This window comes from Varanus komodoensis, unplaced genomic scaffold, assembly GCF_004798865.1.
Source record: "Varanus komodoensis strain SLA01 unplaced genomic scaffold, ASM479886v1 scaffold103, whole genome shotgun sequence".
Classification (NCBI taxonomy): domain Eukaryota; kingdom Metazoa; phylum Chordata; class Lepidosauria; order Squamata; family Varanidae; genus Varanus; species Varanus komodoensis.
Window position 1 is genome coordinate 495,063 of NW_025335283.1, and position 122,953 is coordinate 618,015.

The window sequence follows — 122,953 nt, forward strand, 5'->3', positions numbered from 1 at the left end:
CGCGAGCAGTCCTTAGGGCTATTCCGAGGCCACGGGCTGCTCGGTGCGCCCAGCCTTCAGCGTCCTCCACTGGAAAGCGTGTGGCGACACTTGCTGGGGTCCGGGGGGCTTCTGCCCAGGGTCCGGGCTGAAGGTGCCGGTTACCTGGCAGGGTAAGGGAGGCTGTGAACGAGGCTGTGGGCTCTGGAGCCCAGCGAGAGAGGCTTCCTCAGCTTGGGGCAGGGGGAAGGTAGCCGAGTGTGTCTGCACCAGAGGAATCACCTTCCTGGGCTGACCGTGGCCCCGACAGAGGTCAAAGCCTCCTTGGACACCGGACCTGTCAGTCTCAAGAGCCTATCACCTGTCTGGTATAATGCGTGAAGACTCAGGTTTTGCCTTCCTCTCACCACCTGCCGTTCAGCAGTACTTTGACAAGCGGCTGCCGCCTCTGGATGCTCTCACCCTCCTGCTCCTGGAAGCACCTGACTGGCCACTCCTGGAGGAAGGTGGATCCTTGGCCTGATTCAGAAAGGCTGCGTGGGGAGGCAGGGTGATGGAGCGCTGCGGATTCTGCTCCGAGAGGGAGAGCCTTTCCCTCCACTATGAAAGCGTTTGACGGTCAGGGTGGGTGCTGTTTGGGAGGTTAATTACAGACCCTGCAGGGCAATCTGCACCGGAGGTGCCTCCTCCAGAGAACTCATTAAGAAAAAACAAAGCTGGAAGAGGATCCCAGGCCTGCCTGGGGCTGATTTAGGTCACTCGCTGTTGGAATTTGGACAAGGCAGTCCTGAACACGGTCCCACTGCTTATGGGTTGCTGCTTGACTTCTCTTTCCTGGTTTTCTCTTTCTGGTGGAAGCACAGCAGGATCTCGGATGTTGGTCCCCTCCTTGGCTTTACTTGCTGTTCTGCAGGGAAAGGGCGGGACCTGGATGTGGGGTCCGCAGCGTAACATCTCGGGCCCCACATGCTTCCCTAACCAGACACCAAGTGGCCCTGGCAGTGCGTTCAAAGGCTTTACGGAGCAGCAAAGCCCATGGGGTGTCTGTGGCGGGAGCACCTCCCCAAGTCTCTGGAACCCGCCGAGCATCGGAAAAGGCACAACGGGGAAAGACTTCTGGTGCTCCCACAAAGGCCTGCAGCCTTTTGAGCCTGGAGCTCAGGCCAGTGGGATACAGCGGTACCTCGGCTCACAAACTTAATCCGTTCAATGACTCCGGTCACCACCCAAATTGGTTGCAAGCCAAGTCAAATTTCCCCATAAAGTTCAATGTAAATAAGGTGAATCTGTTCTGTAAATATTTTTTTTATCACAGGGAAGACAGGTGGGTGCACGGGGGTGGGGGGAGATGGGTGCGATTGCAGGCATGCTCAGGGGAGAGATGGGCGCAATTGTGGACATCTCCCCCCCCCCAGCCGAAACCGTATCCTTCCCTTTCCCCCCCCCCCACCGCCATGAACATGCGATCGTCACCCGATGCGGAGTTCGCGACCTGAGGAATTTTTTCCCCTAAATTTCTGTTCATGACCCAATTTGGTCGTGGACTGAGGCATTTGTGAGCGAGGTGCCACTGTACTCACCTGAGGCTCAGTGCTCACTCCCTTTCCACTTGGCAGTTGCTGGTCTTTACCCCTCGCCCCCACGGCCAAGCCATACTCCCTGGCGGTACTTGGATAATGCCAAGGCTGACCCTCCTGGGACCTCAGTCGGCTGCCCAGCACGGCTGCAGCGAACGGAGGAGTTGCCCCACTCTGCTGGCTGGTCTTGGGGCGTGACTCCCCCGCCCCGCAAGCCTCTGGGTCGCTTTCCTCAGAGACAGTGCCACCCCCTTCTGGCCACCTGGAAGATGTCAAGCTGAGCACAGCAGACGCCTGCTGGAAACCTGCTGTTCCTCCCACATGGTAACGTGGGCAGTGCTCCTACCTGTGCTCAGGTGGCCAGAGGCAAGTTGGGGTCGGGGTGGGGAGGAGGCAGTGGGCTGACCTTGGCAGTGTGTCTGGTTTGCCTCCCTAATGCTTGGGATGCAGAGTCTCCCCCAGTGAGGAGGGTGGCTGAGAATTCATTCCGAATAACTGTCTCCTGATCAGCACGTCGAAAAAGGCCCACAATCCTGATCAGACCAAAGTCCATCTAATCCAGTATCTGTTCACACAGGCAGGAGTGCAACAGGACCGTCCTACCCACATCCCCCAGCAGTGATGGTTCACACAGAGGTTGCTTCTAGCCATCAGGACAGCTAGCCATGGGCAGCCTTCTCATCCATGCATTTGTCCCATCCCGCTCTAAAGTCACTCAGATGCACAGCCATAACTACTTCATGCGGCAGTTTACCTATTCAGTGAAGAGATACTTCATTTTATTCATCCAGAATCCCCCAACCATCTTCATGGGGTGAGCATCTTTGAGCAACATCGGCAAAACCTTCAGCTGCCCCTTTCTGAGAGCTGTGGAATACCTCAATACTTCTTCCTGTCCTTTTCATGTTTTCAATGGAGCAGCCCTCCTTTGGCAATTGCCTATCCACCGGTATTCAGATTTTTGCAAACTCTGGGAAGAAGAACCAAATGCCGGAAGGCCAATGGCCATGGAGAAGAGGAGGACCCAAGCCCGGGAGAACATCATCTTCGTGTTCTTTGCAGAGGATGATTCCTCTTTGGATGATGCTGTCATTAGAGAAACAAGTTGTCCCTGGGGAAAGTGGCAGCGGCAACCACAGAGCGAGACCTCTTTCCTTCTAGTGCGATGAGCGAGGGAAGAAAGTCCCCCTTGCACTTGGCTCTCTGCCTCCTGAGGTGTTGCCGAATGCGCCAGCCCATGTCTGGACAGAGTTGCAGTGATGCTGAGGGAAACCAGCCACAAGACCCAGTCTGAGGATGCCGCTTGGAGGTGGCTGGCCCCAAGTCAAGCTTGCTCTGTCTGAGCACAGACGGGGACCCCGAAGGCTCCCAGGCACTGGGCTCAGGCAGGGCCCGAGGAGCACCAGCACCTGCTGCAGCTCCGGGGAGAATGGGAGGCATGGTAGGGTCTTATGTCGGCAAGCCGGAGCCGAAAGTGTTGGTAGCTTTGCCCGGCCCCGGACTGCACCGACCTCTGCAAGTGGCCCTGAGGACAGCCACACGCGGCTGCGGGCTGGTTCAGCTCCCACCTCACCTGGACAGAATCCAGGCGTTGCTCCTCTCCACCTGCCCTACTTGCCTCTAGTGGTGCCGGTGTCACCAGATCTCTCGGGCACAAGAGCCTGCACCGTGGTGTCCCTGGAGGGATCTGGAAGCCCCACCAGCTGCTTCTGAGGAGGAGGAGGACGCCCAGGGCCACCAGCTGGAAGGCGGTTCTGAGAATCTGGCCTGGAGAGATTTGGCCATAAGGAGAGATGGAAGAGGCCTGCAAGGGGTGCTGCTGCCATCAGGAGCCCTTGCGGATCCCATGGCTGAGGCAGGGCAGAGACCTTTCCCTTGTCTGGATGCAGCCCAGAGCAGAGCACTCCTGGACTGAGTGCTTCACGTTTGGCAACGCTTTCCTCCTGCCTCTGTTTCATCTCCTCCATGCAGAGAGGCTGGGAAAAACTGGGCCAAATGCTCTGCCCCCGGACGTGTGTCCCTGCACTGGAATTTGGGCCAGGAGGCCACTGAGCCTTGGCATCCCTCTTTTCATCAGTGCTGCCTATACCTGTTCCTTCTGCTTCTGTCTCATGCCTCTCCTTCTCCTCACCCCCCCCCCCCGTTTAATCAGAAAAGGCATCAGTATCAAAAGCCTCTTTTTCCTCCTCTGAGCATTTTCAAAAGCCGAGTCACCTCTGCACTCTGAAAATAAAGATGTGGGGATGGATAATTAAGAGATGGGAGGAGGCTGGGGACTCCAAGGAAAGGAAGCGGTGGAAGGAGTTGAGGTGCATGTACACCAATGCTAGGAGCATGGGTAACAAGCAGGAAGAGCTGGAAGCTCTCCTGGGAATAGGAGGGTATGACCTGGTGGGAATCACAGAAACTTGGTGGGATGAAAGGCAAGTCTGGCATGGGAACATAGAGGGGTATCACCTTTTTAGAAAGGACAGGAAGGGAAAGGGGTGGGGGCGTAACTTTATACTTCAGGGAAGGGATAGGATGCAGTGAGACAGAATGCAGCACAGATGGGGATTCGGTAGAGGCAGTCTGGGTGAAACTTAGGGGTTCTGACAGGGAAAGAGACCTGACAGTGGGGGTATGTTATCGCCCTCCAGGTCAACTTGAGACCCTGAATGATGGCCTGACAGGCCAGATTCTAAGGATATCTTGGGGGAGAGACACAGTAATTATGGGAGATTTCAATCTCCCGGATATTAGTTGGGAGACTCACTCGGTGGTGACAGCCAGGTCACGTCGCTTCCTAGAAGCTATAGAGGGAGGGTTTTCCACACAGAGGGTCCGAGAGGCGACCAGGGGGGTAAACATCCTTGACTTGGCCTTGACCAACAAGGAGGAGCTGATAGATGAGGTACAGATTAAGGGAGCTCTGGATGCGAGTGATCACTCCATCCTTTGCTTGGAGATCAGGGGACTGTGGACGGGCAGCAGGTCAAGCACTAGAAGCTGGGACTTCAAAAGGGCCAACTTTGGCCAACTGAAGGCCAGACCGGGGAAAGACTCCTGGGATAGGTTACTGGAAGGCAAGCGATTTGAGGAGGGGTGGATGGCACTCAAAAGGGAGGTTTTGGAGGTGCAAGCCTTGACGATACCTCTAGTTAGTAAGGTGGGGAGGCAGAGGAAAGCGCCGCCATGGATGCAAAAGGAGGTGGTTAGAAGGATTAAAAGAACCTTCCTAGGAAATGGGTACTGGGGCAAATAGACAAAAGGGTATGGGTGGGGTAGGCCCGTTGCAGAAGGATTATTCGCAAGGCTAGAGCTGATTACGAGCTGAGACTTTCCAAGAATATCAACAAAAAGGGCTTCTTTCAGCATGTAAATAGGAAGAGGAAGGGGAGACAAGTGGTGGGACCACTAAATAAGGAGGAAGGAGATCCAGTGACTGATATGAGGGAACAGGCACAGATGCTAAATGACTATTTTGCCTCTGTGTTCTCCCCAAAGCAGGACGGGGGAGATCCGCATAGGAGATTAGATGAGGCTGGGGACTTAGGGGCACAGATTAGTCACCCTCCCTTTGAAGTCGAGGGGCTCCTCAGGACATTGGACATTACAAAGGCGCCAGGCCCTGACGGGTTAAACCCAGGAGTACTTAGAGAGTTGGCAGAGGTTCTTTCACACCCGCTGGCCTCCATTTTGGAGGCCTTGTGGAGAACAGGTCAAGTTCCAGAGGACTGGAGGGTGGCATCAGTGGTCCCAATTTTCAAAAATGTTAGTAGAAGGGACATGGGGAATTACAGACCTGTTAGCCTTATGTCCATTGTAGGAAAAACAATGGAAAGGCTCATAATAGAGAGAGATCTAGTGATGCTAAATAGGGAAGGGAGGCTGACAGCCACACAACACGGCTTCCGCAAAAACAGGTCCTTCCTGCCAGACCAACCTTGTGGAATTCTATGGCAAGGTTTCGAGGTGGCTAGATGGAGGGGATGCAGTGGATGTGGTTTACCTGGATTTCAGCAAGGCCTTTGACAAAGTGCCTCATGATATCCTGGTGGAGAAACTGAGGAGTTTTGGGATACACCAATGCACTGTCCGATGGATTAGGGCATGGTTGACTGACTGAAAGCAGAGGGTAACCATTAGTGGGGAATCATTGGGATGGTGGCCAGTGACAAGCAGGGTCCCCCAGGGCTCTGTCCTGGGGCTGATCCTGTTTAATCTTTTCATTAACGACATGGAAGAAGGGGTGAACAGTCTGCTGATCAAATTCGCAGACTATACTAAAACTGGAGCAGTGGCCCCAACTGAGGAGCAGGTGCTCCCGATCCAAAAGGATCTGGACGGACTATGGAAGAGGGCAGGAGACAACAGGATGGCGTTCAATGTGGATAAGTGCAAGGTCTTGCACTTGGGGCACAGGAATGGATGTCACAAGTACAGGTTAGGTGACAAGTGGCTGGAGAGCAGCACTTGTGAAAGGGACCTCGGGGTGCTGGTTGACTGCAGGCTAAACATGAGCCAGCAGTGTGATGCGGTGGTCAAGAGGGCAAACGCCACCCTTGGTTGCAGAGCCAGAAGCGTGGCTTCTAGATCGGGAGAGGTATTACTACCACTCTATACGACTCTGGTGCACCTGCAACTGGAGTATTGTGCTCAGTTTTGGGCCCCTCATTACAGGAAGGATATAGCCAGGTTAGAGTCAGTGCAGCGTAGGGCCACAAGGTTGGTGGCCAGTTTGCAGAGGATGGGGTGTGAGGCAAGACTGAGGGAACTGGGTCTCTTCAGCCTGGAGAAGAGGAGACTCAGAGGGGATCTGTTGGCGACATACAGGTATGTGAGGGGGTGTCACGCGGAGGTGGGCAGAGACCTGTTCTCTCTGCAGAGGAAGGCAGGCCGCGCTCCAACAGAGCAAAGCTCAGGGAGCCAAGGTTCCATTTGGATGCCAGGAAGCACTTCCTGACAGTCAGGACCCGCGGGTGTGGAATGGGCTTCCACGGAAGGTGGCTGAGGCCCTATCGGTGCGGGTGTTCAAGGATAGGCTGGACATGCACATGGTGGGCATGTCATGAGTGGAGCTGGCTGAAGCTGGAGGTCAGACTAGATGGCCGGGAGACCCCTTCTGACTCACTCTGTTTCTGTGTTTCTATGCCTGTGAATATGCCTAATCGTGCATAAGGCTGGTCCATGCGGGTTCCCTGCCCAGATGCCAGAGATGCAAATCAGGGCACCCGCCTGCTTCTCCGCAAGCCTCGTTGTGACCTTCAGGAGGGCGAAAACAAAGGATTCACCTCGCCTTCTGGCTCACTGAAGGGCTTCCCCAGAACCCTCCTGGTCCCCCGGGGCCAGTCCAGAGCTCGAAGCCAGCAGTGCCGCTCTCCTTTCTCTGCAGGGTTGTCTCGGTTGATGCAGTGACTGTGCCTGCCGGAGAAGCCCAGTCCTGGTCTGAAGAGGTTGCAGAAGAATCGTGAACAGAGGTAAAGAGGTGGCCACCGTGCCCTGCGCCGCAGGCCTGTTGCCCTCTTCCCTGCAGACCGGGCTGGGGTGCTGGGGCAGGTCCAAAGAAGGAGACGGACCCAGAGCGGGGCATGCTCTTGTCCAAAGCAGCAAGACAAGTGGCACCCACACCTGCGGGCAGGCCAGGGGGCAGGCAGGCCTTGCCCCCAGAGAGTCCGGGCTGGGAGAGCCTTCCTCCGTCCGAAGCAGCCAGGGCTGGGTGACCAGCTGGACCCGGGAAAGCCCCAAGGAAGGAAAGGGGCAGCCATTGGCTGTGCCCACTGCTGGTTCCCAGAAAGGTCCCGCTGGAGCAGCGCTGGGCTTGCTCCAGCCGGTAGCGGGGACCAACATGGCAGCAAAGGGCTCCCTCTGAAGCAGAAAAGCAGGCAGCCCCTGCCCGCCGGCGATCCCGGGGCAGGATGGCGCCATGGTCCTTGAGAAACTGCAAGAGGCGCCACAGAGAGACAGCCGCTGGAGCCGGAGCTCGGGCCCGGGGAGGTGCGGATGGTGGTGCCGGAGGGAGGGGGCTTGCTGTGAGATCTCTCTCTCTCGCCATGCCTTGGCTGTTCTTTCCATTCTGCTCTGTTTCTCCCGCTCAGGTCTGCTGGCCATGGGCAATCTGATAAAGGTATTGGGCAAAGATTTAGAGAACTGTCCCCATTTTTTCCTGGATTTTGAAAGTAAGTCCCATACACAAAGGGGAGGGAGACTTCTGTGGTTACTGGTGGCAGGAGTTGCTGTTCTCCACAAATTTGGGGGCGCAATTACATTTAGCAGCCAATGTACTTGTGGTTCACGTACTAAATTGGGGAGGCTTCATTGGGAAGAGCCAGCCGGTGCCGGAGAGACACCAGAGGCCCTTCACGGGGTGGTGTTTATGGGGCCATCACCTTGCTCCACTCACACGCTTTGGTGCTTCTACTCTTCTTTCTTCCTGTAGATCATCTCTCACTGGGGAAAAGGCAGAATGTCTGCACAAGGGGCCAGGACTGTTAGTGCTGCCTAGGGGCCTTCCTTCTGGAAGCGCCCTGGACCGTGCAGGGCAGACCCACGCATCAAGCAAGAGCCCTTGGCCAGGGAACATCTGGGGGCAGACCCACCGGCAAAACCCAGCCAGTGCCAACAGTGCTCGTTGGCCTGCAGAAGCACTAAACAGGGTCCTTCCGTCCTTTGCTTTTTTCTGGACAGCTGTCAAAGGACGAGCCGTCAAGGGAAGGCAAAGTCGTGAAGGATCTTCACCTGTGAGCCTGAGAGACCAGTGGATTACCCAGTTCTTGGCAAGATCCTCATCTGCTCCCCCCGCCCCCCGGTTGCTGCAGCCCCCTGTAGCTATTCCATATTTTCCCGAGACTCTGGCTACCTGGGCAGGTGCAAAAGCACCTCTCACCCCATTTTCACAGGCAGGGCTGCAGCAAGGGGGAAAGGGTCAGCGGTCACAGCAGGGGCAAGCAGGCCAGTTGGTCCTGCCAGAGTTCTGCGGGGACTTTTATGGTCTCCCACCACTGTGCCCCTTTCCTTGCCCCGGGAAGTCCTTCCCATGGGGGCTGCTGTACCCAGGCCCTTCAAGAGAGCAGGGCCTGCTACCCAGCCCTATCCGGAGGCCTCTGTCCTGCTTTGCTTGGAAGGCACGCCATCGCAAATGAAATGACTAGGAAGCTAGAACAGAAATATTCAAAAGAAGACCAAGTGGCGATTCTGGCAAGAAAGGCAAGGAAGCAAACTATTATTCATTGTTTGCTATTATTGCCATTCATGGAAAGTTAAATTGCACTTTCCCGATGAAATCAGTGGCCGCCTTGCACATGGCGACTAGCCCCTCCCCTAGAAAACCGGGCTGCAGTCCTGCCGGCACAGTCTGATGGCCGGCAGCGTGAGCTGTGCTCCAGGCTCCCTTTCCCAGTGCAGTGCCTGAACCAAACCGGGGCTTCTTGACCTCAGGACTTGCATCTGCAGCTGGAGGTAATGATTGCCCCCGCTTACCTTCGAAGATGCTCTCTGGACTGTCCAGGTAGTGCATGTGAAGCGCATTGAGTGCGTCAGTGTTTTATAAATGCTGTGGCATCACGGTCTCCAGTGGGTGCAGCAAACTTTCTCTGGATCAGGTGTGATTTCTCCAATCCTTCAGCTGTGTCATGTGCTCAGTAGACGCGTGTCTTTTTCACCACCCCACTGAGGACGAGGTCAGGGCTTGAGGGAGCGACCCAGTGGGCCCCATGGCTGAGCAGAGACATGACGCGGGGGCCCGTGCCCCTGCGCCCTGTCCGTGGCTGTGCAGTCCAGCTGTCTGCAAGTCCGTGCACTGCTGGGGGCTGCTCCTGGCAGCCTCTTTGCAGAGGGGGAGGCCTGCTCCAGACACGGGGGCTGCACAATGGCTCCGGAGGCGTCTGCAGCCTCCTGGCAGCTCCCCTGGCCAGTCGTCGCAGTGCGGGTGCCCCCCAAAGGCGCTGTGCCGCTGCACCTGCCTGCCTGGATTTCTTCTGGGAAGGAAAAAGATGGAGGCAACAGTGGGGAAGAGGGGAGGAGCACATGGGAAGGCAGGCCTCTTGGACCCCATAACGTTTCGTGGGCAGGGTGCACACTGTTGCTCTGGAAGCTCCTCTGTGCTTGGGCCACTGCCTGCATTAAAGGTGCTCCATGTCCCACTGGCCGCACACAGCCCCCGCACGGGGGTGGGTGTCCCTGAAGATGGGTGGACTCCCCGAAGGGGCCAGACACAGGCCCTGTGTGGCGAGCGGGCGAGTGAGTGCCCCCAGGTCTGGTCAGAGAACAGCAGCTCCCTTCCCACTCCGCTCCACTCCTCCCCGCCAGTCCTCCTTTGCATTAGTCAAACGCACATCCCATTCAGGGGCAGGAAGAGGTGGGGTGGGCCGGGCCCCCTGCCGGTGCGGAGCTGGAGCTCCGTGCCCCCCGCACCCCCCCCCCCGTTGCTCGTGCCTTCCGGCCGGCCATTCCTCCCTGGGACTGGAGCAGAGGCCAGCCTGCAGGTGCTGGAACGGAACGGCCCTGGGCAGAAGCATCTTCCCCCAGGGGTGTGCAGCCCGATCGGCCCAGCCCTGAGCCGGTGGCCGTGCCCAGGCGCAGACTTTGGGTGCCAGGAGACTCTTCCTGCTGCCGGGATGGGGTGCCTTTCACAGCGACATCGTCCCCCAGACCTGCCCCCTCCCTCCCCACCTCGTGACCCGCCGTGCTTTTCTCCCTCTTGTCTCTTCTCTTGCAGGTGTCCTGGGAAGCGTTCTTAAAGGGCTGACTTAAAATGAGCTTGAGCAAGGCCCTAATTTTTCCCTTGACTTTGAACGTGAGAAGGGATTTTTATTTTTTTGCCTTTATTTTAATTCACCACTTTCACACGTGTTAGTTCTTATTTCATTGTTAGCATTGATTTATGTCATTTCACGTTACTCTGCTGGAGGGCGAAGGAGCCGCTGTGGGCTGGGTAGTTCCTGCAGGCTGGGGGAGCAGCGCCTGGCCAGGCGGGAGCGGCCACTGCGGATGTGCTGGGGGGGGGGGGGCACTCAGGGGGCCGTGCAAAGCCTTCTGGCGGGCAGGTGGTGAGCAGCCCCTCCGAGGGGAGGCGGTGCAAGGCGGATGGCGGAGGAGCTCTGCAGCACCAGAGGCCGCAGCCTCTCGGGGGAGGGCTCGGGAAGCCAGCGTCAGCTCTGCTCTCTGAAGGCCCCCAGTGGGGACCTACTGCAGCTTGCGCAGTCCACACCTCATCTGGTCCCAATCCCAGCTCCGCCCCTGGCTTGTGCCACGACAGAGGAGGAGCGTGTGTCTTGAATTTTCCTGACAGGCTGATCACACGGCTGCATGCCAGCCAGGGCCCAAAGGCAGGTTGCCACACCGCCTTGGAAGCCGGCCCACGTTGCATGTGACTGAGCCACTCGTGGTGTGGAGGGCTGCGCGGCTGGCGCTGTGCTTGCCCCGAGCTGCCCATCCTGAAGCACAGGGGGCCCATGACTGCTGGAAAAGTTGCCCCCCCGGGGAGAGGGGCCTGGGTGTGTGCTGGGCGGGATGGCACGGCAGCCAACCTGGCCAGGGTTTCCCAGGTGGAAGCGTCGCCTTTCTCAGGAAAGGAAGGGTTAGGCTGTTGCTCAGGTTGCCCTTGGCTCGGTCTCCGTTTTGTTCCCATGCTTTTTATTTTGTGTTGGTTTTCCTGTCCATTTATTTTCTGATCTTTCTCCTGTACCACAAAGGGCCAAAAGCGTGTGGGCTTATCAGAGAACAATGTTCCAAATTCTTCTGCGCTCCTGGGCCCGCCATGGCCTGCCGGTGCTCTCCAAGGGTGGCCGAGATATTTTCCCCTGCCCAGGTGGCGGTGCCGGGGGACCGGTGGCCTGCCCAGGATCGCGGGCCAAGGCTGGAGCAGAAGTGCTTGGGCTGCTTCAGGGTGCCCTGTAGTCAGGCCAGCTCCAGTGTCCGCCCGGGCACAGGATGTGGGGCGCACCCCCAGCGAGCGGTGCCCACCACGCCCTTCCACCCTGCCGAGGGACTGGGCGGAGAGCTGCCTGGCGAGGCATGTTCTGAACACGTCTCTTTCTCTCTGGCGGGGTCTGTGGCAGACGCTCAGCCCACAGAGGCTGAGACAGCTGTGTGGAACCAGGTGAACGCCGTCCTGGAGGAGGCGCAGGCGATCCTGGCTGAACTGCAGTCCTACGCGGGAGCAGGCCAAGAGATCCGAGAGGTACCACGACAGCTCTGCCGCCACGCCCTGAGCACAGCCAGGGCGAGGGCTGCAGCTACGCCTGTGCCAGTGCCGGTGACTCCCCCCCCCCCCCCGCCCCAGTCACGGAGGGCGAGCCAGGCCCCAGCCAAGGCGTGTACGCTGGGAGGCTGTTGGGGGAGCCCTGGCCGGGCCTCTCTCAAGCTGGGCTAAGGGGTGCAGAGCCCTTGGGCCTCGGCCACCACCGGTCACCGCTCCAGCACACAGTGCTGCCGGGCCAGGCTGCGCGGGGCATGTTGGGAGCTGCAGCCCGACACAGCCGGGGAGGGCCAGGTTGGGGAAGGCTGCATGGGCGTGCGGCCCCTCCTGGCGCCACCGGTCCCCAGCTATTGGCCGGTGGGACGAGAGCCTGGGGGAGGCCGAAGGGCCATGGGTGCTGGGAACCCGACAGCGCAGGCGGCGTGCAGGAGGGCCCGGGGCCCAGCAAGGCTGCGCCCTGGCACCTGTGGAGCCGCCCTGCCATCCCGTTCCTCTCGCAGGCCATCCAGAGCCCGGGTGACCTGCAGCTCCAAGAGAAGGCGTGGAAGGCGGTGTGCCCCCTGGTGGCCAAGCTGAAGCGCTTCTACGAGTTCTCCCTCAGGCTTGGTAGGTGCCCTGCGCCCATCCCGGAGGGCCGCGCTGCCGGCCTTGCGGAGGGAGCAGCTCCTTGCGGCTCCTCTCCCTTGTGCTGCACTTGGCTGACGCCGCATGTGGCCCAACTCACGCGGGGCAATCTTGCCGGCTTCTTCGTGGGCGAAGGACCGCATCTGCAGGTGCCACGAGGCGGCAGGAGGTGGGGTGGCCCACTGCAGGGCGGGCAGCAGGGCCGAGAGGGAGCCTGTTGCCCAGGCGGGGCTGAATATGGCGGGAGAGAGGCAGTCTGGCCTTGAGTATCCCTAACGGCGGCCGTTTCCAGCAGCCTGCCAGGATGCTAGTCCAGCACAAGCCGAGGAGGACTGACCTCAAAAGTTAAATTACCACCAGTGTTCCTGCGCTGCACTGACAGTCCGCATTTCTGCCCCTTGTGAGGAATCGCGCTACGGAGACTGGGCAGCCTCACGCTGCAGATTGCATGAGCAGAGCTGGCTAGAGCCGGGGTTAGCCTAGATGGCCCAGGGGCCCCTTCGGACTCACTTGGTTTCTATGTTCTCCTGCACTGCATTTTTGCCCTTCCAACAACAACCCTGTGAGGTTGATTAGGCTGAGGGTCTGTGACTGGCCCGAGGGCACCCAGTGGGCTTCATGGCCCAGGATGGGGGGAACTAAAACCTGGATCTCCTGGGTCCTCAGTCCAGCCCTCTCTCCACTACACCATAATGGTCTTTTTGTGTTGCCACAATTATATAAAGTGCCCAACTTGAAACATGTTTTGTGTCTAACAATTAAAATAACTAGAATTGCAATGTTATTCTAAAGGCCTGTTCTTCTAGAAACCGGTGCCTGCTTGTGCTCCTCCTCCCGCCACAGCCCTTTTTCCTTTTGTGTCATGGCTCTCCGAGGATAAGCCCAAGTGCCTTGCCGGAGGCCTTTTCAGCAGAGGGGGAAAGAAGCACTGAATAGGTCATATGGGATGAGACCCAGTGGAGTTGTGGATCGCAGCAGAGGGTGGCGGAGCACCACCCCATGGCCAGCCCCCACAAAGTCCCCAAGGGGCGCTCCCACAAGGGGGGGGGGCAGCAGGCAGCCCTGTGGGTGCTTTCACCCCAAAGGCCCCCTGCCTGCCCTGCTAGGCTGGCGGAGGCTGATGGGAGCTGTAGGCCAAGACATCTGGCGGGCCAGCAGTTGCCCACTGCCATCCTGGTGCCGCCCCAGGGCCCAGCCCTGCCAGCAGCCGCCACGCTGTGCTGCCCCCCCCCCGGGTGGGCGGGCAGGCCGGAGGAGCGAGGGGGCTGCTGGAGTGCCCACAGCCCCCACATGCCACTTCCCTCGGGGTGCGGGGGCCCAGCGAGGCGCTCGGCCGTGCGAGGAGCCCCTGCCTGACACGCTGCTCTCCACCTCCTAGAGAACGCCTTGCGGAGCTTGCTGGAAGCTCTCACCAGCCCGCCCTACGCACCGACCCAGCACCTGGAGAGGGAGCAGGCCCTGGCCAAGCAGTTCGCCGAAATCCTGCACTTCACCCTCAGTTTCGATGAGCTGAAGGTACCCTTGAGCCAGGCAGGAGAGAAACCTTCTGTGGGGGGGGGGGGGTCCACAGCCCACACAGTCGGGGCAGGAAGTTTTTGCCCTTGGTCACCATTTGGCATGGGATCTCGGGGCAATTGCAAGAAACGGACTTCTGAATCTTCATTCCATGGAACGGGTCTGTGTACTTGGCGTCATTTGGCAGCTGGCCCACGGTGTGTGGCCTGCCCCTTTCCTGCCCCCCCTTGAGACCCAGACCCCGTGGCTGAGCGCTGCCCGTGTCTGTCCCACAGATGACCAACCCCGCCATCCAGAACGATTTCAGCTACTACAGAAGAACTATCAGTCGAAACCGAATCAACAACCTGCAGGTGAGGAAACACTGGCTCTTTGTGAACAGGGGGCCAGACAGAACTCAGCATGAACGGAAATGCTCAGCACAAGCAGCAAAGCAAACTCAGAGCTGCAGCCTCAGTGCAGCTGGCGGGGGGGGGGGGGGGGGGGGGGGGGGGGGGGGGAGAGCAGGCAGACATGCAGCGACTTTTGAATGGCAGGGTCTTGGTTTGTTAGAAATTGATATGCCTCTCTGCATAATGGAACAAGATTGCTAAGGGTGGACATATGCAATCTAGATAGTAGAATCATAGAATAGTGGAGTTGGAAGGGGCCATGAAGGCCATTGAGCCCACCCCCTGCTGCTGCAGGACACCAAGTCACACCATCCCACTCAGAGGGCTGCCCAGTTTCACCTTGAATGTCTCCAGTGTGGGAGAGCCCCCCACCTCTCCAGGCAGCTGGTTCCACTGTCGTATTGCTTTGACAGTGAGAAAGCTTTTCCTGATGTTCAGCCTGAATCTGGGTTGTTGCAGCGTGAATTGATTACTCCTCTGGTATCAGGAAGAAGAGATCTTGACCTTCCACTTTGTGACAGCCTTTCAGGTACTTACAGAGGGATATCATGTCCCCACTCAGTCTTCTCTGCTCAAGGCTGAACATGCCCAGTTCTTCCAGTCTCTCCTCACAGGGCAGTGTTTCCAAAACCTGGATCATTTTTGTTGCCCTCCTCTAACTTTTCTGCATCTTTCTTCAATCTTGGTGCCCACAACTGGACATAGTATTCCAGATGAGGTCTGACTAGTGAGGAGTATAGAGGAACTACCACTTCTCGTGATTTGGAAGTGATACTTCTGTGAATGCATCCCAAAAGAGCATTTGCCCTTTTGGTGGCTGCATCACATTGTTGGCGCCTGTTTTAGCCTGTTGTCCACAATAACGCCAAGGTCTTTTCCCTTTTCGGTCCTGTTGAGCCACACATTCCCCATCTGGTATCGATGCCTTTGGGTTCTTTTTCTAGGCGGAGGACTTGGCACTTGTCCTTCTTGAACCTCATTCTGTTGCTTTCAGCCCAGCGCTCAAGTTTATCAGGATTGCCCTGGATCTTCATTCTGCCTTCTAGGGTGCTCACTGTTCCACCCAGTTTTGTATTATCGTCAAACTGATAGATGTTATTGTTGATCATTACTGACCTCAGAAAATATACAAAGCAGCAACAATGAAACCTAGAAACTGGCGTCCTCAACTTTGTGCTCATGTCATTTTTACGAAGGGTGCCCCTTGCTTGCTGAGTCAGCAAAGCAGTTTGGCTGGGGCATGCTGGGAGCTCCTTTCTGCTGAAAGTGCTTGGAAGGGCACCTTGTGCTGTGGCCGCTTGAAGCAGTCTCCCCGCTGAGCATCTGCTCTCCTTCCTGCCCTGCAGCTGGATGCTGAAAGCGAGGTCAACAACGAGATGGCCAACCGGATGTCCCTCTTCTATGCAGAGGCCACACCGATGCTGAAGACGCTGAGCAATGCCACCACCAAGTTTGTTTCCGAGGTGAGCGAGGAGGAGGAGGAGGAGGAGGAGGAGGAGGAGGAGGAGGGGGTCTCTGAGGAGCTGCAGGAGGGGCCGGGGGAAGAGGAGCCTGCGTCACACTGACTCTGCAAAGAACCCTGAGCTGCAGTGGCAGAGCTCCCGCAGCGGAGTTAGCTAAGCCATGCATGGTTCGAATGTGATGTGCATGGAGACGCCCTGCGGGCAGAGACCACAGCAAGGCTCAGGCAGCTCTCCGACACTAGGCCAGGGGTCCTCCAACGTTTTCAACAGGGGGCCAGTTGAAAGGCGGTGGCAGCAGGTGCGGGCCCAGTCGCCCCCAGCCTGGCTACCCCCAGGCTCGCATAATGAAAAATGCCATGTTTTTCTGTGTATAGGACACTACTTTTTCTTTAAAACATTTAGCTAAAAATGGAGGTGCATCTTATACACGGGGGGCCAAGAGGAGAACTGCGGGAGCGCTCGGGGGGGGGGGACTGGCATGACTGCGTGTGGGGGGGCGGCGAAGCGGGGCATGCAGGGGACGAAGTGGTGTGTGCAGGCAGGGGGGCAGTGAGGCGGCGCGGGCGAGTGAGGCCTCGTGGGGGGCGGTGAGGTGCTGTGCGCGTGTGCGGGGGGGGTGAAGCGGCGCCCACGCACAGCAGCAGCTTGCTCACTGGAGATTGATAGGAAAAGTGGGGGGCCTCCTATACATGGGGGAGTCTTATAGACAGGAAAATACGGTAAATTTAAAAAGTTGTATTTTTGTTACCTTCAATGCTTTCGTCCTCCTCTTCCTTTCTTTTCCACCCGCCCAGCTCTCTCCCGTTTCCTGCTCTGTATATGCATGCAATGGGTTGGGGTCTGAGCCGACACACGCGCAGTTGAGCTGTTGCAATTTGGGCATGAGCCGGCTCGCTCTCTGCCTGGTTTTAAAGAATGCCTGTGCCGGCTCAGAGCTTTTGGACTCGCTCAGAGATTTTCTCTGAGCAAGTCCAAAACCTCTGAGGCAGGCCAGATAAATGGGCATGGCGGGCTGGATCCGGCCCACTGGCCGTAGTTTGAGGACCCATGCACTAAAGGGCTGAGGATAGGCTGAGTGGAGGTCGACAACGAACCCTGGGTTATTGCGCGCCTGATCCTGGCCAGGATAACAAGCTATGCTGAACAACCCATACTTCATAGCACATCAACAAACCATGGGCTCTTTCCATGGGCTGTTTATGGCTAACCAATCATGGCTTGTTAGCACAGCTGGATTTGGGGAACCTTTCAACCCTCTTTCCAACAGCACTTTTAATGTCCCGGCGCTTGCCCAATCGGCCTGCTTGAGTCTGGCCAGTGTGTGGGGAGGCTGGGGGACCTAAGCAAGCGTCCCCATCAGAGATGCGGTTCGCCCTCAGTGGGGAAGACATGTGCGCCTGTCAGTGCACAGGCCAGATCTGTTCTCTTGCTGTCTCATTCCAGAACAAAACTCTCCCGATCGAGGACACAACCGACTGCTTAAGCACCATGGCCTGCGTCTGCCGGGTGATGCTCGAGACCCCGTGAGTGCATGCCTGCCCCATCTGCCTCAGCAAGCCTGCTCATGGCAGTGTCGAAAAAGCTGTGTGAGGGGCCCTCCAACCAAGCCCCAAAGTAACTATGCAAGATACAAAGAACAAGCTGGGACCAGTCCCCAGCAACGCCCTTCGCCAACCTTCCACATGCCAGGAGGTGGCTCACCTAAGGACCCTCTCTGGGGAGGGGCTTCCCCATCACAGAGGCCACCACTGCACAAGGCCATGCCGCGCGGCACCATCCCTCGATCATTTGAGGGACTAGCCGCCTCCCCCCCACTGCCCTGCTCCAGAAGCTTGCTCATACAGGGGAGCAGCTCCCTTAGGGGAACAACTGTGTTGCTTCCTCCCATGCTGGCTCCTCCTCAGGGCATGAGCACATGCCACTGCATGGGAGAGGGGCTGCCCTGGAAGTCCTTCAGGAGGGGCAGGTGCAGCGCAAGCTGGCTGGGCCCCGGGAGGTGTCAGAGGGCTGCAGGGGAGGCCCGTGCATGCAGCAGGCTGAAGGCGCTTCTTCAAGGGCCTGTCTCTCACTGCAACAGGGAATACCGGAGCCGATTCACCAACACCGAGACGCTCCTCTTCTGCATGCGTGTGATGGTGGGCGTCATCATCCTCTATGACCACGTCCACCCTGTGGGGGCTTTTGCCAAGACCTCCAAAATCGATGTGAGTGGGCGTTCCTCCTTGCAAGGAGCAAACCCCGGGGCTGTCATAGGAAGCACCCAGCAGCCCGCATGGCTTGTGGCTGAGCTGGCGGGGGCTGGCCCCAGCCCAGGCTGTGCAGAAGTGGTCCCCCGCCTGTCCTCCACACCGAGTTGCGTCCCAGTGAGTCAGGGGCTAAGGAAGGTTGGGGGTCAGTGCTGGGCGGTGCGATTTCCTTGTGGATCAGGAACTGGGGAGAAGACCCGGCAAGCCTTGCCCAGGGCGGGAGTTAGGCGCCCGACCAGACCAGCCAAGGGCCGTCTTCCCTCCCTTGGGAACCCACTCGCAGACAGACAGAAGGACGGAGGGACGCCAGCAGCCCTGTCGCACTTCCGCGGTGCTCCCCCACGGACCTCTAACGACGTTTTCTCCCCCCCCCCCCCCCGGCGCTGCCAGATGAAGGGGTGCATCAAGGTGCTGAAGGAGCAGCCCTCCAGCAGCACCGAGGGCCTCCTGAACGCGCTGAGGTAAGCCGTGCGCCCCCCCCCCCCCCGGGTGGGGAAGGGCGCGTGGGATCGCGGGGGCGGCACTGGCGGGGAGCAGCGGCCGCGCTCGGTCCTTCCAGCGCCGCCCTGCAGGCGAGCGAGCGAGCGAGCGCCCTCCCGCCGCTCCCGCGGCCAGTGGGCGCGGAGAAGGCGAGCGGGCCCCGCGCGGCTCCGCTGGTTTCCAGCCCTGCACGCGGCGAGCGGCGCTTCGGCCCCCTTGAGCCGCCGCTTGCGCAGGAGTTGCCGGGGAGGGGCGGCCTGGCCTCCGGGCTCCAGCTCTGCGGCCGGCCCGGCCCGGCCCGGCCCCTACGCAGCCGCCCCCGCCCCCGCCCCGGCGCCTCCCACGAAGCCCCGGCCTCGCCTCCGCCCACGCGGCCGGCCGGGCGGGCGGGCAGCCGCCACCTGGGGCAGCCCGCCCTCACGCCGCGCTTCTGCCGCCTCCCCGCCAGGTACACCACCCGGCACCTCAACGACGATACCACGTCCAAGCAGATCCGGGCGCTGCTGCAGTGAAGGCCCTGCGGCGAGGGCAGCCGATCGGCCGAGGCCTGCAGAGTCGCTTCACAGACACTTCCGCAGAACCGTTCATGTTGACATGTGACTAGAAATAACCATTGGGCATCATATTTCTCATTTTGTAAAAGAGAGAGGGGAAGAGGAAGACGAAGGACAGCAACAATAACAATAGGAAGATGATGATCGAGAAGAGAATGGGGCAGATTTTAAATATAAATAAATATTAATATGCAGATATAAAAAACTGTGACGGATAATCCAGCCAGCTCAGCACCGAGGTACCCTGTGTCCAGCCAGGACAGAAGCACAGTCCCTGCACTTGCCCCGCACCCCTCCCATCCCATCCCTGCTGCCACGCTGCTCCAGAAGGGGAGACCAGCTGGAGGCGGCCTGAGCGGCTCCACGTGGGAACAGCCCTCTTGAAACCAGGTGGAAAGTCTGTTCCGAGCTCCGCTGGGTCCCGGGGACAGGTGGCCCATTTTGGCCTGGACTCAGTGGGGCGTGGGGAAGTTCAGCGGGGACCATGGAGAGGTCTTCCCCTTGATGGACATAGTATATCTGGAGATGGGAGCCGGCTGGGAAGATGGATGGATGCTCACGATGGACATCATCGTTAAAACCTTTGACACTTGTTCCATTCAAAATGGCTCAGTCACACCTTTTAGATTTTTAATATAAGCAATTAAGATTCACTCACCTATTATTTTGTACATTTTTGTGTCAAAATTAAAAGAAAAAGTAAACTGTTGTGTGAGAGATAAGCCCAGTTGTCTCATGGCTTCATGTTCCAAGCAAGGCTAGAATGGTAGAAAACAAAACCAAGGTTTCTGGGCACTTACTTGCCAGGCATGTGCACTGGCCAGGCGGCCAGTGGAGTAGGAGGAAGTGGCACACCTTGTGAAAAGAAAGAGGCAGTGTTCCTTTCTTCAGACCAAATCACACATTGAAAAGAAAACTATTAGAATCCATATATGGTTTCCAGGGGTCGTGACCTGGCTCTTTAAGTAGCTGGACTGCATTGTAAGCACAAATTCAAGAACATGATGCTATGTACATCTGTTTTGGTTGCTCTGCACCGTCACATGGTCTTCAGCCGATGGTGACCCCATGAATGAAACCCCTCCAGTGACTTGTCCGGACAGCCCTGCAGCGCTCTTCAAGTCTGAGGCTGCGGCTTCCTTTCTGGCGTCCATCCACCTCATCTTTGGCCTCGCCTTGCCTTTCTGCCTTCCACTTTCCCTGGCGTGATGGTCTTCTCCAGGGAGTCTCGCCTTCTTGTGAAACGCCTGAAGTATGACAGCCTCACTGTCGTTTCTGCTTCCAGGGGAAGCTCTGGCTTGATTTGCTCTAGGGCCGCCCTGCTTGTCTTCTGTCGGTCCAGGGTATTCGCCAAGCTCTCTCCTCCAGCACCAAGTTCTGAACGCGTCCATTTCCCTCCTGTCAGCCTTCCTCACTGCCCAGCTTTCCCGCCCACGGACTGGGATCGGGAGTGTGGGTGATCCTGGCCTTGGTCCCCAGGGGAACGTGCTTACGCCGGATGGTCTTTCCCGGTTCCTCCAGCACTGCCCTTCCAATTCTCCGTCTTCAGTGGCAGGTGCAATCTTTCGCAAGTTCAGCTTCTTTGTTATTAAGAGTAAAGTTCTCCCGTCAACATGATTTCAGTTTACTGAATGTTCAGTTGCAGGCCTGCTTTTACACTTCCTTTCACGTTCATCAGGAGTCGTTTCAAGTCATTGCTGCTTTCTGCCAGGTGTATGGTATCACCTGTATACCTTCAATTAGTGACGTTTCTTTTGTCCATTTTCACTCCTTCCCCTGATTTTAATTCAGCTTTTTAAGGATATGTCTTGCATACAGATTGAACAGATAGGGAGATAAAAATACATCCTTGTCTGACACCTTTGCCTGTGGAAAACATTCTGCTGCTCCTTGTTCCGTCCCAACTGTAGCTTCTTGGTTATTGAAACAGAGCAAGTCAGAAGGGGTCACCCAGGACATCTAGTCTGACCCCTGGCTCCAGCAAGCTCCACTCATGCAATTCGCAACATGTGGTTGTCCAATCTTGCCTTGAACACCCTCACTGATGGGGCCCCCACCACCTCCCTTGGAAGCCCATTCCATGTTCTGCAGACAAGGGCTGAGGCACCCCACTTTTTCTTTCTGGATCATCCATGGCTTCTCGGGTTCCACACAGTCCAAGGCTTTGCTACAGTCTATAACGTGTAGCCTGATCTGTGTCTGAAATTCTTTACTGAGCTCCAGTAGCCAACATGCATTTGCAATATGTTCTCTAGTGCCTCTTCCTTTTTGGAAACCAGCTTGGATGCCAGGCTTTCCTTGCTCCATACTGGGTAGAATTCTTTGCTGAAATTATTTGAAAATCACTTTGTATGCATGGCAGATTAATGCAATGGCCCCATTATTTATTCATTCATTCATTTCATGTCTATGCCCTATAGTCAAAGCACTCTGGGCAGTTTACAATGGGGTACAAAACAAAGCACACAAAGCAACAATGTTACAAAGTTAAAATTAATTTAAAATAACTTAAAATACAGTAAAAGGACAATAAAAAGACTCAGGAAGAAAACTTACTAGGATAAGATCTTGAAATGCCTTCATCTAGAAGTCTGTCTTGACCTGGCACCTAAATGATGGCAAATTTGGTGCCAGTTGAGGTTGTTCTGAAAATGGGGGCCACCACAGAAAAGCTCCCTGCCATCAGTTGGCAGCCTCCAGGCCTCTCAGAGGAAGGCTGTAGAGTTGCACAGTTTTGCATCTCCTTCCTTGGGGTTTGGAATAGATATCGAACATATTCAGTCTGTGGGCCATTGTTTTGTCTTTCATATTGACATATTTTTGTTATGACTGATTCATTTTAATTTAATTCAGGTTGAATGATGCAAATCTGTTTTCCCACATCTGTCTTTTTACTTGCCATGGCAAATCCACTAAGGAAAACGAGGAATAGCTCTGCAATGCCTTTGGATGTGTCCACGTTTTGGGCAGCACAAGCTGATGCTAGCCATGCTTCTGGTGGCTGGCCCGGCTTCTCTGGAGAAAGCTAATGACACCAAAATCAGATCATGATGACAACCTGAGGCCGTGTCGGTTTCAGGGAGATGTTCTCCAGCCTTTCAGGATGAGGCAAGCTTGTGGGTGCAGGGCTGCGAACATCGCCCTGCCGAATCCACGCTTCCCCCGGGCAGCCTCGCCTGGCTTGTGGTGCTCCAGCCAGCGTGCCCCGCTCACCTGGAGTGGAGGTTCTTCCATGGAGCAGTGGATGCACTGTACAAAAACAACCCCAAATGCCCCAGATGTGAGTGAAAACAAGGATAGCCTTGTGCCTGCAACGACGCGGGCCGTGCACCTGGACCCCTCTTGCAGTCAGAAGCCCTCCCAGTGGCAAGTCGAGCCTCGGCCTACATGGCACGTGCAAAGCATCTTCGGACAAAAAGCATGGCTCAGCTTCCACTGGCTTCACACCAGCAGGTGATCTCCGCCAGAGAAAGCAGAGCAACAACTGCTCCATTCTAGTCAGCACAACTTATGGCACCACAACTGCAAATCCATGTTAAGTCTGGCCCTTGAAAATGCCCCTCCCAAGACTGCTCTTGGAGAAATCCACCTCAGGCACATTGGGCCAAACCAGGATTTGAAGGCCGCAGGAGGAGAGATGTGCAGAGAAGTGGGACGGTCCGCCCTTTGCGCCGGGGCTCAGCCATCTGAGGTGTGCAAGGCTGACCTGGCGAACTGAGAGCGTGCCCCCAGCCAGCACTGGTTGCACCCTGGCGGGGGGGGGGGGGGGGAGCCTCCTTTGGGGACAGCTTTCCTGACGGTGCTTCTGATGGGACAGAATGTGGAAACCCCTGCCTCAAACTGCCTGCTGCGCACAGAGCTCCAAGCCCCCGGCTGTGAGGAGCAGGGCTTCCGGCACGTCACACCGTTTCACTTTCAGAGGGCACTGAGTCCTGTGGAACTGAGCACAGATGCACTTTTGTGGCAGCAGACCCCCCCCCCCCCCACAACTTTGCCTGCAAAAGTCCACATTCCAAGACATTTGGTTTCTTGTGCTTGCAAAACAAACACCGGGGGGCGGGGGGGAATGTTGACACCAAACTGCCAAGAGTTCCCACCTGAAATCAGTTGGTCCGAACAGCACTGATTGGTCCAAACTGGCACACCAGCTCACTTTGCCAAGAATGTGGGGGAAAGGCCATCCTCTGGAAAACTCGTCGTGCAAGCCTTCCTGTGAATGGGGCCCCAGCTCCAGAAGCTATTTTCAGTGAGACATGCTGGAGAACCATAGAATCATCGCACACTAGAGTTGAAAGGGGCCATGAAGGCCGTCGGGTCCAACCCCTGGCTGTTGCAGGGAGAACATCCCTAGAGGAGAGATGAGTGCTTCCTCTTTTATCAAAGACATTTCCAAGGTGGAAACAGAGGCGAGCCTCATCCAGGTGTAGCGTCAGGGCCCAGGAGCTTGGCATCACGGAGCTGGGGCTGAAAAGCCCTCCCAACCAGCCTCCCCCCCAAAAAGGGAGGGGCAGGGGCAGCACTTGGGCTCATCTGCAGATCGTACTGCTGCTGTTGGGTATGCAGAAAGCGCCCACAAGCAGCAGCTCTGAATCAGGGCTGGGGGTTTAATGGGTTTGAGGAACAGATATGGAGCATTCCTTCTCTGCTGCCCGTCCTGCCAGGTCCCCTTACTCAGACCTGGCTTTTGGTATTCAGAAAATTGCAAAATATCTTGAAAGCCTGATCATTCCTGAATATCAATCCTTCCTAAAGCCAGATTCAGTTGGATTCCCTCTGCTGCATGGAATTACCTATAGAGGGCACCTCTGCCTGTGGAGAGGTGAACGGGCACAGTCCCAACCTCACTTCTCCTGTGCACTTTTAGAGAGATGTGTGAAGAAGATGCATGCCCGGAATACCTTGTGATTGGCATATGGCTGACTGACTGGCTGATGTTAACAAATGCGTAGCAGAGGCTCTTGCAACCTTTTCATGTTCGATGAGGCTATTTTCCAGATGTATAGGTCATAATTTATTGGTAATATGTTGTCTAAATGTGTCCGGTAGCTGAAGCACAGCTATTCTTGGGTTTTGTGCTTTGCCTTATTAATAATGGTGCTCTAACAAGTAAGATGGTGATGGTAATAATTTGAGCTCTGGGTGGGGAAAGTGATCGTTTTCTGTAGGACAGGTACAGGAAGGCCCTATTAAAATGGGCAAACTTACAGCTACACATAGAACCATAGAAACAGAGCGAGTCAGAAGGGGTCTCCCGGGCCATTTAGTCTGACCCCCGGCACCAGCCAGCTCTGTTCATGATATGCCCACCATGTGGACATCCAGCCTATCCTTGAACACCCTCACCAATAAGGCCTCAACCACTTCCTGGGGAAGCCCATTCCACACCCTCGGGATCCTGACTGTCAGGAAGTGCTTCCTCGCATCCAAATGGAACCTTGGTTCCCTGAGCTTTGCTCCGTTGGAGCGCATCCTGCCTTCCTCTGTAGGAGAGAACAGATCTCTACCCACCTCCATGTGACACCCCCTCACATACCTGCATGTCACCAATAGATCCCCTCTGAGTCTCCTCTTCTCCAGGCTGAAGAGACCCAGTTCCCTCAGTCTCCCCTCATATGGCAACCCCTGCAAACTGGCCACCGACCTTGTGGTCCTACGCTACACTGACTCTAACCTGGCTATATCCTTCCTGTAATGAGGGGCCCAAAACTGAGCACAATACTCCAGTTGTGGGTGCACCAGAGTCGTATAGAGTGGTAGTAATACCTCTTTCGATCTAGAAGCCACACTTCTGGCTCTGCAACCAAGGGTGGTGTTCACCCTCTTGACCACCGCATCACACTGTTGGCTCATGTTTAGCCTGCAGTCGACCAGCACCCTGAGGTCCCTTTTACAAGTGCTGCTCTCCAGCCACTTGTCCCCTAAGCTGTACTTATGACACCCATTCCTATGCCCCAAGTGCAAGACCTTGCACTTATCCACATTGAACGCCATCCTGTTGCCTCTTGCCCACTTCCATAGTCTGTCCAGATCCTTCTGGATCTGGAGTACCTGCTCCTCAGTTGTGGCCACTGCCTCAGTTTTAGTATCATCTGAGAATTTGATCAGCAGGCTGGTCACCCCTTCTTCCATGTCGTTGATTAACAGAGTGAACAGGATCGGCCCCCTGGGGGACTCCGCTTGTTACTGGCCACCATCCCGATGATTCCCCACTAATGGTTACCCTCTGCTTTCGATCAGTCAGCTGTGCCCTAATCCACCGGACAGTGCTTTGGTGTATCCCAAAACTCCTCAGTTTCTCTACCAGGATATCATGGGGCACTTTGGCAAAGGCCTTGCTGAAATCCAGGTAAACCACATCCACTGCATCCCCTCCATCCAGCCACCTTGAAACCTTGTCATAGAATTCCACAAGGTTTGTCTGGCAGGACTTGTTTTTGCGGAAGCCGTGTTGTGTGGCTGTCAGCCTCCCTTCCCTATCTAGCATCACTAGATCCCTCCCTATTATGAGCCTTTCCATTGTTTTTCCTACAATGGACATAAAGCTAACAGGTCTGTAATTCCCCAGGTCCCTTCTACCACCCTTTTTGAAAATTGGGACCACTGATGCCACCCTCCAGTCCTCTGGAATTTCACCTGTTCTCCATGAGGTCTCAAAAATGGAGGCCAGCGGGCATGAGAGAACCCCTGCCAACTCTCTAAGTACTCTCGGGTGTAACCCGTCAGGGCCTGGCGCCTTTGTAATGTCTAATGCCCTGAGGAGCCCCTCGACTTCAAGGGGGGGGGGTGACTCTAATCTGTGCCCCTAAGTCCCTGGCCTCATCTAATCTCCTTTGCGGATGTCCCCCATCCTGCTTTGGGGAGAACACAGAGGCAAAATTGTCATTTAGCATCTAGCACTAAGCCTGCAGGAGTGGCACCTGCCACTCAAATGCAGCGACGTTGGGGCTGCATTGACCAAGCCCCCGGCCCCTGCCCTGGACGCTGCCCCAGTGCAGGCACCATGGAAGCTGAAGGAGGCTGTTGGAGCGGCTCCACAAGGACGTCCTTGCCCTCCAGGCAAACATGCCTGAAGCTTCACTCAGCCTTGGAAGGCCTCCTCCCTGACCTGTGCCACTAGGAAGTTGGCTGTGTGAGCACCTGCACCCGTGCGTGCCAGGGCTTCTGTGGTGGTGGTGCTAGAATTGTGGAATATCTTCTCTGGTGAGACCAGCCAACTCACCTCGCTTCTGCTCTTGGACCTTAGTGCTTTGGAGGCTGAGTTCAGCCCAGCATTTGGGGGTCTCCATTTACTGCAGTGTGAAGTGAGCAGGTGCTTGGCTCAACTCATGGTTGCATCCACGTTTGTTCTACCTGCTCACCTGCGAGAAAAGCATGCAATGGACTCACTGGACTTTTTTCTGCAAGTCTGTCCCATGAAGGCTGTGTGCACCTCCCAGGTCACACAAGGTGATTGTTTTTGCTGCATTTTGTTGACACAGCTGATCATCTGGAAGTCTTTTTTCCCTTTTTAAAGTCATTGCATGGTGTCTCACGGGTGCTTCCGTACACCGCACAGAGGACACGACTTATGCATGAAACAAGCACAAGCCCAGCTTCTGGAGTGCACAGCCCAGAAATCTTGCCCACCGAGAGAGAGGGAGAGAGAGGTAGGTAGGTAGGCAGGTAGGGGCTATTTCTAGGCCATCCAATCTCTCTGAGTCTCTGGACGGCGCTACCCCCAGACATGCCCTTAGGACCTCCCTGGAGGATTCCTCAGATGAAGAGCAGGAGCTGGAGGCAGAGTGAGTTCGCCCCTTGAAATGGAGGTGGCGCACGGCTTCCACAGAGGCCCAGGCGGCCCAGACGCTGCCTCGGTTGGCCAGCTGTGCCAATTTCCAGCTGGCTGGGCATCAGGTTGGACAGAGCTGCTCCTTGGCAAGCAGCGAGCAGAGTTCTCTGACCTCGCCAAGACTAGGCGGCCTCTTGCTGGACACCCTTCTGGCCATGCCTGCCTGACCTGGAACTTGGGACGGACACACCAACCACACGTCCGTGGCTCTTGGCCTGGACTGACCATTCCTGGGCAGGGAGCAGGCGGGCGTTCCTGGGCATGGGGCGGGACAAGCTCAGGCCACCCTCAAACCCCACCTGCAAGTAGGGAGCTCCTCCCTCTGGTGTCCCACCTGTACATGCTAAGTGCCTAGTCAGCGACAGTCACTCTCCACATGCTCAGAGACAGTCTGCCTCTTTTTGTCTTACTGTCCTGTATCATTTCTCACAAATGCCCCCAGATTCCCAGGGCTCAAACACTCCTCGTTCTAAACCCTTCTCCCCGGAGGAAGGCTGCCCTTAGCCCGGCTGGGCACAGGCAGTGCGTGAGACAGGCTTCGAGCGGCAGTGGAGTGCCGTTTCCCAGTCCCACGTAATTAATGACCTTATCTTGGGCTCGAGCCATTTTGCCAAAGTGGCTGCTGGCAAGGGGGGAGGAAAAGGTGTGGGGCGCACAGAGGGGCATGGGCATTTGCCCACAGCCATGTGTCGGTCCCCCCCCACCCCCTCCTTCCTCACACACGAAACTGAATGCACAAGAGGGGGAAGGGATTTCCCAGCACGGGTGGCCCACCCCTTCGGGCCACTCGTGGACTCAGAACGCCCAAGCGCCCTGCACGGGAAAGGGGGCCTTCTAGCCGGGAGCTTGTCCCAACACCACGAGTGGGACGGGGACAGGACACGCATTACCTGCACGCGCTTTCCCACCGGCCCCTCCGTCCTGGCCCCTTTCCTTCCGCTGCTCTTCCCAGCCACTGAGGAGCTGGGCATCACCCATTGGCGTGGTCTGGGAAAAGGCGCCCGCCAAACCTCGGCTGAAGGGGGGCCAAGTCCGCTGCAGGAGGGTGCGCCCTGGGAGCTCTCTGCAGAAGGGTCCTTGCCCACCCACCAGTCCGCTCCCAGCAGCAGTGGTGTCCCCACCCCATTTAGGTTGGTGCAGGAATTGCTTCGTTGGCTTGAATGGGGGGAAAGTCCTCCGGGGGGGCGGCAATAGGCACCCCTACTCACATCACAGCCCCTGCCACCCCAGGGCTTCCCCTGCACAATGGAGGAACCGCTCCATCCACCTTCTGGTGGCAGCGAGGGTGCTTGACGAGCGCCCTGGCAGAGGCTCGAGGACACGGCGTGCCTGGGCACAGTGGCAGGACCCCGGCGGTGCTTGCTCGCTGGTTGCCGCCTGGCCCTTTGTCCAAGGTGGCCATGCCAGCAAATCCTTCTGCCGGCCACCGCCGCTCTCCTGACACCGAGTACCCGCAGCCACTGCTCCTCCGTGCCCTCCTCTCCTTCCGGTGGTAGCCTTGGCAGTGCCAAGGCAGGCAGTGGCCCGGTCACCCTCGGAGCAAGCACCCATGCCGGGCGGGGCAGCTCCGCGCTCCCATGCTCCCGGGCATTTGTTCAAAGAAGGCTTCTGCCGAACTTCCTGGTGCGTCGGACTCCTCTCCCTCCCTTGCCGCTGCCCGGAGCCTGCGCTGGCCTCGCCTCGGCAGCGGGCAGCCCAGTCCTGTCCCGGCACGCGCACCAGCAACCTGCACCTCTCAGCTTCCGCCGTGTCACCAGGTTCCCTCCCTCCCGGCGACTGCCAGCACAGGCCTGGAGCAGGGTGCCTCCCCTTCACACAGTGCCGGTCCACGGCACCCGGGACGCACGCCCGCTGCAGCCTCCTGCCGCTTCCCCTGCGCCCATGGGATGCTCCTCCTGTGCCAGCGCCACCCAGCCTCTCCATGGCGCCACAGGGGTGGGGGGCCCTCTCAGCCACGAGACCACACAAGGGGCTCTTAGCAGAGATCAAGAATGAACCACTGTCACGACCTGGAGGGGGGAAGAATAGTTTATTAAGCTGGACACAGCACAGCACCAACGGATCACGCAGGGCCAGTCAGCCTGTCCGGAGCTGAGAGCTGACACACACTCAGTCCCCGCTCCGCCAGGCCCCCGATCCCTCGGCAGCAGGTGCCTGGCCCATATGCAGAGATCGCCTGCATGCAGACAGAGCTGCTCGCCACACAGAACCATTCAGACCATCAAGGCCTGACCTTCACATTCCTTAATGCAATCCGTCTGCAGGGAGCAATGAGCACGGCGAGGGACACTTCCCCGGCAAACCTGCAGTGACTTGTTCTTCCGGAAGCTCTTCTTCACCCACAGGACTACAAGGACACGCAGCTGCAGAGAACGGAGCCCGGGGCGCCGGGGACTACTTTGCTGGGTGCCTCCGAGCTGCACGACCACCCGTAGGGTGACATTTCCCTGTTAAAAACAGCCGTGAGGCCAGTGTAAAGGCTTAAAACTTTTGTGATGCAGTGCAGCGGGCCACTTTCTGAAATGGTCCCAGAGGGGTGCTCGGCTTTCCCACCATCACACAAAGTACGAAGGCTGCACTGGAATAGACAAATACAGCGTTCTTTAAAAAGGCACACCAATGCTGCACAAAGGTAGGTTCTGCAGCCCGGCATCCATCCAGTCCTTACTCCAAACAGCGCACTTAATTCCTGGAGGAATGGGGGGGCTGCATTCCTCAGGCCAGGACAGCTGGAGCAGGGGGTGGGCCCCGCCTGGCCTCTGCCCTGCGGCATCCGGAGGATGGGACCCTTCCGGGCTCTGGCGCCCGAGCCCTGCTGGCAGAGTGGCCGCCCAAGGCAAGACCGGGCTAGATTCGCTGGGCCCCCACGCCGCCTCCTTCGCTGTCAGGCTTGCTGCCCATCTCTGTTCCCCCGCTGCGGCAGGCTGGGGCCTGCGGAAGGGAGGGCTGGTGCCGCAGCTTCTTCAGTTGAGAAAGGTGAGCCTTGGATTTCACGTGAGCTGCAAACACAGGGAGGAATTGGAACGGGGTATGAGAACAGGACAGAGCACAAGGCCGCTTTTCCAGCACTGGAACGCCGTTTACAGCGTGCGCACTGGCGCCACACATCCGAGGGGGTCTTCTGGCTTTCAGCAAAAACTACAGCAAGATCTGTTGCTTGGATGCCTTTCCTTCAGCTCCCTTGCACAAGACACTGATCGGCATGTCTGTTTCCTCCCCTTAACTTATTATGGTATAGGATAATATAAGTGGGCACCATTCAAGGAAAGTCACAGTTGAGGTCTGATCTACATGGACCACGGAGCAAGGCGGGGTGCAGAGCCCTACAATCGCAGGGCGGACTGGCAGACAGCAGGCAGCAGGGCTCACCCTTGGAATACACCCCTGCATAAAATGCACAGAGGAACTTGCATGTGGAAAACCCCTCTCCCCAATGCACTTGTTTTCTACCCTCTTTTTACATAAGGCAGTACTGAAAAATGGCTTCGTGTCATTGCAGAACATGAGGATACATTCTGGAGATGCTCCTGAAGCCTGCACAGGGACTATCCTTTTCCAAACAGCTTCCCAAAGGCACGTACCAAACATTAAGGGTGATGTTCGTCATGTACTCATTTATTTCTGGCACCTTTAGCTCCTTGCAAGAGGAAGCATTCTCTCTCGCACAAGTATGTTTCTGCAGCCTGGACAGGGATGTTCCGGGACCCTTCAGCTCATTCAGCATCAAGCGTTTATCAGTTTTAGGCTGCTCTGTGCAGGCAAGGGCAGGATCCCATGGTGCTGGTACAACAGGGAGAGGTGCAATTTCTGAGGCTCCTACATGGACCCCCACCTCTGTGCTCCCCCGGGCGGGGTGCTCACCTTGCCACTCTCTGTCCCCGATGATGAGGCGGCCACACGGCTCACACATGCAGCCGCGCCGCTTGTCCTCCTCTGGGTTGCGCTCCAGCACGAAGGGCTGCACGGGTGGCTGCCGCCCCTGGAGGCAAGACCGCCCGGTTACTGTGGTCAGTGAGCAGGGAGGCTCTCTGCCTTTCTGCCCGGACACCTTGCGGGGCAACCAGGAGCTGATCTCAGGGGCACCGAACCTGCCCTGCCCTGCCCTGCCCACCAGGCTGCCCTCACACAGCCAGTCGCCCACTGCTGGCAGCTGACGGCCCCCCTCCCGCTAGCCCAGGCCAGGTGGGCTCTGCATGGGGAGGAAAGGGACCCCGGGGGAGCTCAAGGTGCCTCGGCATCCCCTGACCTCACGCATTCCTGCAGGCAGCTGGGCTGACGCCGCCCCCCCTCCCCCGGAGGCGTTGACTTTGCGCCACCTCAACAAAACCCAGCCACGTCCCAGCCGCCTTCTTTGCTTCGTGGCTCTCGATTCCCTTCCCGCCCTGCACCTGAGCCTGTGTCCCCCTGGAGACAGGGGCCTGGGCTGGGAGCCCCAGGGAGCCGCTGCCGGCCAGCACAGGCATCGCCGGTCCAGATGGACCTGTGGTGTCGCTCCCACAATCAGCTCCCCACACCGTGGCTGCACGAAGGCCCGGCATGGCGTGCTGGGGGGAAAGAGCCCCCGCTCAAGGCCCGTGGCCAACTGCCTACCTGGAAGAAGCTCTCTACGATCTGGATGGCCGGTTCCAGCACTTTCTCTTCCCACTGAGAGAGATCCGAGCCTTCCAAGCTGTACACGGGTGGCACATTTTGTCCAGGACCTGAAGAAACCCGGGCAGGGCAGGGCAGGGCAGGGCAGGGCAGTCATGAGGGTCAGCCAGCATGCAGTTATCCCTTCCCACTCCCACCACCCTCAAAGCAACTGGAGAGCCCAGCCCACAGCCTGCACCAGGCCAGAGGCCCTGTGAGGCCCAGGGGAAGGCAGTCACCAGCCACACCCTCCATCACAGCAGAGCCACTTCCAGCGACTCATTTGCAGGCTGCCGGCCGGAGGAAAGGCCCCGGGTGCCAGATCCAGGCAGGTGATGTCCCCTGTGCCTGGCCACAAACCCCCGGCCACGCCTTGTGGCAGCTTGCAGGAGACCGAGCGCGGGCTGCAAGTGCTTGGCCCGGGAACAGCCTTCCGCCTGCGGCTGCCAGCGACTGGGCCAGGCCAGGCCACCGAGGCAAGGCAGGCAAACCCCGCTGGCACCGTGCCAGAGCCGCCCAGCCACACAGGCTGCCAGGGAAGGGCCAGTCGGGGTGGGAGGGGTGGCCCCCGCAAGGCCCTCTCCCACCTGGGCTCAGAAAGGGCAGGGCAGGGCAGGGACGCATGCCGAGGGCCGAGAATGGCCTCTCCAGCCCCGCCCCAGCAGAAGCAAGCTGACTGGCCGCCCCCCCCCCCCGGCCACCTGCTGGGGGCGCCTGCATGCGGGCGGCAGCCGTGCAGCTCTGGGGGAAGGGGCCCGCCCTGCGCTGGCCGAGCAGAAGCCAGGCGCTCTTCTTCGGAGGGCTGAGCCTTGGCCTGGGCCCGCCGGGGTCCCGAGGGGATGCACACGCAGCGCAGAAGCACGGAGCGGGGCCGCAGCACTCCCCAGCACAGCATCGCATCACCGGGAGAGAGGGACTCACGCCGGAGGAAGCGGTTCTGGATCCACTTGACCTGCTTCCGGGCATACCTCTTGGTCACCAGCTTCAAGGCCTGGATGCCTGGAAGAGCGAGGGGAACGGTGGGGGGGGAGCAGGAAGGGCGGCACCGCAAGTCATAGCACCCCTTTGCAGGGAAGCTGCTGTGCGGGTGCTCCCGGGCACAGCAAGGCAGGGCTGATCTGCACCCTCAGATGGGTCCAACCAGTCCGGCTGCTGTCAGTTCCCTCCCTGCACCCTGAATCCGACGGCTTGGCGAAGGCGCCAGACTTCCTTTGCCAGAGGCCTGGCCGTTCCCCTTGCAGCAGCCTGGCGCTTGGCAGGAGGAGGCTCGTTCCACCCCAGGGCACAGTCCGGGCGCCGTGCCTCCAAGCGGATGCCGCCAGAGGGTGTGGCGCCTCGTCTGGTGGTGCGAGGGCTGCTGCTGTCCTACCTACCTTCCTCCAGGAGCTCGTTGCTGGCCTCCTTCGAGCACTGGCCCTCCGTGGTCAGGAATTGGTGGAATTCCTTGAAGCCGATGGACTGGAAGATGCCGTGCTGGTAATCCTGGCTAAGTGAAGGGCAAGGGGCAGGGGGTCAGCCCCTCCTGCGTGTGTGCGTGCGACCTGTGCAGTGGCACGCAAGGTTCCCAGCTTCCCAGGGAGGACCAGCCGGAAGCCAGAGAAGGAACCGTGGCAGGGAGCGCCTCTCACCCTCCCCGGTCCCAAAGGACACCAAGACCAACTCTTGCCCTGAGCTGCAGACCCCCTCCGTCCCTGTTCCCTTCACACAGTGTCCTGCAGCCTGCTGTTCACCTTGCTAAGCCACTCCAGGAGCCCTTTCGGACTGAGGACTGCTCTAAGACAGGCGTCCAGAAATAACCACGGAGAGGCAGGGATCCGGGTAGGCTAGTGCACTGCTAGGGCTGCACTTTAGATCCAGGCCCGGCACCTCAGGAGGAGGAAACCGCAGCATGTGCAGCGCCAGCCCCAGTGCCCCTCCGTCCCCACCCCTGGGACAGAACCCCGGGAGCGCCGCACGGGCGGGGGGGGACGGGGACTCACCTGTTCTCTGCCACCCTTGCTTGGTTGTACCGCTGATGGAAACCACGCAGCTCCTCCAGCAGCCCGGCCTGCAGCATGGCGTCCACACGCTCCTCCAGCCGCTTTTCCAGGACTGCCAAGGCAGGCACAGGGGTTAGGGGCACCCCGGGGAGGCCGTGGGGGGACAGGGAGACTGCCTCTCCGGGCCACTTACCTGCCTTCTCCACGCGCACCCAGAGGATGCATGGGCTGCGGTACCTCAAGCCGCCCCCCAGCGGCCCCCCTCCTTCCTGCTGCCGCTGGTGCTGCAGGAGCATGCTGTGCGGGATGCCCGTCTCTTCAAACACTTCCAGGCTCCTGCAGGCCAGACAGGTGGGGAAGCGTCAGCAGGAGCCCGTCCAGCTTCTGTGGGCAGCAGGTCTGGGGCAGGCGGAGTATGTGGGAACGCACGCCTCAGTGGTGTCTTGCGAGGCTGCCAACCGGCTGGCCCGCCGCTTAGAAGTGCGGCACAAGCCATGGCACAAGCCAAGCCACAACTCGACCTGACCCACACCTCAACTGCTGTGCCATGCAGTGGGGGGTGCTAGTCGGCCGAGGCCCTCTGAGCTTGCGACACGCCCTTTCCGCAAGCCCCGCCTCTGGGTGAAGCCCCACAATTCCCGGAAGGGCAATGACCCCGAACTCCCCCGTAGTGTGGACTCGGACGCACATCCAGCGCGATGACAAGGGCCTGGCGCCACTGCGCAGTGCAGGCGTCCGGCCAGCCGGTCTCCTGCAGCGGTCATCTATCCACTTTCCAGACTGCCTGGCAGACAAAGCTCTCCAGGTGGTTCACAGCAGTCGAAACCATAGAATAAAACACCACCCATTTTAAAACAGAAGGAAAGCCTAGTGGTGACGCAAAGGTTCAAATAAAGTAACAGATCCCTGGCCTGCCTGAGAAGCCCACACCACAACCAGGGTACCAGGGCAGAAAAGGCCCTGCTGCTCATTGATCTCCAGAGCAGCATCACGAGGGCTGTGCTGACAGTCTTCGGGGAGGGGTGCCTCACAAGCCAGGCCGCCCCCGCCGCCCTGTGCCAAAGGGGCGTTTTCCCGCTCACGGCAAAGCACTGAGGCTCCTCCTTCAAGCTGCAGAGCCAAGTACAGAACCGGGAGTGAATAAGTTGGGGGGGGGGGGGGCCGCAGGGCGCTGCATGCACCAGGCTCGCAAGCCAGGCAGAGGTGCCGCTCCTGCCCTCGCCCTTTCTCCATGCAGTCCGCTCCCGTGGTCCAGCGGCCGCTGAAATGCCCCAGGGCACCAGGTTAGGGCCCTGCCTTGGCCCCACTGACAGATGCCTCCCGCTCGTGTGAAAGGGGTGGGCGTCTCTCCGCCTGGCTCTGGGACAGGGCAAGGAGGGGAGGGCGGCTGGGTGGCAAGCCGGGGCTCGCTGCAGCCGTGTTCCCACTGAGCAGAGGCATGTGGCTCAGCTGGTCGGGGAACTTTCTCCTGCAGCTGCTGGGGGAGAAGCCCTGGCAGGAGTCCAAGCCCAGCCCAGCCCCAGCCGCAGAGCAGGGCTGCCAGCTGCCGCTCTGCCCTGCATGGAAAGGGCGGCTCGCCATGGGCCAGGAGTGGCCGGGTGCCTCGCAAGCCCTGCGGGGAACGCCTCAGTGGCGTCATGGGGGCAAGACTCCGGGCCCAAGTCACGGCGGGCCGGGCTGACTCGCTCTAGGCCCAGCATGGCAGGAAACAGGAGGATCCGTGCAGGCCCTGCGGGGCTGCTTGCCTGCTGCAGGCCACGCTCCACAGCGCTGCTGCTCTCCACCTGGACCGGCCCAGCACCTTTCGCAGGGACGGCGAGAGCAGGCGTGCCATTTTCATGGCTCCTGCTTCCTTATGCCGGCGCATTCCATGCGGCGATGGCCAAAGGCTGCAGGGACTTTGAAGTCCTGGAGCCCTTTCTGGAGAAAATGCCGTCAGCAGCTTTCAGCCACGACCACGCACTTGAACCTCCCTGTCCAGGAGCAGGGTACCCCTCGGTACCAGGCACCAGGCTCGAGCAGCAGGCAGGGTTCTTTCCTTCACATCTGGCTTGTGAGTTTCCTGGGGCCATTTTGGAAACGGGGTCCCTCCCAGGACAATGCTGGGACCCAATCCGGCAGGCTCGGTTTCTGCCCTGTCCTCCCTGGGCTTTGGGGGAGGGGAACAACTAGGCGTCTGCACTAGTTCAGCATCCCCGGCTAGGAGAGACAGACCTGGCCACCTTGCGCTTATCATGGGGGTGCAGTTTGGCTGCCATTTCGGGGTCCACCTGGCTCAGAAGGTGGTGAAGCTCTTGGCCGTCCAGGTTCTGCAGCTGAGCCCTCCGCTCTGCAGATCTCTCCTCAGAGCCTGAGCGCTGGGCTTTGGCCTGCAAGACACGTGCCCTGTTGGGAAGTCCGTTTCCTTCACGCCGAGCCTTCTCTGCCCCGCAGCTGGACGACTTGCAGCCTGCCGAGGAGACACCTCTTTTTCGAGCAAGCAGGCATGTCAAAACGGTGCTGCCCAGCCGCATGGGAGCAGCTCCCCTCGCCCGCGTCTCACCACAGCGCTCCCGCTACTCCGGATGCCGAGAGGGTGCCCCGGTTACAATTACGTCAAGGCACACGCTGCTCCCCCCCTCAGAAAAACTGGGGCACTCGGTGCAAAAATCGCCTGATGAACGGGAGCCGGGGAATCAGTGCAATGACACGAGGGGGGACCCGGAAAACCTAGGAAGTCTCTTCTGGAGTCCAGGCTCCCCCTGCTCGGCGAGCGTTCCAGCAATCACCCAGCGGGGCTGTTGGAAGAGGCTGCATTTGGCTTCAGCGAGGTCATTTTTGGAAACTCTTCCAACACATTTGCCTGTTTTGTGATGGCTGAGTTACACAAACCACGTACGGCAGTGAAATTTTGTTCAGCTGAGTGCTCAGCAGCTTTTGCCCAAAAACGGCATGGCCCCAGTGCCCCACCCTCCCCATTCGCCCGATCTTGTCCCCTGCAACTTATTTTGTTTCTCCAGATGAAAAAGTCCTCAAAGGGAAACATGTTGCCAATGCGGGAGAGGTGAAACAAAAGATAGCACAAGCACTAAAAGGCATCAAAATTGACCAATTCAAAACCTGTTTTGAGCAGTGGAAAAAACATCTCAATTAGGTATATTGCATCCAGCAGAGAGTACTCTGAAGGTGACTGAAGTCTGAACATGTAAAAATAAATGCACAGTTTTTAATAAATAAATTCCAGGGTTTTCTTGGTCCCCCTTGTACAAACAAAAGTAATGATCCTGAGGGCACAGTCTAAACACAGAGAACATGGGAAGTGTTATCCTCAAATACACGCTCTTCCTCTGCTTGCAGCCTAGGAAGAATTCTGCAAAAGCAGCGTGCAGAGTGAGGCCCCTCAAATGTCCCCCAGCTGGGGAAACAGGTACTTCCTTGCGTGGCCAACGGAAGAGCCACCAAACAGGCCACCTGGGAAGCAGCTGCTGCACCCACAGGAGGGACTTGGAGCCCGCAATTCACGTGGCTCGGCCAGGCACGCCCGGAGTTCACCGCGGCCCCCAGTGAGGCCTCCCCGCCAGAGGGGTCACACAGCCAGGAACCCCTCCCCTCCCCGTAGCACCCCAAGGCACCCCCATCCCACCCCTGCCTGCCTCTTGTCGAAAGGGGCACCTGTGGCAGCTGGGCCTGATGCTGGCCCAAACCCGGAGCTCCCGGGACGAGCCCCCCCCACTCACCGACGTGTCAATCAGAACATTCCAGAGCAGGGACTCGATGTAGTAGTTGGTTCCCCCAACCACAATTGGCATCTTCTGGCAGGCGAAGAGGTCGTCGATGTTAGCCATTGAGGAAGCTCATGATAAAGGCGAGGGGGAGGGAGGAAAGGGGCCCTGCTACCCTCAGCAGGGGCCAGCCACTTGCTCTGCCCCTGGCCAGCCAAGCAGCAGGCTCTGCGCGGGAGGCACTCGGTCACGTGGGCATTTCAGTGGCATCCCCACCAGGCCTCGTGCTGCAGAGGCATGTCCCTGAATGAGCCGCCTGAGGCCCCCCGGGGGCTGCACCTTCCCCCATCAGCCCTCCTGCCCTTCTTGCTTTGTCGCCCTGGCAGCCCAGGGCCCACCTCAGCTCATGCCAGAGCAGCAGCCCTCGCAGGGACCCCACTCACAGCTCCACGGCATTCATGGCAGGACGCCGGACAAGGGCATGAATGGCTTTAAGGGGCTTCGTGGCCCCGACTGCTCTTCTCCGCTTGGTGCACTGCTCTTCCATGGGTTGCCAGCCACCCTGTGCTTCCAGAAAGGAAGGGGGGGATACAGATGCAAGTAAATAGCTTGCATGGTATTGCTGCCCACTGTCATTTTCATTGTTGTCCTTCATTTGTAAGCCACTGGTTAAACTTTACAGAAAACCGGGTTCAAAAACCCCCTGTAAACAGCTGAACAAATCCCTTGACAAATCTGAACTTTAAAAAAAGTTATTGTTTTTAAAGACTTCTTTTTATTTCCCCTCCTTCCTTTGAATGGTTATTATTTCTCCATCTTTAAACACTGATCTATCATGAGGGCTGGAAGCCCGCTTGTCAGACAAGAAGCTTGGATTCACAATAGTGTGCCAAACTACTTGCTGCCTATCTCAGCTAGGAACAAGTTCTCTGCCGCTCTCGCAGCCCTTAGCAGCCCCCCCTCCGCCTCCTCCTGCTGCTCCGTAGGGCACATGAGGCTAAAGACCCGCCGGCCTCAGTTCCCCGCCACGCCGCTGAGACAAGGCATCAACGGGAGAGAGGAGTGGCACGCGCTCCGGAAAAGGATATCAGGGGGACGGCCTTGTTCCTGAAGTCCACCACAGTGTAGCTGGTGACCAGGGGGTCCACAAAACTGATCATGTGATGCTTGCACAGCCTCTGCTCCTCTGGGGAAACTTTGTTGGTGATGATGTCCAGGCCCTTGTACACCTGAGAGGCAGACCGGGGGGGGGGGGGTAGTGGACAGCCGGGCCCAGGCAGCCCCCCCGGGGACCGTCCCGCGGGGTCTGGACTGCTCCTGCAACACCCGGGTGGGCCCCCGCACGGAAAGTGAGGTGTGGGGGAAGGGATGTCCGGCCGTTTGGGCTGCATTTCCACCTGAGAGAGCAAGGGTGGGCGGGGGCGGCAGACGCTGTGGGGAGGGCAGCACTGGGAGGGAAGCTGCGGGGTAGAGACCAATGGTGGGGCCCCGCACCTGTCTGCAGGGGGGTGATGAGGAAGACGAGCTGGGGGAGGGGAGGGGGGGCACGTGCCCCGCGTCAGCAACCTCGTCTTGGCCAGCGGCAGGGCCGCCCTTGCCCCGCACCGCGCCCGGGTGGGCTTGGAGGCGCCCCATGTCCCCACGCAGGGCTCGCCCGTGCATCCTGCTCTGCTAGCCCCCGCGTCCCCTCCGCTGGGCCATCAGCATGCGCACACGTACGCACTCGCGCGCTCGCTCTTTTGAGAGGGCGCCAGGCAGCCCCCTCATGGGGGCTTGGGGAGCCCCACGGCACTCCCTCTCGAAAAGGCGTGTGGCCGTCTGCCTGCCTGGTGCGGGTGGGGGGAAACGACACGGCTCTCCCCCGAGCAGGCCAGCATTCCAGAGCCCGGCCAGGACTACTCTGCGTCTGAGACTCACCCCAGCAGCAGTCCGCTCTGCCAAGAAACAGGTCATGTCAAGGCTTTGCTTCGGAATATTTGAAAAGTAAGAGCATGGACAGAGAACAAACACAAGCTGAAAGTGAGGCAGCAGCCCAAGACTGACAGGCAAATGCCCAAAGAACACTTAGGCCCCGTCGGCAGCCCGTGGCTCTGGAGCCGCACGTGGCTCTTGAACCCCCCTGCTGCGGCTCCGTCGCTCAAAACGCGCGTCGGCACAGCCGCTGATCTGCTCGAAGCTCCACTCAGGAACATGGCCTAGTTAAGTAAGTCAGCTAGTTAAGTAAATCACTACATTCCTCTGCTAAACAAGCTTCCTGCAGGCTCTCATGCTGCTGAAAAGATTCTCTTTGTCCCAATGTAATCTCCATCTGAATGTTAAAAGCTGCACTTGGGACCTGTCACAATTCACAGACTGTTTATCTGCTAATCAGTCACTAAACACACCTGTATCTCCAGCACCCCCCCCCCAGGCCAACAATGGATAAATCGAAGAAAAGTTTCTGAAGAAAATCAAACGTTTAATACGTTTAATACGTGGGTAGGTTCATTTGCTTTTACTGCTGACGGACTTATGTGGTTTGCTGCTTAATGCATGCAGCCCTTTAGCACTGACTTTGACTCTGCAGGAAGCTGTTCTCCTATTCAAAATATATGAAAGGAGTCCTACTAGTTTATAATGTAAGATTAAAAATAACAGTTTTTAGTGACTGAACAAGAGCTGCAGTTAAATCATAATGAAGATATACATAGCATTAAGGTAAAAAATGAAATATGCAGTGTTATCTTCATTTCAGATGTCAAAAGGGTTTTGTGGCTCCTGGTGTTTTCTTTTGTGTGGGAAACGGGTCCAAATGGCTCCTTGAGTGTTAAAGGTTGCCGACCCCTGACCTAGATGGACTAAACGCACCATCTTTACAACCTTTTTGGTGCCAGGCAAAAACGGTCTTCTTCTCTAGACATTTTAATATTTGATTTTATTCTTGGATATTATTTATACTGTTTTTGCCTTTAATATATTTTAACTTATTGATATCTGATCTTGGCTGCATATTTTCTCTTATTTAGGTTGTATTGTTGTTATTTTATGTAATACTGTAATCCACTTGGACTAGTATTTATTTATTTAAAACATTTATATCCCATCCTTTCAATGAACAGCTCAGGATGGCTAGTATAGTGGAATTTAAGTTGAATAAATAATTAAATTAGTAAGTAAAATCCCCAAGGCCCAATGAACTCCATCCAGAGTCATAAAAGAGCTAGCAGAGGAACTCTCAGAACCACTGGCTATTATCTTTGATATATGTTGGAAAACAGAAGAAGTGCCAGACAACTGGAGAAGGGCTTTCGTCATGCCTATCTTCAGAAAGAGGGGGAAAAGATGAACCTGGGAACTACTGACCAGTTAGTCTGACATCAATCCCTGGAAAAATTCTGGAACAAATTATTAAAAATCACTGAAAAAAATGCAGTGATTAATAGACACCAACATGGATTTATCAAAAATAAATCCTGCCAGACTAATTTGATCTCATGTTTTGACAGAGTAACATTCCAAATGGACAGAGGGAACACTGTGGACAAAATCTACCTCAACGTTAGCAAAGCTTTCAACATAATGTCCCACAGCAAAACGTGAACCAGATAAAAAACTATTACAGTGGTACCTCAGCTCGTGAACGCCTCAGTTCACAACCAAATCGGGTTGCGACCAAAAATTTCATAAAAATTTTGACTCAGGTGGCGAATTCTGCATTGTGTGGTGCTGGGGGCGGGGGGGAGACGGCCAGATCACGCCTGTCTTTCCTGCATGAGCGCAACCCTGATCTCTGCCATCTCCCCCGCAGCACGATCACACCCATCTCCCCTCCCCGAGCACGCCAGCGTTCGTGCCCGTCTCTCCCCCCAACGTGCCCGCGATTGCGTCCATCTCCCCCCTCCAGCGCACCAGGTTGATGGGCACATGCAGGGATGACGGGTGCGATCCCGGCCGTGCTGGGGGGGCGCAGCACGATTGTTCTTTGTTACTTTGCTTCACATTTTTCTGATTTAAAAAAAATAGGTACAGAACGGATTAACCTCATTTACAATGAACCTTATGGGGAAATTGAACTTGGCTCACAATTTGGACAAAAATGGCACCTTCTCAAACAAGAGGAACCAACTGCGGGCAAGCCAGAGGGCTCAGTCCTGGGCCCAGCGCTCTTCAGCATCTTTATTAATGATTTAGATGAGGAAGGAAGGATAATCAGTTTTGTGGACAATAGCAAACTGGGTGGAATAGTGAGCACCCTAGAAGGCAGAATGAAGATCCAGGGTGACCTTGGCAACAGAATGAGGTTCAATAAGGACAAGTGCCAAGTCCTCCACCTAAGAAAGAGGAACCAAAGGCATCGATACCAGATGGGGAATACGTGGCTCAACAGAGCTATAAAAGAAAATGACCTTAGAGTTATTGTGGACAACAGGCTAAATATGAGGCAATTATGCAACGCAGCTACAAAAAGGGCAAATGCTATTTTGGGATGCATTAACAGAAGTATTACTTCCATATCACAAGATTAGTACTTCCTCTATACTCCTTGCTAGTCAGAACTCTGGAATTCTGGGCACCAAGATTTAAGAGAGATGCAGAAAAATTACACAGGGTCCAGAGGAAGGCAACAAGAATGAGCCAGGGTTTGGAAACTGTCCTATGAGGAGAAACTGAAAGAACTGGGCATGTTCAGCCTTCAGGCAAGATGACTGATGGGGGGCATGGTATCCCTCTGTAAGTACCTCAAAGGCTGTCCCAAAGAGGAAGGACAAGATCTCTTCTCGCTGATCTCAGAGTGTAGGACACGGAATAATCAATTCAAGTTGCAGCAACCCAGGTTCAGGCTAGATATCAGGAAAAGCTTCCTCACTGTCAGGTCAATACGACAGTGGAACCAGGTGCCTGGAGAGGTCGTTGGCTCTCCCACACTGAAGACCTTCAAGTTGAAACTGGATGGTCATCCATGTGGGATGGTATAAAATTGTCTCCTGCATCAGCAGGGGGTTGGACCTGATGGCCTTCTTTGCCCCTTCCAACCTCACTAGTCTATGATGCTATGAAGAATCCACAGGATAGTTACCCTCTGCTCCCAAAGTTATTCAGCACTGAATTGTGGTAGATCCCCAGGTGAAAATGAGCCAACAATTGATGTGGCTGCAAAAAATAGCGCACGCTATACTGGGCAAAATCAACAGAAGTATAGTGCCCATATTACGTAAGGTCCTGGTTTCCCTCTGCTTGGCACTGGTCAGGCCTCATCTGGAGTGCTATATCCAGTTCTGGGCTTCCAGTTTAAGGAAGAGCCAGACAAGCTGGGAAGGGTCCAGAGAAGGGCAGCGAGGACGATCCGGGGACTGGAAACAAAGCCCTGTGGTGAGAGAGGGAAAGAACTGGGCACGTTTCGCCTCATGGAGAGAAGGCCGAGGGGAGACAGGACAGCACTCTGCAAGAACCTGAAAGGCTGTCAGAAAGAGGAAGGCCAGGCTCTCCTCTGGATCATCCCCGAGTGCAGGGCATGGAATGATGGGCTCAAGCCGCAGGAAGCCAGGTTCCAGCTAGCAAGCAGGAACCATGTCCTGCCTGGGCAATGTGACACAGGAACCTGTGACCTCGGAAGGTAGTGGGCTCTCCCACGCTGGAGGCATTCAAGAGGCAGCTGGGCAGCCCTCTGAGAGGGGTGGTTGCGCTTGGAGCCCGGCACTGAGCAGCAAGCTGGACTTGATGGCCTCCCTGGCCCCCGCCCCAGCTCGACTACCCTGCTATTCTGTGCAACCGGGCGGCGCTTATCCTAGGCCAGAGGGCTTGGGCATCACCTCTTGCAGGATGCGCTCCAAGGGGTACCGACACAGGGAAAGACGGCTCACCTCCAGGCGGCTGCTGCGGAAGAATAAGAACGGGAGCGCCAGCTTTGCCTTCTCCCAGCAGGCAAGAGGCCCTTAGCAGAAAACACGAGAAAAAAGCACGCTTGTACCTAAGCTGCAACCGACGCACATGGCCAGGGCAGGAAGTGAAAGCGCTTTGCAACAGAAGGCTGAGTTGCTGAGCCACCACTGCAGGAGACCAGAAGCACGACTGGTTTATGCCGGAGCTTTTTCCAAGCGGCGCCCGCTCGCAAGACGAATACAAGCGCCCCAGACCCGCGGTATCGGCCTGCCCCTCGCTGATCTGCCAACGCACCGTTTCCACGAGAAGGAGCCCAGCGGCCATGCCTCTGACCGTGGGCAGAGTGCCCGTTTGCCCGACGCCCGCCTGTCCGTTCTCCCCCGTGCGGAGCCTCGCGGCTCCCCCGCCCCCACTCCGCGCGGCCGGCGAGGCGCTCCTCGCGCGCTCAGGAGCCCCGGGCCGCCAGCGGCCCGACACGCGCACCTGCATGGCGTCGGCGCCGACGATCTCGCCGCCGAAGCGGAGGCCGAGCTGCAGCGCCAGCCGCGACTTGCCGGAGCCCGTCGCGCCCACGATCACCACCAGCGGCAGCCGCCCCGCCGCCGCCGCCATGGCTGGACGGGCGCGGGCGTCGCGGCAGGAAGAGGCCGGCGCGCCCGGGAGGCGGAGCCGCGCAGGGCGGAAGGACCGGCCTGCCGGCCCCGCCCGCCGCGCAAATCGGCCTCCCGCCTCGCCGTTCCGAGAAAGCGCTCTGCACGTGCTCAACGTCCGTCCGTCCGTCCGGCACGGCGCCGCGCTGCCCGCCGCTGGTGCGGGAAATGTTGCCGGGCTTGCTTATCGCGGCAGGCCTGGAGCTCGGCCCCGGGTGCAGGCAGGGGCGCCACGTGCTGAGGGCAGGCACGTCCCCCAGGCGCCTTCCTGCTGGAAACGCCGCGAGTGGGAGGGGGCCGCGGAGCAAACGCGGAGGGGCGCCTCCTTTGCCAGGTGCGAGAATTGCCCTGCGGGGCGCTGCTGTGCCAGGCCGGGCCGGGAAGTCGAGGCACCTGTAGCCACAGGTCCCGGGTGCAGCGCCTTTGCAAGGCCGGGCCCGGGATCGCAGTGGGCCGCGGTTCTTGCGCAGAGCGAGCGGCGAGGGGCTTTTCCAAGGGAAGCCTTCCCAGGGCATCAAGATTCAAAACCACAAAGTCAAGTAAAACAGTGAAACTTAGAAAATAAGGACAAGGGCGCGAGGAGCGAGAGGAGACGAGACCTGGCATGTTTACGCAGCCTGCAGCGTTTGCGGCTTGACGGAGTGCAGTTCTGTCCGCATCACTTAGGACTGGATGCTGGTTATGAACGGGAGGGCCCCCTGGGCTTCAGGGCCAAGTGGTTTGGGCTTGATTACACTGGGTAATCTGGCGGGGGGGGGGGCGGGGGCATGGGGAGCTGCTCACCGAGGGCTGGAGGAGCCTATCTAGTAGCCTTCGAGCCCCCAGCTTGGAACGGGGCTCCCTGGCTTGCGTTTTCTCCCAGGGACAAGAAATCCTCTTTCTTGCCTCCTGGCTGGACTGCCAGGCTGCCTTTCCCGGGTCTGGATGGGAGGCTCCTTATGGAATCGTGCGGAACGCAGAAGCCTTTGCCAGATGAGCCGAGCTGTTCATCGGGCTCTTTGGGAAAAGAGGTGCTTGTGCCCAGCGTGCGCCCCGCTCCTTGCGCCTGGCCAGGCCTGGAAAGCCGCGCTCCCCTTTTGTCGGGGCGGGAGAGCTGCGCATCTCCCTGCCTGCAGGTCGTGTCGGCGTGTGGTGGCCATGCAGCGGGGGAGCGCAGCCACGTGCAGGAGCAGGAGGGGGCGCTGATGGCAAGTTAGGAAAAGGAGGGGGAGAATCGCCGGGCAAGCGGGTGGGAGCAGATGCCCTGGAGAAGGAGAAAGAGATGAACTTGTGACCAAAAGCAAGGAGAAAGGAATGGTTACTGTAGCAACAGCAATGAATGGGGAAGGAAAAGGATGGGGGCAGCAGTTACCAGGGTGATGAAGCCTATTGCCTAGGTAACAGGAGTCCACGATTTTCTTCCACGGCAACAGAAGGAAAGGAAGATGACTTTTCTCCTAGCAACACACACATTTTGCTATAGCAACAGAGAGCAGAGATCCCCATTGGAAAGCGGCAATCTCATTGGAGGTGCGATTATAGCATCCTCAGCTACACTGGCACATTTATCCACCCTCCCTGCCACTTTTCAGCACTGCAGTCTTACGATGCTTTTACTCTCCCATGTTCAAAACAAAGCTGGGAGGGAGAAGGCTTCCCTAGAAGATTATCAAAGAAGCCGGACGTCATGGAGGAAAAAATCAAGCCTGAACTGATCTGGAGTGATACTTTGGAGGGCCTGTGTTGGGTTCGAGGCGGTTAGGGGTCTCCCGTAGCTTGTGGAAGGTCTGTGGGTCCGTGGCCTGTGTGGGGTAGATCCAGCCCAGTCTGCAGGGTCGGTCCCTGGTGTGTCCACGCAAAGCAGGGGCAGGAACTTGAGCACACAAGAACTTGAGCCCAAAGCATCTCAAGGGCCCCCATGATCTTGCCTGCTGATGTTGGTAGGTGCTGGTGGGGTTATAGTGGTAGATCAAAACAGATCTCTATTTTAGCTTTATTCTTCACTGCTCGGAAATCTCCAGGCTGAACTATGGAGCCATGCATAAATCTTGTAAATACATAAATAACAGGACAGTATTTCACTCTGGTTCCCAATTTCAGTTCTATCACTGGGTGGCTCAGGGACACAATCTATTGGTTTTTATACCTCCGTCTGCAAAATGGGTACATGAGTCACCTACCTTACACTGGAGGCAATTACACCTCCGTATATTTGCACATTGATTGCAAGGGGAAAACAAGCACAGAAAGGAAAGCTTGATAGAGAAAGCCAGATCCATTCTCTGGGGCAGGTGTGCACACAGTACATCAATTCCTACCATAGAGAAAAGCTGCATGGTTGCACTGCCAAAACCATAGTGCCCAATGAAGAGTGAGCTACTTGCAGGGAGGAAGAGGAACAGGAGTTCCAGATGTTTGGGGATACTGAGTCCCAGGCCTTTGCATGGTCTCCTTAGAACTAGCAAAGAACCAATTCTACAAGTAAGACATAATCTCACCTTTCTGAATGTTCTTAGTACAAAAATATGTAGCCTTGCTGAAGTATTTTACAATCCCAAGAGGACTGGGTGTTCACACAGTCCCCCGAAGCCATAGCTACAGCCCCCACACACCCCAAGCAGCAAAGACCCCCCCCCATCATGCATGCCCAGGCTCTTTCACTTCCAGGCAACTGGCTCTCCTTCTGGGTCATGTCTGGCCTGCAGCTTTCCTTTCCCAAAAGAAGACCCATTTTTCCCAGCCTGCAGCCCTCTCAGGTCTGCTCACGAGAAGAGGGTGCCCCTCAGATGACAAGCATTACAATCCACACAAGACAAGTGCCGGCCTTTTTGCAATTGATTTATTGAAGAGGCATGAGATAAAACAGAAAGTGCTCGTGGGCTGGCCACCCGGTCCAGACCTTTCCTGGGCCGGTCAGCGGATGCGTGCGCTCGCCACTGCTGCAGCGCAGGAGTCCAGTGCCAAGGGGCCACCCGCCATTGCCTGAGAGAAGCAGGGAGCACAGCACGTGGGAGGAGAGGCCAGCCGGCCGGCTCAGGGAACACCTGCAGGGCTGCAACCCACAGCAAGAACCGGCGGTGCCTTCTCCTTGCTGTTGCTCTGCACCGTCACATGGTCTTCAGCCGATGGTGACCCCATGAATGAAACCCCTCCAGTGACTTGTCCGGACAGCCCTGCAGCGCTCTTCAAGTCTGAGGCTGCGGCTTCCTTTCTGGCGTCCATCCACCTCATCTTTGGCCTCGCCTTGCCTTTCTGCCTTCCACTTTCCCTGGCGTGATGGTCTTCTCCAGGGAGTCTCGCCTTCTTGTGAAACGCCTGAAGTATGACAGCCTCACTGTCGTTTCTGCTTCCAGGGGAAGCTCTGGCTTGATTTGCTCTAGGGCCGCCCTGCTTGTCTTCTGTCGGTCCAGGGTATTCGCCAAGCTCTCTCCTCCAGCACCAAGTTCTGAACGCGTCCATTTCCCTCCTGTCAGCCTTCCTCACTGCCCAGCTTTCCCGCCCACGGACTGGGATCGGGAGTGTGGGTGATCCTGGCCTTGGTCCCCAGGGGAACGTGCTTACGCCGGATGGTCTTTCCCGGTTCCTCCAGCACTGCCCTTCCAATTCTCCGTCTTCAGTGGCAGGTGCAATCTTTCGCAAGTTCAGCTTCTTTGTTATTAAGAGTAAAGTTCTCCCGTCAACATGATTTCAGTTTACTGAATGTTCAGTTGCAGGCCTGCTTTTACACTTCCTTTCACGTTCATCAGGAGTCGTTTCAAGTCATTGCTGCTTTCTGCCAGGTGTATGGTATCACCTGTATACCTTCAATTAGTGACGTTTCTTTTGTCCATTTTCACTCCTTCCCCTGATTTTAATTCAGCTTTTTAAGGATATGTCTTGCATACAGATTGAACAGATAGGGAGATAAAAATACATCCTTGTCTGACACCTTTGCCTGTGGAAAACATTCTGCTGCTCCTTGTTCCGTCCCAACTGTAGCTTCTTGTCCATGGAACGGGTCATGCAGCAAGGTCATCTTCTCCTCTGGTGTGCTCCCACAGCCAGCATATACCTGCAATACGCTCCTGAATGCCTCCACCGCGTCAGGACCCAGCCAGCATGTCCTGCTCCAGGCAGGGCAGGACTCCATGGTGCATCGCTTGAGCCTCAGTTTGCGCGTGCGGGAGGTTGCTGCAAGGGTCCTCTGCCTGCCACACACTCCTGCCTCGCCTTTCTTGGAGACTGGAATGTATATTGAAGGCCAGTGTTGGTTTTCCAAATCTTTGGTCAGGGTTTCGTTTTCTGCTGCTTGGAATAGCTGTGTTGGTGCCCTGTCTGCTCCAGCTGCTGTGTTCTTTGCCAGTCCCTTCAGAGCACCTTTCACTCCACAATGCAATATTGCAGGCTCTTCTTCGTAGGATTCTGCTTTGACTGCCATCCTTTCATCATTTCTGTATAGTTCGATATATTCTTTCCACTTCTCTTGATTTTCTCCTGGTCAGACAGTATGTTCCCTTGTTTGTCTTTCAGCATTCCTGCTCTATGTTTGAATTTCCCTCTGATTTCTTCAATCTTTTGGAAAAGGTCTCATTTTCTGCCTTTCATTGTTCTTTTTCTTTGCACCAGTCATTGGCATAGTTCTTTTTGTCCCTGTGTGATAGTTGCGGAAGAGTTGCATTCAGGATTATTTCTATCACCTTCTGCTTCTGGCCTGTCCTTTGCAACGGTGAATATCTCCGGTCATCCAGCCAGGCTTTCTTCCTTGTTGCTGCAGAAATGATCTAATAATTATCTGTGGTTTCCGTCCACAGTTCTTCTGGCTCATGGTCAGTGACGCTGAGCAATGCAGATCTGTTCTTTCTGTGGACTCCTCCTTAGGCGTGGGCTAAAGCTTCCAACCAACAATCGCATGGCCCAATCTCATAAAGGAAGCCACAGGCTCGGGTTTCCGAGCGCTGAGCGGGTCTGCCTTGGACGTGCTGGAGGGCTTCCACTCATCCGTAGGGTCCCCATAGTCAGAGATAACTTGAGGGCATGGAAAACAGCAAAGCTCCAATCCTGTACACCATTTCTTGGCAGTAACACCCCACACCCAACACCGCCGACCTTAGTAATGAGTGAACCTTTGTAAGGTTGTGTACACACATACCCAATATATTATTGCAGCTCTTTTGTTTAAAGAACCAAGTGTGTGTGTGCTTGGAAAGGGAAGCCTTTCAAAACTGTTAGAATTAGCAGCTCCAAACCCCTCAGCAGAAATTTTGTATGGGACATTTGAAATGTTGGGATTCCTCCTTAGGAAAAGTGCTCCCCCCTGCAAAATCATCCTCATCATCATCATCAAATACACACCAACACTTCTGCTGTGCTCACCACTGCTGCTTGGAACTTAGAAGCAGGGACCAGCCCTTGACCTCATAAAAAATTCCAGTACTCCCAAACCTGTCCTGTACCTGCTGGAACAGGGGTAGTCAGAGCAGCTGCTTAAAGGGGAAAGTCTCTGTATAATAAAAAGGAGGGAGAGAAAACAGACTTTTTTTTTACAAAATAACTTCTAAAAAAGTACAAAAATACAGCATATATATATTTTTAAAAGCCATCCAGTATAAAGAATGAGGCAGCCACAACAATGGGTTGTAGGATATGCAAAACCAAGGTAAGGGAGTCTATTGTATGTGGAAAAATAAGAATGAGGTAAATCAAATCCAAGGTGACCCCAGTGCATTTCCAGTGAAGAAGCTTCAGCCGTGGTGTTTGTTAAAAAGCAGACACCCAACAGGCCTAAAAGGAAGGTCCCCCCACCCCTCAGGTGGCAGATTCAGGCCTCCCCTGAAGAGGGGCCAAGTGGAAGTCCAGCCACATGGCACATGGGGCCCCATCAGCTGGGAATTTGTTCTGGGAAGCCTCAAAATCCACCTCTAACCAGGCCTAGGAAGGGAAGGGAGCCCAAATGGAAAACAGGAGCTAGGGTGCAGGGAACAAAGAGAACATGGGAAACAGTGGCAGGAAGGAGGGGTGGCCCGCTGAAACACCTGTGGTCATGCCTTTACAAAAAGGCCTTGAGGGCAGGGCAGAAGAAGCCCCTCTGGACTGAGGAGGAAGAACCATCCTTGTGCCTGACTTGAGAGGCATGGATGACAGACCCCCTGTGAAGCACCTGCTTCTCTCAAGAAGGAGCAGTCTTGCCACATGTGCCCTGCTGGTCTGGAAACACACGCCGGCTGTGCGGTTCTCAGTCCAAACGGAGCACTGTTGGCTCGCCCAGGAGCCGCAATCTCGGCAGTTCAGCCCCGCAAGACCCACACACCTACAAGAAGTGCATTCCTTCGCATCCGCTGGAAAAGGGAACCATGGTGGAATGCATCAGAGTGGCAGGTAGTGGGAGAAGACTGAGAACAAGCTGCAGGTGTGCCTTGGGGAGCTGCAGTTTCAGAGTCCACAAGTGGAAACCCCCAGAAAGTGCAGAACGGACAGGAAAGCTGCTCGGCATCCTTGCCAGCTAACGCACACCCTTCAGGTGTGAAATCTGTTTCAGCAGCTGCAGCCGATGCAATTTCAGCAGCTGCTTCTCTGCCACCATCTGCTGTTCCGCAGAAAGCAGGGACTGCAGGTACTCCGATGCTTTGCTCAGAATGACCACCTTGGGGGTTTTGGGGCAGGCGGCGAGGCCAGGCACCTGGTCCCGCAGTGCCAGGAAACGGGAGCGAAGGTCATTGCGCCGCTTGCGCTCCAGGTAGTTATGGTTCCTCCGCTTGCTCACATCCTCGGTATCGGAGCTGGGGGCACTCCCAGCTTTTGGGAGGACAGGTTCCAGAGAGAAGCTCTCCACCACTCGCCCCAGCGACTGTGCACTGCCATTGCTGTGGGCATCAGCACCACTGCCCTCCTCCTCCTCCTCTGCGTCCCGCTGGGTGCCTTTCTCCAAGGGCCCCTCCTGGGGACGGACCTCCGAAGGGGAGCGGGCAGCATAGTTGTGCTGCTGCTGGTGGATGGATAGGTGAAAGTGCTTTGTGCAGGGATCCGAGGGGGCTGCCCGGACCGTGATGGTGACCGGCTTCCTCACGCTGAGTGCCTGCCGCTTCTCCACAGTCACTACATCAATTTCCTCTCCTTCTGCACAAAACAGGGGACACAAAAGAGCCCGTGACACTCTTGCAGTCTCCAGCTGCTCCCACCGCTCCACAGGTGACAAAACATGCGCTGTGAGTGGGGCGGAGGGTGTGGGGAGGCAGAGCCTGTCTGTGGAAGAGGCCTGCGGTCGCAGGGCTTTGCAGGGCACTGTTGCGGCAGGTCACGCCTGCCCCCCGGACCGCCTGGCCTCCCCACGGAGCAGCTTCCCAGTGTCTCGTTCAGACCAGTGCCGCATGCGAAGCCGCACAAGGAGCTGAAGAGTTGTGCCGGGCACCCCAAATGGCCCTGGAGGAGCACAGCGGGGTGGCCGAGAGCCTATGCCAGGTTCCAGGGCATAACCTGAGTCAGGCTCACACACCAGTTTTGAAGTAGCGTCTGCAAGCAGTCCTGCCTTAGAACGACTCCCCTTGGGGGCAGTTATCACTGTTCCAGAAGCGGCCAGCAACCCCCGCTTTCAGAAGGTCCAGCGACCATTCCCTTTCCCACCGGAGCGCGCAGAAGAAGCCGCTTCTGCAGCGTGGGTGTGGCGCGGCCCAAGACGGTGACACTGGCAGCCACAGCAGGCCCTGCAGTGGCCTGCCCAGGTGTGGATGCCCCCAGAGGGGCAAGCTGGGTGGCTGCATCCTCCTGAGGGCAGCCGAGGGGCAGAGGCCGCCCGTGGCAGATGGTTGGCGGGGAAGGGGCGGTGCATGGGCCAGTTTTGTACTACCAAGTCTGCCAGCTTTATGGCTAGTTCTTGGAGCAGGGTTGGAAACCTATCTGCCCTGGCCTGTTTAGCACAGGCCTTGCAACAGGAGCAAAAATGCTTTCTGTCGGCATCTCTGAGACACAGAAAGCACCCTGGCAGGATCTTCCCGCTGCAGCAGCAGGTTTTGAAGACAGCACTGGCGGCCATCCGTCCCTCAGGGGCAAAGCAAGAACAGGGAAGAGACTCAGAGAAGACAGCCTAGAAGAAGGGAAAAGAAAAGCTCTGCTTAGTGCTTCTGAGGGCAGGAAGGAAAGGGAAGGAAAGCAGGAAGCAGCCAAAACCTTCTTCTTGAGGGAGGGAACAGGCCAGATGCTGCTCACTGCTGTGGTGGAAAAGGAGGAAGCGAGAGGCAGCCAGGAGGGTGTGGGGGAAGGGCTCCTGCCAAAAGGACACTTGGTCTAGAATGTTCTGTAGAGGAACATAAGCCGCCACGGCTGGGCTGAGAGACCACAGCAAAGGGCTTTGGCGACCTGCTGGGCCTGAGCGAAGGCACCGACAGCCCGGGGTTTTGTTTCCACAACTGGCCACACGTGCTAATGGGAAGCCGGACAGAAACCAGAAGCAGGTGCAAGACAGGTGCGTCCCCAGGCACAGCTCAGGCCCCTCTGGATGATGCCAGTTCAGTCTTGACCCATTTCTGTCACATGCAATGAACTCCGGAGCCTTCTGTCCCCTTTGCCTGGCATTTGGGACTGCTTGGCTCACCTTGGTGGATGACCTACAACCAGAATTGGATGTGGGGCTTAGGTGGAGGACCAGCCTGGTCGGTTTCCTAGACTCCTCAGTGGCTTTCAGCACTACCAACCAGGATCAGCTGGGGGGCTTCGGGGGCCCCCATAGCAGCGGTTCCGATGCTTTGTCTGGTGCTGAGCATCACAGCCATTGGCCTGTGCTGCCCCACACCTTGTTTCCCTGCTATGTAGTTTACGCATGAAGCCGCTGGGAGAGGCTGTCTGGACCTCTTCAGTCATGGGGCTCAACTCTGCTCATCACCTGCCTCTGAAGAAGGGCTGAATGCCCTTAAACGGTGCCCAGGTCCCATAATGGGAAGGACAGTCGTGCTGATTGGCAAGGGGATTGGAAAGGCTTGGGATTTCCCCAGAAGGCCAGAGCTGTGTCTCAGGAGCGCTCCCTGACCCCACGTTGTCCCTGGGTGCTCTGGTGGTGCCAGGAAGCAAGCCTCCTGTGCACCAGCTGCAAGCCTTCCGAAATCGGGCAATTCATTGCAGCTGGACTATTACAACACACGGCTGCCCGCAGAGCAACCCGTGTGGTGTGTCTGGAGTTTCAACTGGCACCCGCTGCCACGAGTACAGCAACCCGGACCAGCAGCTCTGCGCCGGCGGCCAGTCCTTGGCTCAGTCCACAGCACTGGGCCAGGCCATGGGAGCTCTTGGTGCCGGATGACCTTGCCTTAGGAAGACCTTGTGGAGGGGCCCTCTGAGGACACTCCCCACCGCAGCAGGCCACCTGGCGGGCAAGCTGGGCAGGCCCGCTGGTGGCTCCCCTTCCGGGCTATGGCGGGGTCCTCCTCCAGAACTCAGACTTGGCTCTGGGGGAAGCAGCTAAGACATGCCTTTCGAATTTGAGCAGTTAAATTATGGAGGAAGGTTTCAATGTCGTTTCAGCATTATAATGTACTATAATCATTTTATGTATCATTTTATTTGCACAGTTATAGCCCAGACGGGCGCATTGGAAGTCCATTAAATGCCTCCTTTTAACGACTAGTAGCTGTCAACAGCCGCAGCTGGCTCCCCACTCCCTTGCATGCAGGGGGCTGTTTTGGAGCACCGTGCCAGGGGACGGGGGCTACCTCCCTCCTTACCAGGGACGCCAGAGGAAACGGGCGCTCCCCCCAAAAGAGAAGATAATCTGCTGAAGCCTCCTGAGGACAGCGGCCTTTCTCCTGGGTGAATATTTCCCCACAGGCGTCCCCCCCTGCCCCAGCCCTCTGCTGCCCCCCCTCCCCTGGTGGGGCAGCCCCTGCTACAACCGGCCAGGCAACGTGGCACCTTGAGGGACACCAGCAGAACAGGGTCATGGCCCCCGGCCCCCCCCCACATGTACAGGCAAGGGCCCTCGTGCAGAGAAGAACAGCTGAGAAGTGCCCAGGTGTCCAGGGGAATCAGGTTTTCCCTTCCAAGGCACCGCACACTACCTCTTTTTAAAAATTGGGCCAGGTTTCCTGAAGTAGAGAGTTTCAAAGTAGTTTACCAACATAAACTGTTGCGAGTTAACTAATCTGCAGTGATATTTGCTAGGCTGCTCGCTTGTCATGCCAGGGCAGACTTGTGACCTTTTCCTACCCCACTGTGGGTCAGGGCACCCTCAAATTCTAGGCTTGGGCATGTTTCAGAAGTTAGGGGGCTGTGATCATGCCAGCAAGAATTGTGTGTATGTGTGGGGGGTCAGAGCCAGTGATATTGCTTGAGTCATTCACTAGGAAGGCAACTTCTTTGTAATCTCCAGTTTGCTTGTTTTCCTCCTCCTCCTCCTGTCTCGCCTACGTCTGAGACAACACATGTCAAAAGCCACTAAGTGATGCTCATTTTATAGGTGTGGATAAGATGTACCCTTGGATCACAGTAAGCCTCGACAGCCTAGCCTAGCCTAGCCTTGCCAACTCACTCTTGTCTTTGCCCTCCCGAGTCCCTGAGGGTGAGCTGCCTTTGCCATGAAACCTTTTCCACCCTTTTCCTCCAGTAGATCCCGATGTGCTTATTTCTCAGCTGGAATCACTAAGCAACTTTCAGGTAAATCACTGCCTTTCAGCCCAAAGTTGGAAGTCAATGACCCAATTCAGTGGCATTATTCTTGAAGGCAAAGGTGCATCCTTCACCCTCTGCAGTCACTGGAAGGGCTGCAAGCCTCATCTGTTGTGTCCCACAGCCAACACGGTGCCATCAAAGCTTGCTCGAGTCAACGGAATGACTGTAATGACTGTAAGCCACCCTGAGATGCCATGCATAAAGGACGGCACACAGACGTTTTAAATAAATAAAAAACAAACAAACTTAATTGCTGCCCAAGAGAGGCTTGGCAGTTTCACTTGCCCTGCAAGTCCGCCCTGGTGTTTCTGGAGTGGGGGCCTTCCAAGGCCCCTGGGAGGGAGGAACAAAAGGTCAGAGCACCACGATGTTCCTCCACTGGCCACCCCCAGCCAAAGGATTGGGGGCAAATGACACAACCGCTAGAATGCTCAATCAAGCTCCCCCAGGGCCCATTGGAATTGTAAATGAAAGAAGTGGGAGGCTGTGGGGAGATGCCCTTTGTCCCTCCTGCTTTGCACTTCAGGGATATGCTCCTTTTCACAAGCAGTAAATCCTGCTCTCCTTCCCCCCCCCCCCCCCCCCCCCCCCCCCCAGCGAGAGGAGAGGGCCTCCGGGCCCCATGCAGGGTACTGAAGAGGAGGGGGAGTGGAGCAGAAAAGGCCCTTGAAAGGCACAGAAGCGGGGGATGGACCAAAAGGCATCCAGCATTTGTCCTTCAGGCACACTGGCTGGGCTCTTGGGAAGAACAGTTTAAGGGGAAGGGCAGGGCTCAAAGGGGGCTCACAACTCACAGGATCAAGGCAGGGACCCTGAGCAGGGGCTACGAACAAGGAATGGTCATCTGGATGGGGGTAAATGCTTTCCTGGCCAAGAGCAATTCTTTTCTTTTCCTGCCCCAGAGGACAGGCAGCCTGGCTCTTCCAGGCACAAGCGCTGCCACTGCAAGATGCTCCTAGGAGCAGACTGGGGGCAGCTGTGCAGCACCGCCTTCCTCCCAAGGAACGGGAGGCACCTTTGGACAAAACAGGCCTCCAGCCTTTCTCACGTGCGTACGTTCGGCATTCTCCCACCTGCTCTGGGTGGTGCAGCACTCAGTGCCCTTCACGACCGAAAAGGCAGTGAAATGCCTTAAGGAAGCGATGGCCGGCAGGTTGCTGCTGCTTCCCTGGAGACTCTTGCCAGAGGGCGCACGGACTCTGCCGCCCTTCTCCAAAACCCCCGAACCACACTGCCAGGGAACCAAGGCAGCCCGTGGTTGGCCAGCCCCAGAGTGAGACGGGTCTGAACAGGCAGGGGAGCTGCTCGGCAACTGCCCCATGGAAGCCCCTGCACAAGAATGCCCAAGCCGTGGCCTCGTGGAAGTGCACACGGGCGTGAACTGGTGCAGGCTGGCACAGATGCTCGCCTTCCGCAGCCCGATTCCAGACAGCCAGTCCCCCACGGGCCGCCCGGAACACGCAGCCCTTGCACGGCACGGTCCACCGGCCTTCGTTGTGAAACGGATCACCAGCCCCTGCACCTGCTCAAAGAGACCTGCGCCAGGAGGCACACGGCGGGAGGGGCAATTCGCGCAGGCAACAGAAGAAAGCACAACACTTCCTCAGTGCTGTCACAGATCGAGGAGCCTCCTCTTTGCATAGGCTTCCCCCCACTTACACACTTTCACGGCCATCCTGCTCAAGAGTTGGGGAGTGCCGTCCATCTTACAAAGAGGAGAACTCCTGACCATACAGGGGGGAGGGCGCTGCTGCCCCAGCCAGTTAGCGGCAATGGAAAGGAGGCAGCGGCTGCATGGAGGGCCCCTGCCCCGCTCCTTGCCTGGAGTTCTGGAGGGAAAGCCTCCTGCCTCGGGCAGCGCTTCACAACAGGGTCACCCCACATTCCTCCAGCCTCTGCGCTAGCGCACGCCTTCGGTTTAGAGGAAGCAGACAGCCTTGCCTTGGAGTTTCACCAGAGGCTGTTTTGCTGTGCCCTCAGTTTGGACTGGATGGGTTGTGCTCCTCTGAAAAGCAGCGCAGAATCCTTAAAAGAAGCAAAGGTTTGGGCCGCTTGTTCTTCCAGAGCCACAGTTTCCCCGTTAACTAAAAAGGCAAAGTCGTGCGCCCAGCGGGCTCCAGGTGTCCCAGCAACAGGGCAGCCCCGAAATGCCTCCGCCAGCGCCCCCATCCGTCGAGGCTCGCCCCTCCTCGGCGACGGGGCCCCCATCCACTCGCATCTGTTGCCTTTTGTCCCAGGAAAAAGGCTGCCGCCGAAAAGCGACATTCGCGGAAGGAGGCGGGTGGTCAGCACGATCCCTTCAGTCAGTAGCAGCCCCGCCCCCGGCCGATTCGGATTAAGCTCCTCAGCACCTGCCCATCCCAGCGCAGAGACCGCAGACCAATCTGTCTCTGCGCCCCAGGCACGCTCAGCAGGGCTGCCTTGCGCCGCTGCCTCGCAACAGCACGACCCAGACCGGGACGGGGCGCCGCGCCGCGCCGCGCGGCAGTTCGACTCCCAGCCTGGGCTGGGGCGCTGCTCGCCGCACTCATTCCGCCCTCCCTGCCCAGCGGCAGGCAAGCCGCGCCGACCCCCGACGCGCCCGTGCTGCTGGTGCGCTCGGGCATCCCTGGTCGGGGCGGCCAAGCGGGAGGCTGGGCGAGCGGAATGGTACCGGCCGGGGACCCGAATGGGCTGCGCCAGGGAGGAGGAAGCGGGCATCCCCCGCGGGTTCCCAAGGGAAGAGGCGTCGGGCGGCAAAGCCAAGGCCTCTCCGCAGACCGTGGCAGGCCGCTCGCACCAGCCTGTGCCCCCCGCTGTGGACGACAAGCCCCACTGTGCCCAGCCCGGCTGGGGATGATGGGCACTGCCGTCCCAAACCCTTGGCGGTGGACCTCCACACACCACGCCGGAGGCGGAGCGCCATCATTGCAGTGGGGGCGCCGGTTGGGGCACGGGGTCCGTCTGCACACTCCCCTCCCCCACCAGAGAGGCTCCGGGTCCTTGGCCACGGGGACCCGCCGCGGGTGGCCGCACCCGAGCAGGCGCCCCTTGCTGCTCCCGAGGAATGCTACGCTGTCCTGGGCAGGTCCACAGGAACGCGCCCTCCCCGGCAGGCCTTCTGCGCGGGCTCCCTCCCCGGGCGCAGAGCGGGTCCGAACCGCCGCACCTCCTGCCCGGCCCGGCCCGGACCGGCCCGCTCCTCGCGGAGCCTTTACTCGCCGCGCGCACAGGGCAAGCGGGCGGCCCGCGGAAGTTTGCGAGGGCCCAAACGCGAGCCATGTCGGCCCGCCCGGGCGCCGCCGCGCCGGCCGCTCCGCTTCCTGATCGCGCGACCGAGCCGAGCAGCGCAGCGAGAAACGCCCCGCGGCCGCGGGAGCACCAGGGAAGGCGCCGCTCCTCGGGGCCCTCCCGCACCCCTGCCGAGTGTCCCCTCCGCTCCTCGGGGCCCCGCATTAGCCCTCCCACCGGCTGGACGGGGCTAGATCGCACGGTCTGTAGGAAGCGCAGGGGCCGGGCCGGGCCAGCGCTGCGAGGCTCGGGAGGCGAGCGGCGGGCTGCCGCTGTGAGAACTCACTTCCTCACGGCCGCGGACTCCTGCGCAGACCTGGGCCGCCTCCCCCGACACTTTCCCCTCCCCCGAGGACCCGGAGCGCGACTCCCGTCCTCGCCCCCAGCGCGGCGAGGGCTGCGCTGCAAACCGCCCGCGGGGCGTCGAGCAGGGGACGCCGCCCGCTCCCGGAGCCCGCCAGCGCCAGACACGCCGCCGCCTCCGGGTCAGCGGCCGTTTGTGCGCAGCCTTACCGGAGTCGCTCTGGCTGTCCGAGCCGGACGAGGCGCGGATCTTGCTGTCCGCCGCCGTGGCCCCGCCGGCCGGCCACGCGAAGACGGCGCCCGGGGCCACACACCGGCCGCCCAGCCCAGCTTCCAGCGGCTCGCCCGGGGCTCTGCCGCAGCGCTCGCGGCCCGAGAGGCCGCTCCACATGCAGTCCCGCAGCACGACGGCGCCGCGGTTGCCCGGCAGCCCCCCGGGCTCCGGCAGGCCGTCGTCCGCGGCGGCGAGGCCCGGCAGGGGCGAGGGGGGCGGGCTGGGCAGCAGCGCCTCGAACTTCTTCCAAGGGTCCTCGCCGGCCGCGCCCGAGCGGGGCCAGTCCTCGCCCGGCGGCTCGTGGGGGGCGCAGAAGGCGGCCGCCGGCGGGCCCAGCTCCATGGCGGGCGAGCCGTGCGCGGGACAGCGGCCCCGGCCCCGGCGCTTCCTCCCGGGACACCGGCCCGGCGGCCTCCGCGGCGGGACCTCGCCGGCTGCCCCGCGTCGCGTCGCGGCCCGGGATCCTGCGCGCGCCCCCGCCGGACGCCACTCGCGCGAGCCCGGCCCGCGGATCGGCGCGACCCGGCCGGGACCGAGGCGCATTGTTCGCGCGCCGCTTTATAGCGCGCCGGGCCCCGCGCTCCGCCTGCGCCCGCAGCCAAGCCAATTAGCAGCGCCGGATCTGCCAGAGGGGCGCGGGGCGCGCCTCCCGCCCGCCCCCTCCGGAGCCCTGCCCGGGCGCCCCGGCCCCGCTGCCTGGCTGCGCCGCTGGGGAGGGGGGGAGGGGAGGGGAGGGGGAGCGTCTCCGCCGGAAGGGCGCCGCGCCCCCGCACCTGCCCGGCCGCGCACGTTCGCTTGCCCCGCGCCGCCGCCTCTTCCCTGCCTCGACCCGGGGAGGCAGAGGCGGCCGGAGCAACGCGCTTTCCGGGGAGGCAGCCAGCCCCGCCGCACACGACGCGGCTCGCCCTTGAACGAGTGGAGAGCATCCGGGGCAGCTAGAAAATACCGAAGTTATTCAACAGCTTTTTGAAAAGCCGGACTCACTTCCATCAATGTCGGTAAGATTTCGAATCACATCATCACCCAAGGAGGGACACCCTCCCAAGGGGCGGGGGCGGGGGCTGCGCGAGCCCCCCCCCCCCCCGCGCGCGTTGCCTCGTTCATTTCGTTCTAGCGAAGCGGGCTGGGCGTGCGGAGGGACCCCTTCGGCCCGGCCAGTCGCCTCCAACTTCGGCAGAGCCAGGAGTGAAAACCCTCCAGGACGTCCGTTGCAGCCCGGCCCAGGTCTCGTCAGTCCGGGCTGCGGCTTCCTTCACGGGCCCATCGGGCTGCAGCCGGGCCTCCTCTTCGGCCTCGCCTTCCCCGGCACGACGCGCAGCCGCCCCACGCCAGCGGTGGTCCTGGGCAGCAGAAAGAATTCGAGAGTTGGGCCTCGGTGCAAAGGGAACCCCCGTCCTGTTTTCGTCACGCTGCTTGCGGCAAAGCTTGCAACCTCGGCTCTCCATCTCAGAGGCAAAAATTAAGGACCCACTTCTGGGAAGGGGCTGTGAGGAGGGGGCCAGAGCCTCCCATGCAGCTCCTATTGGAAGGAACGGATTGTACACTTGTTTGGAAGCTGATTTTATTGTACACAATCAGGTGGCACTGGGGCTATAGCAGCAGTTGGCAGCAAACTAGTGCAATGGAACAAAGAATCTGAGCAAGTCGGAAGGGGTCTCCCGGGCCATCTAGTCTGACCCCTGGCTCCAGACAGCTCCGCTCATTACATGCCTGCCACGTGCATGTCCAGCCTGTTCTTGAGCACCCGCACCGATGGGGCCTCAACCACCTCCCGTGGAAGCCCATTCCACCCTTGGGGTCCTGGCATCCAAATGGAACCTTGGTTCCCTGAGCTTTGCTCCGTTGGAGCATTTCCTGCCTTCCTCTACCCACCTCCTCGCAACATCCCCTTATGTAGCTATATGTCACCAACATATCGCCTATGAGTCTCCTCCAGGCTGAAAAGACCCAGTTCCCCCAGTCTCTCCTCATACAGCTTTCCCTGCAAACCGGCCACCAACCTTGTGGCCCTACACTGCACTGACTCTAACCTGGCTATATCCTTTCTGTAATGTGGAGCCCTGAACTGAGCACAATACTCCAGTTGCGGGCACACCAGAGTCGTGTAGAGTGGTAGTAATACCTCTCTTGATCTAGAAGCCATGCTTCTGGCTATGCAACCAAGGGTGCTGTTCGCTCTCTTGGCCACCACATCACACGGCTGGCTCATGTTTAGCCTGCAGTCAACCTGCACCCCGAGGTCCCTTTCACAAGTGCTGCTCTCCAGCTACTTGTTCACTAACCTGTACTTAAGACACCCATTCCTGTGCCCCAAGTGCAAGACCTTGCACTTTTCCACATTGAACGCCATCCTGTTGTCTCCTGCCAACTTCCATAGATCCAAAAAGATCTGGAGTACCTGCTCCTCAGTTGTGGCCACTGCTCCAGTTTTAGTATCATCTGCGAATTTGATCAGCAGACTGTTCACCCCTTATTCCATGTTGTTGATGAAAATATTAAACAGGATCGACCCCAGGACAGCCCTGGGGGGCTCCGCTTGTCACTGGCCACCATCCTGGTGATTCTCCACTAATGGTTGCCCTCTGCTTTCAGACAGTCAACCATGCCCTAATCCAGGGGTCCTCTAACTTTTTCAACAGGGGGCCAGTTGAAAGGTGGTAAGGTGGGGTGCGAGTGGGCGCATGCGGCGAGGTGGCGGCTTGCTTGCTTGGAGACCGTTTTCTCTGAGCGAGTCTGAAATGTTCTCCAAGCAAGTAAGGCAGTGGCAAGCCAGGCAGAGGCAGCAGCGGCAGCGGCAGGCGCAGGGAGTCCAAAACCTCTGAGGCGGGCTGGATAAATGGACATGGTGGGCTGGATCCAGCCCACAGGCCGTAGCTTGAGGACCCGTGCCCTATCCATCGGACTGTGCATTGGTCTATCTCAAAACTCAATTGCTCAAGGAGGATATAATATGGGGCACTTTGCCAAAGGCCTTGCTGTAATCCAGGTGAACCACATCCACTGCATCCCCTCCGTCTAGCCACCTCGAAACCTTGTCATAGAATTCCACAAGGTTTGTCTGGCAGGACCTGTTTTGTCTGCAAGAACTTCCTTAATTACCATTTCAACCCTGAAGCAAAGTGCAGATGAGACAACAACTGTGCAGCCATCTGCAAACCCTTTTGCTGCCATATTATTACCTTTTGAAGTCCTTCTGACTGAACATTAAAAAAAGCCCAGACTCATTAACTGCTGGAGTCAAAACCATGTGAAAATGATCCTTAAATATGTCAAACAAGTAAATACATGTATCCGTGCAATGCAATGCACACAAACAGGATCTGACTACTTGTGTGCGCAGATGTGGGGGCACTGCGTACACAAACTAAGGGGCGCTGTGCGTACCTGTCAAGCTTGCATGCAACACCAAGGCGCTAAGCAGGCAGTGTCACACTGCGGGTTGCGTGCTTTGTTTCCCACTGCAACCTGCTGCAGCCGCGGCCTTGGCTGGCAGTGAAGGGATGCTTCGGGATAGTTGAGACAACCGGGGAGAGAGTTCTCTGTTCAATGCCGCCCTCTCCTGGTGACGCGGCAGCATTGCAGGCGAACATTTCACACCCACCAGGTGCCTAGAGACCGTGCCCATTTCCCCCACCCCAGGCTGATCAGTGTAATGGTGGGGGCCGCATTCAGCTCCTAAGGTGCCTGCTGCCGTCCACCTCCAATGTGGGTCCGAGCAAGTGCTTGGAAGGCCCTTTATGAGCTCCTGGAGAAGGGCAAAGGACTAGGTCAGGGGGTGCCGTCGCTCATGGTGCCATGAGGTCAGCCTGAAAGGGAGCCCAGTGGCGGGCGCGCACAGCAGTGAAAGGGAGGCCTGGTGCTGTGCAGCATATCCAGCTGGGACGGGGGCTTGAGAACATACGGATCAAGGCAAACGGGGAATTGTAAAGCAAGGAATGGAAAGAATGAAGATCACAGGACTTCGTGTGAGTGCACTAAAGAAGGCTGGAACGGGACCTTCCCATTACAATCACCTTCTATCATGGATTTCTGAAACACTCTTCTGTGGACCCACAGAGCCAGCCTGTCTGGTCAGCTGTAACACCATCAAGGCTCGTGGCGAAATCATTCTCCGCAGAAGCGTCTCCTGGGCAGCATCTTCTGCCTCACCGGCCTGTTTAGGCAGGGCATGCAGAGCAGACCATGAGGCAGCCAAGGCTCTGCCCCCCAGTGGGAACTGGGTGCCCCGGAGCAGGAGCCTGTTGCCTGCTTCAGCTCCCTGCTCCCCCCGCCACGCGCCCTGCCTGAAGCTGCCTCGCCAGGCTGCTGAACCCTGGGGCAGGAGGGTCTCCACTGCAGCTCCGTCTGTTCGAGGATGTCAGGTCCAGTCATTAAGTGGCACGCACAAACAAGGTCTCCAAGGGATTCCTATGGTACACAGGGCTCAGATCTGCTTTCTTGGTGTAAGGAGTTTGCGTCATGAATGGTGCCAACAGGAGCTTCCTTTCTGGGCCTAACAGCAAGCTCTGTGGGGGAGGATTTTTTTCTCCAGCGGGAGGGCAAAGGATAGAAACACCCCCCCCCCCCCGTCCCGTTCCTACCACTCCTAATCTGTGCCCAGCCCCTGCTGCACAGAGGCAAAACTTGATTCATGGGACCTGTGACTCAGGCAGCATTGTGTGCCATTTAGTCCTCAGTGAGAATGCTGTGTTGCCGTAATACAGAAACGGGGCGAGTCAGAAGCGGCCTCCCGGGCCATCTAGTCTGACCCCAGCTCCAGCTGGCCCTGCTCACGACATGGCAGTGGACAGTGCTTTGGTGTATCCCAAAACTCCTCAGACTTTCCCCAGTCTGGCCTTCAGTTGGCCAAAGTTGGCCCTCTTGAAGTCCCAGCTTCTGGTGCTCGACCTGCTGCACGTCCCCAGTCCCCTGATCTCAAAGCAGAGGATGGAGGGATCACTCGCATCCAGAGCTCCCTTAATCTGTACCTCATCTATCAGGTCCTCCCTGTTGGTCAAGACCAAGTCAAGCATGTCCCCCCACCCCACCATCTCTCAGACCCTCTGTGTGAAAAACCCTCCCTCTATAGCCTCTAGGAAGCAACGTGACCTGGCTGTCACTGCCGAGTGAGTCTCCCAACGAATATCCGGGAGACTGAAATTACTGTGTCTCTCTCCCGAGATATCCTAATACCCCAAACAACCCATTTGGAAAAGCATCACCCTCTCCATGCACTGTGAACGGTGTTCACGCTCTGTGTCTGCTTCTGCACAGGGGCTTCCAGAAATGCAGCTGCTGGCATTCCTCAAGCTGGCAAGTGCAGTTCCCATGGAAGGCAAGAGAAATATTTCAAGTTGTTTTAAGTGTGGGCTGCTTTAATCCCATGTTATTATTCCATTTTGGAAAAATTGCTTCAGAAAAATGTTTTTTCCAGTACTGTTGGCACAAGCCCGAAAAAGAGATCTGAGTTGGGACAGCAGACTAGTCGTAAATCGGGCCGCTTCCTGGCTGTGCCCCTGGGGACTGCACCCCCCGCCACACGCTTTATGCACAGCTAGTGCTCAGCAGCGACACCATGCCATGTTTTCCTTTCTCAGCCATGAGGTGTCAATGTTTGGTTTAAAGTGGAAGCCAAGGAAGCAGATTCCTGAGGATTCTTTGATTCTTGTAACATTTATACTACAGGGTAACGCAAATGATAAAGGGAGATAATCATACAGGTAAGTTCTTTATCTGTTCCAGTCTAGTTTTATATTTAAATATACCCACTAGCTTGTTGTTTTAAGCTGGCTGCACTTTATTCATGTTAACTCACTGGCCTTCGGATTTGGCTTATTATAGAAGCACAGTGAGTCAGAAGGGCCCTCCTGGGCCATCTGGTCTGAGCCGCAGCTCCAGCCAGCTCTGCCCAGGTAATATCCAACACGTGGTTGTCCCATCTTTCCTTGAACACCCTCACTGATCAGGTCCCTACCACCTTCCGTGGAAGCCCACTCTATATCTTAGGGGCCCTAACTGTCAGGAAGTATTCCCCGACATCCAACCTGAAACCAGTTCCCTTGAGCTTTGCTAAAGAAAGTACTCTGAGGTCCCTCTCACAAGTGCTTCTCTCCAGCCACGTGTCCCCCATTCTGAATGCACAGTGTCCCAAGGGCAAGACCTGGCACTTAACTGCACTGAATGCCATCCTATTGTCCCCCAGTCACTTCCACAGACTGTCCAGATCCTTTTGGATCGGGAGTGCCTGTTCCTCCACTGTGGCCACCACCCCCACTTTAGTATCATCTACGAATTTGGTCAGCAGACTGGTGACCCCTTCCTCCAGGTCACTGATAGAAAGACTGAACAGAATCGGTCCCAGAACTGAGCCCTGGGGACTCCAATCATCACTGGCTGCCATCCTGATGATTCCCTGCCGATAGTCACTCCCAACTTGTGGTCCATCAGCCATGCCCTAATCTATTGGCGAGTGCATTGATCTGTGCAGAAGCTCATCAATTTCTGAGCTTCTAGGATATCATGTGGCACCTTGTCAAAAGCCCTGCCGAAATCCAGGTAAACCACACCCACCATGTTCCCTCTATCTGGCCACCTCGAAACTGCATCTTAGAACTCCTCAAGGTTCATCTGGCAGGACCTGTTTTTGTGGAAAGCGTGTTGCGTGGCAGCCAAACCCGCCCCCTACCCAAGGTTTCTAAAGCATTTCCTGTTATGAGCGTTTCCATCCTCTTTCCCAGAATGGATGGTAGGCTAACTGGCCTGTAATTCCCTTGTCCTCTCTGCTACTCCTTCTGAAGACTGGAACAACTAATGCTACACTCCAATGCTCTGGTTCTTCTGATTTCCACAAGACCTCAAAAATGAAGGCCATCAGATGTGAGAACACCCCTGCCAATTCTCAAAGCACCATCAGTGTAACCCATCAGGACTGGGCACCTTTGTAAAGCCCAGGGCCCCGAGGAACTCCTCAACTTCTAGGGGAGTGACTCCAATCTGTGCCCCCATAACCCCAACCTCATCTAGCCCCCTAGTTAGATCTCCCTCTACCTGCTTTGGGGAGAACACAGTAGCAAAATAATAATTTAACATTTGTTCCTGTTCCCTTACATCAGTTATCAGATTCCCTCCATCATTTTTAAGTGGCCCCACCACCTGTCTCCCCTTCCGCATAGTATTTACATTAAAGTATAAGTCCTAATATGGGCTTGAGCATAGAAACATAGAAACAGAGCAAGTCAGAAGGGGCTTCCCAGGCCATCTAGTCTGACCTCCGGCACTGGCCGGCTCCGCTCATGACATGCCCACCATGTGCACGTCCAGCCTATCCTTGAACACCCGCACCGATGGGGCCTCAACGACCTCCCGTGGAAGCCCATTCCACACCCTCGGGGTCCTGACTGTCAGGAAGTGCTTCCTGGCATCCAAATGGAACCTTGGCTCCCTGAGCTTTGCTCCGTTGGAGCGCATCCTGCCTTCCTCTGCAGGGGAGAACAGGTCTTTACCCACCTCCGTGTGACATCCCCTCACATGCCTGTATGTCACCAACAGATCCCCTCAGAGTCCCCTCTTCTCCAGGCTGAAGAGACCCAGTTCCCTCAGTCTCGCCTCATCCCCTGCAAACCGGCCACCAACCTTGTGGCCCTACGCTGCACTTACTCCAACCTGGCTATATCCCTCTTGTAATGGGGGCCCCAAACTGAGCACAATACTCCAGTTGCGGGCGCACCAGAGTCCTGTAGAGTGGTAGTAATACCTCTCTCGATCTAGAAGCCACACTTCTGACTCTACATCCAAGGGTGGCGTTTGCCCTCTTGACCACCGCATCACACGGCTGACTCATGTTTAGCCTGCAGTCAACCAGCATGCTGAGGTCCCTTTCACAAGTGCTGCTCTCCAGCCTCTTGTCCCCTGACCTGTACTTATGACACCCATTCCTATGCCCCAAGTGCAAGACCTTGCACTTATCCACATTGAATGCCATCCTGTTGTCTCCTGCCCACTTCCATAGTCTGTCCAGATCCTTCTGGATCTGGGGTACCTGCTCCTCAGTTGTGGCCACTGCCTCAGTTTTAGTATCATCTGAGAATTCGATCACTACTGTTCACCCCTTCTTCCATGTCATTGATGAAAAGAATAAGCAGGGTCAGCCCCAGGAAAGAGCCCTGGGGGACCCCGCTTGTCACTGGCCGCCATCCCAATGATTCCCCACTAATGGTTACCTTCTGCTTTCGGTCAGTCAACCATGCCCTAATCCATCAGACAGTGCATTGGTTTATCCCAAAACTCCTCAGTTTCTCTACCAGGATATCATGGGGCACTTTGTCAAAGGCCTTGCTGAAATCCAGGTAAACCACATCCACTGCATCCCCTCCATCCAGCCACCTCGAAACCTTGTCATAGAATTCCACAAGGTTTGTCTGGCAGGACTTGTTTTTGCAGAAGCCGTGTTGTGTGGCTGTCAGCCTCCCTTCCCTATTTAGCATCACTAGATCTCTCTCTATTATGAGCCTTTCCATTGTTTTTCCTACAATGGATGTAAGGCTAACAGGTCTGTAATTCCCCATGTCCCTTCTACCACCCTTTTTGAAAATTGGGACCACTGATGCCACCCTCCAGTCCTCTGGAACTTCACCCGTTCTCCACGAGGCCTCAAAAATGGAGGCCAGCGGGTGTGAGAGAACCCCTGCCAACTCCCCATGTACTCTCGGATGTAACCCGTCAGGGCCTGGTGCCTTCGTAATGTCCAATGCCCTGAGGAGCCCCTCAGCTTCTAGGGGGTGACTCTAAGTCCACAGTCTCATCTAATCTCCTATGTGGATCTCCCCCGTCCTGCTTTGGGGAGAACACAGAGGCAAAATAGTCATTTAGCATCTGTGCCTGTTTCCTCATATCAGTCACTGGATCTCTTTCCTCCTTATTGGGCGGTCCCACTACTTGTCTCCCCTTCTCTTCCTATTTACATGCTGATAGAAGTCCTTTTTGTTGCTCTTGATATTCTTGGAAAGTCTCAGATCATAATCAGCCTTAACCTTTTGAAGAATCCTTCTGCAACGGGCCTCCTCCTCCTGGTATACCCTTTTGTCTATTTCTGCCAGTACCCATTTCCTACAGAGGTTCCTCTTTCGTCTAATCCCTCTAACCACCTCCTTTCGCATCCATGGCAGCGCTCTCCTCCGCCTCCCCACCTTACTGACTAGAGGAATCCGTCAAGGCTTGCGCCTCCAAAACCTCCCTTTGAGTGCCATCCACCCCTCCTCAACTCACTTACCTTCCAGTAACCTATCCCAGGAGACTTTCCCCAGTCTGGCCTTCAGTTGAATCCCAGCTCCTAGTGCTCGACCTGCTGCACGTCCCCAGTCCCCTGATCTCAAAGCAGAGGATGGAGTGATCACTCGCACCCAGAGCTCCCCTAATCTGTACTTCATCTATCAGCTCCTCCCTGTTGGTCAAGACCAAGTGAAGGAAGTTCCTCCTACTCGTCGCCTCTTGGACCCTCTGTGTGAAAAACCCTCCCTCTATAGCTTCTAGGAAGCGACGTGACCTGGCTGTCATCGCCGAGTGAGTCTCCCAACTAATATCCGGGAGACTGAAGTCTCCCAAAATTACTGTGTCTCTCCCCTGAGATATCTTTAGAATTTCATCTGTCAGGACATCGTCCAGGGTCTCAAGTTGACCTGGAGGGTGATAACATACCCCCACTGTCAGGTCCCTTTCCCTGTCAAAACCCCTAAGTTTGACCCAGACTGCCTCTGCCAAATCCCCATCTGTGCTGCATTCTATCTCACTGCATCCTATCCCTTCCCTGAAGTATAAAGTTATGCCCCCACCCCTTTCCCTTCCTGTCCTTTCTAAAAAGGTGATACCCCTCTATGTTCACATTCCAGTCTTGCCTTTCATCCCACCAAGTTTCTGTGATCCCCACCAGGTCATACCCTCCTATTCCCGGGAGTGCTTCAAGCTCTTCCTGCTTGTTACCCATGCTCCTAGCATTGGTGTACATGCACCTCAACGCCTTCCCACCGCTTCCTTTCCTTGGAGTTCCCAGCCTCCTCCTTCCTCCCATCCTCCCTAATACCTGGCCCCTCTCTGAAGGAGTCCTGTCAGTCCCTGCAGTATCTCTAAAACCCTGCTCCCAGAGCCCCGATCCTCTCCCCACACTTGTCCAGTGCAGACACATTTCTGGGGGGCCTGAACACCCCACCTCCCGGCTCAGTTTAAAGTCTTCTGGCTGAAGCTCACTAGAGCATCTCCAAAGGACCTTTTCCCCATCCTCGTGAGGTGTAACCCTTCCCTCGCCAGAAGTCCATTGGCAAGAAAACGAGTGCCATGGTCGAGGAACCCGAAGCGTTCCTTCTGGCACCACACCCTAAGCCAGTCGTTCACCTCGGAGATGCTCCTGTCCCTGCCTGGCCCAAATCCCCGGACCGATAAGATTGACGAGGAGGCCACTTGGGCCTTTAGCTCCCTGAGTTCCTTCCCCAAGGCCTCCAAGTCCCTGGTGATCCCGCCCACACCCTGCCTGGCCACGTCGTTTGTGCCACATGGATCATCAGGAGCGGCTGGCGACCCCCGGAGCAAAGAAGACACTCCACTCTGTCCTTCTGTGGGGTAGTGGGATGAGAGCAGTGGGATTATGGATAGGGTGGGCAGAGATAGATAGGGTTGGGTTGGTGCGGTGGGGAAAGAGCAGTGAGGCGGAGGGGTATCTGGGGTATTATTGGAATTAGAAGGACCCTCAGACCGGATCCTCATCTGAAAAGGTGCCTTCCTGGGGCAGACCCAGAGCAAGTGGGCCATTGCCGAACACAGCCCTGACCTGGGAGTCTCAACTGGAGCAGGCGGTAGGGAGCCTGGAACTGCAGGATTCCTGAGGATGCCAGTGCCATGGTTGGTGAGGCTTCCTTGGCGAGGCTTCCATGGCAGCTGCTCTTTCCCTCTGCAGGCAAACCCATTGACTTGAATTACAGCCAAACAGAGAATCCAAGGGGTAGTTGGCTGCAGAGGCCATGGATAAGGGGGTAGTGACTCCAGCTACTTAGCAGGTTCCAGCCACCTTCAGCAGTGTGACCACTGCTAAAGCCAACTGCTTTGGACCCAGAGAATTGGAGCAACTCTTGCCCAGTTGCAAGCAACCCCCTTTGGGGTTGGAAATTGAGAAGGTGGGGGCAATCCCACTCAGGACAACACTTTGGGGTGAAATTAGCTAAGTTGGCCCATTTCAATCAGGGTTCATGTCTGGATTAGGCAACAGAAGTACCTTGGTCCTCATGATGATCAGGAGGGAGTCAGAGCACTGCAAGCGGCTGGTTCTGCTTGCTCACTCAAGAGGGTCTGGCACAACCGACTTAGGCGTCTTCCTGAACTGCCTCTGTGGGTGGGATGCGGGGATGCCCTGGCGCTGCAGCTCCGCTTCTCCTTGTGGATCAGCTTCAAAAAACAACTTTGGGGATTTTCAACTCTGCCCCATGTTTTGGGGTTGGGGGTGCACAATCCCACTTCATCCTCTGTGTGCTTTGACACCTACATAGAGCTGCTGGTTGAGGTCATCCATTTGGAGTATTGTATGCTGATGACATGCAGCTCTACCTCCTTCTGTCATCGAATGAAGTGAAGGAGCCAAGCTAATGCCAGGATCCGATCATGGCCTGGATGAGTGCCGACAACTGATGCTCAATCCTGATAAGCTGGTAGCTTTCTGGATAGGTGATTTGTCATTCTGGAACTGGTGCGCAACCAGTTCTGGATGGGAGCTGCACTCCCCATGAAAAAGCTGGCACAGTTTGGACACGACCTTTGATGCAGTTGATTCAACTGTTCCTAGACAGGGATGGCCTTACCGCAGGAATCAGTGGGCTGCTGGCCAGGCGTATTACTGCAATGCAGACTTCCCCAGCTGGATGCCCTCCAGCTGTTTTGGCCCAAAGTTCCCGCCATAGAGCATGCTAGTTCAGAGAGGTGGGACCTGAAGTTCAGAACATCTCAAGGAGACCCGGCTTGGGAAGGCTTGAATCTCCCACCAGTCAACCTTGTGGGGTGACCCCACTGGGTTCCAGCATTATGGGGGCGGGATGTCCTCCTGCCTACTTTCTCCACTGTGGGCATGATTGTATGCATGGCTAGTCCATCCCAGGGCAGCTGATTTATGCGCCGGGGTCGTCAGTGGAGGCCATTCCCTGTGGCACCTTCCTCTGCAAACATTACAGCCTTTCTGGTGCCAAGCTGGAAGCGTCCTGCTCGACCTGGCTCTTTCGCAGAGTCTTACAGCACCCTGCGCCATTTTAGTCTGCAGCTTGCATGAAGTATATTGTTTCATTGCATTTTGCACTTCGTTCAGATAATTTACACAGGCCACCCTGAAATCAGTACTCCGTGGAACAGCCCTAGAAGGTGCTGCCTTCAGATGACTAAGAACTGAGTGGGTGGCAAGTTCGTGGCTGAACTGGGAGTGGAACTGTGGCTCAGGGCTCGTTCTTCGCAGCCTGTGCTACCTGGCGCTGTGCTAAGGAAACGGCCAGCTCCACAGCGGCAACGCATGGCACTGAAGTTCCGCTGCATGCCGCTCGGGTGTCCAGTGCTAAAGACTGTCTGAGATACTGTTGATCCGAAGACTTAGAAGGCAAGGAAGCTATTTAACTGTCTGGCTCAGCCCACGGTTTTCTCTATAGTTCACCACTGAGAAATCTAAGGAGAAGCACTGCCTCCTCCCCATGCAATTACGGGTGCTTCCTGATCTCGATGCTGGCCTGGTTCCAGTCTGGGGGCTCACTGCCTTCCCTCCTGATTGCTGAAGAGCAGAGTTGAGTTTGTGACCCAAGACTACCTCCTCTCTGTTCCTCATTTTTAGCTGCTCAGCTGTTGCTTATTTATAATAGGCTGATGACTCCCCCAAGAGATCTATTTTTAACACATCGTCCTGAAGTTTTGAATCCCATCCTGAACAAGGCTCATCTCATCCGCAGCCTCTGAGACCTACTAGCCTAGAGACTGGTGGCTCACCCTGGTGCTCTTGTCACAATACATTATTTCTTTCCTCCCTTGCTTAGCTGATGAGCAGACTTCTGTACCGATCATTTCACTTGCTTCCCAGTTCTTGTTCTAAAGCTGTTTGACTCCTGGCATCTACTCAGCTTTGCTTCTCCTGGATCCCGTTACATCGGCTGTATGAATCACCGTGCTGCTTCCTGGCCTTGTTTCTCTGAGCCCATGATCTCATCTGTTGCTCCAGGTTCTTCTTCCAAGCTCTTTGGGATGCCCACTTCTTTTTTCACGGGGGCTCTGCTCTTGTCTAGACTTTAGCCAGGCTTCCATGCTCTAGACATGATGAAGCTTCATAGCTGACCATGCAGGCAGGTTGGTCTGGAAGGGCAGTTCCTAGGAATGTTGTGAAGCAGAACTTGCCCTGGGTTCCCACAGGCTTTGTTGCTCAGCTGAACAAAGGGAGCAGGTGTCAGCTTTGAGAAACCATTTCAGTTTGTAAAAGGGGCTCAGGGGGAAGAAAGGCAATTCTGAAGAATTTCCTTGAAGCTACAGCTGTTCTGTTGCTTGTGGCTCATCAGAACATCCAAAACATATTTAGGCTTGGAAATACTCCTCAGAAAAGCATACAGTATACACAGCCTTTCTGATGAAGTCTTTTAGTGTGAAGGAACATTCAGCCAGGTGCTTCCAGAACCTGCACTCGGGAGTGGTACAGTTCAGAAACAAAGTTTACCATCTCACTGGCTGTTTAAGGAGCTCATGCAGATGCTCCAGCAGTTTACCCAATTGCTGCAACTCTTTCATATCATTTTAAAACAAATTGTGCAAAAACATGCACACATAGGTTCACATTTTAAAAGAAAGATTTTAGCTGCATTTCTGCAGTTGCAGAGATCTGCAGTGTTCCATGAGTGTATGGATTTGAAGAGGCTCTAAATAGGTTTTTTCTCCCTTTATCCTGATAGCTGTCAACAAACCCCAAAATGTAAATGATCTTTGCTCACAACAATGCAGGGTATTTAGAAGAAAGCTCCACTAGGTTCAACTGCTCCTGGGGAAGTGAGGTGTACTCAGAAAAGCAATTCTTACCATCCCACCCCACTACCCTGCCATAAACACATCAAACGATGCCTCGGTGTCTGGTGGTGAAGACCAGATGACCCCACTCTGTTAGTGGGTAACTGTCAAAGTGTAATCTCTGTGTTTCATAGGCTTGCTAAAGTGTCTCCCTAACCCTGTAAGTTCACACATGTAACCTTTTTGTTTACTTAACTTGGCCAGTCTGTTCAAGGCAATTTTAGTTTAGAAGGCCTGTCAAAGGCATCTAATTAGAATGAAATGTAACTTTTCTTTATGGTGCTGTGACCTGCATTCAATCACTTTCCTATCCATATCAAAGTATCCAATCACCTTCCTGTGTGTTGTATTCACTCCCCTTTTGTGTATTGTGCATGGCTGGCTGGTGCCGGAGGTCAGACTAGATGGCCCGGGAGACCCCTTCTGACTCGCTGTTTCTATGGTTCTATGTATTCTATATAACCCTAATGGAATTAACATTGGGTGTTCCTTCTTAGGCACCCATGGATCCATGCATTCAATTGTAAATAAACCTATTTGCCCTGACAAGAAACTGATTTCCGAGCCTCTGAATTGCGGATCGGTGTGACAGAGGACTGCAGGACAACAGTAATGAATTAAAATGTTTATTACTTGCTAATATTAATCCCACTTCTGCTGATGTGACTGGTCACTCAAATGGAAAAATGTGGGTCTGACCTTTAAATTCTGCTTCTTCATGTCCTAAATGATGATGTAAGACGCTTTGAGTTTTTTAAAAAAGAAAAAAAGCAGGAGATAAATCTAATAAATGAATGAACCACTCGTTTGCACCGAAGTCCCGCAGGAAACCCTTCCCCCAGAGCACGTGGCACGCGCAGTCCCTGGAATTTGCGCTCTCTCCCACCTCCCCAGAGCCTCAATGGGAGCTTATGGCAAGCGTATGGCTCATAAAACTGCATCTCCCGTCAGCCCCTCCGGCAAGAGAGAAACAGCCGCGAGGAACGGGAGGAGCACCTCGAGGCCGAAGAACGGGCGGTGCGAACTACCTATGGCGGACAACAGGCATGCTGGGAGTTGTAGTGCTGGCCGAGGGGCGGCCAAAGGACCCGTGCACCGGAAGAACTACATCCCCCAGCGGGCTCCCTTCTCCTTCGTGGCTTGCGCGCGCAGAGAGTTCGGGCCTGCTGCGGCGTACCTGGACCGTGAGGCGGCGAAGGCGAGAGGCGAAGGCCGCGTCCCGCGGTGAGTGAGGGAGGCGCCGCCGCCTGCTCCGCTTCGCCGTCCGCGCGGAGCGCAGTGCAGTGCAGCACAAGTGCATCGCACAGCACGGACTCCGCGGGGCCAAGCGGCGGCCGCGCGCGCGGGGCGCGGGTCGCAGCAGGCCGAAGGCCGAGGCGGGCGAGGCGCCGCTTCTCCTATGTCCGGCCCGCTCTGCCGCCCGCTTAGGGGCTGGGGAAGCGCACCCGCACCTGCCCGCCCCCTCGGGGCCGCTGCGGCGCCGCAGCTGGCGAGCCGCCACGAGCGGAGCGCTTCCCTCCGGGCGGGCGCGCGCGCTGCCCTCCCCGCTCGCTGAGGGCCCTGCAGTGGCCCCGCGAGAGGCAGCCTTCGGGCCCAGAAGCGGTCGGCCGGGGGAGGGGGGAGGGGCGCGGAGCGGAGGCGGGAGAAGCGCTCCGAGCGCCATTTTCTCAGAGAAGGCAGCGTGCGGCGAGCGCTCGCGGGAAAGCCGCGCTGCCGGCCTCGCAGCGGGGCGGCCCGAGGCTGGCTTCAGCCGGTCAGGCGGCGCGGCCCGTCGCATTTTCGCCCACCGCAGCCTCTCGCTCGAAGGAGAGCCAGCCGGGGAGGGCCGCGGCGGGGGATGGGGCTGTCGCCGAGGCCGCCGCCTACGTGCTTCCGGTCGCGAAGCTTCCCCCGTCGTTTTGCTGCGGCGGCGGCTGATCCTCGGGCTTGGCCCCCCGGCGCTGCTCTGCGCTGCCGGAGGCGCCACGCCTGCCTCGAGCCCCCCCGCCTGCGCGCCCGCGCCTGGTTAAAAACGCCGCCCGGTTTGTGGGTGGAGGAGACGCAAGGTAGGAGAAAAAGGCCGCTCTCTGTTTAGGAAAGGCGTGCTGGGAGTCCTGGGAAGCGGCCCCTAAGGTGGCTTCGTGGCATTGGTGGTGATGCTACGCAGAAGACTGAAAAGTGTCGATTTTATTTTGGGTTAAAGTGCATGTATTGATGGCAATTTCTGTGTGGAAGGGCTATGGCCAACATATTACTGGGGAAGGTTTTCTGTATGGCAGTCTTTTTCCATCCTGGTGCCTTCCATATGTTTTGGGCTATAACTCCCAAATATTCCAGACAATGCTTGTGCTTGCTGGGGCTGTGGGAATTCAAAACATCTGGAGGGCATCAGATTGGGGAGGGTTGCTGTGTGGTGAGGCGCTTGGATGTGGAGGATGGGTTGGAATTATAGATAATGTGAGGGGAAATGAGCAGCAAAATGGGCTGAAAATTCCTGATTTCAGAGAATTACTATGGGCGTTCTTCCAGTTTTAGAAATAGCACAGTTGTTTACATAGACTTGTAAAGTGGGAACTCTGGTTTCCCCAGAAGAGCCAGAGACATAAGCCAGGAATGAACCATGCCTTATACTCTGGTTCATCTCTGGCAAGACAAGCCAGAATTCCATGATAAATGACAAATGGAAGATCTGCAGTTTGGCTGCTCTGTCTTGTTGAAGGAACCAAGCATGAGTGAACAAGCGCTGTGCATACACCAACATACTGACTTGTTTACAGTTGTTCAGAATTTTACTGGCTTATTGTGTCATGTGGATGTAGCCATTGTAATATGCAAACCTGGTCATGATGCCCAGGAGATGATGAGAAGGACAGCTATTTAAAAGTGCACCTACATTCAGAACTGGTTGGAATATAATACTAACAGTTGAATTTCTAATGAAATGTTCTATTCAAAGAAAGAACAAAAGACATCTTTTCAAAATGTCTTGAAGACTTTCTGTAAACAGTCTTCACTTGCTGTGGTTTTGAACACTGCAACAACCTTTTTAAATGCTTGCTGAAATGCTAATACTTGCAACTAATGTAGAATTCCAAGTATGAGCAGCATTGCAGTCATGAAATACAGACTTTGTAATGGTTCTTATTAATCAAATTGTCTATCATGGATTGGTTGCTAGTACGTCACAAGCTTCAGTCTAAACCATATTAACATTATAGAATCTCATAGATATTACTGGGAATGCTACAAAATAGCAAATTCAAACCCAAAAGCCTGTTGTATTTCTTAGGATGCTGATTGCCATTTTCAGGAGTAATTGTTTTTCATTGTGGTAGGAAGTAGAAAGGTGTTGTTTTATCTCTTTGGACACAGAAAAAGTTGAGTAATTGTGAGATGAGAGTTAACTAGCTTCTGTGAGGAATGAAATGGTGTTTCCACTCCATTTGGGATCTGCAGTTTAATTGTGGGCTGCCAGTGTGTTCCCTATTGCACTCAAGGCAATGGCTTCTTTTCTGATCAGTTGATTTATTTTTTAAAATTGCTTTGACTGTCTCCTGCTATGTAGCAAGGAATTTCAAAATTCCTCTTTAGTTTGTCATCTTGGACACAAGACTCATTTTCCAACGGTGGACTAGCTTTACAGTTGTAATTTTCCCTTTCTTGTCTTGTGCGGAATAGTTCTAAGGAGTTAGGGATAAATGCATTTTCCTTGCTGATTTGGCAGACTCTTCACACCATATTTTAGAGATGACTTTTGGGTTTCTTCAGTGTTTTGGCTAGTTAATAGGGGCTTGGGGAGCAAAGAAATTCAGACTTTTGTATTTTAGCTGTTTCTTATTATTTTTTGGATGCAGAATAGAGATGACCACATGCTGTGGCTCCTCAGCAGCTGCTATTCAGTGATGGAGCTGCCTCTGAAGAAGGGGGTGGTCCTCTTTGAAACTCGTATAGCCCAGTAGCCATCAACAGTCACTTCTATGTATTAAATTATGCAATGTTTTTAAAAGGGCATTCTTTGAGTCGAATCTATGGCAGGTCTATTTCACTATCTTTCCCATGGCTGGACCTCATCATAGTTTGACTGTCTTTAGAGTGGCCACTTATCAATGGTATTGTATGATCCTGCCTTTTTCCAAGCATTTTCAGCTAAGGACTTCTTCTGGCACTACTTCTCCCATTTGTTTTACTTCGAATAATCAACTGCAGCAACCTGTAGTTTAATTTCTTAATATATGTTCTAACTTTCTGCACTTTATAGCTGTTAGGATTTCTTGGTCTTTGTTCATTCTCTTTAGTACTTCTTCATTGGTCACCATCTTGGTCCAAATTCATAAAATCATGCTGTCTATCCACATTGCAAATGCATCTTTTTTATGGCGTTCTAGATCTACAATTCCATGCCATAGGGAACACATTGTTCTGTACAATTCATTTTCTCAAGAGTAGTTAAGTTTTTCATTTTTTAAAAAGCACCCAAGGCCAACTTTATTCTAACTTCTAACTTCTGTGTCATCATCATTGGCCCCCTGCTTATTTAGCCAGATTTCACGGTAGGTATATTTATCTACTTGCTCCACATTTTGATTGTTGATTTTTAACTGCACTTTTTTGGCCACTTGCTTTTTTTACCCACCATGCACTTGATTTGTTAACGTTCTCTTTTAAACCATGTTTATTGCTTTATTAAGTAATCTTTGTAAACATTCAGCTAGCATTACTGAATCATCTGCACACTAGATTTTATTGATAAGCTAGAATAATACCACCAGGAAGTTCTTCCCTAAGAATATTCTTAGAGGACAAATTAAAAACAAAGGTGAACATATACCTCCATGTCTACCTCTCATTGTATTTCTGTATCTCTGTTACTTGACCTTTAGCTTTCAATATGGCTTTTGCTGGCACTGAAAGTTACCAGTTATATGACTATCTCTTGAGTGAAGAACTGTGTTTGCCGACAGTTCCCTTAACACCATGTGTTACTTTATCAGCAGTTTTTCTCATAGTAAAGCATGATATACATCCATGCTTATATTATGGCAGCTCTGCCTGAGTACATGTGTACAAAATATTGCTTTCCTAGTGCCAAATCCTCTTCTGAATCTATTATGTCTCCTGCCCTTTTTGCATTTTTGTAAATATTACCATGTTTTGTTTTTTTAAAAAACAAGTAAATGTCTTAGAAAATGTATTGTTTTATAATTACTTGCAGACATAAGCATTTTTGTTTGTGGGTATTATAACAGCAATTGACTGGATGATCCCAGTTCTGTAGATTTGATTTATATCATTGTCTATTAACTTACTTTCTGGATGAGCATTTCCCACATTCAGGAATTTTGCCATTTTTATTAGCTACACTGCATTTTGAATTGTGCTTTTCTGTATTTCTGGTCTAGTATCAACTTCTGGTATAATACATTTTGGTTTGTTATCTTCAAACAGTTTATATTCACTCAGCAGTGCAAATGATACCATTAAGTATCAAAGAACTATTCTTGCCCATCAAGTGGCGGTCATTTTTTTCTTTTTAAAATATGGTTGCTACTTCCTTGTTTGTTTTATGTATGTTACAGAGTTGTTGATCTTTTCTCAATTTTCTGTTCTTCTGCATTATTCAGCCTTCTAATTTTTAGCTTCCTTAACTTCATTTCCAATGTGCTTGTAATTTTATCTTATCTCTGTTTATCCATTTTGTCTTTCTCTTACTAAGCTTTATTATCATGTATTATTTATTTCATTTCTATTCCATTCCATAGCTGAAGCTCTTTGGGTCATGTACAACAGCCCATAAAACAGGGCAACACAATACAATAGAAATATAAAGAAAATCTACTTTTAAAAATCTATATCTAGGTTATTAGTCACATTTACCTCTGCTGATTAGAACAGGTAGCATACCTAAACAGTTTGAATATGCACTCTCAGTATGTTCTTCAATCCTTTTCTTAGCAGCTGCATATACAGTTGGATCTCTTGGAGTGCAATCCAATGCCTGCTTAGACAGAAGAAAATTCTAGAAGTTCTGAGAGTTATACTAATGTTCTTCTATCTAAGAAGGCGTAGGATTGTACCTTTACTTGTTCAATTTCTGTGACTTTCTGCTTTTTCTTTGAACAACAGCAACAAGTGGATTATGATCTGAATTTACATTAGGTTAACACAATTTCAGTATCTCTAAAATATAATCTATCCAGTTCTTTTCAATATTGTTGTTAATGCTTCTTGCAGAGATTTCCTTGATGGTGATTTAAATGTTGTATTAATAAACACAAGTTCTCCTTCACAAAATTGTAAAATTCATTCTTTACATTAATTTCATGTTCATATTCCATACTTTGCAAGATTTCTGAAGCTTCATTTCCCTTTTTTAGCATTAACCTCCCATTATGAAATTTAGGTGTTGGTTTTCATGATACTTTATTGTCTGTTTGGTTTCCTTGTAAAATTCTTTCGTATTTCATTGGCATATATACTTGCATAATGTTGCTGTATGTGAGAATTGCTGTTATGTGAATAAGCAACACCCAGCATAAGTATGGAACAAAATACGGCAAGCCAGAATTACTCTACTTCCAAGTAGATCAGGACAAAGTTTTCCTAACTAAAGTTTTTATGTTAAAGCTGACCAGCTGTACTGACTTTGTGATATAAAGATGAGCATTGACAAAGTCAGCAACAGAAGACAAGCAAAGTTAGAATACTGGCTGCTAAAGAAATGTGGCTTATGGAGTTGTTTCCATACTGAATACTGTTTCACTCTTCCAGAGTAAGAACAGCTGGCTTACCCTTCTAGCTGAGGCAAGTTCCTCGTGGTTGGCCTCAGTACTATTGGACTAATTTTAAGTCCTCCCCCACCCATCTCAATTTGCTTTACATAATTCCCCCATACATGAAACTGTTTGGTTCTCAGTGACCACATGGCTTATCTCTGAGCCCAGTGGCATCTCATCTGTGAATTCCAACTCTGTCTCTCCTTCCACTTCTGCATTGGAATCCAAGTCACCAGCTTTTGCAGGCTGCAGTATGGGAGCAGTGTGCTTAATCCCTGCAAAAGGTTTGCCATGGTTCCCCTTGGAAATAAATGGGAGGGAGAAACAGGTCGTGTTTCCCCTTCTGGTCATTTGCTGCTCTGACTTTCAAATCTGGAGTGATTGTGCTGCTCTAGTTCAAGACAAACTGCAAAGCTCTCTGACATTTCCAGTCCTGCTGTTTGCCCTACTGCTCGGGGTGCTCAAGTCTCTCAAGAGATGCATAGGTTAACATGCTAGTCTCTGTCTTTATCTGATGGGGCTTTCTAGGACTTTCCAAAGCCTTTCTAGCTAGAATGGAGGGGATGGATTTCATATTTTGCATTTTGCTTGAAGTACATTCCTAGGGAACTGTTGAGGGTGGATATAATTTCCTATTCAGTATAGAGCTGTTCAAAAGTATAGCTCTGCATAAAAAGACTGCTAACTTGATGGGCCTGCAATACATTTCTATAAGTGATACAAATGATCTTGCCTGGAGGAAATAAAAGTACGGACTGTCTTTTCACTGAATTTTGAAGTTTTCTTGTGTCCTCGCATAGATTCAAGGAATTGATGTTGAAGTGAGGGAGCAAATTCTTTTCTTTGGCATTGGAAGTCCAGTTTGCAGAATGGTTAGCCACTTGCTGTTCAACAAATGTTCTGTGATTACAACTAAGTAAACCTGAATTTCTGATTTTACTGCTGCTCAGCACCGAATGTTTTTCTGCCATATTACTTCTGTGATCACAAGCATGTGAATGCCCTGTTCTTGGGAATATAACAGATTTTTTCCTGATGCTTGTCCTCTGTTTGCCATTTGGTAATGATCATTTGATTTTTGTTATCCATTGTATATGTATAGTGTTTAACAATCTCTTCTCACTTGAGATAAATTGTATATAGTTCCCAAATAACAGAAATAGGAACTTGGACTAAGTTCCTTTCATTCATGAACAGTTCTAAGAATGTGATTTATATTTTCTGCTGTTAACACAAAACTTGTGAGTTTGATTTTATCTGAAATTAAGTGAGTTGTGACCTGGGTTCACTTGTGTATAAAAAGTGCATACTTTATCTCCTCAAGTGCAGGAGGCCAGCTCAGTTTAGGGAAGGGCCCACTTCTGAGACCAGGAAGACTGTCTCTGTTGTAAACTTCTTGAAAGGATTCCCACAAGACTGCAGTTTATCTTTTGCTCCATGATGGGAGGCAGTCCTTTGCAACAGCATCGACTGCAAAACAGACAAGCAAAGTCAGCCAGCCAAAAGAAGAGGAAAGGGGAGCATGCAGCTGCTCTGCCTGGCATGCATGTGTGGGGGACCAAACACGCTGCCTCATTTGAGCTTCCCACATGATGCTGCACAGGTAATGGGGGAAGTGACAGGTGATTAAGGCACAGAAAGTAGCGTGGATGAGTGGTGGGCATAGCTCCTTGTTTCAGAAAACGCCATATGGTAAGATTCCCCCCACCCGCTTTGCAGATGGGCCTTTCAGTAGGGGATCCTCCAGTAAAGGGAATCATAACTAGAATTGAAGTTTTGGGAGTGTGGGGTGGTCCTGCTGTATAGGCTTCCAGTTCTTTGACCTCCTCGCTCAGAAAATAGAGGCACTCCTGAAGGAGTAGATCTCCTTGATCCCTGCTATCGCTCTCCACAGAGAATGACCACTGTGTCTTCCACAAGGTGGTCTTTCATCCAGGCTCATCCTTCTACCCCAAGTTTAATTCTGCCTTCCATAGGTCATGAGCCTTTGATGCCCCGCTTTTTTCCCACAGGCAGCCACTCCCCAGGAGAGCTACAAGAAGAAAATGCTTGTGGCTACCCTTGGATGCTGGGCAGGCATTTAAGTTCTACCAGGATGAAACCAGACCCCTCAAGAGGCATAGCATACTGTTTGCTGTCTTCGGACCTTCCTCACTAAGCAAGAAGGCATCCATAACTTCCCTGGGCCAGAATCTGCATGTGGCCGCCATGTGGCCATTGATGCATACCTTCTCCAGCCTCTACAAGATTAACCAGATGGCCTCTGCAGATTGTACCTTAGGCAGACATATTCTTCAGAAGGTACTTGTATCCTAACAGGAAGCTGATCAGGGTGTCTGTTGGCCTGCGCAGGGATGACCTGCCTGTTTTTCTACATCCCCAAATGTAGCTGGCCTCCTATACTCAAGGGGAGAAGCAGAAATCCTTTACTCTTTGTTGACTTTTTGTTCTCAAGTGAAGGAGGCCAGCTAGGTGGGCTTCTTTCCTGCTTATTTCACAGCCTGAATGCTTCACAAGTGGATTCAGTGGATCATTCAGAAGAGGGAAATCTGGTGGCTGCCACTGTCTCCAAGTAATTGGAAAAGTCAACTGGAGTCTTGCAGGGAGAGGTTTACCATGGAAATTGCCTTCCCAGTCCCAGAGGTGGGATATTCTCCAAATCTAGCTGGCCTCCTGCTCTTGAGGAGAACAGGAATCAATGATGAGTAAAGAATTTCCATTTCTAAGTAAGTCCAGCACAAAAAGGAGTTGGCACTCACATCCTTGACATTGGAATACACTGCTCTAGTTTCACCATGCAGGAAAATGCATTTATTTAAATCTACTGAGGTACTCCGCTTTTTGCCCAGCTTTTCATTTTAATATATCTTAATGTTAAACACACATAATTATACTTTGAATGCAGTTGTAAATGAAGTAATTTCAGTCTTAAAATTTCTAGGCAACAAGAAGCAGCAAAGTTTGGGCTTTTAATTACTGGGTTGCAGTATTAACCCTGAATAACATATCCATTTGCAGAAGTATGGATTCATTTAAAATTATCGTATGCATATATTCCATTTTCTGAAAGGTTTAGATTCATTATAGGTAATGTCTCATCACACAACTTAAGCATCAGTTGCTTTAAAATTCCAGCTAAGTGGTGGTAAATCAGGAAATGAGTTCTGTTTGTGAGTGTCCTTGGGCTGGCAAATCTACATTCCAGCAGCAAGCCTTGCCTTTCTTTCTCCCTCTTGAATGGGAATAATGTTGTGTGCCTCACAGAGATAATGCAGGGATGAGCTAGGTACATGGTGCTTTAGAATGGTGAAAACAAAAACGTCCTTATCTTTTCCAAAGGAATTTACAGTTTAAAATTAAAAAATGGTCTACTTAGGAAAATCTTTTTACTAAGGCAGAAATTCTGGGCTCAGTACTCCTCCTCTTGCTTTCTTTCTGTTGTGGACTGGCTTTGTTACTAAGATTCTGGCTTGCATTAAGCTGGACTTCCCTGGTAAATCTGAACCAAAGGGTGAAACTGGACTTCTGCAGTTGAGACATAAGTGGAAACTTGGTTTAATGCAAACTACAATGAAGCCAGGGGTGAGGCAGTGATGATCACAGTTTCATAAACTATGGGAAAATGAAGAGGGGAAGGCAGGAAGAGAAGAGGGAGGAATGAATGTGACCAAGTACCATTACATATACTTAAAGCTTAGTATGAAAGGAACCTATCAAAATGTATTTTGGATTTTATAGAAGTCTTGCATATTTATGCATATGTAGTTTACTTTTTTTTTCCTTCTGCAAGCATTCTGTACCTATTTTCTAGCTTTGCTAGGGTCTCAAGGTAGTGTTGGGTTTATTTTGGTAATTTTTTTAAGCCTGGGAGAGGAAAAACACATTTAGTTCAGCATGGTTAAACCCTGCAGAATGAACTAGGATAAAATTGATCTTTCGGCCTGGGTGGACATTTTTGTACAGCGTCTTTTACTTTTCCTAAGGAGTGGTTGATGCTATCCTCTCCCAAGGGCTAATTCCTAATTCTGAATCCACTTGGGGGCTTCTAACTGGAGAGAGAAACTTGTATGGAATATTATCAGTCCCTGAGGAAGGAGAAGAGATTGCCTTTGCCTGTCAATTGTAACTATAGTAAAGCAAATTTGTTGTGAATATGAGCACCTGGTGTATCACAAAGAATACCAATCAAGGTGAAATGACACCCATCCATACACTTCTGATCTTTAATTAAAAAAACTACTTATGAGCAAAACTTTAGAATTCACAGAGAAATATTGCTGATTTCCTTCTATTTCCTGTTTTAATATAGTAGACTTCAAAAATAACACAGGTCTCCTGTGAGAAGAAAGGTGGTAAAACTTAGCCATAAACTTCAGGCTGCATGTTATATGTCCTCAGTGTTGACAGGGTGAGAAGATAAATAGTCCATTTTCAGGTGTAAGACAATTAGCACATCCCTTGAGATGGAACAGATGGTGACTGCTTGTTTTTAAAAGCCCAGATGGATTGATAGATGGTTGACTACCTTGAGGAGGAGTGGTTGGCTGACTGCCATACCTGCTGATGAGGGACCTTGGAGTTTCACTGTGTTGAACAAAAGGTGTTTTTCCTCTCTCAGGCTTAAAAAAACAAGATAAAAATTAAACTTATAGGTGGCTTTGGTTTGCAACATAGCAGTGGAAAATCAAAGCAGATAAATGTCATTGGCAAAATCCCAGGCTTGCCCCATCGGCTTAAAGTGCAAAAGAAACAATCCTTTTACATTTTTCTGAACAGATAGCTTTATGCTAGGGCATGCAAGTGGTTCAGTTTGTAGGCAAAACAAAAAACAAAACCCAGCAAACCAAAACAAACCCTATGGAAAAGGTTTCCTTTATTGTACAATGTGCCTTTTTGTTTGGAAGGGGGGCTTGAGAACATCTTGTTAACCTAGTGGAAAATTGGGAACCATTTAGGTTGAAAGGGTGGATTACAGTATTGGCAAAAAGTTGATTATCTTGCTAAGTCTGAAGACTGGGCTGTTTTCGATTTTCATCTAGCATATTTTTTTTGTCATATGTTTCCTTCTCACATATCCCTTGACTGAAGTTTGTCTGTTACTGATGGATGTAATGGGGGAAGGAAATGCGCCAAACTCCAGCAACTGCTGGACAAGCTTTTCTACAGTTCTGGTGCAGTAACAGTTTTGTACTCTTTTTTTTTCCTCCCGGAAAGCTATGTTTTTCAGTTTTACCATTTTTGGCTTAAACTTGGTATTTAAGAGTCAGTTTCGGTGTAATTAGCAAGTGCTACTTGACCAGCTTCTACTGTCGGGAAAAAGTCCAACAGGTCTTGTGGCACAGTGAAGACTATCAAATGTATTATGGTACAACCTAACATTTGTGGACTTAACTGAAGGCATGGGGTAGTACTGTGTTGCTAATGCTATGCATTGTCACTTTTCTGTCTATGTATCTTGCAAAGCTTTGAGGCCATGGGGCACCATGGGAGGAGGATAACAAATTTCTAGGACCTTGGGAGACTGCCAAAGTAGGCCAACAATCAGAATGTTTTATATTTGACATGTTATTTTTTTGTAATTCACAGTGTTTCTACACCTTGGACTTTGGTAGAGAGTTGTAATACCAGGTTGTTTTCAAATGGCATTGCTTAAGCTGTGTTGGTCTTTGTGCGCACACATACATGTAGATATGTGATTGCCTTGAAAAAATAGTGTAGACCTGAGAAGGGTTTTCCTGTCCCACAGTTTGAAAAATGCTACTTACACACCTCTTATTCAAGTATAGTAGTTACTATGGGTGCCATTCAATGACCAGTTTCAATATAAGATTTCTTTTCTTTTACAGAATTGCTTGATTTCACAAGTGGAAGGTGACCATTCAGTTTGGTTAAGGTGAAATCAATTTCAAGTAAGGTAGGTTTCCCACCTCAGGCTGTTGTTAATGGTGGAAAGGGATGTTGCAAGTGTATGTATTTAATGTCTACATGAATGTATATGTTGCAAGATTTTTTAACATACGGGTACCCTTCTGTTGGTAGGGCCAACATTCACAGCAGTGCTAACAACTCAGTTTTTAAAACCCTACTAAAATCAGTGTCCTAAGTAAACTATAGCACTAATTCTTGTGCTTTCACAGTAAACTTTTTAACTCTCATTTTTCTTAACTGTCATATTTTGGGTGTTGACTAGATGTCAATTTCTGTTTGTTTTAAAGTCGTGAAATGGTTTCAGATTTCTGAGGAAGGACTGATAAAAGAAATGTTCTTTCATTTCTAAATGGTTCAACATGTGGTCTTCTAGCTGTTGATGACTTTCATGGTGTATCATTAGGCACTTTCATGTAGTAACTTTTCCCCTTGCTGTGCTTGAGTTTTTACCACAGATCAAACCATTTCAGCCATTGTTAGAGTATCATACAGTAGATCAATCATATTAGGCCTTGGGCTGGTTTGTTGAGATGTGTTGGTGTACAGGTGGCCATTTTGATATTGACCATCTGGGTATGCCACCCCCACTACTGTCCAGGGTTCGCATGATGAGCTGTGGCCAGGCAATAGATAGTCTAATCCTGTCTGGAACATGCTGCAGTGAGCCATGTCAGTTGGCTCTGAGAATAATGGTCTGCTTAAGGTCATACTGGGACCTCAGTTTGTGCTCAGGCTGATTCACATGCTAAATCGGTGACTTCAGTTCATCAGTGACTTCAGTAACTTGGAGATACATGGACCAACCAATTTGCTACACCTACAAGTGTGAAGCTAAATCTTGGTTCTCCTGTGGTTGTCTTGGCTCATTGGCTGCTTCTCACCAACAACTTTTTCTGCACCTTGAGTAGAGTTTGGGAACAGAAGTTGGGATCCTGCTGAGAGGTACAACCTGATTGAAAATAAAAATCTGAGGAAATGCTCACATAACAGAGGTCACTGAGAAGCCTCAGGAAATAGAAACAGAGGAGCAGGTGATTTTCATAGTAAAAGGGTGAAAATTATGCTTAAATGATGCAGGCACGTGCTAAGCAGAGGTATTTTGGTTTGAAGAAATCCATAAAATTATACTCTGCATTTGTATATTGGGTTGACAAGCAGAGGCCAAGGTCTTAAAATAGGCCACACTGAGCAGCATAGTAAAGAAGGAATAGGGGAAATATTGAGTCTGAAGAGCCCCAAATTCAAGCCAGTTCTCAGTCATTATTGAGGAATGCTCCATATATCATTTGTTGTACTTACAACACTCTTGCACATACGAAACTGAGCTGCAGCATGTATGGAAGACAATCTGTATACATTGTAGCTTTCAGGTATCAATGTCCATTTTTTAAGAATTTTAAAATCATGGAAGTGCGCTTTTTTTTGGAGTCTGTTTCAACATTTTCTCCACACTTCTATCTTGTTGAGTATGTGTCAGCAAATGATGAAATCTTAATCTTCTAGGGCTTCCTACATGCTCAGAATGCAGCTGACTCTGAAATACAATCTCTTGCGCTGAGGTGAAAGGAGGGTGAATGGTAACCCTTGATACTGCACTGTTTAGAAATCTCAGTTGGGGTGTTACTTACCCCTTGTAATTTGCTCCTAGTTTCCAAGAAGCAAAAGTATTCCCATTTAAGGAAGAGACTGAATTAAGTCAGAACACGCTTTGCTTGGTTTGCTGCTTGTATGGGGAAAGTGATGGGCCAGGGCAGGTGTTAGTTTATAGGGGTAAGTCTACAGCACAACCCTGTCAGGGCCATCACTAAGGATTACTTTAGGTATGCAGCTTCCCTGTTCCATTTCAAAAATGGCTTGGGCATGCAAAGGAATTGCTCTTCTTATTGTTATTTAGTGAGGTATGGAAGATGAATTTTGTACCAAGAACTGCTTCATGGATTTTATTAAAGTTGCCAGTTTCAAAAGCAAAATTTCAATTATTGTTTGTGTGACATATTTGCAGCAGAAGAATACGCTAGAGTGAGTTGCTTTCTGTTTTGTTTTAGAAGTGTTTTTAAGGCTCTGTTTGCAACATTTTCTAAAGCTTATATAATAGAAATTTTGTTCGTTTTTGAATTATAAGGATACTTATAGCCTTATACTTATAAAGAGTAGAATGTGTCTTTAAGAAGCTGGCTCTGTTTTTCTGTCACATGTTGACTTTTTTCCTTGAAAGATGCTGTTTGGCGTATTTCTAAGAGTTCCCCATGAAAAAGCCTGGGGGAGCATAACTATTCTCTGTTTACCAGTGTTCCTTTGAGTTTGTTTTGTTTCTCCATATTTTGAAAATCACAGGGGTTGTGTCCAAAATAACTTAACTGCATTCTTCATGTTATAAATGTGATTCTTCAAAGACATTTGATGCTATAGAGGAACTTATTTTCCATCACCAACATTTGAAACCTTGAAATACTTGGAAGGACTTCTAATTTTTTTGGCTGCAACAGGAGTCCCTAGTGGCTGTTTGATTGTGACAAGTGTATAACTTGGTTTAGCAGCACCAGGGTTTTTCAGAGAAGCCAGTGCCTCTTCCTGAGAGCTAGTGTGTAAGTGTTTCTGAGTGTGAGTTGGCTCTGTTGAGTGCTGAGGTGATACAGCTCCTTTCTTACAATATAGAGGAAGATTTCAGGAGGCTTGGATAAGATGACCCTTTGCAGTTGGCATACTTAAAGCTCTAACAGGATTGAAATCATGTGTCCTGGAATGAGAAAGTGCTTAAATTAGTCAGAGATCTCTGTCTTTTGCTGGCATCTGTCAATCCTGTATTTGGGTGTTTTCCTGAGGGTTCTTTTTCAGAGGCTGTTAAATACATGTTTTGGTTTTGCAAAGAGAAAAATTACTACACTTGGATTTCTGCAGATAGCCAGAAAGAAAAGTTGGAAAACAATCCCGCTTTTTTATTCTTATTCATTGTGTTGACAGGCTTGACTGAAAGGATATATCAAAGATGTCAAAAACAAACAAATCAAAATCTGGGTCCCGCTCATCTCGTTCAAGATCTGGGTCTCGTTCCCGGTCCCGCTCTTTCTCAAAGTCTCGATCTCGATCCCGGTCTGTTTCACGGTCAAGAAAACGCAGGCTCAGGTAAGTTTGAGTGATTTCTTCCAATTGTTTTGTTGTGTTCTCTGAGGGGGTTTTTTGGCTAATGAAACAAAGCTTTACACATGGGAGGTTTTTTTCCCCCAATAGAAAGCTCTTTGCTAGATTCCAGATTATTCTAAATACTATTCTAAATCAGCTTTGTTTGTCAGATCATTCTGTTTTTAAAACTTTACTCTCAATCAAAATGGCTTCTACCTAGATTTTGAAATGGTACCCCTTGTTAATACTGTGCTTTCTTTGTTAAGAGATGATCTTTTTGAGATGTTTTGCTTTGGAATTAGCTGCTAGCAAGTGTTTTGAGTAATTGCCCATCGCTGTTATTCTTTTTTTACTTTAAGGAATGCACTAAAATGTAGTGGGAAATGAGTATTTCTTGACCTGTGATTTGGCAGCCATGAAATCTGCTTAAGGTTTTGCATTCAGATTTCCAATGTATTTATCCTAAGGTCCTTGTGATTAAATTTCTGCTTTTCCTATTTTTGATAGCTGGAAACACATAGTCTCTGTAACCAGATACTTGATCTCTTTGCTTTGTTGGGAATTATACAGAGCAAGCACCAGTAAAATTTTGCAACAAAATCCCATAGTAGATTTTTCTTTATCTTCAGGCATTTTGTGGTTTTAAAAAAATCTAGGAATCAATCTGTTCATGGCACATTGTGCAGAACCACTTGGCTATTCCTGATGTTGGTTTCCTTTTCAGAAACACATCAGCCTCTAATGAGATTCTTTTCTACCAGTCATATGTTGTATTAAAATAATTGTAAAGGAATCACAAATTCTGTATTTTATTAGACTGAAAGTACAAGTAAATGTCAATAATTAAAATGCAGTTCTTGAGAAGGTTACAGTAAAATACAACTGGGGGAAGAGGCAAGGGCTAAGCCAGATGGAAGAGAGACTCTGCAGTACAAGCGATTTCCTTAACTGTGGGCAAAAGCTCTAAGAAGGGCTACCTTTAGGCTAGGCATACCCAGCTTCATTCATGAGTGCTGAGGCAAGTGGGGAAGAGCCCAGCATGCTAAATGTCCTTGGCTATTTGCAGCTGTTAAAAAAACTTTCCTTTTGTGAATGGCTTGACTGGATAAGCAAAACTGAAGTGCTGGTGCAGTACTGATTACCTTTCAAGGGATTAGTGAGCTGGCAGAGGTAGGCTTCATTCTTCCAGGGCAATAAGCTCGCCTTTCAGAATCTTACAGCAGAGAGAAGGCGCTGTGGTGGTTGGATACTTTTGATGTCTTGACTTGGGAAAGTATTCCAGGGAGCTTTTCTTTACTCTGCTTCCACTCAAGTCAATTTGTTTAGCTCTTTGTAGGAGTTAGCAAGTTGTGTGTCCACCCTATTTTCTAGAGTGGACTGGGCCTGTGTGATGTAATCGCCAGAAATTAACTTTAACATTGCCCAGCCACAGGCTTTGGGAAGGCAGAACATCCCTCTCCACCATTGTACAACTTCAGCTGTATTTCATGTACTGTGTCCTTTCAAATGATTTCTCACGAACAGCCTCTACAGATCTTTGAAGGGAAATTTTCACGTTCCGTGCCTCTAAAATGGCAGAATGGATTTTGGAAGGAACAAGCACTAAGTCCCTCAGCAGTAAATGATAACAAAATGCAGTAGCCACCTGGGGACTGGCTGCTTAGTGCTTTTGGAACACCTCTTAATTGGCTCATTTTCACTGCCTGCACCAGGCTGTGTGCATGTCTCTTCCTTCTTACATTGCTGAAACTGTTTGCGAATGAGACAGTATCCAAGGTAAGTTGCTCTGTTTTTTCCTTACCAGTGAAGGAGGCTCTGCTCATGGAGGAGACAAGATCGCAACTTCTCTTCATGTGATTTTGTGACAGATGTTCTAGCTGCTTGCACATTTTGTTCATGCCACTTTAAAGACAGCTTTTCACATGGGTTGGGTTCTTCACCAGTCCAGTGTCTTTATAAGTATTGCTTCCTGACATACGAATGATCTCTTGGACTAGTCTGAATTGCAGTGGCTCTCCAGGGTATGAGAGGTAGATCCCCCCACACAAATCCTTCACATGGGAGATGCAGTGTAGGGGCCTTCTGTTTACCAAACACCTGCTTTTCCAATAAGCTGTAGTCCTTATCCAGCATCCACAGGGAGCTGGACTTTTGTCATAGGCATGTAGCAATGTTATATTTATACCACTCTTTTCCTAAAGGTGCTTAAGCCAGCATCCATGGCCCTTTCCCCCTCCCATTTTATCATTGCAGCAAGTAGGTTAGACTAAGGGAATAGTTAGTCTAAAGTCACCCAGTGAGCTTAGACCTAGGTCTGTCCAGTTCTGGTCTGACATTCCAGCCACATTGGCTGTCACTTGATGCCAGTTGCATGTTTTCCAGCAAAGCAGAGGGAACCTGGCTCTAGAGCTGCACCTGCTAGTGCTCACCTGGGATTCCTCATATGCTGTACGCTTTGTATTGACATGTGTGCTTGTTCTGGTGTGTGTCCTAGCTTCTGTTAGTCTTGCTAAGCACAGATGCACACTGGCATCGAAGTTTTGTTGTCTAAAAGGGAGGACTGTTTTGTTGAGTAATGTGCTCTGTGGCAGAAGACAAGAGGCTTCAGCTGTTGGCCATTTAACTTGCTTTTGGAAAGAAAGAATAGTGCTAGTTATATTCTCCCATTTCTTAAGTCTTTGTTGTTTGTTAACTTTGGTGGGGATAGGGAGAGATCTTTTTTCACCCTTGAAATGAAAATTCCATCTGTTAAGTTTTACATATATGAAGTGGATAGGTTAAAGGTATAGGTGTCCTCAAGATCTATGTGGGGACAGGTTTGCCATCTGCTGCAATTGGTACTCCAAAAGGTAGGTGCTTTGAGGATGGTTCTTTGGAGGTGAATGCCTCTTCCTGTATGAGATAATGAAAAGCTAGAAATCAGCACAGAACAATCCTGCACATTATCTTGAAATCAGGTTAATGTCTTTGCATTGTGGTCAGAAGGCCGCAGTACCATGTGCAGCAGATGAAAGATATCTTTTCTTTCTCCTCAGTTCTAGGTCCCGTTCAAGATCATATTCTCCATCTCACAACAGGGAGAGGAATCACCAGCGTGTGTATCAGAACCGAGATTTTCGAGGGCATAACAGAGGGTATCGGAGACCGTATTACTTCCGTGGAAGGAATAGAGGGTTCTACCCATGGGGCCAGTATAATCGAGGTGGCTATGGAAATTACAGATCCAATTGGCAAAATTACCGCCAGGCCTATAGCCCTCGTAGGGGCCGTTCACGTTCTCGGTCACCCAAGAGAAGGTCTCCATCCCCGAGGTCTAGAAGTCATTCTAGAAACTCTGACAAGTCATCATCTGATAGATCAAGGAGGTCTTCATCATCTCGGTCCTCCTCTAATCACAGCAGAGCTGAATCCTCCAAGCGTCGGTCACTGAAGGACAAGAAGTCTTCTACCAAGGATGCTCGAGCATCTCAGGGCGCTGGGGACAACCAAGGCGATGACACCAAGGAACAGCCATTCTCAGGAGGAACCTCCCAGGATGTCAAATCCTCAGAGGGGTCGAAACCATGGCAAGAAGTGGGCACTTACGGCACAAGTTCAGCATCAAGGGCGTCTGCTGTATCTGAGCTGAGTCCAAAAGAACGCAGTCCAGCACTAAAGAGCCCTCTGCAATCAGTTGTGGTCAGGCGCCGGTCTCCCAGGCCAAGCCCACTTCAGAAGCCTAGTCCTACATCTTCTAATGCTTCTCAGCTGGGCTCAGCTCTGCAGAGTGGCAGCTCCTTTCAGGCAGGCTCACATCAGTTTGAGCATAACCTAGCAGGCTTGAGCCCAACAAGAAAGAGCCCTGTGTGCAAAAGTCCCACACCAATCAGTTCCATTTATGGGGCATCTCAGAAGGAGGAAATGGGGGCAGCCTTCTCCAAGAGGCAAGTTGGGTTGATTGATTGATTGATTGCCTTTCACCTGGTTTGTGGCTTGCTACATAGTTAAGCTGACTGTAAGTAATTAAAAAGTTTGGTTTAGGCAGGGTCAGAAGCACTGGGGAAAGCTGCTGTGCAAACAGTGAAGTGTAGGCTTCAGATAATATGAACTATGGAATTAAATGCCATGGGATATTTATTCTATATACTGTTGGAGCCATACAATGTTAGTTGCCCTTAGGTCTCAGTGTTGTTAATAGCATGTAAAGATAAAGGTTTCCCCTTGACATTAAGTCCAGGCATGCCTGACTCTAGGGGGCGGTGCTCATCTCCATTTCCTGGCCGAGAGAGCCAGCGTTTGTCTGCAGACAGTCTCCGTGGTCATGTGGCCGGCATGACTAAACACCGAAGTGCACCTTCGCTGTTACCTGCCCACCGAAGTGGCACCTTTTTATCTACTTGCATTTGCATGCTTTCGAACTGCAGGGTTGGCAGGAGCTGGGACGGAGCAACGGGAACTCACTCCATTGTGCAGATTCAAACCGGCGACCTTTTGATCTACCAGCCCAGCAGCACAGCGGTTTAAACCCCTGCGCCACCTGCAGTCCCTAATAGCACATAAATTGTGACTAACTTTTCTTGATTTTAATGGAACCTAAGTGCCACTACTGTAGTACTGAATCTAACCATCTACTTTTAAGACTCTTTTTCCAGTAGGGATTACATGGGGGAGTACACAAAATAGAAGCAGATAGTCAATTGCAATTATAAAAAGGTGATGGTTAGTTTTCTAGAACAAGTTGGATGACTGAATTCAGTGGAGATGGGATTGAGCATGTTTGTTTCACTTTCATCTGATAAACAATAGTTTTAAAGTACACTGCATTAATTGTATGTGTTAAATGGCTGAGTTGTGGTAAAATTTGGGTTCCTGTGCTCTCCTCTGGCACATGCAAATGGCAGCTGTTTAAATCCAGGGGTGGATGACCTGGTGCCCTCCAGATGGCCTATGATCAGGAATGTTGGGAGCTGAAGTCCAGAATATCTGGGGATCTAGTTTCTGCCCATCATTAGTATAATATAATATGCACTTTGAAGGGTTTTAACAGAAAAATTATTAGGAAACAAAAGCCAACTAACACAACTTTAAAACCTTGGTGTATGTAAAAATGTTATAACTAGGTGGTAGGAGGGAATCAATTCGAGTAGCATGGTGGATTTCTCTGAAAAGGGTAATTTTATTGACTGACTTTATTTAATTAATTTCTTAGCCACCTCTAAAGACCATCATTTTCTCATAGTGACTTACAATTTAAAATAAAGAGAATATTAATAAAGGTTTATTAAACATATAATTTTAAAATTAAACTGGTTACAATTTCATAAACTCTAATATAGGCATCGGTCTGCTCCTTCGGGGGTTCTATATCTTGAACAAAAGGAGCACATAGTTCCAGAAAATACAGATTTCAGAAGAATTAGCCCTCCTCTTGTATTCCAGTTTTGCATTTAACCAGTTGTTGGTTGCCTATGTAGTGCTGGGTTATCTCCCCAAGTAGCATACGCTCATGATGGCCCCTAGTATTTATTAAAAGGGGATTTGATAGACAGCAGATGACTTTAGCAATGACTACTGGTAATGGTAGCCAAAACTTTAAGCCGATCAAATGCCAGGGCTATTAGGGTCATACCTTGGCGCCATGTTCTTCTGGGGCACCTGCCTGTCTGTTGGTAATGGACAGAATGTGTTAGGCAGTTGGTTTGCCTCACATGGCAGCTGTTGCTTTCTTGAAAAGAAAAGCTTGCTTCTTTAAAATCATTGTGGAGTTTGCCAAAAGAATGGGGGCTTCTGTCAAGAAGAAAAATACTAAAAACATAGCCTCACCTTTAGTTCTAAGAATGGGAGGCTGTTTATTTCCTCAGAATACTGCAAGAGTTTATATTTCAAACTTAGATCTTTTTTCCAAGTGACATAATAATCTAGGATTCTAATTACTACAAATAACTGCTTAATTAAAGTAATATAATCAACCCATAATTGATTTATGCAACAATAGATATGGCATGTAAAAAGGGCATCAGGGATGCTGGGTGTCAAGTCAGTTCTCCCAGCTTGAATCAAAGTGCTAAAGATTCTATTGGGATTTTGTGTGTCTGTTTAAAGTACATGTTGTAGAGAGCGTTTGTTCGTGCTGCCTGGGTAGGAAGAGGGGAAAGCATTGCCTCTGATTCCTTGGTTCTCTTTCCATAGTTTCAGGAATCAGAGGTTGAGCTGCTAGTTTCTCTACAGTACTCTTTCTTTTAAAAATCATATTCTGTGCAGCCCTTGCGTCACATATTAGGAGTCAAGACTTTTCCAGCCCTGGTTTTGGTAGTGTTTGACAAGACAATTAAAAGAAAGAACACATTTTTTGCCATTATCTAGGGTCTACTGACCAGTCTTAACTGCTGTCAAAAGCCAACATGTATAGCCAAAGATCTTCAGCTATTGGATGGTATAAAAATAAAATAAATCATAATTGTACCATCACAAGGCTGTTAAGATGGTACTTGGCACATGCATTTTGGGAAGAAGTGTTTTTTAACTATTTGGAAATACTGCCTTGTCATGGGGTCCCAAACACTGCTACGTTTAATTGTATAGATAACCCCAGGAACTGCGTGCCCCTTTAAACATGTCTTTAAGAAGCAATGGCAGGGATTTTCAGTGTCTCTTAATTTTGTCATGGTTTGAAATTTACCTCTCTTTGTAGTTAAAATCTTTTTCAGCCAGATGGTTTAGACTAAATGCAATCATAAATTCAGTGGGGATTCCTAGTCTCTATAATGTTGCTGAGTATTTATGTTCCTCCCAATCAATTAAGAATTTTCCCGTTAACCTTTTTTGCTTTTATTTGTGTTTTGAATATCTATAGCTTCCATAAGGAGACTTGCCTCCAAAAATTTGAAGTAGATTTTGAGGCTTTTATTTCCACAGTGTGTTACTTAAAAGCACAGCAGTCCCAAGGTGAAAGTGTTGATGGGTTAATTCTCCACAAAAGGTTTGTAAGTGAATGCGCAGGTTGGGTAAGAACTTTTCTGTATTTCCGGCCTTCTAGCTGTGGCAAGTAGGTTCTAAAGTATCATTTTATTGGCTTTACTAAGCTGTGTGCCCAGGTTCTTTGAGCACTTGTGAACTTATTTCTAAACATTAAAAGAGATAGAATAAGCTTAACAAAACAGTACTTTTACTGTAGTAGCAGGAATCTTACAAAAGCTGCTTAATGAGAAGTTTGAATAAAAGTTCCTGAATTGTCTGTCCATTTGTCTGTCTGTCCTTTAAAATAGGTATTTAGAAGAGCAAAAGACTGAAAATGGGAAAGATAAAGAGCAGAAACTGACAAATGTGGAAAAGGACAAAATTAAAGAGAAGGGAAGTTTCTCTGAGATGGGATTAGTGGATTCTAAAACAAAATCTGATCCATATGCCTCCAAAGCCGACACTGAAAAAATATATCGTGGCAGTCAGTCCCCAAAGCGCTATAAGCTCCGAGATGACTTTGAAAAGAAGATGACAGAGTTCCACAAGGAGAGTCATTATAGCAAAGAGGAGATAGATGAGCCAGAGAAGAAAGTTAAGGGCAAAGGGCGAAAGGAATCCAATTTTGATGAGGACGAGGATGATGAACCCAAGTTTCTTCCTAAGATGGTATCTACTTCCAGCAAAAACCAGGAGGAAGATCGGACTGGCAAATGGGAAGGTTTAGTATTTTTGCCAGCAGCCAAAGAGAAACCGAGGAAAGCTGAAGAGATGGAAGAAGAATCATATACTGAACAGTCTAAGAAAGAGGAGAGGCTGGCTGTGAAGAGAGCAGAAGCTGGACATAGAGGGTTTGTTCCAGAAAAGAATTTTCGAGTGACCACTTACAAAGCAGGCCAGGAAAAAAACACCACTTCTCCTCCACCACGGAAGTCCTCCGAGGGCAGAGATAAGCCAAGTGCGCGGGGAGAGGGCCTGGCTGCTGGCAAGTCCTCCTTTTCTATTACTCGTGAGACCCAAGTCAACCTTCGCATGGATTCTTTCGATGAGGATCTCGCACGGTGAGGGCTGTTTGTCTCTGTAGCTCGAGTGAAGGGAAAGGGAGGGTGAGCCAAAGTGGAAGAAGCCCTGTAATCTGCAGTGAGCCCCGTCAGTGGTCCTTGAAAGAGAGCAAGGGGAACCCAAAAGGCTCACGGGTGCGTGTTCAGAGATCACACAGTGATCGCACCTGTCACTGAAGACTTGGGGGTAACATCAATAGCCCAAAACAAAATGGCAGGAACTTACAGGTGCTTTGTAGAGTGAGAATCCCATAATCTAAAAACATAATTGGCATTTTGAAAATATATTGTAGAAAATATGTGACTGAACCATATGCCAGTTTTATATATTTAAAAACAAACTGCAGTGGTACCTTGGCTCACGAACTTAATCCGTTCCAGGGCTCTGGTCGTGACCCAAATTGGTCGTGAGCCAAGTTAAATTTCCCCATAAGGTTCAATGTAAATAAGGTTAATCCATTCTGTACCTATTTTTTAATCAGAAAAATGTGAAGCAAAGTGTCGACGACAACAAAGATTGCAGCCATCCCCCCCACCCCACCCCGGAGCACAAGCGTGGCCATCTCCCCGCCCCCTCCCCAGCATGACCAATGGCGCCCGTCATCCCAGCATGCTGAGAGGGGAGATGGGCACAAACGCAGGTGCGCTTGAGCGGGGGAGACGGGCACAATTGTGCTGGGAGTGGGGAGGTGGCTGAGATCGCTTGTGCAGGAAAGACAGGCGCAATCACGGGTGCGCTCATGTAAGAAAGACGCCGCGATCTTGGCCATCTCCCCCCCCCCCCCCCCCCCCTTTCTCCCCCCCCCCCCCCCCCCCCCAGCATGATCTCTGCCATCTCCCCACTTGAGGGTGGGTGGGGAGATGGCCACAATTGCGGTTGCCACCCAATGTGGAATCCGTGACCTGAGTCAAAGTTTTTATGAAATTTTTGTTCGTGACCCGATTTGGTTGTGAACTGAGGTGTTTGTGAGCCGAGGTACCACTGTACAGTCATAAGCCTGCAAGTAATTCTAAAATATAAAGACAATCAGTTCTTTGGCTGGTTATGGCTTCTTATTTCTGGGTGTCTCTTGTGGTTTGCTTTTCTTTTCCTTCTCTTTTGTCCCCACCTTGTCTTCTGCTTGCCAGGTTTAGAAGGAGGTAGTTCACCCTGTTCTAACTGAAATTTTGTATTCTAATAACATGAACAAAACAAAAAACAAATCAGGCTTTTAAAAAAGGGACCCAGTCCACAAATTAACATATCTTACACCCCAGAACTAATAGTAAAAACTTTTCTGGGTACTGCTTTATAATGAAAATCAGATTGCCACTGAAGCAACATGGATATTTGTATATTTGTTCCATGGCTGAATTCAGAAGTCATTAGGAAAATTGGTCACTGATCCAAAAATCCATAATATTGACTGATTCCAGTCTTTGCTGTTGTAAAGGTCTGCCACCATGTAGTTATGTAAAAAGTAAAATCCACCTATTTAGTACATCTTCTGCCATCCATCCTAATTTGTCAAGTCGTTATCATCCACAGCTGAAGTTTTGCAGATCTTGGTGTGACCCTGTGCTACAAATGACTTGAGCAGGCAAGCAGAGGTGCTTCCTGTAGGAGATAGGGCCCCCATAAGCCAGTGGAATTTTTCCTTCCCAAGCTTAGGTATAGTTGTTCAGCAAGGGCAAAAGCCATCCCAAGGAGCACATCTGCCTCTAGTCTTGGCAGACCCAGTGTGTATTTTGGTATCCATCCTCTTTGGGGAGAATGCAGCCTGTGGGGGAAGCTCAGGGAGTGGAAATGGCCCCCAACCCTCCTGCAGTGGTCCAGCATGGGTTAGAGCTTGTTAGTCCTGCTCCAAATTTACAAATTCACTGCATTGGGAGACTCCCCTGAGCAAAAACTTTGCCATGATCTTTGAGTTCAGTCTGCAGCAGGCTAATACTGCAACATCTCAGGTTTTTTATGACAACTGTGATCACTAACATTCTTGTGTGTTTCCCCACCAGTCCAAGTGGAATTTTGGCTCAGGAACGCAAGCTATGTCGTGATTTGGTGCACAGCAACAAGAAGGAACAGGAGTTTCGCTCCATTTTCCATCACATCCAGTCAGCCCAGTCTCAGCGGAGTCCCTCAGAGCTCTTTGCTCAGCACATAGTAACCATTGTCCATCATGTAAAAGGTGAATTGCCTCTTGTGCTCACCACCTTAAAAGTGCTCTGTTGCCATAGATCTCTAGCAAGATGGGGAATGCTCTGTGCAATCCTGCATATTTCTCAGTGGGTTAATGGAACTTATTTAGTGTAATTTGGGCTTCATCTTGCAGTTGCAAAGTCTCCCATCCCAGGTGGGAAGTGTGTATGAAAAATAGAATAAAATGCCTCCATTTTGGCTTATTATTACATTTGCATCTAAGTTCGCTCAACTGTGTCAGTATATGTGAGCTGAGTCAAAGAGGCCAGTAGGCACCCTGTTGGTGTTTTTATGTGTGTCTGGTGATTCTTTCAGATGGGAAACGGGAGTATGGCAAAAAGCTTACCTGCAGTTTTTCCATCTGCAAAAGCATTTACAACTGAACACCAGCATCCTTGGGATCTTGTTTACTGTGTCTCTGTGGTGTTTGCATGTATGCGTTGCAGAATGCCGAAGCCCTTGCTGCTTGATGGGACCAGTGTTATTATGAAGCCTGATCATTCATAAAGGGAGCAGTTTCCGTGGAAAAAAATTGGCATAGACCTTGATCAGTAGCTAGAGAGTAACTTTCTTTTGGAGATGCTGCTACTTCCTGAGCCTAAATAATTGGAGCAGTGGTGTTTTCCAAAAAATGAGACAGATGGGTGTGTACATTCCTTTATTTCAGTGTCTGCCTGTTCCCCGGTGCCGAGCAGTGTGGTTTGAAGACCACTTTACATAAATACACACACAGTGTGGGATTGGGGTGAATAGGTAAAAGAATGTCCTAAGACTACTGAGGTACCTCTTGATGTTCAGTAGACCCCATTGCCAAGGGTAAAACCTAAGAAAAAAGCCTTGGCACATCCTGCTCTTTCTCACATACCTACTCTATAGTTGGCTTCCAGAATCCCTTGAAGAGCTCACTTTTATGTTGTCCTAATGTTTAATTCATATTAACAACATGGTATTTCCTTACTACAAACCAACAGAGCATCACTTTGGGTCTTCAGGAATGACTTTGAATGAGCGCTTCACAAAATACCTAAAACGAGCAGAGCAGGAGTCGGCTAAGAACAAAAGTCCTGAAATCCACAGGTGAGAGGAACTTGGCTTGCCACTGAGGTGTGGTGCAGGTGGGAAGGTATGCCCTCTTGTGATGAAAAGCAGGATGTATTGGAATGAAACATCCTTTGGGGCCTAATTCACCAGCACAAATGAGTGCAGTCCATAAACAAAATCAGATGCTCTCTGCTAGGTTTATGATCTTGCTCTATGCCTGAGCATTGTACAGGGACAGCTCTTCGAATCTGGTAGGCTCAGGCTGATGTTGTATCACTGCTCCTTGTCCGAGGAAACTCTGCCTGCTGCACTGTCCTTTTGCTCTGTTCCTGGGGCCTTTCAAAAGACAGTAACTTAGCTAGACCAATGTACACAGCATTGCTGTGCGCATGGCAAGGCACACCCAGTTTTACTAGGCTGGCCTTAACTGGTTTTGGTGCAGGCGGAGAACAGGCACTAATATGGCTTCCCAACCACCAAAGGCACCAGCCTGATTCAGTGTTTCTTGTTATGGTCTCTGCATTCACACATAAGGGCTCTGCATTCATCTGTGGAGCTCAATCGGGAAGATTTCAAAGCTGATCACTTACTATTTGGCAGAACCCTGTCCCCTCAAGCATGGCCAGTGTTAGCGGAGGGCTCCTTCCTTTCTACCAACTCCCCCAATATATTGTTTTTCCCACTTCCCCCCCACTTTGGATTGGCATCCTGCCCTTACCTTCTTTTGAAACCGGAGCTTAAAGCTCCATTTTGTAACTGCATGGACTGCGGCAGCAGACTACTGCCAACAGACAACCATTCCTTGTGCCCTTTTTTGACTCGGGGAGACCCATGTTTTTGGTGTCCTCCCTAAAAGCAGAATTATGGAGTTGAGCTCTTCATGTAGGCAGCTCCCCTCAAACATCCACATCAGGAGCTGAGGTCCCCAACCTTTCATGGAGCCTCCTACCATTCCTCTGGAAAAATGATACAAATTGGAGAACATCAAAGAGGTGACAAAGAAAAGCAAAGCCCTGAAAATGCCCAGCCTTTCCAAGGGGCAAGATGGCAGCAAGTGTGCAAAGAAATGCTGCCATGCACTGAAGACATGACGCCTGGACCAAAATCATGGCAACACTCCACCCCAGCCGTGGGACAGGCACAGGCGCTCCCAATCCAACCACCGCCGCCAACTCTGAGCGCTTTGTTTTTGGAAGGAAAGATCCAAGAACCTCCCTCTCCCATTTTGCGACAGTCAGGGTTTGCCTCTGGATGAGACACAACTTGCCACTGTCATCAATTCTGAATGTCTAGAGCTCCTTGCAGTGCAGAAATCTCTCTGGGCTTTTCAGACTCTAATCCAGAACTGTGATGTCTAAATTATTATGGACAACACCACAGTTGTTGCATGCATCAGCAAACGAGAACAAGATCCGCTCTTCTTGTCACCAACATACGGAGATGGTGTGCTGCCTGGCACACCACTCTTCTAGCAATCCATGTCACAGGGACTGACAATATCCTTGCAGATTCTCCGAGTCGCACTTTCACACTGTGCTACAAGTAGGAACTTAAGGAGATGATCGGGTTGCCCCCACATAGACCTGTTTGCCACCAAGGACATTACCGCTTGCAGCCTTTCCTGCTTCAGGGCTGGTATGGGCAGAGGATTGATGGGGCACCTTTCTCCTGGGGTGGAGTGGATGTTTTTCCACCTGATCCCTCCTTTCCCCCTCATCCTGAAAGTTGCAGCAAAGATCTGTCAAGATCACACAGACTCGCTCCGCATCACACTCTGGTGGCCAGGCACCATTGGTTCCCTCACCTTCTCGACTTCTCCAATGCAGCCTTCTGCCAGCTACCGATGCAGCGTGACCTCATCTTTCAGGAGCAAGGAACAGTTCTCCATCCAGACTTACATGTGCTGTGCTGCACAGCATGGAGGAGCATGTCACCTCCCATGCAGTAACTGACCTCAGTCCTGACAGTCAGTCAGTCCTCAGCCCTTCATTAAAACTGCCACTCGGAGATCATAGAACTCAAAGTGGAGAGCGTTCTTTAACCTCGCAGCACAACACTGCTTTCCAGTTGGCAAGGTCTCTGCCATCCAAACACTCTTGTTCCTCAACTCCTTATGCAAAAAAGGTCTCAAACCCTGTTCTGTCAGGGTCTGTGCAACTGCCACCTCCATTTTCTATACCCCGCTTCAAGGCCACTGTGTATTTTCTCACCCCCTCCTCTGGAGGTTTCTCAAAGGTCTTGTTAATCTTATTCCATCAGTCCAGCAACCCATCCCAGCACAGAGACTTTCTGTTGTCCTTCATGCACTTACACAGAAATCTTTCAAACCCATGGCTTCTTTGGGTCTCCGTCTCATTTGTTTTAAGACAACATTTTCAGTGACCATTGCCTTGACTCGTTGACCCAGCAACTTAGCTGCCCTCAGGATTGATCTACCTTATCTCACCTTCCACAAAGATAAAGTGCTACTCCATCCCAATCCCACTTTCCTACTGAAAGTCTTTCCTGCCATTCACATTATCATACTTTCAGCCTTCTTCCAGTCGCCGTACAACACTGTTGAGCCAGCCCTCCACTCCTTAGATGTTTGCAGGGCTCTAGCCCTTTAAGTCGAGAACACAGCCTATCCACAAGCCACAAAGGTTTTTCATTGCCTATGCTGACGCATTTCAAGGCTCACCTCTCCTCACAGATACTTGCTAAGCGCATAACTCACACAAACCACCTAGCATATGATCTCTCCGGCCTCCAACTCACTGGCCGGATCCATGCACACGCTACCAGAGCGACCTCCACAGCCGGGTATGCCGGAGTGTCTCTTACGGATCTCTGTCGAGCCGCGGCCTGGTCGAACCTCTCAACCGTTTTTGCCGTTATTGGTGGGATGTTAGAGCTGCAGCGGGCTGCACCTTCAGGATGGCTGTCCTCCCTTCTCTTCTGTGCTGGGCGACATCTCCCTCCTGCAACCTCACCAGTGGCCCATATGTGTGAGGCACAGAGAGCACAGCAAAGGAAGGCAGGTTGCCCACCTGTAGCTGTCATTCTTCGAGTGGTCTTCTGTGCATTCACACTTACTCACCATCCCCATTGTGTCACTTGATACATACGGGATATACTCTCCCCTTTACCCCTGGGGGAAGGGGGCAAGCTTATGGCAGGAGTGGCAAGTGGCATGGATTAGGGCATGGCTGATGGACCACAAGCAGGGGAAACCATGAGTGGGGAGTCCTCAGGATGGCACTTGGTGATGAGCACAGTACTGTGGGCCTCACTTCTGGGACCAGTTTTGTTCAGCCTCTATCAGTGACCTGGAGGAGGGGGGTCACCAATCTGCTGACCAAATTTGCAGATGTTAGCAAAGTGGGGGTGATGGCCACAACTGGGGAGCAGGTATTCCAGATCTGAAAGGATCTGGACAGACTGGTAGTGGGCAGGAACAACAGGATGGCGTTCAGTGTGGATAGCTGCAAGATCTTGCACTTGGGCTTCAGGAATAGGTGCCATAGATACAGGATGGGGGTTCAAGTGGCTGGAGAGCAGCACTTGTGAAAGGGATCTCAGGGTGCTGGTTGACTGCAGGATAAATATGACCCAGCAGTATGATGCAGCAGTTAAGAAGGTGAAAGCCACCCTTGGATAGCCAGAGGTATGTCTTCCAGACTGAGAGAGGTGTTGGCACCACTCTGTATGACTCTGGTCTACCCAGAACTAGAGTACTGTGTCTAATTCTGGGCTCCACATTGCAAGAGGGACATAGCAAGGCTGGAATTAGTGCAGCTCAGGGTCGCAAGGATGGAAGCCGGATGCCATATGGGGAGAGATTGAGGGAGCTGGGTCTTTTCAGCCTAGAGAAGAGGAGACTCTGAGGGGATTTTATAGTGACATACAGGTATGTGAAGGGGTGTCACACAGTGGAAGGTCGTGGCCCGTTCTCCCCTGCAGTGGAGGGAAGGACATGATTCACTGGGACAAAGCGAAAGGAACTGGGCTTCTGGTTGGATGTCAGGAAGTACTTCCTAATGGTTAGGACTCCTCGAAAAAGGAGTGGGCTTCCATGAGAGGTTGTGGAGGCCTCATCGATGAGGGTGTTTAAGGAAAGATAGGACAACCATGTGTTGGACATGGCATGAGTGAACCCAACTTAAAACTGGATGGTCCAGAAGGCCCCTTCTGGCTCGCTGTTTCTATATGATGGTGGTCTTACCATGCGAACTGAGGTCTCAGAGGGTGCCCCTCCTCCTCCTCTGGGTGTGCCTTAGGGGATGCACTCCTGCCAAATAATAATTAACTTTGGAATCTTTCCAACCGAGCACCACCCACGTACGCAGAGCCCATATGTGTGGATGCACGGATGACCGCTTGAAGAATGACAGTTGCAGGTGGGCAACCTGCCTTTATTCCACGATCACTGGCCCAAGCCGCACTTTACAGCCAGGGGTCTGTGTATTCCACGGTAGCACCGTCACCACTAAGCATGCGTGCATGCACAAATTCTTTTGGCCCAAGAGCCAAATGCCATTTTGGAGAAACTTTCAGGGATCACCTTCCTAAAGCCCTTTCTGCCCGTAACAGAGCCTTGGAAGAGTTGTGCCAGCCATTGAGAATGGGAGGAAGTGCGCAAATGCCAGGAAATCACGAGTTGGGTGCCATGGTGCTCCAAATTAAAACCCCACAAAGGCTTGACCTCAATCTTGGGTCATAGTTCTCCACCCCTTAGAACTGGAACTGTGCTTTTTAAAGCAAGAGCAAGGCCCTAAATGCACTGCCCAGTCCACAATCTTACCACAGGAATCTGTTTTCAGAACATGGCTGGACAGGGAACGGAATGCTAAAGGGCAACATTCTACTCAGCATTGTCGGTCGTTTTGTTTTGTTTTGTTTGTTTCAGTCCATTGCTATCCCTCATGCAATTGGACTGAAGCCTGATTTGGGCATTATCTGAGTGGCAAAAAGTGGGTTTTCTGTGGCATTTTCTTAATCACATTCTGCCTTTTTGTGTTTAGGAGGATAGACATTTCTCCAAGCTCTTTTAGAAAACATGGATTCTCGCAAGAGGAGATCAAAACTTCCAAAGAATCCAGCTACAAGGTGAACTGTTGCTTTAGATCTGTACTGCAACACAATTAAGTGTGCTTTGGGCATGAAGTTTATTTTTTTCTAAAAAGAAAAGAAAAAGAAAGTGATATTTTTGTTTAACTTGCTCTCTACTTAAGTTTGTGTTTTTCTTTCAAGGATGGGCATAATTCTAAAAATGAACTACAAAGGGTTAATTTTTATTAAAAAATGTATCAACAACCTTTGTGAAGTGGTTAGAAATATGGTAAATGACCCCCAAAGTCAATTGAGGTTGAGCTTGAGACAAAAAGAGTGGATTTTTGGAAACAAGTGACCTTGATGATGGAAGAGACTTTTTGTGATATTTTGCTGCTTGTAAGTATGACTAAATCACTTGTCTTACCCGTGATATTTCCAACCATGTTTTCAAAAAGACATGCATGTCAGAAAGAGAGGAAGTAAAGCAAATCCATGTCTGAACCAAACAAACATATTTTTTTCTGATAATGTGGTGTCTTCTCTTGACTAATGTTTATTTTAAAATGCCGTTAAGAGTTAAACACATCCCCTTGGGACATTTATGCTGTTATGGAAAGTTAAGTGGTTATGTGCCCCTTTGTTATCATTAAAAGACTTTTAATTCAAAAATATTTCATCCTAAGTTTAGGCATTATCTGCTCACCTGCATACAGGTTTCTTTTCAAGGTGTTTTTATTAGTAGTGCTGAGTGTTGTCCAAGCAATTGCTTTCATATTCTGACTTGCATTTGCCACTGATCGATCTGATGGAACCTTGTCTCTTCCATGGTACCTGGCAGTGAATAGGTGTGTGCACGTGAATAGGCACATACTTCAGATTTATAGACAGTCAAAAGCTTTGTGGAAGCTCAGCATGAAATGAAGTGGAACACATGGCTTCAGCCTGTCTGAATTGTGCTGGTGACCGTTAATGACAAAACATTTTCCATTGTGGTGGTAATAGATTTCTGAGCTGAAGAGTTACCTTCAAAAGCAAAAGAACAAATGGAACTTGCATGTACTGTAATGCCCGCTTCTGCTAAATTTGGAGCTGCCCTTTATTTTAAGCAAAATTGTGCTACAGGCTTATGGGAGAACATCTTTAAGAGAGAATTGCTAAGCGTTCTCTTGAGTTAAGGCAAAACTGTTTTTCCTTGCTCCAGTTACTCTAGGGTTTTATCTTGTGCTAGACTGAAAGCTACCGAGTTGAACTAAGAGGATCTAACTGATACACACTGTCAGTAACAAGCAGAGAAACTTGAAGCAATTAAAAATATTTCTGGGACAATCATTGTATTGCCTGACTGTTCTTTGCCCATACAATTTAATCTTGTGGTCATTTTCTTGACGATTTCTAACTAGAAATACCCTTTAAAAATCTTAAATAAGGGCAGGGATGGTGAAATGACTGTTGGGATGTTTTCATTTTATTTTTTTTTCTTTCCAGGAATTGAATTTTTGAAATAATCTCTAAGGATAGCTAGTATTTCTACCTACAGCTCCAAGCATGATGTTGGTGCTGAATAAATGCAATAATCATAACTATTTTTTCAGAATAAGCACACTTGATTCGTTTTGTTTAAATTATGAGTCCAAGTTTGACAAGTGCAGGTGTTTCTTGTCAAATATTAAGACTGGCAAAGGACAAGAAGGGAGGTCGAGAGTGACTTTTAGGTAACCCGGAGAAGCCATGCAGCACACCTAAGCTGTTGCTTCTGTTTGCTGGAAGCACAACCAGGTGTGGCTGGTGCATTTGCAGAGCAGTCACAAGGTCAAGAAGTACAGTGCCATGTTCTGTACTTGTGGTGCACAGCTTGGAATGAGAGAGGCTCCTGCTGAGCAAGAACCTTCGAGGCTGATCATGGGTATCTTTGCAGCTAGTGTTCATTGGAGGTTGACTGCACAAAAGAAGACTGTCTCCTCAGGACGAGGGTCTTGGGGGTGGCGGGAGGAATACTGTCTCTTCATTTGGCCCTGGAATGCTGGGTCATACCTGGCCTGCACACTTGTCCTTATGTTTGGATAGCTGTCCCCACTTTCCCCTGCAGCTACAGTGGAGGGAAGTGGGGGCTTTCCAGTATACAGGAAGAACCCTCCTGTACAGTCAGTTTCCTACAGAACATGAGAAGGTTTCAGAAGGCCAGAAGAATTAAACACTGTTTTAGTCAGGGCATCATTTACAGATGGAAGCCCTTAAGGGTTTAACGGTCTTTTTCCCTTTGTTGGACACTAGAGCGTCTTGCCTTGGCACTGCATTGCTTTCTGCTTACGTTTCACAATACCTTGCATTTGGTGTGGAGAGAAGTGAAATGGAACCTTTTGGTGGGACGGTCTCAGTGCCTGTATCGCCAGCTGTGCATCCTGCACTGCTGAGTGCTTCTTGGTATCAGGCCAGGTTAAAAAGGATGTAGTTGTGGCAGAACTGCAGAAGGCCTGGGTGTACAATCTTTCCCCTGTTGTTTCCCTCTAGGCTGAAACTAAATATAAAGATGACCCAGTTGACCTGCGTCTTGACATTGAGCGGCGTAAAAAACATAAAGAGAAAGATAAGCGGGGCAAGTCAAGAGAATCAGTGGACTCCAGACCTTCCAGTCATTCACGTGAGAGATCGGCAGAGAAAACAGAAAGGTCTCACAAAGGGTCCAAAAAGAAGTACGTAGCAGGGTGCAGCTTCCCCTCGCACACGGTAGAGTGCAGCACACTGAGCCTTGCCACTGCTGCGCATGGACTGTGGGGCCTGTGGGGGTGTGCGTGGTCCATTGTAGGTGAGCAGACTGTTCCTGTTGAGAAACAATGCTGTATTTCCCAGGGACTCCACAGAGTTTCCCAGAATGCAGTGTGCCCATTGCAGGTGGAGAAGGCATAACCTTGGCATGGCAAGTTCAGCCTTGTGGTGGAGCCAGTTCCAGTGAAAGGTGCCGTTAGCTGTGTTGTGCTGTGAGCGCTTTTCAAAATGGGTTTCCTGAATGAAGAAAAAATGATGGGACTGCGATGGCTTCCCCACACATAAATTGACTAGGTTGCTTGCATGTCTTTTCCCAGTGGTTGATCTCCAGAAGCATTTGAATAAGGAATAGTGGACAAATGTACCCTTCCTAAATGGTCTGAGTGTATATTGGTAAATCTTGGATGAGTTTGGGAAGTGCCTAAGCTTGAGACAGCCAAGTATGATCTGCTTCTGATAGAGTCTTTGCTCTCTGCTCTCTCTCCCCGGCTCAGGAAGCACCGACGTGTACGGGAGCGATCCAGGTCAACTTCTTCATCCTCACAGTCCTCACACTCCTATAAGGCAGAGGAGTACCCCGAGGAGACCGAAGAGCGGGAGGAAGTGGCTGCCCCTGGCTTTGACAAATCCCGTCTTGGCACCAAGGAGTTCCCCAGTCCAAATGAAAGGGGCAGAGCACGAGGGACCTTTGTAAGTTGTGCTTTCAGAGTGTAAACTTCAGGGAATCCGTGGGCTCTAAAAAAGCTGAGGGAAAATGCTTTCAAACTTTGGCAAAGATGGATCATGGATGGAAGACTGACTGAAGTTTGCATCCCAACACATCTTGCCTTGTCAGCTTGATTCCTTTTCTACCTGCCTTTTTCCACTTAATGAAACACATTTTGGAGACAAAGTAGTAAAACATGTAACAATGCATTATCACGGGAACTTGGAATCATAGAGTAGAAGCATTGGAAGGCCATCAAGTCCAACCCCCTGCTCTATGCAGGACCCCAAGTTCAAGCGTCCCTGACAGATGGCTGTCCAGCTGCCTGTTGAATGCCTCCAGTTTGGGGGAGCCCACAACCCCCCAGGGTAATTGGTTCCATTGCTGTACTGCTCTAATAGTCAGGAATTTTTTTCTGATGTCTAGCTGGAATCTGACTTCCTGTAACTTGAGTCCTTTATGCCATGTGCTGCAATCTGGAATGATCTAGAAGCGGTCCTGGCACTCCTCTGTGTGACAGCCTTTCTAGTATTTGAAAACTGCTATCATATCTCCCCTCAGTCTTCTCAAGACTATGCATGCCCAGCTCTTTTAATCTCTCCTCTAGGACTTTGTATCTAGTCTCCTGAATGTCCTTGTTGCCCTCCTCTGAGCTCTTTCCAGTTTGTCTGCGTCTAACTTGAAATGTGTTGCCAGAACTACTGAATACAGGGGAACTAGTACCTCAAATGATTTGGCAGCTCTACTTCTATTAATGCAGCCCAATATAGTATTAGGTTTTTATTTGTCCTGAATTTATTAAAATCATATTTCCCAAAATCCAGAGTATGTGTATGGCTTTGTTCCATTTTTGTTCCTTTTAAAATCAAGTATGTTATCACGTTACCCCAGAGTTACCATTATTTCCACCTTATCCACTAAATCCTTCTTATTAGTCAGTGTGAAGTCAAGGATAGATGACCCTCTAGCACCATCCATCATGCATGACAAGAATTTCTTGGAGAAGCCACTTCTGGAAGAATTAGTCTGGATAATTGGAAGTCTCCCATTATTACCAGATCACACTTCCTTGAAATACTGGCAGTTTAGTTTGCTTAACGGAAGTGTCATCCACATCTTCTCCTTGATTAGGTGTTCAGTAATAGACCCCGATGTTTTGTGTACATAGATTTGCAAAGGAGCAACGGGATTACGGTCTTTTTCTCAACTCTGTGAGAAAGAGCCATGTCATCTCTGCAGACACAAATCCATTTTTGAGAGCTGCAAAACCATCTGTGATAATTTCTAGATAGATAGATTTCTAGATAATTTCTAGATAGAAAAATTGCCCAGTAATCTTACAGAAACCTCTGGAAGAGCATGACGTTGTGAATGGATAAACGGAATTCATTTAACAAAAAATGTAAACATTGCATGAATATACAGCCTCATGCTACATAATTAAAAACCATTATTTCATGACGAATAACCTTTGGACTATAACATATCTTAAACAGAAACCTATCTTTAATTTTTTCAACAAAAAGCATTTTATTGAAAAAATACAATTTAAATTTTAAAATCATTTTTATATTTTTTTTAAAAATTGATTTTTATCCACCCTGAAGTCATCCCACCAGGTTTCAGTAATACCTATCAAGTCATATTTGCCTTCATGTATTGAGAGTGTAAGTTCATCCTGTTCGTTTCCCACAATCTAGGAATTAGCGTATAGACACTGAAGCCCGTGTGCCTTCCCTGGCTTCTTTCCTACAGCACTGAGAGGATTATTTGAAGTTTAGGTAGAGCTCTTCCCTGTGTTTGCGCACATACCTTCATCCACCTTGTCTGCCTCCCCAGTTAGACTCAGTTTAAAGTCTCCCAATGAAATTCTTCATGCTGTGGCCAAACACATTCTTTCTCTGGTGAGGTGCAGCCCTCACCACCAGTTCATCAGCCAGCTAATGTAGTCTATGGTCCCAGAATTTGAATCTCATGTCCCCGCCACCTTCATACACAGCCCTTCACCTGCAGTTTTTTTTTCTTTCCCTTGCTATTCCTCTTCCGCAAACTGGAAGGATGGATGAGAAGGGTCCAGAGGAGGGCAACAAAAATGATCCAGGGTCTGGAAACCCTGCCCTATGAGGAGATTCTGAGAGAACTGGGCACGTTCAGCCTTGAGAAGAGGAGACGGGGGGCATGATATCCCTCTATAAGGACCTCACAAAGTGGAAGGTCAAGATCTCTTCTGGCTGATACCAGAATGTAGGACATGAAATAATCAAGTCGCAACAACCCACGCAACAACCCAGATTCAGACTAGATAGCAGGAAGTTTCCTTACTGTCAGAGCAATACAACTGCGGAACCAGCTTCCTGGGGAGGTCATGGGTGCTCACACTGGAAACATTCAAGGTGAAAATTGATGGTTATCTGAGTGGGATGATGTAAACTGGAGTCCTGCAGCAGCAGGGGGTTGGACTTGCTGGCCTTCATGGCCCCTTCCAACTCTACAATTCTTTGATTCTATGATATGATATTGGGCTGCAACATTCTTGAGCTTCCTGCTGGCTGGAGCTCAGACTAGCTGCCTTCTGACTCGTTCTGTTTCTACATTTCCCAGTGCTTCAAAATCTGATGTGATTTCTTTGTAGCTCTGTTTGACAGTATCATGTGTTACTGTGTGGATAAGCAGAAGGGGTTAGGTGTCTGTGGGCTTTATGAGCTTTGGCAGTCTTTCAGTTGCATCCCTAATCCAAGCTCCAGGGAGATTGCAAATCCATGGGTCATTGCGATAAACTTGGATTTCAGTCCCATGCAGCAAGGAATCTCCCACGATGAGTACTCTTCTTTTTTTAACGTTGGGTTGATGGCCACAGATTTGGAAAGCAAAGCCAACCTGTTCCCAGATCTAGAATCTTGGATCTCTGGCACCAGCAGATGCCAGAGTCTGTGACGAGGAAGAAGCCATTGCAAACACCTTCAACAGGTGTTCAGGAGAGGTTGCACGCTGTGAATAGCATACAGAGTTCACTTTATGTTAGCCATGTACCTATTGAGCAGAGCACCACCTTTCTCGGGAGAAATTTCCCATTTGTGTAAGGACTCTACATCCTGGAGCAGTTGACAAGGCTGACTGCATCAGGATTTGATTTAGATGAGTGGAATAATGTAAATGAGTACTCGGTACGCAGACGAGAAAGTGACTTCTCCTCCTCTCCTCGTGGCAATAGCAGCCGTTCCGTGCCAGAGGCCGTGGCTGGGGAAGAGGCGTCTTTTCTGGCAACAACAACAGCGGCAGTGGCGGCGGCAGTGGTGGAGGCACTGACTTCCAGAAACGTGCCAGGGAGGAGGAGTGGGACCCCGAGTACACACCCAAGAGCAAGAAGTACTACTTGGTAGGTGCTCCCTGGGTGGTGGGGCTGAGCGGCGCGGGATGGCTGCGTGCAGCCAGCCCCTCCCATCAGGTGGCAGACAGTTGTGCTCGAAGGACTTGGCCTTCCGAAGTCCGCAGCTCCGAGTGCATGCGAAGTGCAGCAGGCAGGTGCTGTCAGAGGGGCTCCCCGGTCGACGCCGGTCCTGAGTGTGTCGGCAGCAGCTGCTGGAGGGCATGGGCAGTGGCAGCAGGAGAGCAGGAGCAGGCAGGGACGGGGCCCACTGGTGCTCAGGGGACTCTGTGTGAACCTTGTTTCTTTACTTGCAGCATGATGACCGTGAGGGCGAAGGTGGTGAGAAGTGGGCCGGCCGAGGCCGAGGCCGGGGCATCTTCCCCCGAGGTCGGGGACGTTTCCTGTATCGGAAGTCAAGCACCAGCCCCAAGTGGGCCCATGACAAGTTCAGTGGAGAGGAAGGAGAGATTGAGGATGATGAAAGCGGGGCTGAGAACAGAGAGGACAAGGACGTCCTCCAGTCAGTCGCAGAGTAGCCGTTGGAAACAGACAGAGGGGTCCTCGACCGTCAGGAGCCCGTGGAGGGGGCTGCTGTCAGGCTGGACTGTCCTTGATCCTTATTGACTAGTTGAATGTTTTTCTGTTTCTTGCTTTTTCAGTGAGCCCTTGGAGGACAATGGAGTGAGTTATGCCTAATATCTTGGCAATCATTTTGGTCTTTTTAATTGTGATAGAGGCGGTGGGAGTTAATTCCCTACTCCTAGGTTTTCTTCCTTCTTGTATGTGGATTGAAAAGAAATCTTTTATTTTAAGCATTTGCATATATAGAGAGACGGTGCCCCTAAAAATGGTTAATTTCAGAAAGTCCTTCATGGTTCTTATATACAAGAGCAATGCATGTGAATAAACACCTGAATAGAAACCGTTGGGACCAAATGCTGTGTTCTTAATTTAAAGGAACTTTTCCCTCTGCTTGAATTTGGAGTCATTATTTTAAAGGAATCACCTTTTGTTTTACCTTTTGTGCTGAAGTTTTAAAGTTAGCATGGCACAGTTGGAGGATCCCTCTTTGCTCCCCACTCCCCATGCAAAACTGCTCTTGGCTGATGTTAGCAATATCTGTTCACTAGATTTTTTGTGTATCTCTTTGCCTCCAATTGTGAATCCAAACACTATTTTCAGGGTCACATAGTTTTCTAAAACTTCTAAATATACTAGGTTTAAAAAAAGCCTGTAGCATGAAAAATGAAGATTTTTTCCAGTATTTTTATTAATCTTTTTATAAAGCAATTTTGACTCACCTGTAGCAGTCATGGTAAGTTGCTGACAGTTGCAATTCTCTTTGTGATTCTCTTCAGCTTTAAATCTGCAGTGCTCAAAAGTTGCTTGACAGGTGGAGTTCTTGCCCTAAAACCAGCTACACAGAATGTAATTGTTGTGTTGAGAAATTGGTCCCCTGGAGATAGGACTGTGTGTGCGTCTCTTCTTTCTGTTACCCCTTTCTTCTCTGTGCTATAAATAGAGCTAATTTTGTGGGACTGGTGCAGTTCTTGCTTAGCAAAGCCCACAAGTTTTTGTTTTGACTCCTTGTTCAAATAAAATTCATCAAAATGCGTTGTGTGTGTGTGTACTTTTTCTTAACGAACATTTATACTGATTTTTCCATTTTATGACTGCAGCATATTACTTCATATGAAGAAGGGCCAAAATAGCAAAGTTGGGCGAAAGGGGAAAAAGTATTTGAATGAGCCTCCTTAGGAATGGCAGGGGAGGACTCCCTCCTCTCCTCCCTCCATTGCCCCATTTACTGTTAGAAAGAGGCCATGCCTTGGCCGGTTATACCTGCAGGGCCACTAAGCGTACTGGGAGCCGGAATGGGCAGGCTTCCTGCTTGGACTGGGTTTTCTTCACATGGAGAGAAATACATCCTGCTGCCACCGCCTTGCATGTCACGGAACACTTGAGGGTTATTTTATACACTCCATGGAGAAGCAGGGTGGGAGGAGTGCTGGGTCAGGGTCTGGTTACAAGCAAATACTAGTTTTGTATGTCAGCATGTGTGAACATGCTGTTCTTTAGTCAAGGGTAGATATTCATGTAGGGTTTCTGGGTATTGAAGTGAGATTGAAAGCTGAATTTGAAAGACATGGCTGTCCATTTTACCACACACTGCTACAGTTGCAGAATCCAAGAGTCATAGAGCACCATTCCATCTCACTGGGATCAGTGCCTTATAACCCAACGGTGAACTCCAGCCTTGTGTTTCCCTTGAAGCAGTTGGAAGCTTGTTGGGGAGTTGAGCAAGGCCAGAGCACCATGAGGTGGGTTCAGCGTTTAAATCCTTGGGTGAGAGGCGTGCCTGGTTGTGTTGCTTGCAGCAGCGGCAGTTTTTCCTTCTCCCAGGTTAAAACAGATCACCTTGCCCCAGCATCCAAGGGGTAATAAGTGCACATCAAAATACTTCAGCAGCTCTCAGAACTCCCGTCTTCTGATGGGTATCACAGCACCTCTTTGCAGAGGAGACACGGCCGCATCCTCTGCTGGGCCAGCGACATACTTCATGTTCGGAAGGCTTCATGGCCGCTTTCATTTCTCGACTGCTCAGTGACTTTCCCAGGGCCACCTGAAGGGAACACAGGCACTGTGAGCACAGTGGCTCTTGATCATGGGTCCTCAAACTATGGCCCGGGGGCTGGATCCGGCCCGCGATGCCCATTTGGACCCGCACACTGGGAGGCAACGGTTTGCTCACTTGGAGAAAACAATCTCCAAGCAAGCAAGCCACTGACTCGTGCGCCCACCTCGTGGTGTGTGCCCTCCCCTCCCCTGCCTGCGCCTTGCCTCCCCTTGCCGTGCATGCACGCCTTCGCCTTGCCTCACCACACGCCCCGCGTGTGCCGCCCCTGTGCCGGCCCACACGCACTGCAGGCGCCACCTTTCCAGCCTGCACCCAGCACCAGCATCTTCCGACTGGCCCCTGGTGGAAAAGTTTGAGGAGCCCTGCTCTTGATCACTGCCATGGCGGAAAGATTGCAGCTGAACAGCCCTCTGAGAAGGGCACTTTAACTTGGTGCCATGGAATGAGCAAGGGCTTGGACCAGGGGTGCCCTGGCTCTGCTGGTGTGCGTTTCGGGTTGTCACCCATGCTTCACAAAGTGCATTGTTCACGTTGCATGCAGTGGGTGAAGTAGAAGCTTTGATAACAGGCAACACCAACCCCTCCCCGAAAGTTGAAGCAAAGGTGCACTTGCCCTTCATGCGCTGGGGGCATAATAGATGGACAGTGTTTACCCAGGAATGGGTGAAATGGCTGAAAGGCACTTAATTACTTGGGTTCTTCCTAGGCCTCGAACTTAAATGGTGGATCACTGGTAACAACGGTTTAAATCTGGACAAGTGGAGAGAAAGCAGGATATAAATGAGTGTAATAAAAAAATTATGAGTACTGAATCAGAGTTGTCCTCTACCCCACCAATAAAACTTCAGAGCAGACAACAGTCCAAAGCAGACCAGGAAAATGTGGGTTAGGAACTTGGGGTGAACTTGTAAACAGCCACTAAAGTATCTCCTGACTCTAAACCACGTTACTGCTAGAAAACTATCAGCTTTAGGCTTTTCTGGAGGTGATGGAAGATGGTGCAATCCTTAGGTAATGTTCCAAGAATATTTTCCCATTTGCTCTCCATGAGAGCCGAAATCTGGATCAGTGCAGTGGTTAGAGTGTTACACCAGGAGGCAGGAGATCCAGGTGCCAATCCCTGCATGGCTGCCAAGCTTCCTGGGTGACTTTGGACCAGTCATTGACTTGTAGCCCAAGTTCATAGAATAGCAGAGCTGGAAGGGGCCATGAAGGCCACCGAGCCCACCCCCTGCTGTTGCAGTCACCAAGTTACACCATCCCACTCAGGTGGCTGCCCAGTTTCTTTTTGAATGTCTCTGGTGTGGAAGAGCCCACTAGGCAGCTGATTCCACTGTCCTATTGCTCGGACAGTGAGAAAGCTTTTCCTGATGTCCAGCTGGAATGTGGGTTGTTGCGACTTGACTTGATTATTCTGTGTCTTACACACTGGTGACAGCAAGAAGTGAACTTGACCTTCCTCTTTGGGACAGCCTTTGAAGTAATTACAGACGGATATTGTGTCCCCCCCCCCCAGTCTTCTCAAGGCTGAACATGCCCAGTTTTCTCAGTTCCTCCTCACAAGTATTTCCAAAACTTGGATCATTTTTGTCCCCCTCCACTGGACCTTTTCTAATTTTTCTGCATCTTTCTTAAATCTTGGTGCCCAGAGCTGGACACTGTATTCCAGGTGAGGTCTGACTAGTGAGGAGTATAGGGAAATGACTACTTCTTGTGACTTGGAAGTAATACTTCTGTGAATGCATCCCAAAATAGCATTTAACCTTTTGGTGGCTGCATCGCATTGTTGGCTCCTGTTTAGCCTATTGTCCACAAATATTTTTTTATTATTTTTATTTTATTAAAACATTTTTATGCCGCCCCATTCGCTGAAGCCTCGGGGCGGCTTGCAACAATAAATTAAAATACCATTTTAAAATATATACATTAAAATACAAATATATAATATAAAACATACAATACTCCAAGATCTTTTTCTTGTTCAGTTCTGTTGATCCACACATTCCCCATCTTGTATTGGTACATTTGGTTTCTTTTTCCTAGGTGGAGGAGTTGGCACTTGTCTCTATTGAAAGCTGTTGCTGTCAGCCCACTGTTTATCAGGACCATTCTAAATCTTCATTCTGTCTGCTAGAGTGTTCACTATTCCACCCAGCTTTGTGTCATCTGCAAATCTGATTATCCTTCCTTTCGCTTCCTCATCTAAATCATTAATACAGATGTTGAAGAGCACTGGACCCAGGACTGAGCCCTGTGGCACCCCAGTTTGAGAAGGTGCCTTTGCTGAGTGATCCTTGTGTCCAATACAACAGACAATTTTGGATTCACCTAATAGTTTCCCTATCTAGTCCCCTTTTTGCTGTTTTGCTTATCAGGAGGTCATGGGGCACTATCTTGAAAGCTTTGCTAAAGTCTAGGTAGATAATGTATACAGTGTTTCCTCTGTCTATTTCAATATTACCCTGTCAAAAAGTGAGATTAAATTAGTCTAGCAGGATTTATTTTTCATAAGTTTATCTTATCCCAGCAAAAATACATCTTATGATGTTTGAACAGTTCCTGCACCCTGTCTTAAGGCTGATGTAAACTGGCAGACTAAAGCACTTGATCCGTCTCTCTGTTGTAATGTTCAACCTGAGTAAGAATTTTGAAAGTGGTTGTCACTGATTCTCATCAAGGTATGCATGGACTGGGTTTTTGGAGAACTTGAAGCTCTGTACTAGAGAACTTTTGCTACAAAGCCTTGTGCAATTGTAGACGTGTGTGTGTGTGTAGACAAGTGTATTTTTGACTTCCCATTCTTTTAAGTGTGGGAACTGTTGAATCAAGTGTGTGCACCACAACATAGAAAAATAGAAACAGAGCGAGTCAGAAGGGGCCTCCCGGGCCATCTAGTCTGATCCCCGGCTCCAGCCAGCTCTGCTCACAACACGCCCACCATGTGCACGTCCAGCCTGTCCTTGAACACCCGCACCGATGGGGCCTCAACCACCACCCGGGGAAGCCCATTTCACACCCTCAGGGTCCTGTCAGGAAGTGCTTTCCAGCATCCAAATTGAACCTTGGTTCTGTGAGCCTTGTTCCACTGGAACATGTCCTGCCCTCCTCTGCAGGGGAGAACAGGTCTCTACCCACCTCTGTGTGACACCCCCTCACATACCTGTATGTCGCCAACAGATCCCCTCTGAGTCTCCTCTTCTCCAGGCTTAAGAGACCCGGTTCCTTCAGTCTTGCCTAATAGGGCTTTCCCTGCAAAATGGCCACCGGCCTTGTGACCCTATGCTGCACTGACTCTAACTTGGCTATATCCTTCCTGTAATGAGGGGCCTAGAACTGAACACAATACTCCAGTTGTGGGTGCACCAGAATCATACAGAGTGGCAGTAATACCTCTCTCGATCTAGAAGCTTTGCTTCTAGCTATGCATCCAAGGGTGGCATTTGGCCTCTTGGCCACCACGTCACACTGCTGACCCATGTTTAGCCTGCAGTCGACCAGCACCCTGAGGTCCCTTTCACAAGTGCTGCTCTCCAGCCACTTGTCCCCTAACCTGTACTTGTGACACCCATTCCTATGCCCCAAGTGCAAGACCTTGCACTTATCCACATTGAACGCCATCCTGTTGCCTCCTGCCCACTTCCATAGTCTGGCCAGATCCTTCTGGATCTGGAGTACCTGCTCCTCAGTTGTGGCCACTGCCCCCATTTTAGTATTCTCAGTATGATCAGCAAACTGCTCATCAGCAAACTGGTTATCATTAGTATGATCAGGAAACTGGTCATCCCCTCTTCCAGGTCATTGATGAAAAGATTGAACAGGATCAGCCCCAGGACAGAGCCCTGAGGGACCCTGCTTGTCACTGGCCGCCATCCCGATGATTCCGAGCGCTTACGTCCGTATATGCCCGACCGCCCTTTGAGATCTGCGGGAGAGTCCCTTCTCCGGGAACCCTCCATGAAAGAAATTAGGAGAGTAAGTACTCGGAGGAGGGCTTTCTCTGCGGTGGCACCCAACCTATGGAATTAACTCCCCAAAGAGGTCCGCCTGGCACCGTCGTTACTGGTTTTTCGGCGCCAGGTAAAGACCTTTTTATTTAAACATCATTTGAATTGTTAAAACATATGATCTGGCCAGGGCAACTTCTTCTTCCTTCTCTTTCTCCTCCTATATTTTTATTTACTTAAGTTATACTGATAATTTTAATCTTATATTTGTAAACCAATGTATTTTTTGTACTTTGTATTTAATGGTAATTTATTATGTGCTATTGTATTTCATTGTATTTTATCGTGTTGTAAGCCGCCCCGAGGTTTCGGCAAGGGGCGGCATAGAAATGTTAATAATAATAATAATAATAATAATAATAATAATAATAATTCCCCACTAATGGTTACCTTCTGCTTTCGGTCAGTCAACCATGCCCTAATCCACCAGACAGTGCTTTGGTGTATCCCCAAACTCCTCAGTTTCTCCACCAGGATATCATGGGGCACTTTGTCAAAGGCCTTGCTGAAATCCAGGTAAACCACATCCACTGCATCCCCTCCATCCAGCCACCTTGAAACCTTGTCATAGAATTCCACAAGGTTTGTCTGGCAGGACCTGTTTTTGTGGAAGCCGTGTTGTGTGGCTGTCAGCCTCCCTTCCCTATCTGGCATCACTAGATCTCTCTCTGTTATGAACCTTTCCATTGTTTTCCCTACAATCGATGTAAGGCTAACTGGTCTGTAATTCCCCATGTCCCTTCTACTACCCTTTCTGAAAATTGGGACCACTGATGCCACCCTACAGTCCTCTGGAACTTTACCCATTCTCCACAAGGCCTCAAAAATGGAGGCCAGCGGGTGTGAGAGAACCCCTGCCAACTCTCTAAGTACTCTCGGGTGTAACCCATCAGGGCCTAGCGCCTTTCTAATGTTCAGTGCCCTGAGGAGCCCCTCAGCTTCTAGGGGGTGACTCTAAGTCCACAGTCTCATCTAATCTCCTATGTGGATGTCCCCTGTCCTGCTTTGGGGAGAATACAGAGGCGAAATAGTCATTTAGCATCTGTGCCTGTTCCCTCACATCAGTCACTGGATCCCCTTTCTCCTTATTTAGCAGTACCACTACTTGGCTTCCCTTCCTCTTGCTATTTACACGCTGATAGAAGCCCTTTTTGTTGCTCTTGATAGTCTTGGCAAGTCTCAGCTTGTAATCAGCCTTAGCCTTGCGAAGAATCCTTCTGCAACGGGCCGCCTCCTCCTGGTATACCCTTTTGTCTATTTGCCCCAGTTCCCATTTCCTATGGAGGTTCCTCTTTCATTTAATCCCTCTAACCACCTCCTTTGCATCCATGGCGGCGCTCTCCTCTGCCTCCCACCTTACTGACTAGAGGTATTGTCAAGGCTTACACCTCCAAAACCTCCCTTTTGAGTGCCATCCACCCCTCCTCAACTCACTTGCCTTCCCGTAACCTATCCCAGGAGACTTTCCCCAGTCTGGCCTTCAGTTGGCCAAAGTTGGCCCTCTTGAAGTCCCAACATTCAGTTCTGCGCACACACAGCATTTCAGCAATCCCAGATCTTGCTTTTCAAGAGCTTCTGATCCAGGTGTTTTGCATTCAGGGCAATTTTTGTGGCGTTTGGCAACACTTGTGCACCTGCAGCAGCAGCGAGCAGGGGGCCCTGAGAGAAGCTGCCTGGCCTTCCCTGGGCGGCTGGAGGATTGTTAGGGCTACTCCAGAGAAGGGAGCTTTCTGTGGGAGCCTCCCGCCCCCTAGTGAGAGGCCGTGGGAAGCGTGTCACTGCGCTCTGGCTCCCTGAACCGGCTGTCAGTCGATGGCCCTTCTGGCTGTAGCGAGCACGCTGCTGCCTGTCAAAAGGTGGTTGATGGCCTCTGGCATGGGAGATGCAGCTCTCTCTTGTGTGAGTCACTTCATGGCAAGGCTTGGGCAAGATGCGAGCAGATTCAGGACAGAAATGCAGAAGCAGCTTTTTTCCAAGTCAAGGCAATGCTCCAGTCCAATTCCGGCCTAACTTGCAAATTTTGTTTTTACAAAGTCTCATTTCTCGCCCTTATGGTTCCGGAGGTGCTTAAATCTGAGAAAGGGGTGCATCGGGTTTCCAAGTGCTGAGCCTTCCAAGTGGGTCTGTGAAATGTGAGAAGAACAGGTCCCTGCTCTGCCCCTTGAGAGAACGGCCTTGTGTGTTCATCCATTGGGGGGGTGGTGGTGGGGACAGAGGGGGGTTGCTTGCTTGCTTCAAGGCAGGAAAGAAGGCTGGGTTGACTGAGCTGTCTCTGGAGGCACCATCCTTCACAAGGAGGGCCCCTCCTGGCCAGAGATGAAGCACACACACCCAGGCACACCTCTGCAAAAGGACCTCTGGGAATCGAGGTTGCCGTCCATCGTGGCTTCACTCTTGGCCAGAAAATTTGTCATGTGAGTGAGAGGTACAGGTTTTGGGACTCTGAAAGTTATCAGAGGAAAAACCAGTAACTTTTGCTGGGCTTGGCAAAGCTGGTATTTATTTATTACAAACATTTGTATCCCGTCCTTCTGTACAAGTGCTCAGGACAGCTTACATAGTATAAAATTAAAATAATACAATAATTATCATTGCAAAAAAACCCCATCACTCTGGAGCGGAGAGGAAGACTCAGGCAAGCGCCTTCAGGGCGTCCCCTTTGCTCTGAACTACTAAAAAGACTTAAATGTTTCACCAGGAAGAACATAGCAGCTTCTGAAGGAACATCTGTTGATTCAGGTGACTTTCAGGTATCCTCATTTTGAGAAAGTAAATGCATTTGTCTGTCTACCACAGCAAAGCAATGAAATGTCCAGATTTAATAAATGATGCACCCTTGGATCAATCAATTTTTTGATTTATTGACCAGCCAATAAATAAAATACAAAATTACAATTAGATAAAATAAGAAAAATACAACACTTCTAAAATTACAATCCCCTTCATGGATCACTCCCTTGCTGTGGCAAAGGGGCTGGCGTAGCGCAATGAAGCTATGAGTTATGCCAGGCAGGGCCACCCAAGACGGACAGGTCATAGCAGAGAGCTCTGACAAAACGTGATCCACTGGAGAAGGAAATGGCAACCCACTCCAGTATCCTTGCCATGAAAACCCCATGGACAGTACCAAAAGGCAAAAAGATATGACACCAGAAGATGAGCCCCTCAGGCTGGAAGGTGTCCAATAGGCTATTGGGGAAGAGCAGAGGGCTAGTACTAGTAGCGCCAGAAAGAATGAAGCGACTGGGACAAAGCCGAAAGGACACTCAGTTGCAGATGTATCTGGTGGTGAAAGGAGAGTCCAATGCTGCAAAGATCTATATAGGAATCTGGAATGTAAGATCCATGAATCAAGGCAAGCTGGACGTGGTCAAACAAGAGATGACGAGATTGAACATCAACTTCTTAGGAATCAGTGAACTAAAATGGACAGGAATGGGTGAATGTAATTCAGATGACCATCAGGTATACTACTGTGGGGAAGGATTCCTCAGAAAAAATGGAGTAGCCTTCATAGTCAATACAAGAGTAGGAAAAGCAGTACTAGGATACAATCTCCAAAATGACAGAATGATCACAGTTCTAATTCAAGGCAAACCTTTCAACATCACAGTAGTCCAAGTCTATGCCCCAACCACTGGTGCTGAAGAGGCTGATGTTGACCAGTTCTGTGAAAGCCTACAACACCTTCTAGAATTAACACCAAAAAAATGATGTCCTATTCATCATGGGGGATTGGAATGCTAAAGTAGGAAGCCAAAAGATAACCGGAATAACAGGCAGGTTTGGCCTTGGAGTACAAAATGAAGCAAGGCACAGGCTGGCAGAATTGTGCCAAGAGAATACGATGGTCATAGCAAACACTCTTTTCCAACAACCCAAGAGACAACTCTACACATGGACATCACCAGACGATCAACACAGAAATCAGATTGACCATGTGCTCTGCAGCCAAAGAAGGAGATGCTCTATACAGACCATAAAAACTAGACCAGGAGCTGACTGTGGCTCAGATCATGAGCTTCTCGTTGCAAAATTTAGGCTTAAATTGAAGAAAGTAGGAAAAAGCACTAGGCCACTCAGGTATAACCTAAATCATATCCCTGATGAATATACAGTAGAGGTGACAAATGGATTTAAGAAATTAGATCTGATAGACAGAGTGCCTGAAGAACTCTGGACGGAGGTTTTCAACACTGTACAAGAGGTAGCAACTAAAACCATCCCAAAGAAAAAGAAATGCAAGAAAGCAAAATGGCTGTCTGAGGAAGCTTTACAAATAGCTGAGGAAAGAAGGGAAGTGAAAGGCAAGGGAGAAAGAGAAAGATACACCCAATTAAATGCAGAATTCCAGAGAATAGCTAGAAGAGATAAGAATGACTTCTTAAATGAACAGTGCAAAGAAATACAAGAAAACAATAGAATAGGGAGGACCAGAGATCTCTCCAAGAAAATTGGAGATATGAAGGGAATGTTTCCTGCAAAGATGGGCATGAGAAAGGACCAAAATGGCACTGACCTAACAGAGGCAGAAGAGATTAAGAAGAGGTGGCAAGATTACACAGAAGAACTATACAAGAAAGAGCTTAACGTCCCTGATCACCATGATGGGGTGGTCACTGACCTCGAGCCAGACATCCTGGCATGTGATGTCAAATGGGCCTTAGGAAGTCTGAGTAACAACAAAGCTGATGGAGGTGACAGTATTCCAGCTGTGCTATTCAAAATCTTAAAAGACGATGCAGTAAAAGTGCTACACTCAATATGCCAGCAATTTTGGAAAACTCTAGAGTGGCCACAGGATTGGAAAAAGTCAGTTTACATTCCGATCCCAAAGAAGGGCAATGCCAAGGAGTGTTCAAACTAGCGCACCATTGCACTCATTTCACATGCTAGCAAAGTTATGCTCAAAATCCTACAAGCTAGGCTCCAGCAGTATGTGGACCGAGAACTACCAGAAGTACAGGCAGGATTTCGAAGAGGCAGAGGGACTAGAGATCAAATTGCCAACATACGCTGGATCATGGAGAAAGCTAGGGAGTTCCAGAAAAACATCTACTTCTGCTTCATTGACTATGCTAAAGCCTTTGATTGTGTGGATCACAACAAATTGTGGCATGTTCTTAAAGAGATGGGAGATGGGAGAACCAGACCATCCTATTTGTCTCTTGAGAAACTTATATGCGGGTCAAGAAGCAACAGTGAGAACTGGACATGGAACCACTGATTGGTTCTAAATTGAGAAAGGAGTTCAGCAAGGCTGTATACTGTCGCCCTGCCTA

General features: G+C 51.7%; 4 protein-coding genes across 10 annotated transcripts; 2 read left to right on the top strand and 2 right to left on the bottom strand.

Annotated features, from left to right (window-relative positions):
• Nucleotides 1-7,644: 7,644 nt before the first annotated feature.
• Nucleotides 7,645-18,965, top strand: LOC123017855 (CYFIP-related Rac1 interactor A-like). Its single transcript, XM_044419477.1, has 10 exons — nt 7,645-7,714; nt 11,594-11,715; nt 12,234-12,339; nt 13,736-13,872; nt 14,148-14,225; nt 15,611-15,727; nt 17,171-17,250; nt 17,805-17,931; nt 18,364-18,434; nt 18,902-18,965. Exons 1-10 carry the CDS (start codon nt 7,645-7,647, stop codon nt 18,963-18,965), a joined length of 972 nt encoding a protein of 323 aa, XP_044275412.1.
• A 9,880-nt stretch (nt 18,966-28,845) lies between these two features.
• TRIT1 (tRNA isopentenyltransferase 1) lies at nt 28,846-43,616 on the bottom strand. 4 transcript variants are annotated; one of them, XM_044419448.1, is made up of 11 exons: nt 43,487-43,616; nt 38,233-38,373; nt 37,160-37,258; nt 35,658-35,812; nt 33,637-33,779; nt 33,444-33,555; nt 32,838-32,950; nt 32,386-32,463; nt 31,426-31,535; nt 30,697-30,814; nt 28,846-29,834 (listed from the first exon to the last, which is right to left on the bottom strand). In XM_044419448.1, exons 1-11 carry the CDS (start codon nt 43,613-43,615, stop codon nt 29,683-29,685), a joined length of 1,350 nt encoding a protein of 449 aa, XP_044275383.1. In that variant the 5' UTR covers nt 43,616; the 3' UTR covers nt 28,846-29,682. The 4 variants fall into 4 exon arrangements, with proteins under 4 accessions (XP_044275383.1, XP_044275384.1, XP_044275382.1 ...); XM_044419449.1 differs by lacking the exon at nt 43,487-43,616 and adding an exon at nt 39,062-39,281; XM_044419447.1 differs by lacking the exon at nt 43,487-43,616 and having other exon boundaries at nt 38,233-39,280.
• A 6,494-nt stretch (nt 43,617-50,110) lies between these two features.
• Nucleotides 50,111-58,651, bottom strand: MYCL (MYCL proto-oncogene, bHLH transcription factor). The gene is made up of 2 exons (XM_044419474.1): nt 58,045-58,651; nt 50,111-50,724 (listed from the first exon to the last, which is right to left on the bottom strand). Exons 1-2 carry the CDS (start codon nt 58,649-58,651, stop codon nt 50,111-50,113), a joined length of 1,221 nt encoding a protein of 406 aa, XP_044275409.1.
• A 14,596-nt stretch (nt 58,652-73,247) lies between these two features.
• THRAP3 (thyroid hormone receptor associated protein 3) lies at nt 73,248-112,643 on the top strand. Of its 4 annotated transcripts, none has more exons than XM_044419451.1 (12): nt 73,249-73,366; nt 84,741-84,808; nt 87,784-87,945; nt 90,978-91,865; nt 95,187-95,939; nt 97,935-98,107; nt 99,090-99,195; nt 104,163-104,247; nt 106,702-106,883; nt 107,451-107,646; nt 110,874-111,038; nt 111,344-112,643. In XM_044419451.1, exons 3-12 carry the CDS (start codon nt 87,809-87,811, stop codon nt 111,563-111,565), a joined length of 2,907 nt encoding a protein of 968 aa, XP_044275386.1. In that variant the 5' UTR covers nt 73,249-73,366; nt 84,741-84,808; nt 87,784-87,808; the 3' UTR covers nt 111,566-112,643. The 4 variants fall into 4 exon arrangements, with proteins under 4 accessions (XP_044275390.1, XP_044275386.1, XP_044275389.1 ...); XM_044419454.1 differs by having other exon boundaries at nt 110,877-111,038; XM_044419452.1 differs by lacking the exon at nt 73,249-73,366 and adding an exon at nt 74,095-74,187.
• The last annotated feature ends 10,310 nt before the right edge of the window (nt 112,644-122,953 follow it).

Coding starts and splice junctions, on each gene's coding strand:
- LOC123017855 (XM_044419477.1), top strand. CDS start 7,645: ATGGGCAATCTGATAAAGGTATTGGGCAAAGATTTAGAGAACTGTCCC. Junction 14,226..15,610: donor ACCGAATCAACAACCTGCAG/GTGAGGAAACAC, acceptor CCTGCCCTGCAG/CTGGATGCTGAAAGCGAGGT. Junction 17,932..18,363: donor CCAAGACCTCCAAAATCGAT/GTGAGTGGGCGT, acceptor CGGCGCTGCCAG/ATGAAGGGGTGCATCAAGGT.
- TRIT1 (XM_044419447.1), bottom strand. CDS start 38,535: ATGCAGCCCAAACGGCCGGACATCCCTTCCCCCACACCTCACTTTCCG. Junction 37,259..38,232: donor GGAACAAGGCCGTCCCCCTG/ATATCCTTTTCC, acceptor TCAATGGCTAAC/ATCGACGACCTCTTCGCCTG. Junction 32,464..32,837: donor CAACGAGCTCCTGGAGGAAG/GTAGGTAGGACA, acceptor TCGCTCTTCCAG/GCATCCAGGCCTTGAAGCTG.
- MYCL (XM_044419474.1), bottom strand. CDS start 58,651: ATGCGCCTCGGTCCCGGCCGGGTCGCGCCGATCCGCGGGCCGGGCTCG. Junction 50,725..58,044: donor GGACAGCCAGAGCGACTCCG/GTAAGGCTGCGC, acceptor TGTTTTGTGCAG/AAGGAGAGGAAATTGATGTA.
- THRAP3 (XM_044419451.1), top strand. CDS start 87,809: ATGTCAAAAACAAACAAATCAAAATCTGGGTCCCGCTCATCTCGTTCA. Junction 91,866..95,186: donor GGGGCAGCCTTCTCCAAGAG/GCAAGTTGGGTT, acceptor CCTTTAAAATAG/GTATTTAGAAGAGCAAAAGA. Junction 107,647..110,873: donor GCAGAGCACGAGGGACCTTT/GTAAGTTGTGCT, acceptor TCGTGGCAATAG/CAGCCGTTCCGTGCCAGAGG.